Source organism: Phyllostomus discolor, chromosome X (assembly GCF_004126475.2).
Source record: "Phyllostomus discolor isolate MPI-MPIP mPhyDis1 chromosome X, mPhyDis1.pri.v3, whole genome shotgun sequence".
Lineage (NCBI taxonomy): Eukaryota > Metazoa > Chordata > Mammalia > Chiroptera > Phyllostomidae > Phyllostomus > Phyllostomus discolor.
Window position 1 is genome coordinate 36,120,657 of NC_050198.1, and position 135,859 is coordinate 36,256,515.

General features: G+C 41.4%; 3 protein-coding genes and 1 long non-coding RNA gene across 19 annotated transcripts; 2 read left to right on the forward strand and 2 right to left on the reverse strand.

The window, feature by feature from the left end:
• Positions 1-33,936: 33,936 nt before the first annotated feature.
• LOC118498372 lies at positions 33,937-36,733 on the reverse strand. Of its 3 annotated transcripts, none has more exons than XR_004900871.1 (3): positions 36,662-36,733; positions 36,158-36,464; positions 33,937-35,286 (listed from the first exon to the last, which is right to left on the reverse strand). It is a non-coding gene; the product is annotated as an uncharacterized LOC118498372 (long non-coding RNA). The 3 variants fall into 3 exon arrangements; XR_004900870.1 differs by having other exon boundaries at positions 36,158-36,405; positions 36,635-36,726; XR_004900872.1 differs by having other exon boundaries at positions 35,962-36,405; positions 36,635-36,726.
• On the forward strand, positions 35,079-40,516 carry USP51 (ubiquitin specific peptidase 51). 2 transcript variants are annotated; one of them, XM_028522552.1, is made up of 2 exons: positions 35,079-35,379; positions 36,184-40,516. In XM_028522552.1, exon 2 carries the CDS (start codon positions 36,337-36,339, stop codon positions 38,347-38,349), a length of 2,013 nt encoding a protein of 670 aa, XP_028378353.1. In that variant the 5' UTR covers positions 35,079-35,379; positions 36,184-36,336; the 3' UTR covers positions 38,350-40,516. The 2 variants fall into 2 exon arrangements, with proteins under 2 accessions (XP_028378353.1, XP_035872181.1); XM_036016288.1 differs by lacking the exon at positions 35,079-35,379 and having other exon boundaries at positions 36,304-36,924; positions 37,682-37,753.
• A 21,026-nt stretch (positions 40,517-61,542) lies between these two features.
• MAGEH1 (MAGE family member H1) lies at positions 61,543-63,030 on the reverse strand. The gene has a single exon (XM_028522976.2). It carries the CDS (start codon positions 62,742-62,744, stop codon positions 62,085-62,087), a length of 660 nt encoding a protein of 219 aa, XP_028378777.1. The 5' UTR covers positions 62,745-63,030; the 3' UTR covers positions 61,543-62,084.
• Positions 63,031-63,216: 186 nt separating this feature from the next.
• RRAGB (Ras related GTP binding B) lies at positions 63,217-120,145 on the forward strand. 13 transcript variants are annotated; one of them, XM_028522253.2, is made up of 12 exons: positions 63,217-63,480; positions 94,326-94,359; positions 97,123-97,222; positions 101,203-101,325; positions 101,512-101,595; positions 103,453-103,519; positions 110,831-111,053; positions 113,429-113,524; positions 115,705-115,827; positions 117,267-117,358; positions 118,379-118,494; positions 119,624-120,106. In XM_028522253.2, exons 1-12 carry the CDS (start codon positions 63,449-63,451, stop codon positions 119,719-119,721), a joined length of 1,188 nt encoding a protein of 395 aa, XP_028378054.1. In that variant the 5' UTR covers positions 63,217-63,448; the 3' UTR covers positions 119,722-120,106. The 13 variants fall into 13 exon arrangements, with proteins under 13 accessions (XP_028378054.1, XP_028378056.1, XP_028378059.1 ...); XM_036016683.1 differs by lacking the exon at positions 63,217-63,480 and adding an exon at positions 92,872-92,895; XM_036016687.1 differs by lacking the exon at positions 63,217-63,480 and adding an exon at positions 92,874-92,958.
• The last annotated feature ends 15,714 nt before the right edge of the window (positions 120,146-135,859 follow it).

Genomic DNA, 135,859 nt, shown 5'->3' on the forward strand with positions numbered 1-135,859 from the left:
ACAATATACAGATTATGTATTATAGAATTATACACTTGAAACCTATATAATTTTATTAGCCAATGTCACTCAAATAAATTCAATACTTTTTTTAAAGAAAGACGCACACACTTGCCCTAAATACTCCTTTCTCAAGGGAGCAAAAATTGATTCACTGCCCTTTTGGTCAGATCAAGGCAAGCTTTAGGGACAGAAAGGCCTGTGAGCAGGCAGATGGAATTTAGATACTCGGAGCTGAGAGGAAAGGCAATTCAGGCAGAGGAAACAGTGAGCAAAAACCTGGAGTGGATAAAGTTCAGAATATGCTCTGAATTACATTCAGATTACCGAAAGAAAGAAGTAATGTAAATCAGGTATTTGGATAGACTGGAATCTCAGAATCTTAGAGCCAACCTACATTCCTACACCTTCTCCCCATTTCCTACTTTGTCCCAGATTCTAAGCCTGTCAATCATCACCCTTAAAATGCCTTTCTGCCTCTCCATTGCCATGGCAACCACTTTAAGGCTCATTTTCATTCCCTCTTTCCTCTTATTCTAATTGCCTCCTAAGTGACCTGCCAGACAAGAGTCTGCTCCTCTGTGAGGCTGTACAAATGCAAGTCCCATCCAGTCAGTGCCCCGTTTAATAATTCCATGAATATATAACATTTTAAAGGCTCCGCACCTTTTACACATTGTTTGCTTTTGCAGTTCTTTCTCCTCTCATCACCATATTATCTGTCTTAAATGGGCCCCCGAGTTAATTAGTATACACATAAATTCCTTCTGAAAAGTGGTCAAGTGAATGAATGTGCTCTGTAAACCAAGACAGGAAAGGAGAGATGATTATTTCTATGAATACACTCTCCACCTTCTCTCTCCCAACCCCTTTAATACCCAGCCTACCTTATGTGGAATAGGGTAGAGATACAGTCTTTCCCAAGACACGCCAATTCTTAATTATAGAATGCAAGGACCTGCACCCATTCATTTTCCCTTGGTCCACAGTCTCCTAGCCTTCTCTTTTCCACTCACCCTTCCCCACTTGACTGCCTGTTTCCTATTTCCTCTGTCCTAGAAAGTTGGCAAAAATGGACAGCCCTATTTCCTCTGCAGGAGTCCAAGGGAACTTACTGAAAGTAGGGCCAGGTGAAGCATTGGAGGGGAGGTCTTTTGCTAAAGCCTTCTTGGATGGAAATCAAGAAGGCTGGAGGCAGTCATGGTTAGTCAGGAAGCAGCTTCATTGGAGCTAGCCATATAAGAGTTAAATGTGGTACCTTGTTGCCCTGTGACAGGAACAGTATTGTCCACAGCAGTAGAAGTGATGGCAGAACTGGGTGCAGCTATGGTGGCAGAGGTAGGGAAGGTAAAGGGACAGAGGCTATGGTTGAGAAAGTAGTGACGGTAGTCATAGAGGAAGCAATAAAATCAGTGAGAGTAGTTTCAGCCTAAGAGACAAGTTTCTAATGCTGCTCTATAGTACACTAGTCTTTCCTGCTTCCTAGGCTGCTGTAATTTGTGTGCACCCTTCCCTGACTTGCCTGAGAAAACCCCTTCCTTCACTCACTGCCTGGATGGACACAAGCTTCAAGAACAGAATAGTGAGCTTCATTGGTAGAGATCTGAGATGCCAGCAGCCATATAAGTCTCATGGCTTCACAACAGCCAAGGGCTTCCAGGACCTCCACAGCCTTCCTTGGCCCAAGTACCTTGGTGATGTTAAACAACTTGGAGACCCTGTGTCCCTATTTGATTTGCCCCAGTCCTACTAAGAGCATGAACTGTGGTCCTGACACCTAGTGGAGGCTGAGATTTTCACACGAATTAAGCACCTCCTGATGGGGTCCAGCTCTCTGAAGGGGTCCAAAGCTTGGCAGAAGCCAATGTCTGGGGGACTCCAGCTTCCTGACTGGACCAAGCCACCTAGAAGGGTACAAGTGCCTTGCTGAGCTTGAGAATTTGGGAAGGTGTGAGTACTTGTTGGGGCCCTAATCCCTCAGAGATATGGAGTTCCTGGAGTGTCCCAAACACTTAGCAGACCCCTAACAACTGATGGAGCACAAGCAATCGGTGAGGCCCTAGAACTCCCAGAGTTAATGGTAATCCATGGGGCCAGAGCTCATCTGAGACTGCTAGCATCATGTGGGTTCCAGCCCAATCTTGGGTCCTAAGCAACTCCTGGGGACAATTCTTTCAAGGGGGCCATAGCAACTTACAAGACTGCATTGGGCTCTCACAGATGGCATAATTGTCAAACCTAGAACACCTCTTGAAGACAGAGCCCTCATATTTCTCAAATTCCTAATATTTCACAAGGCTTGGGCACCTCAGAGATTTCAAGCATCTCCTAGAGTCTGAGCGATTTGGAGGACCCAAGCACTTTATAAGGCCTCAGTGACTGGGAGGTCCCAAAGTACTTCCAGTGGTCAAAATGCATCCAAAGGTTCCAGCACCTCAAGGGACCCAAGCATATGCAAGCATCTATCAAGTGATTCCAGCACCTCAGAGGCTACCAGCATCTCTGAGACCAGGAGCATCTTTTTTAAATTTTATTTTATTTTTAGAGAGAAGGAAAGGGAGGGAGAAAGAGAGGAAGAGAAACATCAATGTGAGAAACACTGAGTGGTTGCTTTCTGCAAGCACCCCATCTGGGGACAGGGCACAGAGCCTGCAACCCAGGCATGTGCTCTGACCGGGAATAGAACTTGTGACATTTGGGCATGTGGCAAGCATCTTGAAAGCTGAGGTCCTCAAAGGGTCATAGCACTTTGAGGCCATAAGAATTTCTAAGGATTTAAGAACCTCTGAGGGCCCCCAAACCCTCAAAATTCCTGTGTATCTCTGAGGTCCCAAAGACCTTAAAGGCTCCCAGCTTCTTTGAGGTCCCCAATGTCTTAAAGGCCCTTTGAATCTTTGAAGGCCCCCAACATGTCTGAGGTTTCAAGTCACTTGAAGGACCTTCACACATTGAATGTTCCAAACAGCTCAGAGTCAGTACCTCAAAGGTTCTAAGTATCTCAGAGATCCAAAGTATCAAAAGGTCCCTGCCACCTTAAAAGCCCCTGCATATCAAAAGCATCAAGTGCATCTGAGGTCTTCACCAGCATAAAGATGCTCAGCACCTTAAAGGCCCTGACCATGTTGAAGGCCTGAAATACCATGAAGTACGTCTGAGGCTCCTGGTATCTCAGAGGAACCCAGTAGTTCAGAGATTTCTACCACCTCAGAAGCCTCAGGCATTTCTCCAAAACAAAAAAATCTCAAACACTTGGAGTACCTGGTGGGTTGGGGAAATCTCAAGGTCCCCAAACAACATCAAATGTCAGAAGAGCTTCAGAAAAGGTTTCCTGACAGTGATGCTAGACATTATTTTCATAGTGAACATGTGTGCTAAAGAGAATTTCATCTGAGAGGTTCTGCACAAGTTAGCAGTGCAACTGAGGCAGAAGTATGGATATTTAGGAATCTGAAGAAGATAATCACCCAAGAGTTTGTATGGCAAGGGTACCTGTGGTATAAACCAGTAAACCATGGCAGTCCAGGGAAGTATACATTCTCCTGGGAACCTAGAGCCAACTGGGAATACAGCGCATGAAAATTTTAAATTTCTGGCCAAAGTCTATAATACAGAACCCTGAGACTAGCCACAATAGTGTAGAACTGCAAAACAGATGGAGGCCAGAGCTAGAGCCAAGCCAAAGCACTAATTTATGCCCCAGGCTGAGTCCTTGCCAGAATTCAAGTCCCTGCCAGTGGCTAAGCAAGTTGTAATTTCACTTCTACTTTCAGTGCTAGTACCAGTAACACATCCTGCAGGTAGTGAAGACAGTTCATATTCCTCATTTGGTGAAGAAAGGCAACCAGATATTCACAAGGCAATGGGTACTACTGATATAAAAGGGGAAAGGAAAGGGGGAGAAAATAATGTAGCTGTAATTTATGACAAGGGTTGTGTTCAAAATTTAAGGATTAGATATTATTTGCATGATGAAGATATTTACCTTTTTAAAAAGATTTTATTTATTTATTTTAGAGAGATGGGGAAGGGAAGGAGCAAGAGAGGGCATGAAACATTAATATGTGGTTGCCTCTAGCACACCCTATACTGGGGATATAGCCTGCAGCCCAGGTGTGTGCCCTGACTGGGAATCAAACCTGCAATGCTTTGGTTTGCAGGGCGGCACTCAATCCACTGAGCTACACCAGCCAGGGCCAGATATTTACCTTTTGATTACTGGAGTTTCACAGTCTGTATTCTTCAAAAAAATTTTGCTTAAAGTTCAGAGTTCCCTCATAAGTTTTATTAGTGTTAATTAATAATTTTTGGAAATTGGGATTGCTTTTAAGGTTGAAATTCTCCATAAGCATTTTATCAGCTTTGAATAAAACCAATATTTTCATTGTACTCCATAACATAAAGTAAATCATACATAGTATTTAAACATACTGGCCTTTGAAGTTTTGAATTGAAGAATGATAAAACAATCTGGCCCTAGTGACAAATATGAGAGAAATTAAGCTTATTTATGTATAATTTTTATACACTCATAATCATTCTTATATAAAGTTTCACATTCCCCATGATTTACATAAGTTACTGCAAAATATAGGGGGGGGAATAAAAGCATAATGATGAGGACACCTTGTTCATTTATTGACCACCAGGTATGTGTGAAGCACCAGTGTACATTCTGAAAATGTTCCTTAGCACACAGCCCTCAGTACTAAAGAATGTCCTAGGTTACATGGGAGAGACAAATATGTAAACTGGCAGTGTGGTAAGTGCTGTAGTAGGGATGAGCGTGGGGTGCCACGAAAATATAGAAAAGCTAATGTGACCTGCTGTGGGGTTGGGACAAGAAAGAGGACATCATAGGGTGCTATGAAAATCCAAGAGATGCTTAAGTAAGCTTGGGAGGATTTGAAAGGGGCATCAGAGCATCCTATGGAAACATTGGGTATCGGGTATTTGTGAATACTTACCCCAGCTTGGGGGAGGGGGCATGGGCAAAGGGAAAGGAAAATCAGGGTGCAGTAGAAATAGAAAATACACTTAAATCAGCTTGACAGGCGGGCAGAGGAGAGAGGGGTGGTGGCAGGTAAAAGGACATTGTGAGGCACTACAGAAATTCAAAAGATGTGACTGTGAGAAAATCCTTGGTGATGTGACAGGGGGTCTGAAAATAATCATGGAGTAGGGGCAAAGAGTAAATAGGGAGACACTAAAGGCAGCACGGACTTTAGGGGAAAAACATCCTTCACTGAACTATTAAGGTTACGTCAAGGGAAGTGGAGAAAAAGAAATCAGATGGGGAAGAGGTGAGCAGGGTCTAGAACATCAAAGGGTGGGAGTCATGGCTGGTTTAACGAGAACACAAATGGTTAATAAAAATGAAAATCCTGGAATAATAAAAATGGCTCCTCACAGCAAAGCACAGATGGAGTCTTGGATGAGGCAGAGACAAGATTTGACAAGGTGGGGCATCTCTGAAAGGTAACCTGGCATTTCTGTCAGGAATGTCAGGTTTGTCAGGGTGTACAAATTGTTTTAAAAGTGTGGTGTGTGTGTGTGTGTGTGTGTCTGTGTGTCCAGGGGGTGGGGAAGAATTAGCACTTTGTCTCCTTCAGCCAGTGTAGTAAATACAGAGGGCTCTCTGGCAGGGTGGTGGCCCATGGTATATACTAAGTCATGTGGTATCAGGTTGCTTCCCACTTGACTGTATCGAGGAGTTCAATGCATTCATTCTCACCTCACTGTACCTAGGTGTTCCATGCCCTTCCCATCCATTCTATCACCAGGGCCTTTGGAAGCCTCTCCCTCACCCTGCAGCAAATGTGGGGATGTGGCAGTCACCCCTCACACTCGAATCGGCTCCAGGCAAGGAACACACATAGGGATCTCTGGCGACCCCCAGAGTGACCACATTCACCTCTGGAATCAACACTTGCCGAACTAAGTGCACTAATAGGGAACACTAAGGAAGGGTACCTTACCTAGCTTCGTGGGGCACAGAGGGAGCAGGTGTCACACGCAAAAGAGTGGCCAGGGTACTCTGCTTTCAGCCGTGTGCAAGGTAAGGTCCCTGGGGGACAGGGTTGGCTAACACATGACTTTCTGGCAAAGGCTCAGAGACCCATAGACATAAGCCTGCAAGTAAAGGAGGCTACACATAGAAGTAGGAACTACGACCTCTCAGCAGCTTCAAATTCATTCAGCCACCAAGAAAACAGAGAAAGCCTTCTATGATTCAGGCAGAGTGACAGCAACTGGGCTGCAAAAAATCAAAAGGAGCATGTCTGGCCCTTCGGGGGCCATATTTGTCAATACCACCTCCAGAGGTAGTCAGGTGTGAGTCTGAGGCTCAGATTACTAAATGACTTTCCCGTCTAGAGCCACAAGGGTGGCAACTGACCTATTCTAGACAAGACCCCGAGTGCATTCCCTGCAAATCCAGAGTGCTTTCCTACAGGCCACGCTGCGATCCCTCTCTGCCTGCCAATGCACTCACAAGGTCTCTGTCTTGAAAAGACACTGGTGAGGGCAGTGGGCAGGTCTCAGTAAGCCCGACTGCAGCCTCAAGGCCTTTTGGTGACAAGGCTGACTTTAAATTCTCCCCCTTTTATGGGAAGAGGCTCAGAGAAGTCAGACCCCTCCAGGGCAGTCAGTTAGTAAGTGGGAGAGCCTACAGAGCAGGGATGCACTGAGCCTCTCCCCTGTACCAAGGTCGTGCCACACACTATCTCTGCTAGGTCAGAATATTACACCCCTTTCCCCCATTTACAGGAAGCACCAGCTAGCTCAGGGGAAGAAATAACGTCCTTCTAGAACCTGTCAGAATCCATGTTTTCTTCAGCTCTGGTGGGGAATATCCGTCCAATGGTCTAAAATGGTCCTTTGCTAGTGCGAGCCAAGACGTTTAATCCAGCCAGAGAACCAGTACAAAGGGAGAAAGGGTGGGAGAACATGCCAAGCTGCACTGTCCAATGATGGCTGCTGGAACTGGGAGGGCTTCAGGCAGGAGGCTCCACAGGGCAGCACAAAGGATTGGGTGGCCTGGCCTAACCCAGCCAGAAAGCAATCAATGCCTCAGGCTCATTCTCCCCCACCCCTTGGCCTGGAGGTTTAGTGTCTCCCACCCCTCCCCAGCCCTCAACACACTGAACTGGTAGTGCAAACAGTTAACTTTCATTTGATTAGCTCAAGACTAAACAAGGGCTGGCTTTCTAGTGGCTGTAAAATGGATGACAGGGCTGAGGGAGAGACAGATAAAGGGGCTTCGGGAAGGTGGTGAGAAAAAGAACATTCATCGTTTCTCTTCCATAAATCCTTTGAGCTTTGTGCAGTAACTAGAGAGGACACTGGCTGGGAGCCTCTTGCTGTGTAAATCAGCAACCTAAGCTGCCCCCACCACCCAGCAGTTTCCACAAAGTGAGTTGAAAAGCTGCAGTTTTCCTTGGCCAGCATTCCTCCTGAGTGAATTGAGTTTCTGGGTCCTAGAGCCCCCCCAATTGTTCAGGAAGCTCAGGTATGCAGAGCCCCAAAGTCCCCAGTGCATAGCCAGACTGGCAGCTGCCGTGTGCTGCTTGCCTAAATTGTGCCAGACACTTTGGTGGCTGTTTTCATGCATTGTCCCGAACTCCTGCAGCAGTCGGGCAAAGTAGGCACCACCAGGCCAAGTTTACAGAGGACGAAACTCAGGGTCAGAGAACAGAAGCAGATTGCTAGGGTCACCTGGTTGGTCACTGAAGCCTTGGACATGAACTCGAGCCAACCAAGCCTGAAGCCAGCACTGTTTTACTACAACAGCAGGCTGCATCACCAAGGACCCCTGAGGCTGCACCCAGCCTTGGGGAAGACTTCTGTCTTCAAACTCCATCGCCACCCAGGGTCCAAGTGAGAAAGAGCATGCAGGATGGGGTGAGGAGGCTTGGGAAAATAAAGTTAATGATCCATTTGGGGATTAGATGTGGATGTCCCTTCATGCTGATCTGTCGCAGGCCTCATCACCAGGTATCCTTGAGGGGTTTTTCTGTGTGGAATGAGAATTTCCTTCCAAGACAAGTGTGTCTTTCCTGTCACAGCACATTGCCCAGAAACTTGGCCACCCTGAACACTCCGTCAGTCCTCGAATTCTAGGTCCTGGCTATCGCACAGTGGGTTGACCAAACAGCAAACTTTCTGGGCCTGCGACGTTGTTCGCTGGTCACATTTTCGATCCAGAAGGAACAAGGGCCAGCAGAGATCTTACCTTGAGCAGGGTAGAGTGCCTGCGGCAAGACACAGGCAGTGAGCAGTGGGTATCAAAAAGATAGGCTGAGGGGTGTCTTCCTGGGAACCATCGTTGTGGCCTTGGCCTTAGCAGTCAGGGGCAGAGCAGACCAAAGCCATGGTGAAAGGCAGATTTGGATTCTGCCTGGGCCTCCTCAGGCACTCCTGTGAGGTGGGTAGCAGTGAGGATCCCTCTGTCTCCTTCTTTTGGCAGAAGCACAGAAATCCAGCTCTCTGAAGGAAATGACTTTGCCATCACTATGGTGGTGTTGGAGAATAGCGATTGGTATGAAGGTGTGCTGAGCTCTGTATACAGGTTGCTCCAGGGCTTGCAATCCGTGAAACACTTAAACATCAAAGAACATTAAAGAAGAATAACAGTGGAGCCACCCAGGGCTCGGAGGAAAGGTTGTGGAGGACAAGTAGACCCTAGGCTTGCACTGCTCATCACAGGGTAGTTTAACGTGGAAGGTAGAGCCCACAACTAGCTGGTGAAAATCAGGCCCGGCTCTCGGCAGGTCAAATTCTGCCTTGGCTTGTGACTAATGAAAGACATCCTTGCAAATGTTATCACAAAGTAAGCAGTACATGAGAAGTGCCTGAAATCCCCCCTGTAACGCTGACCAAGGAGGCCCTTCGTTCATTCTTGGCCTGCAAAGTATCAAAAATAACTGGGTCCACGTTAGTTTGGATGTTGAGATTATCTAACAATCCACCCATTCACTCATTCAACACAGGTTTTCAAAGGTCTATTTGTGCCAGTCACGGTTGCAGTTGCCTGGGAAACATATATGAACAAATCGCAAGCTCCGTTGCATGGGAACAGCAAATAAAAGGTAAACCTTTTCAATACCAAGTGACAGAGTGCCCTAGAAGGTGGTAAGTACTCTGGTTGGTTGCAGTGGGAGTAGCAAGCCCACAGAACACAGAGAAAGGTGCACTGGAAATCCCGGGAAAGAAGGGGAGTATTAAATTCAAAGGTAAAGGGTGGTCGGGGTTGTCCTCATTGGAGAGGGGGCATTTCAGCTAAGAAAGGAAGAAGGTGAGGGGTTCACATTACTGGTGTATAAAAGAAATACTGTTCAGGCAGAAGGACCAGTGAGTGCCAAGGCTCCAAGGCCCAGATGTGTCAGGTTTGAGGAATGATGGAGAGGCCGGTGTGACTGACATGTTATGAGCAAACAGGACAGGAGCTGCAGATGAGGCCAAAGAGATGAACAGAGTCCCACATTATGCAGGGCCTAGTAGGCCCTTTTAAGAAACTTGGCTTCTGATGGCAATGAAGTGTAGGGGGCAGGAGGAGGGAGGCAGTGAGGCATTGAGCAGAGGAGTAGCACAATTTGACTTACCTTTTGACAGGACCACTGGGAATACTTACTACATTGAGAATAGAGTGAAAGTGGGCAATGGTGGGGGCAGGGAGACCAGTAGGAAGCTAGAGCTGTAAGTCCACCTAGACACGATGGTGATTTGCATCATCCTGGTCACAGTAGATATGGTGAGAACTGCTCAGTTTCTGGATATAGTTTGAGGTCGACTCAACAGAATTGCTGATGGTTTGGGTGTGGAGTGTCAGAGGAGTCAGGGATGACTGCAATTTTTTTTTTCTCGAGCAACTACTAGAACGGTATGACAGCCAACTGATATGGAAGAAGGCTGTGGTTACAGCAGATCTTATAGCTGGGAGAGGGGGTCAGGAACTCAGGTTCAATGTGTTGAAGTAAGGAAATGTCTCTTTGACACTCGTGCATTGAAAAGCAGCTGTATACAATTCAGTTGTGTAGCAGTTGGGAATTTGGCTGAAAGGTTGTGCCTAAGAAGCCATGAGACTGCAGGTTGTCAGCTAGGGGGTGAGTGTATACAGGGAAGAGCAGAAGAGAAGAAGATCGTGGACAGTTGCCTGCAGCATAAAGGCATCTGGGAGAAGATGGGGCAGCAGCTGAGGAGAGTGAGAGGTGTCACCAGTGCTATAGACTGAGAGTGAAGTGCCCCGGGAGCCATGCGAGGCAAACTGTATCAAGGTGGAGCCAGTGGTCAGCTATGCACAAGGGGCTGATATGAGGTGAGATAAGGGGGAGGGGGAGAAGCGACCGCTGGACTTAGTGAGGCACAGGTCCCAGGTGACCTTGATGAGAGCAGCTTCATGGGAAGGTTGGGTGACAAAGCCTGCTTTGGACAGTTTAGAGGGAGACTGGGAGGAGAGGAGCCAGTGAGTATAGATGTGTCTTTAGAGGAGTTTTGCTGCAAAGGGAAGGAAAGAAATCAGGCAGTGTCTGGTGGAGGAAGAGGCAGTCAGGGAAAGATTTATTTCAGATGGAAGAAATAGCATTGTGCTGGAGGGAGGTGCTCACTGGAGAGGCGTGAAATCAACAGCACAGGGCAAGCAGAGAGAATTGTTGGAGCAGTCACTTTGAGTTAGCAGAAGGGCACTTGGACCTCACATGGAGAGAAGGGCTACAGCATGCTCAAGGAGCTGCAAAGCAGCACGTCCAGGACCTTCCTGGACCGTGGGGACATCATCCAGGCTTTCTGGCCCCCCTGAATACCTCTATCTGAGGTCAGGCATTTGCAGATTTAGTGCGCCTCCATGTCTGTTGAGCATCTATTATGTGCCAGGCACACCTCAGAGCACCTTAGTAACATTTAATACTCCCCACAAGTCAATGTAGGTTATATGGTGATCCCCATTTTGCAAGCTCAAGATGTGCTGCAGGAGGAGGTCGGATGGACTGGCAAGGGCACTTAGCCGAAAGGTCCGAGCAGTAGAGTTTCGAGCCCAAACAGGCTGATTCTCAAGGCAGGCTTATAACCACAGGCTTGGACCTGCTGGCAACTCAACGTGCGCAGTTACGCTCGCTGCCCCTCAACACTGGTAACAAGGCTCCCCACTGAACCACAGCTGCTTCGAATGACCGTGTGATAGCCAGTCTGTGTGTCTGAGCACCTGCCTCAGGTGTGTGTATGGCCATGCCACTTCAGTGATGGAGCTCTGTCTTGAGTCTGAGACTGAGTGTGGCAAAGCCCCTGTGGTCTTGACTTGCTTAAACCAAACTCCTCCTCTGGAGGCTGGCTCAGCTCCAAGGGGAACTGACATCCCAGAACCACAAAACTGTCCTCTTCTTGACTTTCACAACATGCTTATCATAGGAAGGCTCATTGCCTGTCCAAGCCAAGACAGGACTTCCCTGGGAACATTAATAACTCTGGTCAAATTAAAAGCCACTGTGCCATTTGGGACACTATCCACTAGGCTGCTGGGGAGACACATACACACACACACACACACACACACAATCTCTTTGTTCACCTTTGGGGGGGGCTTCTCCCATTGGCTTCATCCTGTTGTTTATCCACTCCCTACCAAACCTGTCTGGCATAAGATCCCATCTGATACCACCTCAAGCAGGAGCTTCACTATGAGGGAGAGGCCCATCTGCAGGGTAAGCCCGAGGCTAGATAGATAAGGCTTCCACTGGACTAGGTCTCAGGTTACAGGGTGGAATTGGGGCTGTTGGAGACCCAGATTTGGACAGCAGCTTAGTTTATAGATGAGCTCTTGCAAGGCGCTCACCCACCTTCTACCCATTCCAGTAGCCCTGACCCAGCAATGGCGATCAAGGCCTTAAGGTGCCCACTCCTCCGCAAATGGACATTTAGTATCATGTTACTGTGTTTTCCACTCAAACGGTGCTTTAGCAAACGTGCCTGAAACTGTGTCCCTCTTTCCAGAGAAGAGCTTCTCCAAGATGCTCCCCAGCCCTGCGGCAGCGGCTGCAATTTAGGCTATGACTGAGCCGGTCCTGAGGCATCACTGTCCCATGTGATGTTGTGAGGTGGAGAGCAGCCACCAGGATTGTGTAATAGGCACTTTTGAAATCCTGACAAAATAAACAAGTTCTGGCCCTGGCTGGCGTGGCTCAGTGGACTGAGCACCAGCCTAAGAACCAAAGGGTCACCGGTTCCATTCCCAGTCAGGGCACATGCCTGGGTTGTGGGCCAGGTCCCCAGTAGGGGCTGTGCGAGAGGCAACCACACACTGATGTTTCTCTCCCTCTCTTTTTCCCTCCCTCCCCCTCTCTCTAAAGATGAATAAATAAATGAGATCTTTAAAAAATAAATAAACAAATTCTGGGCACCAATCGAGCAGCAGCTGAGGTAAACTATGCAAGTTGAGTGGAAACATGCCGGTCCCGGACCCAAGGAGTCCACACAACAGCTTAGGGGCCTGCCTAGCTGACGTTATCTAACTTAGGTCAGCTTCCGTAGACACCACTAAAAACATGAATAGTGTTTCCAGCTTTATGGACGCTTTGCGGAAATCAGTCAGCTGATCTTGATGAAGCCCTTCGACTGCTGCTTCTCAGACCATCTGTGGGGAAGGACGAGTATTTGTTCTTTACCAAGTCAGTCACTCACAGATCAACACACTTCTATAACGTAAGGAAAATGAAACGATAGAAAGAAGAAAAACGACAAGGTACAGGTCCTTATGTGTTTGAACATCATAGAGACTCTCACCACATGCTATGGCATTCTGAACATGAGCTCTCAGATTCTGTGCTTACTGCAGATCAGAGCAGTAACATACTTTTGCGAAGCAGCAAGTGTCCAGCACACACAGACTGTGGTTTCATCCGTTCTGCTCTGGCACACTGCCTGACCTATCAGAGACATTCAATTGGTGGTTACTATGGCAAGGGAATTATTGCACAATATGGTCCTTAACGTGAAGATGATTAAATAACAAGAAATTGCCAGTAAAAAGAAGGAATATCAAATAATTCGATTGTGGACAAAGTGTCGAGAGTTTTGTGCACAGGAAGTAGTAGTACAGGAGCTCAGCAAAGAAGATACCACTGGGTCAAGGCTTCTGCTGGGCCTTGGCAGTCAAGGAAGGATGAGACTGACTTAGTCGCTTTTTGTTTTCCACGAGAGTAGGGAAGCTTCATGCTCGTTGCACACATTTCTGCAAGCCCAGAAAGTATAAAGAGTTTGGGAACTATTTAGCCTTAATCCCAACATGCAGAGGTTACCTGTGCTAACGTTTGTGTGTATACTTTCAATGTGTAGGCAAGAAGATAGTAATGATAAATACAGTACAAGCTGTAGTAACAGCTATACATGTATGTATACATATTGAATGCTATCAACACATATTTATATCAGTTTTCTGTGTATTGATACAAATATGTACCATGATTCAGAGCCCCAGCCTATTATCACCGTTGACCTCATCAACCCTCTTGGCAAAGATTCCCACAGTTGTTGAGTCTGGGAGTCCCAAAAGGGTGACGCAAATTCCTATCAAGATGTGTCTGTTCATTACAGTCTCCAACGAGCAATTTGAAGTCCCTGAGAGAGCTTCAATGTAGCCTCCAAGGTAGGGTGATGACGACTCTGCTGATGTGTCCCCAAGCATTTGACACAGCTGCCAGGGCCCAGATGCCAGTGCTGAGCTGCATTTTGTGTGGAGGTGAGTGGCACGGCCCCGCCCAAGACCCTGTACAGAAACGTGGACTCCGAAGCAGCTCTGCCAAAGCCACACTGCCCCTCTCAGAATACCAGTCGCCCCTGCCCATCTGACCCAGGATATCTGCAAACAAGTCTCCTGTCTCTAACAAAGTGCACTACCAGAACGTTAAAAGCTCTAAACTGCTGATCTGGGCAGTCTGCAGAGCATGTGCCCGTGTGTGTGTGTATGTGTGTGTACACACACGAGCGTGCTCGTGCGCGCGTGCACACACACACACACACACACACACACACACACACGGTCCTACTCTCACACATCCACGTATTCCTGCCTCCCTGAGAAGGAACTGCCTAATTGTGGAGAGACCAGTTATCGCAGCTGCCCCTTTCTACGTGTACCCAGGGAAGTTCAGAGGAGCTGGCTGCTCCCAAACTCTGGTCTCCCCACCCTTGTTGTAGAGGAATCCCCTCACGCCTCAGCTCATACAGGACAGAACTATCATTTGCCTCAGGGGACTGTCCTAAGCGGCAAAAGGAAAGACCAAGCAATAAGCAAAATAAGACCCTACAAACATCGAGGTAGAATTGCTCTTTGTCCCAAGGCAGATCACCACAGTCAGTCCACATATCGCCTTAGGCTGGTGAACTTCTCAGCCACACAGAGTGGGGACTTGGCTTGGAGCTAGTCTGTGCAAGTTTGATCCTCAGGCAAAGGTTAAGTGAAGGGTGGCACCAGAGCCTAGCCTGTGTGTTGTGGGGGTGGGGGGGCGATCTCCTTTTCCTTAGAACCTGTTTCCTTTTCTGCTCTTTGGAAGGGCCGCCCCTGCCCCACTGCTTCTCTGTACCTTGCCTGCAGCACAGCTTCCTGTCCACTGCCTTGTCTGATCTTTCTTCTGGGCTACCCCTCTTACCCTAGTCCCTGAGGCCAACTCACAGAAGCCAGGATATCATGGGCTGCTCTAGCACCGTCATGCTTTCTCAGGACATGGTTGCTCTGTGCTCCCAGTCCTGGAAGACTGTCTGACTGTCCTTATTTTTATGTGCTCCTCTGACCCTGATGACTCACTCTCTGATGTCCTTTCCTGTCTCAACAGCCCCACCTCTCATTCTCAGTGGATTGAGGAAGGAGTTCTGACAGGCATGCCCTGGGCTCCCAAAGTGATAAAATGAGCTTCCCTTCCCCCAAGCAGGTGACATCTCCACCTTGCCTCTGAGGTCATACAGATAGGCATCAATCTCTCTGTACAGATGCGCACATAAAGCGCATGCCCACAGACGGCCAGATGTTCCGACTCTCCTGGATGGCCCATTATCTCAATCTCAACTACTGAATGTGTGCCGACAGGCTGACATTCTCAGGCAGACAGACACAGACCCAGGTGCACATGCACAATCATGGGCCCACTCACTATATGTACACCCCATAAATACCTGACATACACTTCCATGCCGACAAACATGCCTAAACATGCATAGGCACCTTAAAGTTACAGTGTGACACACAAGCACACAAATATATACACACATGTGCACACAAGGACAGAGAAACTCTCAGGGGGTAATGATGCCCAGAAATATCCCTAAATGCACACATACCTAGCAACCAACACACATTACAAAAACAAGTAGCAAACTTAGGGGCTGTCTCTTCTTGTCACTTCCTAAAGCAGAGAAGTCAAGGTTGGACTGGCTGCTGAGAGTTCCTTGTCCATATCTACCCCCTAGTCTCACCCCAGCCCTGGCAGACTATGGAACGTACTCATTTCTTAACAAGGATATGGGGAGGAAATGATACCCTTCCCTGTATCACAGATTCATGAGTGTGGACCTTCCTGCCAGTGACATCTCTGCACAGCACGAGAAAGCCTTGGGTTGGACGCACATTGTGGTGCTTGGGAATGGAGATCTTGGACCATTTATCCTCAGACTGGTGGAGCTAACCAGCAGGCCATCAGGAATGGTACTAACTTCTTGACTGTGGGTGGGGGCCCCTGGAGCTGAGGAAACATCAATAATTGCACTGACACAACTGCCTTTCATTCTCTGACACAGAATTCCTATTTGGTGGACACACACGCACACATGCGCACACGCACACGCACACACACCCTGCTCCCAACACTCTGGTCTATGATCATCCAGTTTCCCAGTCCTCATGGATTGGGGCTGCTAGTACTACTCACATCCTTTGGGAAAGATTGGGACTTGGCATCAGAGCGTTTGACTACCTCACTTTCACTGGGCTGTGTGACAGTGGACAAACCTTTCACGTTTTTGAGTCTCATAGGTGTAACAATGATTGTGCCTACTCAACAAGATGGCTAGGCAGGTTACATGAGGGGCCATGGATGCAACTGCCTTGTAAAGTGCAAGGGGGAGATAAGCAGATATTATGAGTCTTGTCATTGCTAAATATAAAAATAGGTAGGGCCCTGGCTGGTGTGGCTCAGTGGATTGAGCACTGGCCTGTGAACCAAAGGGTCATGGTTCGATTCCCAGTCAGGGCACATGCCTGGGTTGTGGGCCAGGTCCCCAGTAGGGGCTGTGTGAGAGGCAACCACACATTGATGTTTCTCTTCCTCTCTTTCTCCCTCCCTTCCCCTCTCTCTAAAAATAAATAAATAGAATCTTCAAAAAAATAGATAGGAAAGAGTACTATGACGCTGGTTCACATTCCCACCAAGGTGGGGAAAGGAGCCTGTCTGTGCTGTCTGATTCCTCTGGAAAGCACAGCAGAGTCTGTGGCCAGAGGATGAGTCCAGGGGTCAATCCCCTCACCATCCTGTGGAGCTTACTAGAATGCAAGCTCCACGGGATCAGGCTTTCGTTTTTGTTTGTTTGTTTGTTTGTTTGTTTGTTTGCTTTATTCACTGATATAACCCAGGTGCCTAGAGTGGTGCCTCGGGCATATTCAACAGTCCAAAAATACTAGGTGTGTGAGTCAATGATTCCTGCTGTGCATCTAGTGAAAAAGATGTCAATGACAGTGATAATAAATACTTTCAAGGTGTTGAGGTATTCCCACAAAGAAAGCAGACGACAGCAGAATATTACCTCACTCGTGCTTAAATGAGGGATATGGAATGATTCCAAAATATAAAGACCACCGAAGCTGAGGGGACACTGCAATGAATCATTAATCTAAGGGTCGATTGCGCAACAGCATGGCCAGAGATGTTGCTAGGATGCTCTGAAGGTGGTATGGGATTCTTCCCCTGATCCTGGGACAGATTCTTGAATGGGGAAGGAATGGGATTCATAGCTACAGCCTACAGTAATTGAGCACCTATGATGTTCTGGGAGTGTATTTATATTATAAAATGTCACCCTCACCACACCCCTATTGATAAGGTTTATAGTCCCCCATTTTCCACATGGCATGCCCGGAATTCAGAGAGGTTGGATAGCTTATAAAGGCCCATGAGAGATTTCTATTTAAGTGGCAGACTAAAGATTTAACATCGGGTCTCTCCAGGTCCAAAATATGTACTTTCCTCTTAAATCTTAAACAGCACCACCCTCCATTGTCCGAGAGCTGGTTAAAAGTGCTAATGTGGGATATGCCAGTTTTTAGGTGAAGTTTGAAACCACGAGAGGGATTTAGACACAATAAATTGATATGGATGGAGGCGCATTTTCACAGACTATCTATTAACAAAACCTCAAACTTGAACACAGTATGCTCCGTTGTGCAAAGACTACTTCTTGGTTTTCAAAAAGAATCCTACTTTGCCAGTACATGCTTCAGTGGATACTAAAGGTGGACAGGGGAGGGCTGCTTACATTCATGATTAAAGATTCGTCAGGCTCTTCCAGCTTGGCCTCTTCATCTCAGGCAGTTAAGGAGTCAATTCAAAGTTCTACTTATGCCTCCTTCTCCTCTATGAAATGATGCCTGGGCATTGGAGGGAAGGGTGTGGCTTACGTGATAGTGATATAATGGCAGTACAAAGACACCCTCAGTCTCAGTGCTATTCTTTGGATTCTGTTCACGTGGCTCTGCAGTTGGAATACTTGTTTGTTACTGGACTGTCCTCTCGCTAGACTTGTGGGTGGGTTCCCTTGAGGTTTGGTTGCAACTCAGAGTTGACTCCAATGTGGGTGCCCAGTGTAACATTCATTACAAGCGCCTCTGGTCATTTTTCCTTACACATTGTGCTGTGTTGAGTAGTGTGCCCCCAAGAGTCATGTCGATCTGGCACCTCAGAGTATGACTTTATTTTGGAAATAAAGCCTATGCTGATGTAATTAGTTAAAATGAGGCCATGCTGGACTAGGGTGGACCCTAAACTCAATACAACTGTTGTCTTCATATAAAATAAAGGACACACAGAGACACGAGCCGACATGAAGGAGCACAGCATACAAAGACGAAGGCAGAGATTAGAGCGATGCATGTACAAGCCAAGGAACACCACGGATGGCGGCAACCACCAGAAGCTAGGAAGAGCAAGGAAGGACCCTCCTCTACAGGCTTCAGAGGGAGTGTGGGCCTACCAATAACTTGCTTCAGACATCTAGCCTCCAGAACTATGAGAGAATATGTTTCTGTCGTTCTAAACCACCCACTTTGTGGTACTTTTGTTACAGCAGCTCTGAGAATCTAACATGCAACCAGTAATCAAAGGTTTTGAGCACATACCTCCGGTGTTTGTATATTTAACTTACCATTTATATGATGGTGACACTATATTGGTAGGAGTACACAATGCTCTTCATAAAACATACACTAAAATTAGAAATTGGAAAGGACATGATAAAAAATAAATATGCTTAGAATTTCTAACATTTTCTTCCTACACCTCAATAGCTCTTACTCACCTCGTCCTCAATAGCTCTTACTCACCTCGTCCTTGTGCACACCCCACTTTGTAGACCAACGTGCTCCAAGATCTGTTCATCCAAGTTGGAGTGACTCTGGTGTGCTCAAGAACAAACACTAAGCTGTCTTCAGACACTTACATGAGGCTGCTGACATATTCTCGATCTTGTCTAAAGCAAATGGCCACTGTGGGAAGGTTCAAGAGTTCGGGGTCTGATCTCTCCAAATCCACTCTGAGTAAAGTGTCTCCACAGACTGCAAGAAAACTTTTGCTTTCCAACGGTCATACTGGTCCCATTGCTGTTGGCACGTGCCAACTCTTTGTCCAGCTTTCCCATCCATCTAAATAGGACCACTTACAGGAATTGTCAGAACATAATATCAGGACACACATGTGTTAACTAGTTATCTCTTCTCTCTCCCTTCCCCTTCCCACACTTCTTCTGAGAAAAACACTTTATTTTACTTTTCTTTCTAAGAGTCAATGACCTAATTCTCCTATATGCCAAGTCATCCTTCTTCCCAAGGCTGCATTGTGCACTTTTCCTCACCCCAGGACCCTTAGGACTGTTGGAAGGCAAAATACTTATTGAAAAACTAATGACAAATACTTACATATGTTATTTCAAACTAGTGCCCCGTTATACAACATTGCTTCTGGAAATTACACCATCCAGAAAGAAGCAGATGGTGAGACCGTCTCTTAGATTGAAAGTGTCAAGACGGGACTGCTCCATTCTTGAATATAATTCAAGAAGAGATGGCAGGAAGCCCCAGAAGTGAAGATGGTAACAGATACACTAGTCTCCAACTTCTACTATTATCTCCTGGAGAACCCAGTAGGATCCTCATGGAGTGGGTCCAAGGAATCTTTATTTCCTGGGAATAGGCTGGGACATGCTTAAGAATCTTCCCTCTTGGGTAAAGAAGAGCAACCTTTCCAAGGGGTCCTGCCAAGATTTACCACAGTTCTTCTGGCACACTCCTTACTGGTAAGGAAGGAAAGGGACTGGGACAGTTCCCAAGAGTGGCGTGCATGCTTGCAGGTCAAAAATTGATGAGGAGAGACGAGCCCTAATTCCTATGAATGGCATGTGGACTATGTGCCCATTCACAATGACAATAGAAACCAGGGCACATCTGATTGAAGATCTTTGTTTCCATTTACTTTCTTATTTTTCATTAATGGGTAAAAGTTATACCCATTAAGCACATTGAAGCAAACTTTTAAAATAGAATAAAGAAGGAAAGTATGAGCCAAAAGCTGCCCAGACCCAACCCTCTGGCCAGGAAAACCACGACAGCATTGTGCCCCAGCCGAGTTTCTAAAGTAGGACCCCTTTGTTTCTCCAGTCCTGGCAAGAAGTGAGCAGATGATATTTTCTTCCGCTCAACAAAGAAATGGCCCGGAGAAGACCAGCTGGGAAAGGCACTGTATTAAGAGGCTCTAGGCAACATATCGACCACCTGCAATATGTGGAACCCCTAGGATCATAATTTGATCAAACAAATTGTATAAGTACATTTAGGAGACAAATTAGAAAAACGGAAATGTTATTGGGTAGTAGATGCTGTTAAGTTAGTCTTAGTCATTGCCTTGGGTGTGATATTGTGCCATGGTTATGATAAAATGGGTCCTTATCTATTAAGGTGTGTTTCTGGACGATGAACTGATGCTTACACTTTGCTTCACAGTACTCCAGAAAAAAAAAAAATGTGTGTATGGGATATACTTGAAACACAAATTGAAAAAACTTAGTGGTTGTTGAAATTGATGACTCTTAAACTTAGTGGGTACAGGGAGTGTATTATACATACTATTCCTTCTGCTCTCGTATGTTTGAAATTTTCCATAATAATAAAACAATGAAATACTTGAATTACTAAGGGGAACATAGTGACAAGAGATGAGGAACAGAAAAAAAAATAAAATAGCCACATTCATGGGAACACAATAGCAAGTGAAATATGAAAATGGCCGTGAGCTCTCAGTTACGTATTCATAGATGGCATGTCAATTGCAGATTCAGGCAGATGTAAGCCATCCTTAACATCCTTAGACAAATGGTGCTGGAAGTGATCCTGCAGTTTGAAACAAAGTTTATTTATCCAGAGAAAGAACTCTGAGAGATGGGGTTATCTTCCCACTTTCTTAAACATGTGTATTGCTTAAAAAATATTTTATTGATTATGCTATTACAGTTGTCCCATTTTTTCTCCCCTTTATTTCCCTCTGCCCTATACGCTCCCCACATACCATCATTCCCCCACCTTCGTTCATGTACATGGGTCATACATATAAGTTCTTTGGCTTCTCCATTTCTCATACTATTCTTAACCGCCCCCCCCCCACCGTCTATTTTGAACCTACCATTTATGCTTCTTATTCCCTGTACCTCATCCCCCATTCTGCACCCGCCTGCTCCCCGCTGATAACCCTCCATGTGATCTCTATTTCTGTGAATCTGTTCCTGTTCTAGCTGTTTGCTTAGTTTGTGTTTGTTGGTTTCTTTATTTTTATTTTTTTAGATTTGGTTGTTGATAGCTGTGTTTGTTGTCATTTTACTGTTCATGGTTGTGATCTTCTTTTTCTTAGATAAGTCCCTTTAACATTTCATATCATGAGGGCTTGGGGATGATGAACTCCTTTAACTTGACCTAATCTGAGAAGCGCTTTATCTCCCCTTTCATTCTAAATGATAGCTTTGCTGCATAGAGTCATCTTGGATGTAGGTCCTTGCCTTTCATGACTCCAAATACTTCTTTCCAGCCCCTTCTTGCCTGCAAGGTCTCTTCTGAGAAATCAGCCGATAGCCTTATGGGAAGTCCTTTTCAGGTAACTGTCTCCTTTCCTCTTGCAGCTTTTAAGATTCTCTCCTTATGCTTCATCATGGGTCATGTAATTATGATGTGCCTTGGTGTGTGCTTCCTTGGGTCCGACTTCCTTGGGACTCTCTGAGCTTCCTGGACTTCCTGGAAGTCTCTTTCCTCCACCCGGTTGGGGAAGTTCTCCTTCATTATATTTTCAAATAAGTTTTCAATTTCTTGCTCTTGCGCTTCTCCTTCTGGCACCCCTATGATTCAGATGTTGGAACGTTTAAAGGTGTCCCGGAGGTTCCTAAGCCTCTCCTCGTTTCGTTGTTGTTGTTTGTTTTTTTGTTTTTTGTTTTTTGTTTTTGAATTCTTGTTTCTTCATTGTGCTCTGGTTGAATGCTTATTTCCTCCTTCTATCCCAAACCGTCGATTTGAGTCCTGGTTTCCTTCCCATCACTGTTGGTTCCCTGTACATTTTCCTTTATTTCACTTTTCATAGCCTCCACTTTTTCCTCTGTTTCTTGACCATACTCAACCATTTCTGTGAGCATCCTGATTACCAGTGTTTTGAACTCTGAGTCTGATCGGTTAGCTATCTCTTCATCACCTAGTTGTATTTTTTCTGGAGCTTTGATCTGTTCTTTCATTTGGGCCATACTGTTTCTGTCTCCATGTGCCTGTTACTTAGTAAGGGGCGGAGTCTTAGGTATTTACCAGGGCAGGACTACCCATGTCTCTGCATTGTGGTGATGTATGTGGAAGAGTGGTCTGAGAGGGAAGAATGCCACTTTCCCAGCTCCCAGCCTGCTTTCAGATACTTCTTCCACTACCCACAAGGAAATTGGGCTCCTTTTGTGCTGATTCTTGGGTATGTGGTTTTGTGTACATTCTAGCACCCTGTGGATCTCTCCAGTGAACTGTCCTGTGAGGCTGAGTTTCTTTTGCTACCTCAATTCCCACAGTTTTTTTCAGTCAGAGGTTTTGAGGCTTTATTTCTCCACACTGGAGCCCTGGGTTGTGCAGTCTGTCTCACTCCCCAGTTGTCCTTCCCAGTTTACCTGCATTCAAATGTGGCACCACCCACTCTGCCTGCTGCTGCCTTGCTGCGAGTCCTTTCCACCCCAGCTGCCCGTCTCTGCCCCTTCTACCGGTCTGAATGAATATTTCTTCTTTAACTCCTTGGTTGTTCATCTTGCATACAGTTTGATTTTCTGGTAGTTCTGGTTATTTTTTTGTTTTTAAAATTGTCCTTCTTTTGGTTGTGCAAGGAGGCAAAGTGTATCTACATGTGCCTCCATCTTGGCAGGAAGTCCAAAATTTATTTAAAAGCTGTTTCCTGTGTGTTGAATGAGTGTCAGTCTGGGAACTCACACTCAATATTACAAATGCCTAAGTTGAACATTCAAGTCACACCACTCAAAGTGCTGCAATGATGCCTGATTCATTACTGTGAATGGCAAATCTTGCCCATCAACATCAATAGTCAGGACAAAACAGCTCAACAATTAGGAAAGGTTGTAATCCATGTGGTATCCATTTTACACCAAAAGCACTGTTGCTTTCAGCCCTTGTCTTGGAAACTAGTCTAAAAGTTCTGTACTTTCCCCCCACCCAACCCTGTGCAGCAATCATGAACCTTAGGACTTTTCATGTCCCAGAAACAGGTTCCCCAGGACACGGCCTTTGCTGCCAAAATCAGGATACACATGGGTCAATCAATTGGTTGATTGTCCTTCAACTATTTCAAAAAGCTTTGTAAAATTTTAATTGGAATGTGAAATTTGGAAGGAACACCACCTAAAATAACTTATCACATATTATTGTCTTTGCTTGGGAGAATGAAGTTAATGAGAAAATACTCAGCTGAATGTGTATTGGATTTGAAAAGATGTTACCAGAGTAATGGTAGAAAGTCTGGAGTGTTAGCCCACCTGTCACGTAATTTCACAAATGTTTTAGTTTGGCAGTAAGTCATTATGTTCAATCATGTGTGGCAAGTGCATAAAAAGAAGAAAAGTAAATATTCAAAAGTCTTTTCCCAGTAAAACTTCTGTTTACCAACTTAAAATACTTAAAATAACCATCAGAGAGAATTAACATTCTGAAAAACTAGATGTTGAAATAATAAAAACAGGACGATTGAATACTTGGACCTCAGAAGCCTCTCTGTAGGGACAAAGCTGCAAAAGAGTTTAGAAGTCATATCAAGCAATGTCTACATACTTTAATAGATATTGGCTGTTAAGCTGTAATTTATTCAGGAGGCAACAATGAATATATTTGAATTTTTCACTTAAATGCTGATGAATTAATTGATGTAAAAGACCATACCATTTGCAAAGTATTTTTTACAATGCAATAATATTTATTATACCTAATTTCACATTCATAGTAAAAATCATACCTCTATTTTATCATTTCCAGCACATATGTCACAACCATTTCCAACTCTTTAGGGAATTTTAGAAAATTTCAGCTCAAATATTATTATTAAGGATGACAGGCACAACCAACACTAAAGAAGCTTCATTCTACATTAAAAAAATGTACGAATATTGATTCCACAAATACTTTGGTGGGAAACATAAATATTATAATTCTTGTCAGTGGCACAGGAAGGGGTCACATATCAAGATGGCATAGATCTGTCTAGGTGATGTCTGATAGCACCTGTGGAAGAGCCCCAGTGCTGATTAAACACACACATTGAGTGTTTAGCTGTCCCAAGTTAACTGGATTGCTGATGGGCACACTGCATGCTCTGCATGAAATTCTATGAAGACCTGATGTGTGGAAGCCAGACATGTCACTATCAGCTTTTACTTCATCAGCATTGATGATTCTGGAAACTATCCTCTACAACTATCTTAATGGAAAGTTTGGACCTGATGGACCAATGGACCAGGTCCTCTAATGGACCTGATGTGTGGAAGCCAGACATGTCACTATCAGCTTTTACTTCATCAGCATTGATGATTCTGGAAACTATCCTCTACAACTATCTTATACTCTATGGTGGACCAGATGTTAATTCTCCATTCTTTGGACAGTATTGTGGCACAGACACTAAATAGCAAAATATTTTGAATATCATCTTCACATGTACGTGGTCTCATGTTTCTTTCCTATGCAGGCTCCCATTTAGAGGTAGAAGGGATTCTGGCAATCAGAATAGATTCAGTTTGTTCCTCATCTCCTCATTAGAATTTCTCCTATTGCATTTCTCCATTTTTAAACATTTTGAGTGCCCAGGACCACTGGTTGGCCCACTCTGTATGAGCTGGATGGTAAAACAAGCAAGAGGCTCCAGTGTTACATGACAACCCTAGACCATCTTCTTTTCCTCTCCTCCTGCCAACCCTACCTCAGAGATTGCCAGTGATTAAAAGACTTGAGGATCTTGCCATTTGCCACCAGAATCCATCAGACATGTGAAAATCAAAAGCTCTGGATTTTCAGGGAAAGGTCTGATTACATCTAATTTTATAATTTTGAAACTGCAATTTGTTTAATGTGTGGACAGATGTGATACAATATTTTATGTCTTTCTGAGGACTCATGCCTACATTCCCAAATCAAAATAAAGTAAAAAAGGAGGACATAAAATCCTATTTATTGGATGATTTTTAGCCATCTAACACATATTCACAGAACATAACAGCAAAACAAATATATTGCAATACAAACAATGGAAAATTATGGTGATGAAATAATATCCAACAATCTTTCCTCTTTCTTTGTTTCTACAACTTGTTATCATGTGCCTATGTTATATTTTCTTTTATTTTTTCACAGTGAGAAGATATTTTATTACCCATGTATTTATGAATGGGTTTTGGGTTTTTTAACCCAGGAATTAAAACCTTGTAAATTTGTATTATCAAAAAAAAAAAATGAAGACAGGTTAGCTACTCATTGCTAATAAATTTAATCATTCATTTATAGAACAAATGATCACCAAGAAGCCACAGAGCACTCTATAAATATGACTTCACTGAGCCACAAACCACCTGGACAAGGAAGGAACACAGCACCCCTGAGGGCTTAATGAACCCTCCTGGGATAGGGGAAGGAGAAAGCAGCCTGGATTCCAGCTTTCTTATCCCAATCCCACACCCAGTTTCAGCTTCTGGACCATAGCGGCCAAGTCTTTGAAACATGATACCCCTTTGGAAGCACTTCAAGTCAGCCTGCCTGGAGGCCCCATCCCCAGATATTCTCCAGGGCAGGGACCCAGGAACCTGCCTGTGTGATTTGGAGAAAATCATATCTCTCTCACTTCAGAGATTGAGGAGGACTGGCCTCCCTCCTGTCTCTTTTCCTGTCCTGCACTCCAGGCAGTTAAGCTACTGTTGAAGGAGGAACTCAACAGACTGGTCCAGCTATGCAACTCAAGCATAGAATTAGTCAAACAAAGTTGGCTTCTCCTCAGTCTCACAATTTAATATCCCCCCTCCAACCCATCCGCCTTCCGTCATTGTGTCCTGGTGCCCTGCATGGAGCAGGACTTCGGTGTCTGGCAGCATGGGTGTGAATTGCAGCCCCATGTATCCCACTTTCCTTAGCTGTGAATTGGGATTTTATAGCTGAGGACACCTGGTGGTGCTCTGAGGACTTCCACAAATGAAGTGTGGAAAGCACCTGGCTCCAGTAGGCTTCCCGTGCCATGAGTGGGATTTATCTGTTACTGGTGGTGCCAGAAGTCGTGATGTTGGTCGCAGACCCAGCACCAGAGGCTGAATCTCAGAGCACAGCGTGACTTTCAAGAGCCCTTGGCAATAAAAAGGATATAGTGCTCTGTTGATCCCTACACACACACATCCATACATAAGCACTCTTGCCACACACACACATACACACGTAGACCTACACACATGCCCACACACGCCCACATGAGCAAGGGGCATTGTTCCCTCGTGCAGCGCCACAACACAGCCATGTGGGTTGCCCTGTCCTGGTGAATACCTAAGACTCCGCCCCTTACTAAGTAACAGGCACATGGAGACAGAAACAGTATGGCCCAAATGAAAGAACAGATCAAAGCTCCAGAAAAAATACAACTAGGTGATGAAGAGATAGCTAACCGATCAGACTCAGAGTTCAAAACACTGGTAATCAGGATGCTCACAGAAATGGTTGAGTATGGTCAAGAAACAGAGGAAAAAGTGGAGGCTATGAAAAGTGAAATAAAGGAAAATGTACAGGGAACCAACAGTGATGGGAAGGAAACCAGGACTCAAATCGACGGTTTGGGATAGAAGGAGGAAATAAGCATTCAACCAGAGCACAATGAAGAAACAAGAATTCAAAAACAAAAAACAAAAAACAAAAAAACAAACAACAACAACGAAACGAGGAGAGGCTTAGGAACCTCCGGGACACCTTTAAACGTTCCAACATCTGAATCATAGGGGTGCCAGAAGGAGAAGCGCAAGAGCAAGAAATTGAAAACTTATTTGAAAATATAATGAAGGAGAACTTCCCCAACCGGGTGGAGGAAAGAGACTTCCAGGAAGTCCAGGAAGCTCAGAGAGTCCCAAGGAAGTCGGACCCAAGGAAGCACACACCAAGGCACATCATAATTACATGACCCATGATGAAGCATAAGGAGAGAATCTTAAAAGCTGCAAGAGGAAAGGAGACAGTTACCTGAAAAGGACTTCCCATAAGGCTATCGGCTGATTTCTCAGAAGAGACCTTGCAGGCAAGAAGGGGCTGGAAAGAAGTATTTGGAGTCATGAAAGGCAAGGACCTACATCCAAGATGACTCTATGCAGCAAAGCTATCATTTAGAATGAAAGGGGAGATAAAGCGCTTCTCAGATTAGGTCAAGTTAAAGGAGTTCATCATCCCCAAGCCCTCATGATATGAAATGTTAAAGGGACTTATCTAAGAAAAAGAAGATCACAACCATGAACAGTAAAATGACAACAAACACAGCTATCAACAACCAAATCTAAAAAAATAAAAATAAAGAAACCAACAAACACAAACTAAGCAAACAGCTAGAACAGGAACAGATTCACAGAAATAGAGATCACATGGAGGGTTATCAGCGGGGAGCAGGCGGGTGCAGAATGGGGGATGAGGTACAGGGAATAAGAAGCATAAATGGTAGGTTCAAAATAGACGGTGGGGGGGGGGCGGTTAAGAATAGTATGAGAAATGGAGAAGCCAAAGAACTTATATGTATGACCCATGTACATGAACGAAGGTGGGGGAATGATGGTGTGTGGGGAGCGTATAGGGCAGAGGGAAATAAAGGGGAGAAAAAAATGGGACAAGTATAATAGCATAATCAATAAAATATATTAAATTTTTTAAAAATAAGAAAAAAGAATAAATATCTAAGTACTTGATCCATTGATAGATATGCAGGCATATGGAATATGCAGGCATGTGGAATAACATTTTACAAGTATATTCTTTGCAGCTTTGGTTGCAGTTAACAAAACTGGAAAACGACCGAATTATCTATCATAATGGAATTGGCTAAAATTATGAAGGTAGAGATATTATGCATCCATTCAACTATAAAGCAACTCTTTAATTTCCTTTAAAAACAAAATGCCCTGGCTGGTGTGGCTCAGTGGATTGAACAGTGGCCTGCAAACTGAAGTGTCACAGATTCGATTCCCAGTCCGGGCACATGCCTGGGTTGTGGGCCAGGTCTCCAGTAGTGGGTGCTCTAGAGGCAAGCACACATTGATGTTTCTCTCCCTCTCTTCCCCTCTCCAAAAGGAAATAAAGTGAAAAAAAAACTATAATTGCCATACTACTTTTCTTAAAGGAATGATTTATTCAATGAATATTGTGTATATTTAAGGTGTAGAACATGATGGGTTGATTTGCATGTTGATTTGTACCACAAACTAACATGTCTCCTCAGTTACCATTTGTGTGTATATAATAAGAGCACCTGTTCTCTGCTCTGTCAGCAAATTTCCAGTATTTCATGAAGTTCTATTAAGTATGGCTATCAGTTACAATATATCTCCAGACTTATACACCCTACACAAGTGCAATTTTGTAATTATTTATGTTCTGATGTGGAATACTTCTTATGACACATTGTTTAAAAAACACTTTGAAGCACAATGTTTATTATTGCTGCCACTTGTGTTAAAAACAACTAGACAGTACTCATTTAGATTTGTATTTCCATAAAATAATTCTGGAAGTATACACATGAAAACTAATAAAAGTGGCAGTCTCTGGCATGGAGAAGATGAAGAATGGGGTCAGGAGAGGGAAGAAAACATTTCACTACATACAGTTATGTCCATTTTGAATTTTCTGCCTGTGCATGTTATCTACTTAAAATATAATTTTTCAAACCTGGTACATTAAATAATCCACTGCTTCCTAAAATTAAACAATTCAGTGGATTTTCACATCAGGAGTACCACTCTTAGTTTTTACAGAATATTACTCTATTGAAAAGGTGATACAGACTACATTTTTTTCACAATGCTATGAGGTGGGCCCAGCACCAGTTCATTTGTGATATTATATCTCTTTTTTCTCACAGAATTGCAGAAGATTCATTGCTTTTATATCTACCATAAAACTTTAGATAATTGTCCAAAATTGGTGACCTCTTAATTTTGCATGCTTTTGCTTTTTTAATTTAAAAATATTTAAATTTTAGATTCAAAATATTGTACTCATTGACAACTTCAACAAGAATTAACAATACCTGAAAAGAAAGAAATCAATGTGAAAGAAAATTAGTAGTAGAAGTTATGTAATTTAAGGATAATGAAGTAGTGACTTGCTTTAAAGCACTGAGTACTTCATAAAGAATGGAGAACAAACCTGCACTTGCTACCATGAAACAGGTCAAACCTGTAGTCAATAAGCACAGTGGATGTTTTCCAGATGTCACAGTAATAGGATATCCATTTAGTAGAGGTCAGCATGACGTGTAATGATTTCTGTGACAATTTACATCATTACTTTACCACTACTCACAGATACTATTATATATACTTACTGACATGAGAATATTTCAATTGTTTTAAAAAGTATGGTTAATGGTGTGTACTGTCTGTATAGAAACTTCACATTCATGCCCTTCTGCTGAGTCCCCAGGGAAACACCTCTCTCAGAGTCTCTGCATAGTCAGACCTGAGGGGACTCTCCAGTTATGGCTCTAGCATTCTTAGTACTCCCCAACTGGGACATGCAGTCTATTGGCTTCTTCTGTGAATGAGGTTTCCTGACTCCCTCACACAAACACTCAGTAATTTACTCAGAATTGTGTGGAAATAGTGTAAACTGAGCACATGCCCCAATTACATGCTAACCTACAAAGAGCTAAAGCAAATAAATGCTAAGGAGGCAGGATATATAGCACTCCGTCAAAAGTTCTGGAGGCTCCAGGACCAGCATTCTTCATTCTCATCTGTGGGATCTTGGGTCAGTGTGAAATGATTCCTCTGTTTTCCCAACTGTAAGGTGTGAATAACGATGTCTACCTTGCACCACAAGTAATAGAATACATTTTAATTGGTGTAGAAAGAAGAACACATAATATACAGTTAATAGATGCTTCGTAATATAGCATTTGCCCACTACACAAAGTGCTCAGGGCATTATGAGGCAAAAGCAATCAGAAAATGGAATTCAGAGAGGTCTGTGCAAATGGATAGGAAAAAGACCTATCTTTATTTTCACTTACTTCTCACTTAAATTGAGCCTGCAATTATGAACCTAGGCAAGAGACCACAGAAATATTAGTATTACATGTGACAGTGTCACCAATAAAGATTTTCATTTTGCATTACATTGTTCCACATTTCTCAAAGTATTGTATTGTTTATGCCCATCACTACTTGAAATTGTGGTAGTTATGTCAATCACTAGACACTGTTGTTTATTGGGTTAATAAGTATGTTATCAAATCACATATTTTTAAGCATTGAAAACCATATTTCAGTATAATAAATGTTATAATCATGTGCATTTAATTTTATACATTTATTTTAAAAAATTATTACCTTAAGGGAACCACAGGCTACATCCAGGTGCCAAAGGGACCCAAGGTGACAAAAATTTGAGAAGGTATGTGTTTGATGTTTTGAACTGGGAATCCATGGGGAAGGGAAGGAATTGGGCTAACCTGCTGGGTGTTTTCACATGTTATCACACAGACAGGAACAATACAGAGGCTTTTGTGGTTGAGACACTAGAGCCATGAAGGATAAAGAGTGAAGTTGAGGTTGGGTATATTTGGGGGTGGGGAAAGTTAAAGTAAGTTGGGTATCTTTTGTATTTTAAAAAAACCAAGAGGCTAAAGGAGTCACCATGGGCCAGTGAGCTGGCTAGGAGTTGGACACAGGGAAGAAAAAGGGAAGAAGGGATCCAGAAGGGGAGGGGCCAGAGGCTGGTAGGCAATGTGGGTCCCAAAAGACCTGAACCTAGGTCCACAGTACTCTCCCTGCAGACCTAGTCAGGAGCAGGCAATGACTGCAAATCTGCCTGTTGTAATATTGGCCCCAGAGAAGTGAGGTGATTGAGAAGTGGCCCAGGTTGGGAGAAGGGTGCTAAATAATGTTGCAGGGGACCTGTTTTAAAGGTCCTGAGGCATCGGGAGTACAGAAGCAGGATTTTTCCAGACACTTCTCTTTCCTATTCCACTCCACCCCCAAACCTGCTGCAGTTAGAAAACCATAAGTTCAGGTGACCTTGACCCATGGTTCTTAATACATTAACCCACAGCAGTGGCTCTCAAAGTCCAGTCCCCATACCAGAAGCACAAGCATTGAGCACCAGCATTAGCAGGTAAACAATCACAAACTTTAAGTATTGGTTGGGCCTCACTCTAGTTACACAGCCAGCAAATGACTGAGTCAGCATTTCCATCTAGGTCTGCTAATCCAAAATGAGCAGCTCTTTTTTTTAGCTGTGGCTCAGCAAATGCCCTTCTCTGAATTTTTTTTTTAAAAAGGTATTTTTTCTTTATAAATTAGTCTACAATTCCAAAAGCTTTTCCTCTGGTACTTTTTTGTAAATTTAAATATTTTATTGTTTATGCTGTTACATTTGTCCCAATTTTCTCTCATTATCTCCCTCCACCCAGCCTTCCCCCCACCTCCCATAGTCAATCCCCACACCATTGTCAATGGGTCATTCATATATGTTCTCTGATTAATCTCTTCACCTTCTTTCAACTAGTTCTCACCTTTCCCCTCCCTTCTTACAGCTGTCAGTCTGTTCCATGTTTCTATGACTCTAGTTCTATTCTGTTCATTAGCCTATTTTGTTCATTAGATTCTAGATATAAGTGAGATCATATGTCATTTGCTTTTCACCAACTGGCTTATTTCACTTAGCACAATAGTCTCCAGTTCCATCCATGCTGTCACAAAAGGTAAGAATTCCTTCTTTTTCACTGCTGTGTAGTATTCCATTGTGTAAATGTACCACAGTTTTTGGATCCATTCATGTACTGATGGGCAGTTAGGTTGTTTCCAAATCTTGGCTATTGTAAATGGCACTGCTATGAACACAGGGGTGCATAGGTTCTTTTGAATTGGTGTTCCAGGATTCTTAGGGTATATTCCCAGCAGTGAAACCACTGGGTCAAAAGGTATTTCCATTTTTAATTTTTTGTGGAAATTCCATACTGTTTTCCACAGTGGCTGACCAGTCTGCATTCCCATAAACAGTGTACTCAAGCACTTCTATATGATCAAAATTTGGACATGTTTTCTAGTGACACTTTCACAGGACATCTTTCTTTGTAGGTAGTCTCTTCATGCAAGCATCCTTTTGTTGAAAAATGGGTCAGGGTTAGCAGAGGGTGAGAGGCTGGGGTAGGGTCCAAACTGAGGGAATCAAAAGGAACCTCCTAAAGGAGGCTGGATCCAGCAGGGTCCTGCCTGTGTAGTGCTGCTGTACTCTGAGGGACCACCTCCAGATCTAGGGGATCAGAGAAGGCCTCCTGAAGGAGGTAACAGTTGAGTTGGGTATAAAGCAAGGGGAAACCAGGAGGGAGGCCAGATCTGTGGAGACTGGTCCAGACTGAAGCCATCTCTGGGGATACAGTTGGAGCAGAACCTGTTGGGTGACTTCTAAGTCATCATGGGATCCTGAGGACCTGTTTCCTCTCCCTGTTGTAGCCCTGAGAGCTCTGCTGTGAAGAGGTGAACTGAAATCACAAGGTTTTACCTGGGGGGAGTAGGCTACAATGTGGGGGTGATGACTGGCTCTTTTTCAGGTAGGCGTGGCACTCCCTACCTGAGTGGGACTCCCAGGGCCACTGAGTTTTCCTTACCCCACTCCAGATTTCTGCCAAAGGAGGGCCACTCAAAACAAAGGGTAATTCGGATAGAGGGAAGGAAGTTAGGGAGGTAGAAGGGACTGCCCCTCTAGCTACCAGAAGTCTTCACCTTCCCCTGTGTCACCCACCCACTCAGTAGCAGAAGGGTATGCCATTTCCTCCTCCGACCCTGCCTCCCCTCAAAGTCTTCCTGAGCTCCCACTAGTGACTCCATTTCTCCTTCTCTTACTCACTGCCATTTTCTTTGTGAGCTACTCTACTCTCTGGAGTGATTTTTCTAAATTCCACATCTAAATCACTAATATTTACACAGGTCCAAGTTTCATGGTGCTGGAAATCCCTGCTGTCCTTGTTACAATTATTTTACCAAAAGTCCTTTGAAAACTCCAGAGGAAGAAAAATCAATGTGTTAAAAGGCACTGCAGTTTGATCATATTGTTCCATCTCTTGAGGCTCTTTCTCAAGGCTCCTATACTGAAAGCTTACCTGCACCAAGAGAAACTAAAAATTCTACCCTGAAAACAGTAAGCCTTCCTTCTGTCATGAGGTTGTGGCAGTTGGAACCATGAAAGTGGCAGTGGCCTTTCCAGTCAACTACATGACCCTTAGCTCACTTAGAGACCAACTATCTGTGAACAGGAAACCTCATTAGGATTCCAAGTTGCCATGAGTTTATGGTAAGAATGCCTAACAGGTCAAACCAGCTCTTTTCTGGCTTGAGGAAACTGAGTTCTAAAGATGATGTGTAGCTTGCTTAGTTACAAACACAGCTACTAATGATTTTTTTTAAATATGAGAGTTGCTCTCATCTCCCAGGCAAATGTTCCTGAAAACACATTCCTCTGGAGACTATTATTAGAACCTCTCACCCTATAGCCATTCTGGGCTATGGGTCAGTTATGGTGTTTCTTTCCTCCAAGATCACGTTGATTTGTGCTTACTCTGAAAATTCACATAGATTGACTCTCTTTGACCTCCTAAAATCACTGACATCCATTTTAGGAAGGCTTCTACAAGATGCCACTCTCAGGCCTGAGAAAACTGAATCCGATTCCTGAGGTTTAGAAACATGGTGCATAACTATCCTAGAAAGATTAAATGTAGCATTAAACATTCTTAATGATAAGCAGAAATATTCTTGGGATTGGACAGGGAGGGCAAGAAGTCCTGAAGTAGCAGTTTTATTACTGGGAAGAGACCTGAGTCAGGGCTTCCCCCATCCCTAAGCCTGTTCCTCAGTTCTTGTCTCTCACAAGAGACAAACTCAAGTGAGAGACAAATACATATAGTGGAAACGAGAAAGCAAGTTTATTTATTAAATACATAGAAACACAAAGTTGCATGTAGGCATCTGGCTAGTCTGAATGCCCCACATATAGAGGAAATAAAGTTGTTATTAAGTTTGTTTCATACACTTGAGCCAAGGCTAAAAGTGGGCACTCAGCTAATGAGTGCACCAACTGTTGGGGTTCAGGGGTCATGCATCTTAGTCAGCTTCTAGATCCCCCTTCCTTCTTCCCCTTCTAAACCTTGGGAATAATTTACAGCCACAAAGCCTTTCTTTCTCAGCTAGTAAAGGCTCTTTGTCTTGGTGAAATTGCTACAGAGGCTCTCTTTCCCAGCACACAGTCTCAAGGACTCCCCTCCTCCTGCACTATCTATCCCTGCTTGCGACATTTAGAACACCTGGCAATCTTCAACCAGGCTCAGGACTGCTGATTCAATGGGTGAGACATGTCTCCCTCCTCCTCCCCGACTTAGTTTACTCCCTATCATATCTAAGTTTCATGGGGGTTGTGTCCTTGGATTTGTTAAAAGGAAAAATCTGAGCTATGAACTCCTGGAGGTTACCAACTGTTTTACCCTGCATTTATCACAGCACAATCTAGCACAGTAGTGCAGTTAAAGGATCCGAGTACATTTGTTGATTGCATGCTCAGGTACATGAACTGCTTAGCAGGGATAATGCAGTTAACTGAGCAATAACTTTGAGAGAGTTTCAAAAGAAGTGTTCCTTTCTGCTATACTTTTAAGTATCAGGCATTATACTATAGGCTGATTATAAGGCGGGGACTGAGATGTAAAAGATAAAGTTTGTCATAAAGATCCTTTAGTTTATAGTGATTTAGTGTTCATAACAAATTAGGATTATTATTTCCATTTTTGTTTAACAAATGATACAACTAAGGCTCAGAGAGGCTAGGTGTTTTATCTGAGCTCACACTGCTAGCAAGTGCCCGGGTCTCTCCTTAAGTCCTTGCTTATTCTTCCTTTCTCCTTACACTCCAGAATAACATTCCTCTCTCCACTTAACTCCTAGATATTCGACTCTGATGGGTCCCTGAGGGATTCCTGCCAGGCAGTTGCCATCTCTGCACCCCTCCCCCCTCCCCACCCCACCCCCCGGAAAGAATCTTTTTTTCTGCAGAGCGCCGGCCTGTAGCCAGGTGAGGCCAGAACCTCCATTTCAGAAGCTTCCTCTAGAATCCGTCGCTGTGGTTACTTCCAGTAGAATGTTTCAGGAAGAGGTTTGTCTGCGCGGGACAGCAGCGCCATTCATCACTACAGGAGGGCAGAATCCGGGGCTGGGGGCCGCACGTTGAGAGGGGAGGGGCCGGGGGCGGCCCCCTTGTGACCAGCCCTGAGGAGAGGTCAGGAGAGAAGGCTGGCTGGCTGAGGATTGCCTGGACAGCAGCAGCTGCTGACGCTGTGAATCACGCGCCTGGGGCCCAAGGTAACCCAGACCTTTAAATGAACGGTGGGGCTGGGGGCTCTGCGGGGGCGGGAAGGGGCAGGGATTTTATGAGGATTAGACACTGAAGATGGGGGCGGCGAACGTGTTAAAGGCGTGTGAAGGATTCCGAATTGTCAGAGGAGTCACAGGGAATGAGGGTGCTGAAGCAAGAAGCGAGGTGTGAGAGGGAACACAAGCGCGAAGGAGCGTGAGAGGGCGCAAGAGTGTGGCTGACCAAAAGACCGCTTGGAGGTGGGGGTAGAAGGTGGAACACAGCCCCAGAAGCATAGGTAAGGTGGGAGCAGGGTGCCATTTTCTTTGCCGAGTCCATTTTCCATAGGTGGCCCCCTTTCAGCCATTTTTTAAGGTAAAAAAATATTGACCGAAGTGTGTTTTAGGATATAAGGAATTAACGTCAGAGGAAGCTGTACCACAGTGAGGCTGCTAAAGGCTCAGGAAAGGCAGTCAGAGGGTGGCGCCTTTTTTAAAGATTCCATCTCTTTGCACCCTAAAGCTCAGGCCGTACCCCCGCCTCCACCTTTTTCACCCTCCTTCTGTCCCCCCCATCCCGCCACCCCGCACCATCCCCCTTCACCCTGGGCACCATCCGATCGCCTTTAAAGCAGGTAACCGCCTCCATCCGTCTTCACACTAACTTGGGAACCTCTGAATAGAGGGGGTGGAGTCTGCCGCGTCCGCGGCTGAACTTAAGGGCCCGTGGGAGGGTCCCGGGGCGCTAATGACCCTCCGAGGCTATGAAGCTAGCCAGATCATTCACCACAATCCGTCTCATTCCATCTACAGTCGCAGCTCAACTCCAGACGCCTTTCTCTGCCTGACGGTGAGCTGATGGCCCAAATTCGAGAAGCTTCCTTGCCCTCCGCCTTTTTCGTCTGCTGGAGCTCGTGAGGTGGGGGAGGAGCCTTGCCCGAGGAGGCGTCTGAAAAGGCGGGGGAGATGGAGGACGAGGAGGCGGTGGAGGGGGCGGCGAAGGCTTGTGCAGGCCAGGAAACTGAGGAGATGAAGCTGGAGCCATTACAAGAGCGTAAGCCTGCGCCTGAGGAGAACTTGATGTGGAGCAACAACTGCGGCGAGGAGAAGGTGCTCCCTTCAATGCCCCCTCGCTGGCAGAGCAGCTCCTTGTCCCTTTGCCCACGCCGCAAGCCCCGCCCTCGGCCCCAGCTCCGGCCTCGCTCCCGAGGCCCTCCGGGGCCTTCAGCCCCACCCCCGACCCCTCCCCATCCTCCCCCACTACCTCCGCGGCTCCGGCCCTGGCGCAGACCTCTGCGTAGATCCCGGCAGGCACCCAGGACCCCAATGCGGCAAAGCTGTTTTGGTGACTTAGGCAGCTCTGGGGATCGAGGTGGCTTTGGGGACTGGCTGCTGGAGGTGGAGTTTGATCAGGGTCCAGCAGGCTGCTGTCATGTGGAGAGTTTTAAAGTAGTGAAAAACTGGCAGAAGAACCTTCGACTCATCTACCAGCGTTTCGTCTGGAGTGGGACCCCAGAGACTAGGAAGCGTAAGGCAAAGTCGTGCATCTGTCATGTATGTAGTACCCATATGAACAGACTCCATTCTTGTCTCTCCTGTGTCTTTTTTGGCTGCTTTACTGAAAAGCATATTCATAAACATGCAGAAACAAAACAGCACAATTTAGCTGTAGACCTCTATCATGGGGTTATATATTGTTTTATATGTAAGGATTATGTTTATGACAAAGACATAGAACAGATTGCCAAAGAAACAAAAGAGAAAATTTTGAACTTATTAATTTCCACCTCAACAGATGTTTCTCAACAACAGTGTATGGAATCAGGTGTTGAAGAGAAGCAATCAACCTGTGAGTTAAAGGAACAGGAGCCAAAATTGGTGAAGCCCAAGAAAAAGAGGAGAAAAAAGTCAGTCTATACCGTAGGCCTGAGAGGGCTAATCAATCTTGGGAACACCTGCTTTATGAATTGTATTGTCCAGGCACTTACCCATATTCCTCTACTGAAAGATTTCTTTCTCTCTGACAAGCACAAATGTATAATGACAAGCCCCAGCTTGTGTCTTGTTTGTGAAATGTCTTCGCTTTTTCATGCAATGTACTCTGGGAGCCGAACTCCTCACATTCCCTATAAGTTACTGCACTTGATATGGATCCATGCAGAACACTTAGCAGGGTACAGGCAGCAGGATGCCCATGAGTTCCTTATTGCAATATTAGATGTGCTGCATAGACATAGCAAAGATGATAGTGTTGGGCAGGAAACCAGTAACCCCAACTGCTGTAACTGCATTATAGATCAAATTTTTACAGGTGGCTTGCAGTCAGATGTCACATGTCAAGCTTGCCATAGCGTCTCCACCACAATAGATCCATGCTGGGACATCAGTTTGGACTTGCCTGGCTCTTGTGCCACATTCAGTTCCCAGAGTCCAGAGAGAGCTGACAGCACAGTGAGTAGGAATGACCACATACCAGGAATCCCCTCACTCACAGACTGCCTACAGTGGTTTACAAGGCCAGAACACCTAGGAAGTGGTGCCAAAATCAAATGTAGTAGTTGCCAAAGCTACCAGGAATCTACCAAACAGCTCACAATGAAGAAATTACCCATTGTGGCCTGTTTTCATCTAAAGCGGTTTGAACATTTAGGCAAACAAAGACGAAAGATTAATACTTTTATCTCTTTCCCCTTGGAGCTGGACATGACTCCATTTTTGGCCTCCACTAAAGAGAACAGAATGAAAGACAGCCAACCACCAACAGATTGTGCGCCCAACGAGAATAAGTATTCCTTATTTGCAGTGATTAATCACCATGGAACTTTGGAAAGTGGACACTACACCAGCTTTATCCGGCAGCAAAAGGACCAGTGGTTCAGCTGTGATGATGCAGTCATCACCAAGGCTACCATTGAGGACTTACTCTACAGTGAAGGGTATTTACTGTTCTATCACAAACAGGGTCTAGAGAAAGACTAGTCTTATCAAACCACTTACCAGAACAAAGAAAGAAAGAAATAGGCAAGGATCCTGCTGTGAAACAAACCTGCCTACCTATACAACAGTGAGCACCTCTTGAAATATCACTAAAACCTCCTGAAATGGACAATGACAACAGCACCTATATTACAGTTAGTACCTTGATATAAAGAACATATTTTACCATGGCCTGTGGGAAAAATGAATACTAGCTAGTGACCATTCAGCCTTAAATGGGAGGAGGGAGGAACGGTCGAAAATGGTCACATATAGCATAATTAAAATGTTTTAGGTGGGGAGATTGTGAATAGAGATGTTCTGGCGCTACTATATGTCATTTGTTCTACAAAAATATTGTGGTATTGTGGGAAGTTGGGGTATTCATCAGCAAAAAGCTTCACAATTGGTGTTCCAGCTGTTGCTGACCAAGTAGTTTGGGAAAAAAAGATAGTATTTTGAAAGAAAATTTTAAAAGCTTTAAAAGGAAAACTTTTAACACATTTTTTATTTTAAAACAATGTTTTTAAATGTTGAAAAATTTTAAGTTAGATATTTTTAAATGTTTTACAATTGAAGTTTTTAAATTTAAAACTTCAAAATTATTAGAATAAGACTTAAAACGTTTTAGAAATTCTTAGTTCTAAAAAGGTAAAATGAATAAAACAAGGAAAAAGATTAAAAATGAAAGTTTACTAAAAATAGAGAAAAATTCAGCTTTAAAATTCAAAAGTTATAAAAGAAAACTCTTAAAAGTTTAAATGAAACAATGTTAATATAAGTAAATATTAAAATTAGAGCACAAAATATGTGTTGAAAATCAAAGGATAGCAAAATTCATGAAAGTTTATTAAGAAATAAATTTTCAACAAAATATAGAATGGAATAAAAATTTAAGTTTAGAGAAAAGTTTGAAAAGGGATGTTTAAAACAATTCAAGACAAAAATACAAAATTTATTTAAAAATTTAAAATGTAAAAAAAATCTAAAAAGGATTATTAGAGAATAGAGGATTTAAAAATATATAAAGAACTTTAGACAATTTGAATTTGAGAGATTTAAATTAAAACCTTAATATTTAAAAAGGATAAAAATTTAAAACCATTAAAAATAACATTTAAATAAAATCAAATGAAAAAGTTAAATATATTTAAATAGAAAAATGCTAAAATTAAAAAGCTTAAAAGTTTTTTTTAACTTAAGCATATGAAAATACATACGGGTATGAAAGAAGTAAATGGAGGAGACAGGAATAATAAGACAAAGGTGTTTGTAAATATATATTTTTGAGTTTTATGTTACACATAAACAGAATTTTGTAAGAAAATGGACATTATAGTAACCATCTTTTTACAATTAAGTTGTGAGTTCACTGCAAGGCCTCAACCCTAGCCCGCCTTCCTCTTCTAGGTTCCACACCCCATCTGATTTCCTGAAGGAAGTAGAGCTATTTCTTAGGCAGAATCAACAGCATCTGAGAAAGATGAATATAGCAGGGACTCTCTCCCCTTTAGAACTGCATTCATACAAATTATTCCCTTCTGAAGAGGGGCTTTTGACAATTTAATGGCTTAGGGATATTAGATCACAACTGTGAAGTTCTAGCCTTGATGTTTGAGCCTGGTGGCCTGATTGAGGAAGTGGCAGGGTTCCGTATCTTAGGACCTCCCACCCTGCTTTCCCTCTTCCCTCTTCATGGAGAAACAAGACCTTTAAGTTTCCACAGTAGAGCTATGGGTTTGTGCTTGACTATTCTACTTATTCCTTACTTTCTCTTTTCCCTCTTATTCCATCATTCATGCCTGGTTCCCTGAACCCCTCATTTACCTGACCTTACTTACATCTCTTGAGTCCCAGCCTGTAGGACTCCTTCACTGTTTACTTGGTGGCTTCTATTCCTCCTTCAAGATTCAACTCACAAGTGACTTCTCTGGAGTCTTCCCTGAATTCTGTAAGCAGGTATTAATTGGAAAATTGTTTCTCCCTTACCTGTGTATCCCTCTCACAGTGCCTCCAAAGTACTTTGTCTGTGAGTACCTCAGTGATAGTACTTATTCTACTGTGATTCTACTGCAGCTTTGTGATTGTCTGCCCCTTTGCACCAAGCATTCTGAGAACAGGGGCCAAGCCTTATTCATTTCTGTGTTAATAAATTGTTGTTGAATATGGAGATGAGTTCAGTTATTTGTGCTATTCACTCTCTCAGTAATGTGTTCTCACCCATTCAGCCATCAAGCCCTCATTAAGTGCCCAGTGTCTAATACAGTGTGATCAGTGTTGTATTTTCCTCAAAGACAGTGTGTTAAATACTTCTCAGCTTCAGGGAATAGCTTAAGAGAGGAGGTGCTCAGTGAGGAAATAGACATGTTGTATGTTGGGAGTCTCAGGTACAGCACAAGGAAAAGAGCACAGGCCTAAGAATTGGTAGTCATGAGAGATTGGAAGGGGAGAAGGAGAAGCAGCTGAAACACAAAGCCAGGCTCTTTGGTGCATGTGTGGCAACACTGCCCCTCACCACAGTGTCTTTTATAACTGTACTACACCTCCCTCCATGGTGTACCATGTTAGTTTACCCTCCCAGGAGAGCATGCCTAACCATTTCACAGTATTTTATACCACACAGCACAGCATGACTCTGCATCAGAGGAGTGATGTGCGGTGGCTGTGTTTTGAGGAGACCTGTAATTTGCTTAGAACTGTAGTCCTTTGTAGTTCCAGTAGGACTATCAATCACTTTGCCTTGCTCCTCACACCCCTCCCAAGAGTTGAGCATATCACTCATACTAGGCCAGATTAGAGTTCTCAATTCCCCAACTCCTCCACCCACATATCTCCCACAAGAGTGATTCTTCTGAGGATGGCCATAGGACCCAACGGGGTCCTGTGCAATCAGAGTCCACTGCTAAATTGGATATGTATAGACACTGGGAGAAAGAAGTGTCTTGCTCTCTACCTCTGCTCCCCACTCCACACCCCATACTGGAGTCTCTAGGCTAGGATGGCATGAATCTGGGACTCTGAGGGGTTAATATCCATACCACAAGAAGAAAAGTAGAGTTGGATGGGGAGAAAGTCTGGAGAGCATCATTTGAACCTTGTGGATCTACCTGTTCCTGAAACCCCAAAGTTCTTATTTACATGAGCCAATAAAGCCCCTTGTTTTGCTTAAGTTAGAGGTGGGATCCTGTCACTTGCAGCCAAGGGTTTTGAACATATTAGCTAAGCTATGCGGTTATTTGGGTGCATCCTGTTTTTAAGGCCATAATAGTAGAGAAGGTAAGGAAGAATGATCTCAGACTCCATCACATAAGATTAACAAAACAGAGCAGGTCTGCACATGTCTAAGAAGTAGGTGTTAGCTCAGCCATTGACCTGTGCTACGTTTCAAACCTTACAGCAATGATGTAGTATTCCCAATTAACGAGAGGAAAGTGCAATAATGTTTCATGAGTACCAAGGCACTGTGGTAACTGCTTTACCTCTACTACCTCACTGAGTCCATATAACAATCCTGAGAGACAATCATGACTAAACATACTTCTCAGATTAGGAAAAGGAAACAGAATGAAAAAGTAATTTGCTTCAGTTCACTGTAGTATTTTAAGTAGTAGAGCAAGTATTCAAATCCCAGTCCCCAAAGCCCATGAAGCTTTCATTACAATCCAGCAGAGATAATACAATTTCTTTTTGCTTTTCCTGACGTTGCTATGGAAGAGAGCATATACCACAAAGGTTCAGAAAGCAGACAGCTTTTAACAAATCTGGATGCAGATAACCTGGAATGAGAGACCTATGAACTGGTAACAGAAAATTGCCCATGCTACAGGTGAATGTGCCTCTATGCAAATGGCTGATTTGGATAGTCAGATTATGCTAAAAGACTTTACTAAGGATACCTAGGATGGGTGAGGCCAAAATCCTTCTCCATTACTAGACAGTATCACTCAATGCCTTATATTTGGCAGAGCACCAAGACCTGGCTGTAAGATATCACCTTCTTCCTGTCTGTGAAACCATCATTTCTCTTGTTACACTGGGTTTCCTTTCTTGTTTCAGTACTATGGTTGGTACTTTGGGTGTCACTTTCACCACTCACCTTCCATCTGGTCTTCCAAGAGCACCCACAATAGCAGCCCCTCAACCACAGATCCATCCCAATTGGATTCCTAGGTGATTCAATGTTGATTTACAATGTCCAACTTCTGTTGTTTCTGCACTACTTTCAGTTCCTTAATCTTCATTCCCTGGCAAACACACCAGTAGCTACTAGGGGCCAGGGTTGGAACTATGTGTCTGTAAATCTCTCAGGTCTACCACAGTGTATGGTAGGTACTTAATGTGCTACTGAATGAATGCATGAATGAATAAGTAAATACCATCCTACCACCAGCTTTAGTAGTTGACTTAATTTCCTTTTCCCTGAAGTCAAAATATGCATAAGAATGCCTGGCTTACCCCCACCACACAATTTAACACACTTCTGTCTCAATCCATCCTCTACATTTTTACTGTGGTTTCAGAGAAAAAAGAATCCTACAACTTATCATGTGCCTATATTATATTTTCTTTTATTTTTTCACAGTGAGAAGATATTTTATTACCCATGTATTTATGAATGGGTTTTGGGTTTTTTAACCCAGGAATTAAAACCTTGTAAATTTGTATTATCAAAAAAAAAAATGAAGACAGGTTAGCTACTCATTGCTAATAAATTTAATCATTCATTTATAGAACAAATGATCACCAAGAAGCCACAGAGCACTCTATAAATATGACTTCACTGAGCCACAAACCACCTGGACAAGGAAGGAACACAGCACCCCTGAGGGCTTAATGAACCCTCCTGGGATAGGGGAAGGAGAAAGCAGCCTGGATTCCAGCTTTCTTATCCCAATCCCACACCCAGTTTCAGCTTCTGGACCATAGCGGCCAAGTCTTTGAAACATGATACCCCTTTGGAAGTACTTCAAGTCAGCCTGCCTGGAGGCCCCATCCCCAGATATTCTCCAGGGCAGGGACCCAGGAACCTGCCTGTGTGATTTGGAGAAAATCATATCTCTCTCACTTCAGAGATTGAGGAGGACTGGCCTCCCTCCTGTCTCTTTTCCTGTCCTGCACTCCAGGCAGTTAAGCTACTGTTGAAGGAGGAACTCAACAGACTGGTCCAGCTATGCAACTCAAGCATAGAATTAGTCAAACAAAGTTGGCTTCTCCTCAGTCTCACAATTTAATATCCCCCCTCCAACCCATCCGCCTTCCGTCATTGTGTCCTGGTGCCCTGCATGGAGCAGGACTTCGGTGTCTGGCAGCATGGGTGTGAATTGCAGCCCCATGTATCCCACTTTCCTTAGCTGTGAATTGGGATTTTATAGCTGAGGACACCTGGTGGTGCTCTGAGGACTTCCACAAATGAAGTGTGGAAAGCACCTGGCTCCAGTAGGCTTCCCGTGCCATGAGTGGGATTTATCTGTTACTGGTGGTGCCAGAAGTCGTGATGTTGGTCGCAGACCCAGCACCAGAGGCTGAATCTCAGAGCACAGCGTGACTTTCAAGAGCCCTTGGCAATAAAAAGGATATAGTGCTCTGTTGATCCCTACACACACACATCCATACATAAGCACTCTTGCCACACACACACATACACACGTAGACCTACACACATGCCCACACACGCCCACATGAGCAAGGGGCATTGTTCCCTCGTGCAGCGCCACAACACAGCCATGTGGGTTGCCCTGTCCTGGTGAATACCTAAGACTCCGCCCCTTACTAAGTAACAGGCACATGGAGACAGAAACAGTATGGCCCAAATGAAAGAACAGATCAAAGCTCCAGAAAAAATACAACTAGGTGATGAAGAGATAGCTAACCGATCAGACTCAGAGTTCAAAACACTGGTAATCAGGATGCTCACAGAAATGGTTGAGTATGGTCAAGAAACAGAGGAAAAAGTGGAGGCTATGAAAAGTGAAATAAAGGAAAATGTACAGGGAACCAACAGTGATGGGAAGGAAACCAGGACTCAAATCGACGGTTTGGGATAGAAGGAGGAAATAAGCATTCAACCAGAGCACAATGAAGAAACAAGAATTCAAAAACAAAAAACAAAAAACAAAAAAACAAACAACAACAACGAAACGAGGAGAGGCTTAGGAACCTCCGGGACACCTTTAAACGTTCCAACATCTGAATCATAGGGGTGCCAGAAGGAGAAGCGCAAGAGCAAGAAATTGAAAACTTATTTGAAAATATAATGAAGGAGAACTTCCCCAACCGGGTGGAGGAAAGAGACTTCCAGGAAGTCCAGGAAGCTCAGAGAGTCCCAAGGAAGTCGGACCCAAGGAAGCACACACCAAGGCACATCATAATTACATGACCCATGATGAAGCATAAGGAGAGAATCTTAAAAGCTGCAAGAGGAAAGGAGACAGTTACCTGAAAAGGACTTCCCATAAGGCTATCGGCTGATTTCTCAGAAGAGACCTTGCAGGCAAGAAGGGGCTGGAAAGAAGTATTTGGAGTCATGAAAGGCAAGGACCTACATCCAAGATGACTCTATGCAGCAAAGCTATCATTTAGAATGAAAGGGGAGATAAAGCGCTTCTCAGATTAGGTCAAGTTAAAGGAGTTCATCATCCCCAAGCCCTCATGATATGAAATGTTAAAGGGACTTATCTAAGAAAAAGAAGATCACAACCATGAACAGTAAAATGACAACAAACACAGCTATCAACAACCAAATCTAAAAAAATAAAAATAAAGAAACCAACAAACACAAACTAAGCAAACAGCTAGAACAGGAACAGATTCACAGAAATAGAGATCACATGGAGGGTTATCAGCGGGGAGCAGGCGGGTGCAGAATGGGGGATGAGGTACAGGGAATAAGAAGCATAAATGGTAGGTTCAAAATAGACGGTGGGGGGGGGGGCGGTTAAGAATAGTATGAGAAATGGAGAAGCCAAAGAACTTATATGTATGACCCATGTACATGAACGAAGGTGGGGGAATGATGGTATGTGGGGAGCGTATAGGGCAGAGGGAAATAAAGGGGAGAAAAAATGGGACAACTGTAATAGCATAATCAATAAAATATTTTTTTAAGCAATACACATGTTTAAGAAAGTGGGAAGATAACCCCATCTCTCAGAGTTCTTTCTCTGGATAAATAAACTTTGTTTCAAACTGCAGGATCACTTCCAGCACCATTTGTCTAAGGATGTTAAGGATGGCTTACATCTGCCTGAATCTGCAATTGACATGCCATCTATGAATACGTAACTGAGAGCTCACGGCCATTTTCATATTTCACTTGCTATTGTGTTCCCATGAATGTGGCTATTTTATTTTTTTTTCTGTTCCTCATCTCTTGTCACTATGTTCCCCTTAGTAATTCAAGTATTTCATTGTTTTATTATTATGGAAAATTTCAAACATACGAGAGCAGAAGGAATAGTATGTATAATACACTCCCTGTACCCACTAAGTTTAAGAGTCATCAATTTCAACAACCACTAAGTTTTTTCAATTTGTGTTTCAAGTATATCCCATACACACATTTTTTTTTTTTCTGGAGTACTGTGAAGCAAAGTGTAAGCATCAGTTCATCGTCCAGAAACACACCTTAATAGATAAGGACCCATTTTATCATAACCATGGCACAATATCACACCCAAGGCAATGACTAAGACTAACTTAACAGCATCTACTACCCAATAACATTTCCGTTTTTCTAATTTGTCTCCTAAATGTACTTATACAATTTGTTTGATCAAATTATGATCCTAGGGGTTCCACATATTGCAGGTGGTCGATATGTTGCCTAGAGCCTCTTAATACAGTGCCTTTCCCAGCTGGTCTTCTCCGGGCCATTTCTTTGTTGAGCGGAAGAAAATATCATCTGCTCACTTCTTGCCAGGACTGGAGAAACAAAGGGGTCCTACTTTAGAAACTCGGCTGGGGCACAATGCTGTCGTGGTTTTCCTGGCCAGAGGGTTGGGTCTGGGCAGCTTTTGGCTCATACTTTCCTTCTTTATTCTATTTTAAAAGTTTGCTTCAATGTGCTTAATGGGTATAACTTTTACCCATTAATGAAAAATAAGAAAGTAAATGGAAACAAAGATCTTCAATCAGATGTGCCCTGGTTTCTATTGTCATTGTGAATGGGCACATAGTCCACATGCCATTCATAGGAATTAGGGCTCGTCTCTCCTCATCAATTTTTGACCTGCAAGCATGCACGCCACTCTTGGGAACTGTCCCAGTCCCTTTCCTTCCTTACCAGTAAGGAGTGTGCCAGAAGAACTGTGGTAAATCTTGGCAGGACCCCTTGGAAAGGTTGCTCTTCTTTACCCAAGAGGGAAGATTCTTAAGCATGTCCCAGCCTATTCCCAGGAAATAAAGATTCCTTGGACCCACTCCATGAGGATCCTACTGGGTTCTCCAGGAGATAATAGTAGAAGTTGGAGACTAGTGTATCTGTTACCATCTTCACTTCTGGGGCTTCCTGCCATCTCTTCTTGAATTATATTCAAGAATGGAGCAGTCCCGTCTTGACACTTTCAATCTAAGAGACGGTCTCACCATCTGCTTCTTTCTGGATGGTGTAATTTCCAGAAGCAATGTTGTATAACGGGGCACTAGTTTGAAATAACATATGTAAGTATTTGTCATTAGTTTTTCAATAAGTATTTTGCCTTCCAACAGTCCTAAGGGTCCTGGGGTGAGGAAAAGTGCACAATGCAGCCTTGGGAAGAAGGATGACTTGGCATATAGGAGAATTAGGTCATTGACTCTTAGAAAGAAAAGTAAAATAAAGTGTTTTTCTCAGAAGAAGTGTGGGAAGGGGAAGGGAGAGAGAAGAGATAACTAGTTAACACATGTGTGTCCTGATATTATGTTCTGACAATTCCTGTAAGTGGTCCTATTTAGATGGATGGGAAAGCTGGACAAAGAGTTGGCACGTGCCAACAGCAATGGGACCAGTATGACCGTTGGAAAGCAAAAGTTTTCTTGCAGTCTGTGGAGACACTTTACTCAGAGTGGATTTGGAGAGATCAGACCCCGAACTCTTGAACCTTCCCACAGTGGCCATTTGCTTTAGACAAGATCGAGAATATGTCAGCAGCCTCATGTAAGTGTCTGAAGACAGCTTAGTGTTTGTTCTTGAGCACACCAGAGTCACTCCAACTTGGATGAACAGATCTTGGAGCACGTTGGTCTACAAAGTGGGGTGTGCACAAGGACGAGGTGAGTAAGAGCTATTGAGGACGAGGTGAGTAAGAGCTATTGAGGTGTAGGAAGAAAATGTTAGAAATTCTAAGCATATTTATTTTTTATCATGTCCTTTCCAATTTCTAATTTTAGTGTATGTTTTATGAAGAGCATTGTGTACTCCTACCAATATAGTGTCACCATCATATAAATGGTAAGTTAAATATACAAACACCGGAGGTATGTGCTCAAAACCTTTGATTACTGGTTGCATGTTAGATTCTCAGAGCTGCTGTAACAAAAGTACCACAAAGTGGGTGGTTTAGAACGACAGAAACATATTCTCTCATAGTTCTGGAGGCTAGATGTCTGAAGCAAGTTATTGGTAGGCCCACACTCCCTCTGAAGCCTGTAGAGGAGGGTCCTTCCTTGCTCTTCCTAGCTTCTGGTGGTTGCCGCCATCCGTGGTGTTCCTTGGCTTGTACATGCATCGCTCTAATCTCTGCCTTCGTCTTTGTATGCTGTGCTCCTTCATGTCGGCTCGTGTCTCTGTGTGTCCTTTATTTTATATGAAGACAACAGTTGTATTGAGTTTAGGGTCCACCCTAGTCCAGCATGGCCTCATTTTAACTAATTACATCAGCATAGGCTTTATTTCCAAAATAAAGTCATACTCTGAGGTGCCAGATCGACATGACTCTTGGGGGCACACTACTCAACACAGCACAATGTGTAAGGAAAAATGACCAGAGGCGCTTGTAATGAATGTTACACTGGGCACCCACATTGGAGTCAACTCTGAGTTGCAACCAAACCTCAAGGGAACCCACCCACAAGTCTAGCGAGAGGACAGTCCAGTAACAAACAAGTATTCCAACTGCAGAGCCACGTGAACAGAATCCAAAGAATAGCACTGAGACTGAGGGTGTCTTTGTACTGCCATTATATCACTATCACATAAGCCACACCCTTCCCTCCAATGCCCAGGCATCATTTCATAGAGGAGAAGGAGGCATAAGTAGAACTTTGAATTGACTCCTTAACTGCCTGAGATGAAGAGGCCAAGCTGGAAGAGCCTGACGAATCTTTAATCATGAATGTAAGCAGCCCTCCCCTGTCCACCTTTAGTATCCACTGAAGCATGTACTGGCAAAGTAGGATTCTTTTTGAAAACCAAGAAGTAGTCTTTGCACAACGGAGCATACTGTGTTCAAGTTTGAGGTTTTGTTAATAGATAGTCTGTGAAAATGCGCCTCCATCCATATCAATTTATTGTGTCTAAATCCCTCTCGTGGTTTCAAACTTCACCTAAAAACTGGCATATCCCACATTAGCACTTTTAACCAGCTCTCGGACAATGGAGGGCGGTGCTGTTTAAGATTTAAGAGGAAAGTACATATTTTGGACCTGGAGAGACCCGATGTTAAATCTTTAGTCTGCCACTTAAATAGAAATCTCTCATGGGCCTTTATAAGCTATCCAACCTCTCTGAATTCCGGGCATGCCATGTGGAAAATGGGGGACTATAAACCTTATCAATAGGGGTGTGGTGAGGGTGACATTTTATAATATAAATACACTCCCAGAACATCATAGGTGCTCAATTACTGTAGGCTGTAGCTATGAATCCCATTCCTTCCCCATTCAAGAATCTGTCCCAGGATCAGGGGAAGAATCCCATACCACCTTCAGAGCATCCTAGCAACATCTCTGGCCATGCTGTTGCGCAATCGACCCTTAGATTAATGATTCATTGCAGTGTCCCCTCAGCTTCGGTGGTCTTTATATTTTGGAATCATTCCATATCCCTCATTTAAGCACGAGTGAGGTAATATTCTGCTGTCGTCTGCTTTCTTTGTGGGAATACCTCAACACCTTGAAAGTATTTATTATCACTGTCATTGACATCTTTTTTCACTAGATGCACAGCAGGAATCATTGACTCACACACCTAGTATTTTTGGACTGTTGAATATGCCCGAGGCACCACTCTAGGCACCTGGGTTATATCAGTGAATAAAGCAAACAAACAAACAAACAAACAAACAAACAAAAACGAAAGCCTGATCCCGTGGAGCTTGCATTCTAGTAAGCTCCACAGGATGGTGAGGGGATTGACCCCTGGACTCATCCTCTGGCCACAGACTCTGCTGTGCTTTCCAGAGGAATCAGACAGCACAGACAGGCTCCTTTCCCCACCTTGGTGGGAATGTGAACCAGCGTCATAGTACTCTTTCCTATCTATTTTTTTGAAGATTCTATTTATTTATTTTTAGAGAGAGGGGAAGGGAGGGAGAAAGAGAGGAAGAGAAACATCAATGTGTGGTTGCCTCTCACACAGCCCCTACTGGGGACCTGGCCCACAACCCAGGCATGTGCCCTGACTGGGAATCGAACCGTGACCCTTTGGTTCACAGGCCAGTGCTCAATCCACTGAGCCACACCAGCCAGGGCCCTACCTATTTTTATATTTAGCAATGACAAGACTCATAATATCTGCTTATCTCCCCCTTGCACTTTACAAGGCAGTTGCATCCATGGCCCCTCATGTAACCTGCCTAGCCATCTTGTTGAGTAGGCACAATCATTGTTACACCTATGAGACTCAAAAACGTGAAAGGTTTGTCCACTGTCACACAGCCCAGTGAAAGTGAGGTAGTCAAACGCTCTGATGCCAAGTCCCAATCTTTCCCAAAGGATGTGAGTAGTACTAGCAGCCCCAATCCATGAGGACTGGGAAACTGGATAATCATAGACCAGAGTGTTGGGAGCAGGGTGTGTGTGCGTGTGCGTGTGCGCATGTGTGCGTGTGTGTCCACCAAATAGGAATTCTGTGTCAGAGAATGAAAGGCAGTTGTGTCAGTGCAATTATTGATGTTTCCTCAGCTCCAGGGGCCCCCACCCACAGTCAAGAAGTTAGTACCATTCCTGATGGCCTGCTGGTTAGCTCCACCAGTCTGAGGATAAATGGTCCAAGATCTCCATTCCCAAGCACCACAATGTGCGTCCAACCCAAGGCTTTCTCGTGCTGTGCAGAGATGTCACTGGCAGGAAGGTCCACACTCATGAATCTGTGATACAGGGAAGGGTATCATTTCCTCCCCATATCCTTGTTAAGAAATGAGTACGTTCCATAGTCTGCCAGGGCTGGGGTGAGACTAGGGGGTAGATATGGACAAGGAACTCTCAGCAGCCAGTCCAACCTTGACTTCTCTGCTTTAGGAAGTGACAAGAAGAGACAGCCCCTAAGTTTGCTACTTGTTTTTGTAATGTGTGTTGGTTGCTAGGTATGTGTGCATTTAGGGATATTTCTGGGCATCATTACCCCCTGAGAGTTTCTCTGTCCTTGTGTGCACATGTGTGTATATATTTGTGTGCTTGTGTGTCACACTGTAACTTTAAGGTGCCTATGCATGTTTAGGCATGTTTGTCGGCATGGAAGTGTATGTCAGGTATTTATGGGGTGTACATATAGTGAGTGGGCCCATGATTGTGCATGTGCACCTGGGTCTGTGTCTGTCTGCCTGAGAATGTCAGCCTGTCGGCACACATTCAGTAGTTGAGATTGAGATAATGGGCCATCCAGGAGAGTCGGAACATCTGGCCGTCTGTGGGCATGCGCTTTATGTGCGCATCTGTACAGAGAGATTGATGCCTATCTGTATGACCTCAGAGGCAAGGTGGAGATGTCACCTGCTTGGGGGAAGGGAAGCTCATTTTATCACTTTGGGAGCCCAGGGCATGCCTGTCAGAACTCCTTCCTCAATCCACTGAGAATGAGAGGTGGGGCTGTTGAGACAGGAAAGGACATCAGAGAGTGAGTCATCAGGGTCAGAGGAGCACATAAAAATAAGGACAGTCAGACAGTCTTCCAGGACTGGGAGCACAGAGCAACCATGTCCTGAGAAAGCATGACGGTGCTAGAGCAGCCCATGATATCCTGGCTTCTGTGAGTTGGCCTCAGGGACTAGGGTAAGAGGGGTAGCCCAGAAGAAAGATCAGACAAGGCAGTGGACAGGAAGCTGTGCTGCAGGCAAGGTACAGAGAAGCAGTGGGGCAGGGGCGGCCCTTCCAAAGAGCAGAAAAGGAAACAGGTTCTAAGGAAAAGGAGATCGCCCCCCACCCCCACAACACACAGGCTAGGCTCTGGTGCCACCCTTCACTTAACCTTTGCCTGAGGATCAAACTTGCACAGACTAGCTCCAAGCCAAGTCCCCACTCTGTGTGGCTGAGAAGTTCACCAGCCTAAGGCGATATGTGGACTGACTGTGGTGATCTGCCTTGGGACAAAGAGCAATTCTACCTCGATGTTTGTAGGGTCTTATTTTGCTTATTGCTTGGTCTTTCCTTTTGCCGCTTAGGACAGTCCCCTGAGGCAAATGATAGTTCTGTCCTGTATGAGCTGAGGCGTGAGGGGATTCCTCTACAACAAGGGTGGGGAGACCAGAGTTTGGGAGCAGCCAGCTCCTCTGAACTTCCCTGGGTACACGTAGAAAGGGGCAGCTGCGATAACTGGTCTCTCCACAATTAGGCAGTTCCTTCTCAGGGAGGCAGGAATACGTGGATGTGTGAGAGTAGGACCGTGTGTGTGTGTGTGTGTGTGTGTGTGTGTGTGTGCACGCGCGCACGAGCACGCTCGTGTGTGTACACACACATACACACACACACGGGCACATGCTCTGCAGACTGCCCAGATCAGCAGTTTAGAGCTTTTAACGTTCTGGTAGTGCACTTTGTTAGAGACAGGAGACTTGTTTGCAGATATCCTGGGTCAGATGGGCAGGGGCGACTGGTATTCTGAGAGGGGCAGTGTGGCTTTGGCAGAGCTGCTTCGGAGTCCACGTTTCTGTACAGGGTCTTGGGCGGGGCCGTGCCACTCACCTCCACACAAAATGCAGCTCAGCACTGGCATCTGGGCCCTGGCAGCTGTGTCAAATGCTTGGGGACACATCAGCAGAGTCGTCATCACCCTACCTTGGAGGCTACATTGAAGCTCTCTCAGGGACTTCAAATTGCTCGTTGGAGACTGTAATGAACAGACACATCTTGATAGGAATTTGCGTCACCCTTTTGGGACTCCCAGACTCAACAACTGTGGGAATCTTTGCCAAGAGGGTTGATGAGGTCAACGGTGATAATAGGCTGGGGCTCTGAATCATGGTACATATTTGTATCAATACACAGAAAACTGATATAAATATGTGTTGATAGCATTCAATATGTATACATACATGTATAGCTGTTACTACAGCTTGTACTGTATTTATCATTACTATCTTCTTGCCTACACATTGAAAGTATACACACAAACGTTAGCACAGGTAACCTCTGCATGTTGGGATTAAGGCTAAATAGTTCCCAAACTCTTTATACTTTCTGGGCTTGCAGAAATGTGTGCAACGAGCATGAAGCTTCCCTACTCTCGTGGAAAACAAAAAGCGACTAAGTCAGTCTCATCCTTCCTTGACTGCCAAGGCCCAGCAGAAGCCTTGACCCAGTGGTATCTTCTTTGCTGAGCTCCTGTACTACTACTTCCTGTGCACAAAACTCTCGACACTTTGTCCACAATCGAATTATTTGATATTCCTTCTTTTTACTGGCAATTTCTTGTTATTTAATCATCTTCACGTTAAGGACCATATTGTGCAATAATTCCCTTGCCATAGTAACCACCAATTGAATGTCTCTGATAGGTCAGGCAGTGTGCCAGAGCAGAACGGATGAAACCACAGTCTGTGTGTGCTGGACACTTGCTGCTTCGCAAAAGTATGTTACTGCTCTGATCTGCAGTAAGCACAGAATCTGAGAGCTCATGTTCAGAATGCCATAGCATGTGGTGAGAGTCTCTATGATGTTCAAACACATAAGGACCTGTACCTTGTCGTTTTTCTTCTTTCTATCGTTTCATTTTCCTTACGTTATAGAAGTGTGTTGATCTGTGAGTGACTGACTTGGTAAAGAACAAATACTCGTCCTTCCCCACAGATGGTCTGAGAAGCAGCAGTCGAAGGGCTTCATCAAGATCAGCTGACTGATTTCCGCAAAGCGTCCATAAAGCTGGAAACACTATTCATGTTTTTAGTGGTGTCTACGGAAGCTGACCTAAGTTAGATAACGTCAGCTAGGCAGGCCCCTAAGCTGTTGTGTGGACTCCTTGGGTCCGGGACCGGCATGTTTCCACTCAACTTGCATAGTTTACCTCAGCTGCTGCTCGATTGGTGCCCAGAATTTGTTTATTTATTTTTTAAAGATCTCATTTATTTATTCATCTTTAGAGAGAGGGGGAGGGAGGGAAAAAGAGAGGGAGAGAAACATCAGTGTGTGGTTGCCTCTCGCACAGCCCCTACTGGGGACCTGGCCCACAACCCAGGCATGTGCCCTGACTGGGAATGGAACCGGTGACCCTTTGGTTCTTAGGCTGGTGCTCAGTCCACTGAGCCACGCCAGCCAGGGCCAGAACTTGTTTATTTTGTCAGGATTTCAAAAGTGCCTATTACACAATCCTGGTGGCTGCTCTCCACCTCACAACATCACATGGGACAGTGATGCCTCAGGACCGGCTCAGTCATAGCCTAAATTGCAGCCGCTGCCGCAGGGCTGGGGAGCATCTTGGAGAAGCTCTTCTCTGGAAAGAGGGACACAGTTTCAGGCACGTTTGCTAAAGCACCGTTTGAGTGGAAAACACAGTAACATGATACTAAATGTCCATTTGCGGAGGAGTGGGCACCTTAAGGCCTTGATCGCCATTGCTGGGTCAGGGCTACTGGAATGGGTAGAAGGTGGGTGAGCGCCTTGCAAGAGCTCATCTATAAACTAAGCTGCTGTCCAAATCTGGGTCTCCAACAGCCCCAATTCCACCCTGTAACCTGAGACCTAGTCCAGTGGAAGCCTTATCTATCTAGCCTCGGGCTTACCCTGCAGATGGGCCTCTCCCTCATAGTGAAGCTCCTGCTTGAGGTGGTATCAGATGGGATCTTATGCCAGACAGGTTTGGTAGGGAGTGGATAAACAACAGGATGAAGCCAATGGGAGAAGCCCCCCCCAAAGGTGAACAAAGAGATTGTGTGTGTGTGTGTGTGTGTGTGTATGTGTCTCCCCAGCAGCCTAGTGGATAGTGTCCCAAATGGCACAGTGGCTTTTAATTTGACCAGAGTTATTAATGTTCCCAGGGAAGTCCTGTCTTGGCTTGGACAGGCAATGAGCCTTCCTATGATAAGCATGTTGTGAAAGTCAAGAAGAGGACAGTTTTGTGGTTCTGGGATGTCAGTTCCCCTTGGAGCTGAGCCAGCCTCCAGAGGAGGAGTTTGGTTTAAGCAAGTCAAGACCACAGGGGCTTTGCCACACTCAGTCTCAGACTCAAGACAGAGCTCCATCACTGAAGTGGCATGGCCATACACACACCTGAGGCAGGTGCTCAGACACACAGACTGGCTATCGCACGGTCATTCGAAGCAGCTGTGGTTCAGTGGGGAGCCTTGTTACCAGTGTTGAGGGGTAGCGAGCGTAACTGCGCACGTTGAGTTGCCAGCAGGTCCAAGCCTGTGGTTATAAGCCTGCCTTGAGAATCAGCCTGTTTGGGCTCGAAACTCTACTGCTCGGACCTTTCGGCTAAGTGCCCTTGCCAGTCCATCCGACCTCCTCCTGCAGCACATCTTGAGCTTGCAAAATGGGGATCACCATATAACCTACATTGACTTGTGGGGAGTATTAAATGTTACTAAGGTGCTCTGAGGTGTGCCTGGCACATAATAGATGCTCAACAGACATGGAGGCGCACTAAATCTGCAAATGCCTGACCTCAGATAGAGGTATTCAGGGGGGCCAGAAAGCCTGGATGATGTCCCCACGGTCCAGGAAGGTCCTGGACGTGCTGCTTTGCAGCTCCTTGAGCATGCTGTAGCCCTTCTCTCCATGTGAGGTCCAAGTGCCCTTCTGCTAACTCAAAGTGACTGCTCCAACAATTCTCTCTGCTTGCCCTGTGCTGTTGATTTCACGCCTCTCCAGTGAGCACCTCCCTCCAGCACAATGCTATTTCTTCCATCTGAAATAAATCTTTCCCTGACTGCCTCTTCCTCCACCAGACACTGCCTGATTTCTTTCCTTCCCTTTGCAGCAAAACTCCTCTAAAGACACATCTATACTCACTGGCTCCTCTCCTCCCAGTCTCCCTCTAAACTGTCCAAAGCAGGCTTTGTCACCCAACCTTCCCATGAAGCTGCTCTCATCAAGGTCACCTGGGACCTGTGCCTCACTAAGTCCAGCGGTCGCTTCTCCCCCTCCCCCTTATCTCACCTCATATCAGCCCCTTGTGCATAGCTGACCACTGGCTCCACCTTGATACAGTTTGCCTCGCATGGCTCCCGGGGCACTTCACTCTCAGTCTATAGCACTGGTGACACCTCTCACTCTCCTCAGCTGCTGCCCCATCTTCTCCCAGATGCCTTTATGCTGCAGGCAACTGTCCACGATCTTCTTCTCTTCTGCTCTTCCCTGTATACACTCACCCCCTAGCTGACAACCTGCAGTCTCATGGCTTCTTAGGCACAACCTTTCAGCCAAATTCCCAACTGCTACACAACTGAATTGTATACAGCTGCTTTTCAATGCACGAGTGTCAAAGAGACATTTCCTTACTTCAACACATTGAACCTGAGTTCCTGACCCCCTCTCCCAGCTATAAGATCTGCTGTAACCACAGCCTTCTTCCATATCAGTTGGCTGTCATACCGTTCTAGTAGTTGCTCGAGAAAAAAAAAAATTGCAGTCATCCCTGACTCCTCTGACACTCCACACCCAAACCATCAGCAATTCTGTTGAGTCGACCTCAAACTATATCCAGAAACTGAGCAGTTCTCACCATATCTACTGTGACCAGGATGATGCAAATCACCATCGTGTCTAGGTGGACTTACAGCTCTAGCTTCCTACTGGTCTCCCTGCCCCCACCATTGCCCACTTTCACTCTATTCTCAATGTAGTAAGTATTCCCAGTGGTCCTGTCAAAAGGTAAGTCAAATTGTGCTACTCCTCTGCTCAATGCCTCACTGCCTCCTTCCTCCTGCCCCCTACACTTCATTGCCATCAGAAGCCAAGTTTCTTAAAAGGGCCTACTAGGCCCTGCATAATGTGGGACTCTGTTCATCTCTTTGGCCTCATCTGCAGCTCCTGTCCTGTTTGCTCATAACATGTCAGTCACACCGGCCTCTCCATCATTCCTCAAACCTGACACATCTGGGCCTTGGAGCCTTGGCACTCACTGGTCCTTCTGCCTGAACAGTATTTCTTTTATACACCAGTAATGTGAACCCCTCACCTTCTTCCTTTCTTAGCTGAAATGCCCCCTCTCCAATGAGGACAACCCCGACCACCCTTTACCTTTGAATTTAATACTCCCCTTCTTTCCCGGGATTTCCAGTGCACCTTTCTCTGTGTTCTGTGGGCTTGCTACTCCCACTGCAACCAACCAGAGTACTTACCACCTTCTAGGGCACTCTGTCACTTGGTATTGAAAAGGTTTACCTTTTATTTGCTGTTCCCATGCAACGGAGCTTGCGATTTGTTCATATATGTTTCCCAGGCAACTGCAACCGTGACTGGCACAAATAGACCTTTGAAAACCTGTGTTGAATGAGTGAATGGGTGGATTGTTAGATAATCTCAACATCCAAACTAACGTGGACCCAGTTATTTTTGATACTTTGCAGGCCAAGAATGAACGAAGGGCCTCCTTGGTCAGCGTTACAGGGGGGATTTCAGGCACTTCTCATGTACTGCTTACTTTGTGATAACATTTGCAAGGATGTCTTTCATTAGTCACAAGCCAAGGCAGAATTTGACCTGCCGAGAGCCGGGCCTGATTTTCACCAGCTAGTTGTGGGCTCTACCTTCCACGTTAAACTACCCTGTGATGAGCAGTGCAAGCCTAGGGTCTACTTGTCCTCCACAACCTTTCCTCCGAGCCCTGGGTGGCTCCACTGTTATTCTTCTTTAATGTTCTTTGATGTTTAAGTGTTTCACGGATTGCAAGCCCTGGAGCAACCTGTATACAGAGCTCAGCACACCTTCATACCAATCGCTATTCTCCAACACCACCATAGTGATGGCAAAGTCATTTCCTTCAGAGAGCTGGATTTCTGTGCTTCTGCCAAAAGAAGGAGACAGAGGGATCCTCACTGCTACCCACCTCACAGGAGTGCCTGAGGAGGCCCAGGCAGAATCCAAATCTGCCTTTCACCATGGCTTTGGTCTGCTCTGCCCCTGACTGCTAAGGCCAAGGCCACAACGATGGTTCCCAGGAAGACACCCCTCAGCCTATCTTTTTGATACCCACTGCTCACTGCCTGTGTCTTGCCGCAGGCACTCTACCCTGCTCAAGGTAAGATCTCTGCTGGCCCTTGTTCCTTCTGGATCGAAAATGTGACCAGCGAACAACGTCGCAGGCCCAGAAAGTTTGCTGTTTGGTCAACCCACTGTGCGATAGCCAGGACCTAGAATTCGAGGACTGACGGAGTGTTCAGGGTGGCCAAGTTTCTGGGCAATGTGCTGTGACAGGAAAGACACACTTGTCTTGGAAGGAAATTCTCATTCCACACAGAAAAACCCCTCAAGGATACCTGGTGATGAGGCCTGCGACAGATCAGCATGAAGGGACATCCACATCTAATCCCCAAATGGATCATTAACTTTATTTTCCCAAGCCTCCTCACCCCATCCTGCATGCTCTTTCTCACTTGGACCCTGGGTGGCGATGGAGTTTGAAGACAGAAGTCTTCCCCAAGGCTGGGTGCAGCCTCAGGGGTCCTTGGTGATGCAGCCTGCTGTTGTAGTAAAACAGTGCTGGCTTCAGGCTTGGTTGGCTCGAGTTCATGTCCAAGGCTTCAGTGACCAACCAGGTGACCCTAGCAATCTGCTTCTGTTCTCTGACCCTGAGTTTCGTCCTCTGTAAACTTGGCCTGGTGGTGCCTACTTTGCCCGACTGCTGCAGGAGTTCGGGACAATGCATGAAAACAGCCACCAAAGTGTCTGGCACAATTTAGGCAAGCAGCACACGGCAGCTGCCAGTCTGGCTATGCACTGGGGACTTTGGGGCTCTGCATACCTGAGCTTCCTGAACAATTGGGGGGGCTCTAGGACCCAGAAACTCAATTCACTCAGGAGGAATGCTGGCCAAGGAAAACTGCAGCTTTTCAACTCACTTTGTGGAAACTGCTGGGTGGTGGGGGCAGCTTAGGTTGCTGATTTACACAGCAAGAGGCTCCCAGCCAGTGTCCTCTCTAGTTACTGCACAAAGCTCAAAGGATTTATGGAAGAGAAACGATGAATGTTCTTTTTCTCACCACCTTCCCGAAGCCCCTTTATCTGTCTCTCCCTCAGCCCTGTCATCCATTTTACAGCCACTAGAAAGCCAGCCCTTGTTTAGTCTTGAGCTAATCAAATGAAAGTTAACTGTTTGCACTACCAGTTCAGTGTGTTGAGGGCTGGGGAGGGGTGGGAGACACTAAACCTCCAGGCCAAGGGGTGGGGGAGAATGAGCCTGAGGCATTGATTGCTTTCTGGCTGGGTTAGGCCAGGCCACCCAATCCTTTGTGCTGCCCTGTGGAGCCTCCTGCCTGAAGCCCTCCCAGTTCCAGCAGCCATCATTGGACAGTGCAGCTTGGCATGTTCTCCCACCCTTTCTCCCTTTGTACTGGTTCTCTGGCTGGATTAAACGTCTTGGCTCGCACTAGCAAAGGACCATTTTAGACCATTGGACGGATATTCCCCACCAGAGCTGAAGAAAACATGGATTCTGACAGGTTCTAGAAGGACGTTATTTCTTCCCCTGAGCTAGCTGGTGCTTCCTGTAAATGGGGGAAAGGGGTGTAATATTCTGACCTAGCAGAGATAGTGTGTGGCACGACCTTGGTACAGGGGAGAGGCTCAGTGCATCCCTGCTCTGTAGGCTCTCCCACTTACTAACTGACTGCCCTGGAGGGGTCTGACTTCTCTGAGCCTCTTCCCATAAAAGGGGGAGAATTTAAAGTCAGCCTTGTCACCAAAAGGCCTTGAGGCTGCAGTCGGGCTTACTGAGACCTGCCCACTGCCCTCACCAGTGTCTTTTCAAGACAGAGACCTTGTGAGTGCATTGGCAGGCAGAGAGGGATCGCAGCGTGGCCTGTAGGAAAGCACTCTGGATTTGCAGGGAATGCACTCGGGGTCTTGTCTAGAATAGGTCAGTTGCCACCCTTGTGGCTCTAGACGGGAAAGTCATTTAGTAATCTGAGCCTCAGACTCACACCTGACTACCTCTGGAGGTGGTATTGACAAATATGGCCCCCGAAGGGCCAGACATGCTCCTTTTGATTTTTTGCAGCCCAGTTGCTGTCACTCTGCCTGAATCATAGAAGGCTTTCTCTGTTTTCTTGGTGGCTGAATGAATTTGAAGCTGCTGAGAGGTCGTAGTTCCTACTTCTATGTGTAGCCTCCTTTACTTGCAGGCTTATGTCTATGGGTCTCTGAGCCTTTGCCAGAAAGTCATGTGTTAGCCAACCCTGTCCCCCAGGGACCTTACCTTGCACACGGCTGAAAGCAGAGTACCCTGGCCACTCTTTTGCGTGTGACACCTGCTCCCTCTGTGCCCCACGAAGCTAGGTAAGGTACCCTTCCTTAGTGTTCCCTATTAGTGCACTTAGTTCGGCAAGTGTTGATTCCAGAGGTGAATGTGGTCACTCTGGGGGTCGCCAGAGATCCCTATGTGTGTTCCTTGCCTGGAGCCGATTCGAGTGTGAGGGGTGACTGCCACATCCCCACATTTGCTGCAGGGTGAGGGAGAGGCTTCCAAAGGCCCTGGTGATAGAATGGATGGGAAGGGCATGGAACACCTAGGTACAGTGAGGTGAGAATGAATGCATTGAACTCCTCGATACAGTCAAGTGGGAAGCAACCTGATACCACATGACTTAGTATATACCATGGGCCACCACCCTGCCAGAGAGCCCTCTGTATTTACTACACTGGCTGAAGGAGACAAAGTGCTAATTCTTCCCCACCCCCTGGACACACAGACACACACACACACACACACCACACTTTTAAAACAATTTGTACACCCTGACAAACCTGACATTCCTGACAGAAATGCCAGGTTACCTTTCAGAGATGCCCCACCTTGTCAAATCTTGTCTCTGCCTCATCCAAGACTCCATCTGTGCTTTGCTGTGAGGAGCCATTTTTATTATTCCAGGATTTTCATTTTTATTAACCATTTGTGTTCTCGTTAAACCAGCCATGACTCCCACCCTTTGATGTTCTAGACCCTGCTCACCTCTTCCCCATCTGATTTCTTTTTCTCCACTTCCCTTGACGTAACCTTAATAGTTCAGTGAAGGATGTTTTTCCCCTAAAGTCCGTGCTGCCTTTAGTGTCTCCCTATTTACTCTTTGCCCCTACTCCATGATTATTTTCAGACCCCCTGTCACATCACCAAGGATTTTCTCACAGTCACATCTTTTGAATTTCTGTAGTGCCTCACAATGTCCTTTTACCTGCCACCACCCCTCTCTCCTCTGCCCGCCTGTCAAGCTGATTTAAGTGTATTTTCTATTTCTACTGCACCCTGATTTTCCTTTCCCTTTGCCCATGCCCCCTCCCCCAAGCTGGGGTAAGTATTCACAAATACCCGATACCCAATGTTTCCATAGGATGCTCTGATGCCCCTTTCAAATCCTCCCAAGCTTACTTAAGCATCTCTTGGATTTTCATAGCACCCTATGATGTCCTCTTTCTTGTCCCAACCCCACGGCAGGTCACATTAGCTTTTCTATATTTTCGTGGCACCCCACGCTCATCCCTACTACAGCACTTACCACACTGCCAGTTTACATATTTGTCTCTCCCATGTAACCTAGGACATTCTTTAGTACTGAGGGCTGTGTGCTAAGGAACATTTTCAGAATGTACACTGGTGCTTCACACATACCTGGTGGTCAATAAATGAACAAGGTGTCCTCATCATTATGCTTTTATTTCCCCCCCTATATTTTGCAGTAACTAAGCAAAGTCATGGTAGTTTTAGGTCTTCTTTACACAACAGCACACACAAAGGTTTTCAGAAAAGTCAGATGTAAATGCTTCCCCCCACCCTCCTTTCACATTTTACTGGTTATTACAGTTTCAAAGAACAGCCTAGTCAGTGATATAAAATAGGCACCACAGCACAGAATATAATGGAAAGACTTCATTTTATAACAATAGCAAAAGTGTTATACTAAATTTCAGTGACAGGAAAAAGGAGAAAAATATCTTTCTTCAAATATCTTAAACATATTGTGACCTTAATCAACACTATATTAAAATTAATAAAACTTTACAATATCTAAAGCAAACGCTCTATTTTGCAGTTAAACTAGTATCACTGATCACAAATACTAAACACAGTGTACCCCCTTCACCATAATATTGAACTGAGAACCCAGGTGATGTACTCCTTGGGGTACCCATGAAGCTCTTTACAGCACCTGTCCCCTAAGGGTCTGCACCAGTTTTCCCTAAGGGGCAGAGTAACCTCCAGCACCTGAATTGAGGATAGCCTCAACTTCTGCATCATCATCTGAATCCCAATCGTAATTACAAGGCCAGTCCTTGGAGCATCGGTTACGCACCCTTGCCACAAAATGCATGACTTTCAGCTTGCTGGATTCCACGTGTGCTCGAGGTCCCCAGAAGAATTCATACTCTACGGGACTGCTACGGGGCACCGGCTTATAAATCAGGTACCCTCTGCGCACAAACTCTTCTGTGACAACCTTCTTTGGATCGCCAAAGATGCTGTGTTGCCGGCCAGGCTGCATCCCCAACTTCCCCAGCACTTTCCAGACCAGAGCCTCCTTGGCGCTGTTGCCCATGATGAAAATGAGGGCTAATATGGACATCAGGAGACTTTTTTTGGTACCTTGAAAATTGCTCCGGGCTACCGAGGTCTTTTGCGCTTCAGCCATACTGGAGGGTTCCTCAGGGGTGGTGGAGGCCTCCTCTGGAGTGCTTGGGTTTTCCTCTGGGCCGCTAAGGTCGTCCTCGGGGGTGCTCGGGACCACAGAGGCAGCCATCGGGGTCTCTGAAGCTTCTGAGGCCTGTATCTTACGATTGTTGCGGTTCTCTTCTGCGGCCCTTGCGTTACGGCGGCGCCTACTCTTTCGTCCCCGTGGCATGTCTCTTCCTAGGGGCGCTGAGCCTATAGCAATCTTAGGGAAAAATGCTTATAACCTCTGCAGAAAACAACTATCTCTACCTTAGGAAGAGTCTACTGCCGAAGCCACCAAAGTCAATACAGTCTTTGCAGCAAAAAGCCAGACGTTCTCAGAGACAGCGCTCACTCCCACGCAAGCTGACTTGCATGAGCAACCGCCACCTGCATTCGCCTCAATTGCAACCGCGCGAGCATGCTCAGCAGAAGAATTGGCTCCGCCTCGCCTGCCACGCACTCCCGTAACTCTCAAAAGGAAGTGGGTGGTTCCTTTACCCAGATTTCCGCTGTCACAGAGGAAAAGGGGCTGGCCACTGCAGGGGTGGGACTTGAGTCGAAAAGACGGCTAGGGATTGGCAAGGTCAGCGGTATGCAGAGAAGAAATGCATAGGGTTCCTGTATTTTTCAGTCTAGTACAAGATTTGCTCTTGGGTCTTGGGAAAGAATGTGTCTCTCTCCATTTCCCCGGAAGGCAGGCTGGGTGTGTTTGTGTGGTGGTAGGGAGGGGGCGTGGAAAGAATTAGCTAGTCCCAGCTCTCCTTTCCTGTCTTGGTTTACACAGCACATTCGCCATATTTCCAGAAGAAATTCCTGTGTATACTACTCAATTCTTGGGCCCATCCAGGACCCAGATTTGATGCCAATAGCTGAAGTGCCGGACAAGAGGAGATGGAACGGCAAAAGCGAAGAGTATGCAAGAGGTGCAGAGCCTTTAAAATGCTATATATTCACGGGCTTATTAAAGAGGGAACTGACTGGATTGGGACTTGCATTTGTACAGCCTTACAGAGGAGCAGACTATGGTCTGGCAGGTCACTTCGGAGGCAATGAGAATAAGAGGAAAGTGGGAATGAAAATGAGCCTTAAAGTGGTTGCCATGGCGATGGAGAGGCAGAAAGGCATTTTAAGGGTGATGATTGACAGGCTTTAGAGTCTGGGTGAAAGAAAATGGGAGAGGGTGGAGAAGTGTAGGTTGGCTCTGAGGTTCCTAGGCTCCGGTCTATCCAAATACCTGATTTATTTTACTTCTTTCTTTCGGTAATCTGAATGTAATTCGGAGCATATTCTGAACTTTATCCACTCCAGGTTTTTGCTCACTGTTTCCTCTGCCTGAATTGCCTTTCCTCTCAGCTCCGAGTATCTAAATTCCATCTGCCTGCTCACAGGCCTTTCTGTCCCTAAAGCTTGCCTTGATCTGACCAAAAGGGCAGTGAATCAATTTTTGCTCCCTTGAGAAAGGAGTATTTAGGGCAAGTGTGTGCGCCTTTCTTTAAAAAAAGTATTGAATTTATTTGAGTGACATTGGCTAATAAAATTATATAGGTTTCAAGTGTATAATTCTATAATACATAATCTGTATATTGTATTGTGTGTTCACCACCCAGAGGTAAGTCACCATTCATCCCCCCCCCTTTATCCTCTTGTACCTCCTCCCACCCTCCTTTCCCTCTGGTAATCACCGTACTGTTGTCTGTGTCTGTGAGGTGTTTGTTTTTTGTTTTTTGTTTTGCTTAATCCCTTCACTTTTTTCACCCAGCTCTTCAAACCCCTCCTCTCTAGCAGCGGTCAGTCTGTTTCTATTTTGTTTATTTGTTTGTGAGCCTCCCTTTCCTCATTTTTAAAGTGAGGTTAATTAAAGAACCAGTCTCATAGGATTGTGAGAAATGAGATAATGAGTGAAAAGCGCTTATCACACAGGAAGAACAGTCTTTGCCACTCAAGGAGTTTCAGCAGTGTGTGAGAGTGGCGTTTAACAAATGCACATTGAAGCAATACACGATAGAACAGATTTTGCGTGTTTTTAGCCAAACTTTTAAAAGCAAGTGAATACTCTTTACCAGTTTTGCTGGAAAAAATTAAACGCTTGCTTGTCAGGACCTAAGAGTAATCCTACTGAGGGAAAGATTCTTATCTAGCCCCTTGATGTCTCCCAGCCCTGGGTAGAGTTCCTGGAATAAGTTCTGTGCTTGGTGAACTAATTCTTGGGTGGGGCAATGTGACCTGTTCATAAAGCAGAATGGCCAGCTGAACTGCACCCAATGAGGCCAAGTCCTCTGTACCTGTGTAGAAGGGGGATGCCTCGTACAGAGGCATGAGCACTGAACTCAGAGCTGGGAATGTGAGTTTTGAGCCAGCCCGTGTCACTTACAAGTTCCTTGACCTTGATGATTTTCCTAGCCTCTGTGTCCTCTGGAAAAGAACAAAACCAAAAACAAAAACAAAACGAAAAGTCAAATTGCTCCAGTCTTGTCTGTCAGGTTTGTTGTGAGGCTCTCTGGGAATCTAACAGCACATACCAGTGACTCTGGGTTAGAACAGATTCCTTTGAGTTCAGCTTTTTTGTTTTGGTTAGGTATTTGTTTTATGTTTGCTCTTTGTAAATCTATGTGCCTAGAGGACTGCAAAATTACCTGTTATTTCAAATAGCTTCTCCATTCTGATGGGATTTTATGGGAATATAATGCAGGAAACTAATTTTCTTCCCAACAGTCACATTCTAACTGCAATATTCTTTATATCCAGAGGCTACCAACGCCTCCTGTTGGGGAAGCCTAGTCATAATCTAGTCTGAGGCAGCTCATGCTTGTTGCTGCATTGCCTCTGCTCACCAACCAGGTGACTGAGGATAGGAGCCATTTCTGTGTCTATAAATATTGTATAGGATTTTTTGAGTAGGTTTATTTTTATATTCATGTTTTAAATTAATTTGTTTCCAATTCCAGATGACATACAATATTATATTGGTTTCAGATGTACAACATAGTTATGAGACATTTATCCACCTTACAAAGTATTCACCAAATAACCCTGACACCATACATAGTTACAACAATATTATTGACTGTAGTCACTTTGTTGTACTTTACATCCCTGTGACTATTTTTATAACTGACAATTTGTAGTTCTTAATTCTTTTCACTTTTTTTCACCTCATGTTTAACTGAGTTATTAAATGTAGCTCTAGCTGATTTTAATTTTGTTGTGATTTCTTTTAGTACTTGAATTTACTTTTCTCTTGATCATCAGGAGTTTTGCCATTTCCATTTTTACAGAACAAATAATTTGTATTTTTGTACCTGTCTTAAACATGTGCTTGGATATCTAGGATCACCATCTATGAATAGAGTTTCTGGGTATATCTTCACAGATATGCTTTGTTACATTTATAAAAATTGGATCATTCTGCACACAATTTTCATTTTATTCTTTTTTCTAATTAACAACACTATTTCCACAAACCATAGTTCTAATGCTTTCTTCATAAAGCCTGAGTGGCGTTCCTTGCATTGGCTTTACAATAATCTTTTGGGTATCCTTCTTTGGGCTGGGTACAGTATATGTCCATATCATTTCCTCTTCTACAAACAATGCTGCAATAAAAGTTCAATTGTTAGTGTACATGGATTTTAAAAAATGAGCAATATATTCAACTGAGTATGAGACGTTACTTTATGTTCCCGGTGAATGATTTAAAATTCTTCCCTCTTCAGTTGAAACCAAGGTAATTTATGACTTTTTCCTGAATCTTAAACAAGAAGCAAAGTCTTGCCTGATTAAATAATTTTATGATATATAAGGTTGGTTGAACCAAAGTCACTGAATGGGACATTACTGAATGGTTTCCAACAAGCGACTGGTCTGATTAGAGGTTTGGCTGCAGTATGGAGAATGAACTGTGAGGGATGAGAGAGTGTGGGGTGGGAAATTTGATTAGAGGCTGTGGCCCTCATCTAGGTTAATATTAGTGGTGGCCTGAAATACAGTGATGGCAGTGAAGATCATGAGGTGGGAATGGATACCAGAGCTGATCAACAAGCCTTTGGGATTGCTTGCATTCAGGCAGTGAGGGGAAGAAACAGGTTAAGTGGGCCTCTCAGGATTCTGGTTTTGGCAGGTGATAAGATTAAGAATGCAGGCGGAAGCCCTGGCTGGCGTAGCTCAGTGGATTGAGTGCGGGCTGCGAACTAACGCGTTGCAGGTTTGATTCCCAGTCAGGGTACATGCCTGGGTTATAGGCCACGGTCCCCAGCAACCGCACATTGATGTTTCTCTCTTTCTATTTCTCCCTCCCTTCCCTCTCTAAAAATAAATAAATAAAATCTAAAAAAAAAAAGAATGCAGGAGGAGATTCAAGTTGGCTGTCTTGCTCTAATCTTAGGTGCCTTGGCCTTTCTGGAATGGCTCTTTGTTTGATTCACTCTCTCCAGAATCACAGGATTTGAAATGCCTGCAGAAGCCTTCCTAGTCTCAGCCTCTTCCAACACACTGGCCACAGAATAAATAAAGGTGTGGCCAGCCCTCAGAATTGTGGGAAGACTGGATATTATCCATGGAACTTGTGTCTTGTAAGAGATTCAAGGGTAATCTCATACTGGGTTTCCCACAGACTATTTCTCAGAAGCCTAAGTCCTCTCAAAACCCCAAAGTGGGAATATTAGCCAACTCTGCATTATCACAGGAGTAATGATGCTTCCTAAAATTCACCCTGAGGTACTCTGAGGTCTTCAAGGTACTGACTCACTGAAGTAACATCAGGGATAATATGAACAAAAGATGCCAAAAATACTCATGAAATCAGCCCAATGTGCTCTTGTGGACCCTAGTTGCATACCACTGGTAAGCTCTAGGGGCCCTCCTTGGTTATTCCTGGACATGCCCAAACTCTTTTCCATGGAGAATCCTAGTTCTTCATGCTTTCTGTTTAAGGGTTGGAATGACTGAGAGGGAGGTGAAATATCTGCCTCCTGAAAATATAGTATGCAATTACATAAGATTTCCTACAGCTGTTAACTGAAACAACACTTACTCTTTTTTTATTGTTGTTCAATTATAGTTGCCCCAATTTTCCTCACCTCTTGCTCTCCCCTGCCCTGTTCCCCACCCCTGCATTCCCACAGTCAATCCATACCCCATTGTCCCTGTCGTTGGGTCTTTTATATATGTTCTTTGTCTATTTCCTTCCCCTTCTTTACCCTGTTATCCCTCTTCTCCCTCCACTCTGGTCACTTTCAGTCTGTTCATCTTTCCATTCCTGTGGTTCTATTTTGTTCATTAGTTTATGTTGTTCATTAGATTCCTCTTATAGGTGAGATCACATGGTATGTCTTTCACTGCCTGGCTTATTTCACTTAGCGCAATACTCTTCAGTTCCATCCATGCTGTCACAAAGAGTAGGAGCTCCTTCTTTCTTTCTGCTGAGTAATATTCCATTGTGTAAATGTAATATAGTTTTTTGATCCATTCATTTACTTATGGGCACTTAAGTTGTTTCTAGGGCTTGGCTATTGTAAATTGTGCTGCTATGAACATTGGGGTGCATAGGTTCTTTTGAATTGGTGTTTCATGATTCTTAGGGTATAATCCCAGCAGTGGGATCTCTGGATCAAAAGGCAGTTCCATTTTTAGTTTTCTGAGGAAATTCCATACTGTTTTCCACAGTGGTTGCACCAGTCTGCATTCCCACCAACAGTGCACTACAGTTCCCTTTTCTCCACATCCTCTTCAACACTTGTTTGTTGATTTGTTTATGATGACCATTCTGACTGGTGTGAAGTGGTATCTCATTGTGGTTTTAATTTGCATCTCTCTGATTCATAGTGATGCTGAGCATCTTTTCATATGTTTCTGGGCCCTCTGTATGTCCTCCTTGGAGAAATGTCTGTTCAAGTCCTTTGCCCATTTTTAATTGGGTTGTTTGTCTTCCTGGAGTGGACTCATGTGACTTCTTTATATATTTTGGAAATCAAACCCTTGTCTGAGGTATCATTGGCAAATATGTTTTCCCATAAAGTTGGTTCTCCTTTCATTTTAAGGCTGTTTTTTTTAGCTGTGCAGAAGCTTTTTAATTTGATGAGGTCCCATTTGTTTATTCTTTCCTTTATGTCCCTTGCTCCAGGGGACATATCTGTAAAAATATTGCTGCATGGAATATCTGAGATTTTTCTGTCTATGTTTTCCTCTAGGACTTTTAAGGTGTCATGACTTGCTCTGAGTAGTATGGACACTTTGATGATGTTAATTTTTCCAAACCATGAGCATGGTACATGCTTCTATTGATTTGTATCTTCCTTAGTTTCTTTCTTCAGTGTTGTGTAGTATTTTATAGTTTTCTGAGTATAGGTGTTTTACCTCCTTGGTTAAATTCATTTCTAGGTGCTTATTTTACTTTTGTTGCTATAGTAAATGAGATTTCCCCCCTAGTTTCTCTTTCTGATATTTCACTGTTGGTATCCAAAAATACCATTGTTTTCTGAATATTGACTTTGTATCTTGCTGTTTTGCCAAATTCACTTATTAAATTGAGTAGATTTTTGGTGGGGACTATAGGGTTTTCTATATACACTATCATTTCATCTGCAAACAATGACAGTTTTACTTCCTCCTTTCCAATTTGGATGCATTTTATTTCTTCTTCTTATCTGATCGCTGTTGCTAGGGCTTCCAATACTATGTTGAATAGAAGTGGAGAAAGCAGGCACTCTTTTCTTGTTCCTTATCTTAGGGGGAAAGCTCTTAGTTCTTGTCTTTTGAATATGATCTTGGCACTAGGTTTGTCATTCATGGCCCTCATTATGTTGAGGAATGCTCCCTTTACTTGGCTTGCATTTGCTGAGCATTTCTATCATAAATGGGTGCTGTACTTTATCAAGTGGTTTTTCTGTGTCTATTGATATGATCATGTAATTTTTGTCTTTTTGTTTATGTGATGCATTATGTTTATTGATTCATGAATATTGTACCATTCTTACATCCCTGGGATGAATCCCACATGATCATGGTGTATGATCTTTTCGATGTATTGCTGGATGTGATTTGCAAATATTTTGTTGAGGATTTTAGCATCTATGTTCACCAGTGATAGTGGCCTGTAGTTTTCTTTCTTTGTCGTGTCTTTGCCTGGTTTTGGGCTTAGGATGATGCTGTCCTCATAAAAAGAGTTCAGGAGTCTTCCCCCTTCTTGAAGTTTTTGGAGTAGTCTGAGAATAATAGGAAATAGCTCTTCCTTAAATGGTTTTTTTTTTTTTTAATTCTTCTATGAAACCATCCAGTCCAGGGCATTGTGTGATGGGAGTTTTTTGATTACTGCTTCAATCTCACCAGCTGTTATTGTTCTATTTAAGCTTTCTTCTTCTTCTTCGGTTGTGGAAGATTATATTTTTCTAGAAATTTGCCCATTTCACTCAGGCTTTAAAATTCCTTGGCATATAGTTGTTCATGGTAATTTCTTACAATCCCTTGTATTTCTGTGGTATCAGTTGTAATTTCTCATTTTTCATTTCTGATTTTGTTTATTTTGATCTTCTTTTTTTCTTAATGAGTCTGGTTAAAGTCTTGCCAATTTTGTTGATCTTTTCAAAGAACTAGCTCCTGGATTTATTGATCCTTTGAATTGTTCTTTTAGTTGCTATGTCATTTCATTCTGCTCTGATCCTGGTTATTTCCTTTCTTCTGCTTGCTCTGAAATTTGTTTGTTGTTGTTCCTCTAGTTCTATAGCTGTAAGGTTAGGTTGTTTATTTGAAATGTTTCTATCTCTTTTAGGTAGGTCAGTATCGCTATGAACTTCCCTCTCAGGACTGCCTTCACTGTGTCCCATAGGTTTTGGAGTATTGTGTGTTCATTTTCATTTGTTTCCAGAAGCTTTTTGAACTCTTCCTTGATGTCCTTATTAACCCATTTATTGTTTAATAGCATGCTATTCAATGTCCATGAATTTGAATGTTCTTGAGATTTTTCCTTGAGGTTGGTTTCTAACTTCAACTCCTTGTGTTCTGAGAAAATGCTTTATATAGTTCCAATTTTCTTGAATTTTTTGCAGCTTGTTTTGTCTCCTGTCATGTGGTCTATCTTTGAGAATGTTCATGTGCACTTGAAAAGAATGCATATTTTGCTTCTTTGGGGTGAAAGGTTCTACATATATCACTTAAGTCCATTTGATCTAAGGTGTCATTCAGTGCCATGATATCCTTATGAATATTTTGTTTGGGAGATCTATCCATTGCTCACAGTGGGGTGTTAAAATCCCCTAGTATAAGTGTGTTGCTATCTCTTCCTTGAAGTCCTCTAAGACTTTCCTTATATATTTGGGTTCTTCTATATTGGGTGTATATATGTTTAGAATGTTTACATCTTCGTGTTGGATTCTTTTATTGAGTATTATGAAGTGTCCTTCTGTGTCTCTTTTTATGGCCTTTGTTTTGAAGTCTATTTTGTGTGATGTAAGTATTGTTACCCTGGCTTTTTTTTTTCCCCGTCCATTTGCGTGGAATATTTTTTCCATCCCTTCACTTTCAGTCTGTTATAGATATTTTGTTTTGAGGTGGGTCTCTTATGGGCAGCATATGTGCGGGTCATGTTTTGTCAGCCATTCAGCTACCCTATGTCTTTTGATTGGAAGGTTTAATCCATTTACATTCAAGGTTATTATTGATAGGTACTTAGTCATTGCCATTTTCCCCCTTTGTACCTGTGTTCCTCTCTCTCTCACTCTTTTCCTTCATCTTTTTAAAAGATGTATTTATTTATTTATTTATTTATTTTTAGAAAGAGAGGAAGGGAGAGAGGAAAAGAAACATCAATGTGTGGTTGCCCCTTGTGTGCGCGCCCCCAACTGGGGACCTGTCCCTCAACTCAGGCATGTGCCCTGACTGGGAATAGACCTGACAACCCTTTGATTTGCAGGCTGGCACTCAATCCACTGAAGCACATCAGCCTGGGCTTACTTCATCTTCTTACAGCAGTCCCTTTAGCATGTCTTGCAGTGCTGGTTTGGTGGAGTTATACTCTTTGAGCCTTCTTTTGTCTGGGAAACTCCTTATTTGGCCTTCCATTTTAATTGAGAGCCTTGCTGGGTAGAGTAGTCTTGGTTGAAGGCCTTTACTTTTCATTACTTGGAATATTTCTTCCCATTCCCTTCTTGCTTGTAGTGTTTCTGTTAAGTAGTCAGCTGCTAGCCTTATCATAGCTCCCTTGTATGTTACTTCCTGTTTCTCCCTTGCTGTCTTTAAGATTCTCTGTCTTTAAAATTTGGCATTTTAATTATGATGTGTCTTGGAGTAGGACTCTTTGGGTTCATCTTATCGGGACCCTCTCTTCTTCATGAACTTGCATGGCTTTTCCCCTCTCCAGGTTTGGGAAGTTTTCTGTCATTATTTTTTTCAAACAGGTTTTCTGTCCCTTGCTCCTTTTCTCCTATTTCTGGTATTCCTATGATTTGAATGTTGTTGTGTTTCATGTTGTCTTGTAGTTCCTTTAAGCTGTCTTCATATTTTTTTAGTCTTTTTCGTGCACCTGCTCTACCTGGGTATTTCTTTATACCTTGTCTTCCAGCTCACTAATTAGGCCCTCTGCTTCACCCAGCCTGCTTATAATTCCTTCCAGTGTATTTTTTATTTCAGATATTGTATTCTTCATTTCTTCCTGGTTCTTGTTTATAGTTCCTATTTCCTTTTTCATTCTATTGTAGTTCTAAGTTCCTTGTAGCTGTCAGTGAGTTCCTTGAGCATCCTTATAACCATTCATTTGAATTCTATATCTCATAGTTTGCTTCCCTCCATTTCATTTAGCTCTTTTACTGGGGAATTTTACATTCCTTTCCATTGCAGGTTCTTTCTTTGTCTCCCCATTTTAGGTGACTCTTTTTGTTTGTTTCTGTGAGTCCCAATGCTCTGTTTTGCCACCTATCTTCATAGGGTGAACTGCTGAGGTTGGGGTTTTGTGGGACTCAGTAGTGTGGTCTCTGTGATCTCTTTGTCTGTATGCTCTAGGATTGCCCTTTCTATCATTTGTGTGGGTTCTCTTGTTGTATTTGGGGTTTATCTGTTGGTGTCTCCTTTGTTGGTGGGTTCTACTTCCAGCAAGTGTACTGGTATTCTCAACTCCCAGCTTGTCTTGTATGTTGTTGCACAGATGTTGGTTAACAAAGCAGTATTACCAGACAACCAAACCTATGCCTGCAAAAAAAACCCCTACCACATCAGCATTCTCAACCACAATTGAACTAAGATTAATAAAGGTGAAGAGAGATTGTGGATATTATAAGATATGACAAAGGTAATATGAGATGACTGAAAGAGGAGAGAATGTTGTTTTGTGGTAAGACAGAGGAGAATTGATAAGAGTTGGGATAGAACCAAGGCGAAGAAAGGGAAAGAGCAAAACTTACAATGTAAGTAAAACACAAAAGGGTGATAGGAACAATGTGGTAAGAAGGAAGAGTATACTATGAAGTTTGAAGTGAAATTTAAAATGTATTAGAACAACGGGAGCCAAATTGCAGAAAAACCACAGCAGGATTGATAGCAATGACAGCTGAATGAAGTTTAATAAGTTGGAATGGAAATAAGAATATTGTAGAAAAGCAAAAAGTGAATATGAGATGTCTACAGTAAAGAAAAATGATTTTGAGAGGATGGGGGAAGCAAGCTAATAAGAGTAAGATGTAAAGCTGAGGTTGAGAGAGTGGAAAAAAGAGAGAAAAAAGGGGAAAGAGAAAGCAATGAAATAAAATTCCTTATTTACCTGATCAGGGGTGGAGAAAGGGAAATGGAGTATGACAACAGGGGAGTATTCTATGGAATTTAAAGTACAAACAAATAGTGTGCAAATAGGAGAACCTTTGGAGAAGTACCACAATAACTGTGATATTTCACTCAACTAGCTACTGTTCATGAAAGGTGAAAAAGGAATGACTCTTATTAGAAAGGGAAAAGAATGTGAGCTGACTTAAGAAAAAAGAGCACTTATGCAACTTTAGAGTGAGGAGAAATAGTGAGATTAAGGGATAGAAACTTGGTGTAGTGTGAGAGAAAATAAAGTTAACCACACAGTAATAAAGCTCAGGAAGATGGCAAAATAGATTAAATGCAGGGAGAGGTGCTGTGTGGGATTTGGATAACGATAGTATAAGAAATATATAATGTGAATTAAAAGTAAAAGACCAAGAGTAGTGTGTTATTCAGAATACGAGTGAAGTGAAAGGAGAAAAATTAAAATACAGTATGAAAGGAAGAATTAAAAAAAACAAAACAAGTAAAACAATAAAAACAAACAAATAGCCCTGGCTGATGTGGTTCAGTGGATTGAGTGCCGGCCTGCAAACCAAAGGGTAGCTGGTTCGATTCCCAGTCAGGGCACATGCCTGGGTTGTGGGCCAGGTCCCCAGAAGGGGGTGAGCAAGAAACAACCACACATTGTTGTTTCTTTCCCTTTCTTTCTCCTTCCCTTTTTCTCTCTTTAAAAATAAAAAAAAATTAAAAATCTTTAAAAGTAAACAAACAGAAAAAACCTAAATGAATAGAAAAGTGAGAAATAAAAAGACATGCAATTTCTGAAGGTGAGCAAAGTGAAATTTGTCTCAAATGTTGATGCTCACCTTCTGACTTTTTCTGGATCTGTCTCAGATTTTCTCATAGCTCCAGGTCTTATTGTCTTACTCTTGGTGGGGTCGGGGGCGGGGAGAAGAGCCTCCTACTGATTTTAAACATGCCAGTCTGGTTTTGCAGGTCTTCTTGGATCCTGTAGGCAGAGGGGGGCTGAGCTCCATTTTTTTCTTTTTCTGTGGTTCCAGGAGGATAAGGGCTCAGTCTGGCCTACAGTAATCACAGGTGTCCAGTTTCCAGCCCACGCCCTGAGAGCACTGGGCGACCTGCACTGTCCACTCTGTATTTGCTCCAGGCCGGCTTGGATAATCCACCTCATTTTGCAACCCTTTGATCAATTCCTGAGGTGTACTGAGTGGGAACAAATCAGGCCGCTCCCTTCCTTCTTTGTTGGCTTGGCAGCTCAGGCAGCGGGAGGTCCCTGCAGGGTGGCTCAGTTCCCCTATTGAATGAAGTCTGGGGGCTGCTGCATCTCTGTGCCCCTTCTGACCCCTTTGATCAGTCCGTGAGGTGTCCTAAGTGGGAGCAAATCAGTCCCCTCCTCCCTCTTCACTGGCCTGGCCGTTGCTCTAGAGTGAGGTCCCTGTGAGCACAAGGCCCCTGCCCAGCGGCTGAGATCATCTTTTGAGGAAAGTTCCCTTGGGTGCCACCTGCCACTCCTAACAAGCGTCCAGCTTTCCACATATTCCAACTCTGACCATTTCAGAGTCTATGTGGGTCATGGCCAGTCACAGCCCCTCTCTTCCCATTTCCAGGTGTCACCTGGCACCCCAATTTGAGATCTAAGATTGCCCTTTATTCAATTTATTTAGGCATTCTTGTTGTACTTGGGCTTTGAATATTGGCAGCTCATTCGTGGTTGGAGTCTCCCCTCCAACTGGCTGACTGGGAGTCACAACCCCACCACATCTTGTATGCTGTTGTACAGATGCTGGTTAACAAAGCAATACTACCCAGAAAACCAAACCACACCAGCAAAAATATCCCCCTGCCACATCTGCAATATCAACAGCAATTGACCTAATATTAATAAAGGTGGAGAGAGATTAAGAACATTATAAAATAGGAAAAGGGAATATGAAATGACTAAAGGAGAAAAAAATGATTTTGAGTGGGAAGAGGCAGGAGAAATAATAACAGTAGGAAATAGAAAAAGGTGAAGAAATGGAGAATATAAAATTTAAAATGTAAGTAAAACAGGGAAGGGAGATGGCAAAATGGAGTAAGAAAAGGGAAGAATATAATATGAGGTTTGAAATAAATTTAAAATGGCAGCAAATCAAAGGAAACAAAATTGCAGAAAAAACACAACAGGTTCAATCACAATGATGGCTAAGCAAAGATTAGTAAAGGCAGAAAGAAAATAAGAATATTATATGAAAGAGAATATGAGATGCATACAGTAAAGAAAAATGATTTTGAGAGGATAGAGGGAAGAGAAATAATAAGAGTAAGGAATAAAATCCAGGGTAAGAAAGGGAAAAATAAAATTCCAAACTCAAATAAGCAAGGGCAGGAGGAAGGCAAAATAGAGTAAGATGGGGAGAGTGACCTATGAGATCTGAAATTAAAAAGTAAGTGAACATAAAAGAATACAGGTGAAGAAGAACAGCAATAATCATAATATCCACAACAAACAAGCCACAATTTATAAAGGTGCAAAGAAAATATTATAAGAAGGGGAAAAAGAATGTGAGCTGATTAAAGGAAAGAAGAATGCTTTTGAGAGGATAGAGGAAGGAGAAATAGTAAGAGTAAGGAATAGGAACAAGGCATTGTGTAGCAGAAAATAAAATTTACAATGAAAATAAGAAAGGTCAGGAAGAAGGCAAAATGGAATAAGACATGAGAAGGGTACAATGTGAGATTTGAAATAGTAAACTAAAAAATAATATGAAGTCTGAATAAAAAGGATAAAAAAATAAAAGACAAAGAATAGTGAATTAATTGTAATACAATTGAAGCAATAGAAGAAATATTAAAAGGCTATGCAAAAGAAAGAAAAAAACCCCCACAAATTCTGAAGAGGAATGAGGTGGAATTCATCTCAGTAGTTTGGTGTTTGCCTTCTGTCTTTTCTTTCTGGATCCTCCTCCTGGCTTTTTACCAGCTCAAGGTCACGGTGTGGGTTGTCCAACTTCTGGCAGCACCACCTGTATCACCTTCACCTGCTTCTAGAGGGGGCTTCTGTTGTGATTGGGAGGGTGGGACCCCTGGGTTTCTGTTCAGTCTTCTAGCAGAATTGTGGGTGTGTTCCTCCTGCCCCTGCCCCACCTGTCTTAGTCTGTCCCAGTTTATTTCCAGTAATGTATAGTTTCTGATGAATTAGCTGTCTGTTTCGAGAGGGGCCAATCTTGTAAGAGGGTCAGCTCTTTCCTGCTTGATGCCCATGGCAGTTGTGTGTGCAAGCTGAGGCAGGGCAGGGTCCTGATTCCTCCTTCTTGCACTCATTTCTGATCTCCCTGCTTTGCTACTCTCAGCGGAATAGGGCCTTAGGAACCAGAGTATCTTTTAAAATATATTTTATTGATTATGCTGTTACAGTTGTCCCATTTCCCCCCTTCACTTTTCCCCACCGTGCACACCCCCTCTCACCTACATTCCCCCCCTTTAGTTCATGTCCATGTGTCATACTTGTAAGTTCTTTAGCTTTTACATTTCTCATACTATTCTTAACCTCCCCCTGTCTATTTCTACCTATCATCTATGCTACTTATTCTCTGTACCTTTTCTCCGTCTCTCCTCTTCCCACTCCCCTGTTGCTAACCCTCCATGTGATCTCCATTTCTGTGGTTCTGTTCCTGTTCTAGTTGTTTGCTTAGCTTGTTTTAGTTTTTGTTTTAGGTGTGGTTGTTAATAATTGTGAGTTTGCTGTCATTTTGCTGTACATGTTTTTTATCTTATTTTTCTTAGATAAATCCCTTTAACACTTTATATAATAAGGGCTTGGTGATGATGAACTCCTTTAACTTGACCTTATCTGAGAAGCACTCTACCTGCCCTTCCATTCTAAATGAAAGTTTTGCTGGATAGAGTAATCTTGGATGTAGGTCCTTGCCTTTCATGACCTGGAATACTTCTTTCCAGCCCCTTCTTTCCTGTAACATCTCTTTTGAGAAATCAGCTGATAGTCTTATGGGAACCCCTTTGTAGGTAACTGCCTCTTTATCTCTTGCTGCTTCTAGGATTCTCTCTATCATTTTAATCTTGGGTAATGTAGTTATGATGTGCCTTGGTGTGTTCCTCCTTGGGTCCAACTTCTTTGGGACTCTCTGAGCTTCCTGGTGTTCCTGGAAGTCTATTTCCTTTGCCAGACTGGGGAAGTTCTCCTTTATGATTTGTTCAAATAAATTTCCACTTGTTGCTCCTCCCCTTCTCCTTCTGGTACTCCTATAATTCAGATGCTGGAAAGTTTAAAGATGTCATGGAGGTTCCTAAGCCTCTCCTCATTTTTTTGAATTCTTGTTTCTTCATTCTTTTCTGGTTGTATGTTTTTTTCTTCCTTCTGGTCTGCACTGTTGATTTGAGTCCCATTTTCCTTCCCATCACTATTGATTCCCTGTACATTTTCCTTTATTTCATTTAGCATAGCCTTCATTTTTTCATCTAATTTGAGACCAAATTCAACCAATTCTGTGAGCATCCTGATTACCAGTGTTTTGAACTGTGCATCCGATAGGTTGGCTACCTTTTTGTTGCTTAGTTGTATTTTTTCTGGAGCTTTGATCTGTTCTTTCATTTGGGCCATTTTTTTTGGTCTTGATGCACCTGTTAGGTAGTGAGGGGTGGAGCCTTAGGTGTTCACCTGGGTGGGGCAGCCCAGTCACTGGGTTGTGACCTGTATGTGGGGGAAAGGGGTCTAAGAGGGAACAAGGGTGCTTGCTCGGCTCTCTGATGGATTTCAGTCACTTCTCCCACTTCCCACAAGCAAATTGGGCCCTTCTGGTGCTGATTCCCACGTGTGTGGGTTTGTGTACATTCTAGGACCCTATGGGTCTCTCCAGCGAACTTTCCTGTGAGGCTGGGAGCTTCTTCCGCTGCCGCCTCAACCCCCACAGGTGTTTTCAGTCAGTGGTTTGAGGCTTTATTTCCCCGCACTGGGACCCTGGGTTGTGCAGTCTGTCCCACTCCCCCTTTGTTTCACCTGGTTTGTCTGCATGAGAATGTGGGACCACCTGCACCACAATCTGCTGCCTTGCTGGGTCTGCCAGCTGCCGCCCTGCCAAGAGACCTTTCTGCCCTGGCTGCCCAACTTCACCCCTTCTACCGGTCTGGATGAATGTGTCTTCTTTAACTCCTTGGTTGTCAGACTTCCATACAGTTCGATTTTCTGTCAGTTCTGGTTGTTTTTTGTTTTTAAATTGTTGTTGTCCTTCTTTTGGTTGTGCGAGGAGGCGCAGTGTGTCTACCTACACCTCCATCTTGGCTGGAAGTCAGGAACCAGTGTATTTTGTCTCCCTAACAGAGCTTCAAAATGGGCCCCTGTGTGCATTTTTCTTTTTGTCTTTCTCTTGTGGCTAGCACCCTGCAACGGGTTCTTGAGCCTGTCCTACTTGTTTTGCATATCTTCCCCATTGGTGGTTCTTGTGATCCTGCAGAAGGTGGGGCCTGGGTGGGTCCTTCCCTTCCTGGAGGCTAGGAGGTTTGATCTCCACTGGGGACTAGTGCTCTATCTGACTGTAAATAATTGCAAGTGCTCAACCTCCACCCATCCAGTTCCCAGCCCACTGCCATGGCAACAGACTGAGTCTTGAACTCTCCACTTTGTTCAGCCTCCGCCCTATCAGCTACTCTAGGATGGGGCTGAGCAATTCCCTTTCTGTGCACTTTTCTGATCTCTCTGTCCATCTCCATTCAGTGGGAGCAAACTTCACCCTCAATCCTTTCCCCTTGCTGGCAGGGCAGCTGTGCAAAGGGTCCCTGCCCTGCACGCTTCAGTTCCCCTTTTAAAAAGTCCTTTTGGGCACTCCCAATGCAGCTCTGAGTCACTGTCCAGCTTTCTGGACACACTACCTTTCCAAAAATACAAAAGTCTCTCACAGTCACAGCTGGCCATGGCCTGCCTCCTCCACCCAACCTAGGTGCGCAGATAGAATCCCTCTCTCTCTCTAGCACTCTCCTGGTTAGCATTTGCCATTGCAGGTATGGGTGTGCTGCTCGCTGTGCGTATGTGCTGCCTGGATCTCCCTGACTTTGTGTACCCAAGTCAGTCCTGGCCAGGGTTTGGGGGTTCTCTGCCCTGAGAAGAGAGGGATCCACAAAGCTGTGGTCTCTGACCAGGCTTTCTGTGGCTGCAAGTGCAATGCATGGGGTATTTCCCCTTCAACCTATAAAATCTCCTTACCGCCCATTGTGAAGAGTCTTCTGTACTCCTTGGCTTCCAGACTTCATATTAGCTAAGACTCCATTGAATGTCCAGTTTATTTTTTGGAAGATCAGCCAAGTATCCAAGTTGAGGACAAGAGCAAGTGGACTCAGTTTCTACCCACTTGGCTGCCATCTTCTCTTCTTCTTTACTCTGGAATGTCTTAATTTTTCCTTAATTTTTTTCCCTTTTACAGACTTTGTTTTTTATAGAAGTCTTAGGTTCACAACAAAATTGAGCAGAGGGTGTAGAGAGTTTCCATGTATTTCCTACACCCACCCCCATATTCGCAGCCTCCATGACTATCAACACCTCACACCAGTGTGGTACATTTGTTATAACTGATAAACCAACATTACCTATCTTTATCCCCCAAACTCCATAGTTTACACTGTTGGTGTTGTATATTCTATGCATTTAGAAAAATGTATAATGACATATTTCCAACATTATAGTATCATACAGATAGTTTCACTGACCTAAAAATCCTTCGTGCTCTATTTATCCCTTCTTTCCCCTAGCCCCAGGCAACCACCGATCTTTTAAATGTCTCAATAGTTTAGACATTTTCAGAGTGTCATATACTTGGTACCACACAATATACTTGGCATCACACAATATGTAGCCTTTTGCCCTGGCTGGCGTAGCTCAGTGGATTGAGCGTGGGCTGTGAACCAAAGCATTGCAGGTTCTATTCCCAGTCAGGGCACATGCCTGGGTTGCAGGCCATGACCCTCAGCAGCCGCACACTGATGTTTCTCTCTCTTTCTCCCTCCCTTCCCTCTCTAAAAATACATAAATAATCTTTAAAAAATATATGTAGCCTTTTCATTTTGACTTTTTTCATTTAGTAATATGCATTTAAGATTCTTCTGTGTTTTTCCATGCCTCGATAGCTTATTTCTTCTTAGTGCTGAATAATATTTTGTTCTTTGAATGTACCACAGTTTATTTATCCATTCGCCTACTAAAGACATCTTGGTTGTTTCCAAGTTCTGCCAATTATGAAAAAGCTGCTATAAGAGTCTGTGTGTAGGATTTTGTGGGGACATAAGTTTTCAATCCCTTTGGGTAAATACCAAGAAGCACATGCTGAACCACACGGTAAACTAAAGAGTATGTTTAGTTTTGTCATAAACCACCGAAGTGTCTTCCAATGTGGCTATAACATTTTGCATTCTCACTAGCAATGAGTGAGAGTTCCAGTCATTCCATAGCCTTGCCAGCATTTAGTATTGTATGTATCCTGGATATTGACCTTTTTAAACAGGTGTATAGTGGTATGTCATTGTTGTTTTAACTTGTGTTTCTTTGATGATATTGTAGAGCATCTTTTCATATGCTTATTAACCATCTTTATATTGTCTTTGGTAAAGTGTCTGTAAAGGTTTTTGGCCCATCTTTAGTAAAGTTTTTTCTTATTATTGAGGTTTAAGAGTCTTTTGAATATTTTGGATAACAGTTCTTTATCAGATGTGTCTTTTGCAAATATTTTCTCCCAGTCTGTGGCTTGTATTAATTCTCTTGACATTGTCTTCTACAGAGCAGAAGTTTTTTTCAAAAAAACAATTATGTCAAGCTTATCAATTATTTCCTTCATGGATTATATCTTTGTTGTTGCATCTAAAAAGGCATCACCATACCACAGATCATCTAGGTTTTCTCTGATGTTATTTTCTAGGAGTTTTACAGTTTTGCATTTTAAATTTAGGTTCCTGATCCATTTTGAGTTGATATTTGTGAAGGGTATAAGGTTTGTGTTTAGATATATTTTTTCCTTGTGAGTGTCTAGTTGTTCCAGCACAATTTGTTGAAAATATTATCTTTCTCCACAGCTCAACCTTTGCTCCTTCATCAAAGATCAGTTGACTATATTTGTATGGGTGTATTTTTAGGCTCTTGGTTCTGTTTCATTGGTTTGTTTGCCTATTCTTTTGCCAGTATCACACTCTCTTGATGACTGTGGGTTTATAATCGGTCTTGACATTGGGTAGTGTCAGTGTTCCAACTTTGTTCTCCTTCAAAATTGTGTTCACTTATTCTGGATCTTTTTTCTCTCCATACTAACTTTAAAATCAATTTGTCGATATTCAAAAAATAACTTGTTGGGATTTTGACTGGGATTGCATTGAATCTATAGATCAAGTTGGAAGGGACAGAAATCTTGACAATACTGAGTTTTTCTATCCATGATCATGTAAAAACTACACATTTATTTAGGTTTTTAATGTCTTTAATTAGAGTTTGAAGTTTTACTCATATAGCTATTGTGCATATATTTTTAAGATTTTTACTTAAGTATATACTTCTTTTGTGGTAATGTAAATGGCACTGTGTTTTTAATTTAAAAAAAAGTACTTCTTTACCACTAGTACATTGGGAATTTATTGACTTTTGAATATTAACCTTGTATCCTGCAAGTTTGCTATAATTGCTTATACTTGTTATAAAAACAAGTTCCAGTTGTTTTTATATTGATTCTTTCAGATTTTCTATCTAGATGATAAGTCAACTGCAAACAAAGAGTTTTATTTATTCCTTCCAAATCTGTATATACTTTATTTTCTTTTTGTGTCTTATTGTATTAGCTAAGATTTCCATTATGATGGTAAAAAGGAGTATTGGGAGTGGAAATTTTTGCCTTTTCCTGATCTTTGTGAGCATGCTTCAAGTTGCTCACTATTAAGTATGATTTTATCTGTAGGTTTTATGTAAGTGTTCTTTATCTGGTTGAAGAACTTTCACCTTTATTCCTAGTTTGAGAGTTTTATATCATTAATGGGTGTTGGATTTTGTTAAATGCTTTTCTGCACCTGTTGATATGATAATGTGATTGTTCTTGTTTAGCCAATTGTGATGGATTACCTTCATCTTCAAATGTTGACCTAGGCTTGCATGCTGGGATAAACTGCACTTGGTCATGGAGTATAATTCTTATACTCTTGGATTTGATTTACTAATTTTTTCTTAAGTGTTTTAGCTCTATGCTAATGAAGGCTATTGTAATGTGTTTGTCTGATTTTGGTATTAGGGTAACACTGGCTTCATAGAATGTTCTAGGAAGTATTTTCTCTTCCTTTATTTTCTGAAGGAAATGATAGAGCATTGATACAATTTCTTCCTTAAGTATGTGATAGAATTCACCAATGAACCCTTCTGGATCTGGTGCTTTGTGTTTTGGAAGTTTATTAATCAATGACTCAATTTGTTTAATTCAAGCCTTTTCAGATTTTCTATTTCTTCTTGTGTGAGTTTTGGCAGATTGTGCCAAGAAATGGTCCATTTTAACTAGGTTATCAAATTTGTGAACATAGAACTGTTCATAGTATTCCTATAGTATCCTTTTAATGGTCAGGGGATCTGTAGTAATGTGCCTTCCTTCAGTTCTTTTTTTAAATTGTTGTTCAGTTACAGTTGTCCCCATTCCACCCCCCAACCTTTGCTCTCCCCTGCCCTGTCCAACCCCTGCTCTCAAAGGCAATCCTCATCCCATTGTCTTTCACCATGGGTCCTTTGTACAAGTTCCTTGACTTGACCCTTCCCCTTCTTTAGCCCATTATCCCCTCCCCTCTCCCCTCTGATCACTGTCAGTTCTTTATTTCCATGTCTCTGGTTCTGTTTTGCTCATTAGTTTGTTTTATTGATTAGGCTCCTGTTATAGGTGAGATCATATGGTATTTGTCTTTCACTGCCTGGCTTGCTTCACTTAGCACAATGCTCTAGTTCTGTCCATGCTGTCACAAAGGGTAGGAGCTCCTTCTTTCTTTCTCCTACATAGTATTCCATTGTGTAAATGTACCACAGTTTTTTGATCCACTCATTCATTGATGGGCACTTAGGCTGTTCCCAGCACTTGACTATTGTGAATAACACTGCTGTGAACATTGGGGTGCATAAGTTCTTTTGACTTGGCATTTCAGGATTCTTCAAGCATATTCTCAGCAGTGGAATTGCTGGATCAAAAGGCAGTTCCATTTTTAGTTTTTTAAGGAAATTCCATACTGTTTTCCATAGTGGCTACACCAGTCTGCATTCCCACTAACAATGCACTAGGATTCCCCTTAATCCACAACCTCACCAGCACTTGTTATTTGTTGATTTGTTTGTGATGGCCATTCTGACTGGTGTGAAGTGGCATCTCATTGTATTTTAATTTGCATCTCTCTGATGGCTAGTGATGTTGAACATTTTTTCATGTGTCTCTGGGCCCTCTGTACATCCTCCTAGGAGAGTATCTATTCAGGTCCTTTGTCCATTTTTAATTGGATTGTTTGTCTTACTGGTAGGGAGTCATGTGTGTTCTTTATATATTTTGGAGATCAAACCCTTGTCTCAGGTATCATTGGCAAATATGTTTTCTCATAGAGTTGGTTCCCTTTTTATTTTGCTGATGTTGTCTTTAGCTGTGCAGAGCTTTTTAATTTGATGTACTCCCATTTGTCTATTCTTTTCTTTATATTCCTTGCCCTAGAGGACATATTGATGAAAATATTGCTGTGTGGGATATTTGAGATTTTCCTGCCTATGTTCTCCCCTAGGACTTTTATTGTGTCGCAATTTATATTTGAGTCTTTTATCCATCCTGAGTTTATTTTGGTGTATGGTGTACGCTGGTGGTCTAGTTTCATTTTTTTGCATGTAGTTGTCCAGATCTCCCAACATCATTTATTGAAGAGCCTATTTTTACTCCATTTTATGTTCCTGCTCCTTTTGTCAAATATTAATATAATATTATGGTCATAATATTTGACCATAGAGACTTGGGTTTCTTTCTGGGCTCTCTATTCTGTTCCATTGATCTATGTGTCTATACTTATGCCAGTATCAGACTGTTTTGATTACAGTGGCTTTGTAATATAGTTTTCTGATATTAGTAAATTGATCCATCTCTTTGTTCTTAGTTAGTTTAGCTAGAGACATATGATTTTATTGATCTTTTCAAAGAACCAGCTTTTGGTTTTATTGATTTTTGTCTGTTAATTTCCCTTTCTTTATTTCATTGATTTTTGCTCTAATTTTTATTATTTTTTCACCTAACTTACTTTTTTCCTAGTTTCCTAATATGGAAGCTACTTGAATTTAGATTTTTCTTTTTTCTAATATATGGATTCACTGCTATAAAGCAATATCTTTTCTACATCCCTCACATTTTTATATATTTCTTTTTCATTTAGTTATATTTTAAATTTTCTCTTAAGATTTCTTATTTGATCTATATGCTATTTAGAAGTGTACTGTTTAACCTTCAAATATTTTGAGATATTCCAACTATTTTTCTGCTATTGATTTCTAGTTTAATTCTGTTGTGGTCTGAGAGCCTACATTGTATGCTTTTGATTCTTTTAAATTTGTTAATGTGTGGTTTATGGCCCCCCAAAAGCCTTATCTTGGTGTATGGTTCATGTGAACTTGAGAAGCATGTGTATTCTCCTGTTGTATGAAATTTTATCCATTTGATTGATGCTGCTGTTAAGTTCATCTGTATCCTTACTGATTTTTTTCCTGCTGGATCTATTTATCATAGAGAGGAATTAAAGTGTTCAATTATAACAGTGAATTCATCTGGTTCTCTTTCCAGTTCTATCAATTTTTTTTCTCACAGATTTTGAGGCTCTGTTGTTAGATACATACACATTAAGGATTGTTATATATTCTTGGAGTATTGACCCCTTTATCATTATGTAAATGATAAAGGGGTCAATACTCCTTATCTCTGATAATTCTCCTTGCTTGGAATTTGTTCTGAAACTAATATAGGTACTCTAGCTTTCTTTTGTTTAATGGTAGCATTGTATATTTTTCTCTAACCCTTTACTTTTAATCTATACATGTCTTTAAAGTGTGTATATTGTTAACAATGATGAGGTTCAGAATGCACTAACCCAAAATGTGACACTTTGGCATATTGAATATTTTAACCTGAAAGAATTTGAGAAAACAACAAAAGCAGGAAGGTCAGTCCAACCTTCCTTCCACCCTTCCCCCATAAACAGGTCGTAGACCCTCCTATGAATGGTGCTCTTTCTCTACAAGGAAAAAAAAAGGGGCACCCTTATCTTTGAAGACAAAGGGATGCCAAGAATTCCTAGATAAGTTTTCCCCACTTTACTGCACTTACTTTATACTCCTTAACTTGTTGTTATATTTCTACACCAATCTCCATTCTTCATCAAACCTTGCATAAAATTACACAGGTCTTAAAAAAAATACACAGGTCTGACTGTTTCTTTGAGTCTTCATTTCCTTATGAAGACTCCTGTGTCACAATGAACTAATATTAAATAAATTTGTATGCTTTTTCTCCTGTTAATCTCTTTGTCAGTTTAATTTTGAGACCCAGCCATGGTCCCTAACAGGGTTGAGGAAAACTTTTCTTCTCCTAAAAACCATGTGGTCAGATCTTGTTTTTTGATCCATTCTGAAATTCTGTGTCTTCTAATTAATGTATTTATATCATTGACACTTAAAATGATTATTGATATAGTTAGATTAAGGTCTATCATACTTTTTACTGTTTTCTATTTATTTCCCTTGTTTTTCAATTTTCAACTTTGACTATTCCTGCCATTTGTGATTTAAATTTATTCCATTGTCTCACCTTTCTTTGCATATAATTTTACTTATTTTAAAAAATTTTATTATGTGTATTTTACTATATTTTTTTATTTTTAGAATTTCTTTGTTTATTTTTAGAGAGAGGGAAGGGAGGAAGAAAATAGAGGGAGAGAAATATCAATTTGAGAGAGAAACATTGACTGGTTGCCTCCCGCATGGCCCCAGCTGAGGACTTGGCCGGCAACCCAGGCTTGTGCCCTGATTGGGAATCGAACCGGCAACCTTTCAGTTTGCAGACTGATGCTCAATTCACTGAGCCACACCAACCAGGGCATTTTACTTATTTTTAAGTATATTTTATTGGTTTCCCTAAAGTTTGCAATATACATTTACCAGTATTCCAAGTCCACTTTCAGATAACACTGTGCCACTTTACAGGTAGTGCAAGTACTTATAATAGCAAAATAATCCCAAATTATCTCTCTCATCTTTTGTATCATTGCTGTTATTTATTTCTTATACATAATCTATAATCATCAAATACATTGCTGCTTTATTGTGTTGAGCAAACTGTTATCCATTAAATCAGTAAGAATTAGAAAAATACATTTTTACATATTCCTTCTCTAATTTTCTTTTTCTTCTTTACCTAGATCTGAATTAATGATCTATATCATTTTCCTTCTCTGTGAAGATCTTTTAACATTTCTTGCAAGGCAGATCTATTGGCCACAAATTACCTCCATTTTTGTTTGTTTCAAAAGTATTTTTCTTTCATTTTAAATTTTTTTATTTTTATTCTTTTTCAATTAGAGTTGACATTCAATATTATATTAATTTCAGGTTTACAGCACAATGGTTAGACATTTATATGGCTTTGGAAGTGATCATACTGATACGTCTAGTACCCACCTGGCACCACACATAGTTATTAAAATATGATTGACTATATTCTCTATGCTGTACTTTACATCCCTGTTACTATTGTAGAATACAGAGTTCTAGATTGGTGGGGTGTGTTTTTCTTCTTTCAAAACCTTGAATATTTCACTTCATTCTCTTCTTGTTGCATGGCTTCTGAGGAGATGTGAGATGTAATTGTTATCTTTTTTTTTTTTCTCTGTAGATAAGGTGGGTTTTTTTTTTTTTTTGGCTTCTTCCCAGATTTTTTTCTTTATCATTATCTGTAGTTAGAAAATGATATTCTTAGGTGTAGTTTTTTTTTCTTTCCCTTGCATTTATCCTGCTTGGTGTTCTCTGAGCTTCCTAAATCTCTGATTGGGTGTCTGACATCAAGTTTGTGGAAATTCTCAGCCATCATTGCTTCAAGTGTTGCTTCTGTTTCTTTGTCTATGATGGTACCAATTCTTTTGGTATTCCCATTATGCATATGTTATCCCCTTTGCAGTTATCCCACAGTCCTTGGATAGTTTTTTCTGATTTTTTTTGTCTTTTTCTCTTTCCTTTTCAGTTTTGGAAGTTCTTTCTACATGTCCTCAAGGCCAGAGATTCTTTCCTCAGTTGTGTCCAGTCTACTAATGAGTCAAACCTATGCATTCTTTACTTCTGATATAGTGTTTTTTAATCTCAAACATTTCTTTTTTATTTTTTTAGAATTCCCATCTCTCTGCTTACCTCCCTTATCTGTTATTGCATGTTATATACTTTTTTCATTAGAGCCCTTAGCATATTAGTCAGTTATTTTAAATTCACTGTTGGGTACTTTCAACATTTCTGCCATATGTAACTGGTAGTATTCCTTGTTCAGTCTCTTCAAACTGTGTGTTTTTGTCTTTTTATGTGCCTTGTATTTTTTGTTGAAAGGTGGACATGATGTATTGGGTGAAAGGAACTTTGGTAAATAAGCCTTTAGGAGTGTGGTGCTAATGTGTGTGGAAGGGGGGTATTAATCTATAGCCCTATAATTAGGTCTCAGTCTTTGTCCCTAGACTGTGAACTTCACCAGTGCTTCTCAGGGTATTTTTTCCCTTTTAAGTGGGACAGGATATTTAGAGTGGCTGGAGTTGCGTATTTCCCTTTCCTCAGGTAGGGTGGGCACTGATAAAATCCTGGAAGCTTAGGCTGTAGTAAAATAGTTTCTTTTGAGAGCAGGCCTTGTTAAGATGAAAAGAAAATCTACTTAAAAATGGTTACTTTCTCCCTCCCACTGCCAGTGGCAAGAGAATATTTTCTTCTGATATTCACTGTGAAGATCTAGTATAGTTCCTGGAGGTAAAATTAACAAAAGAGTGGAGGACCTCTACAATTGAGCTGCCCTGGAGTTTTTAACTTTCAGACTTGTCTAGAAAATTATGAATTGCAATTCAGATTTTTCTACCCCAGTAGTGGTTCCTATACAGGTTTCTGTGTGTAGGCTTCTGTTCTGGAGAGTTACCATCATTCTCTATATCTGCCTGTTTCTCTAACTTTAGGGGCATCAATTTTCCCTGTGACTTACTTCTCTGATGAATTCTAAGAAAAATTATGGATGTTTCAATTCGGTCAGCCTTTTATTTGTTTTTAGTATGGAGTGGCAATCTCTAAGCTCCTTACGTGCTGGGAAGAAAACAAAATGTCCCTCTATTAGAATTTATTTATCAAATACTTAAGTCTACCTAACTGAAAGATCATTTCCTGGTATTTCAAGCGAAGGGTTGGGAATGAGGAGAAAAGAGCTGTCAGCAGGATATAGGAATAAACCCGTGGGAGCCTGAGAAGTAGCAGTGATAGCTATGGGATCAGAGGAGAAAGGGAGGGTAAAGAAGGAGGGACATAACTTCCATGTCCTTCATGGAAGTTATGACATGGTTTGGAAATTGGAGACTCATGGGCGTGTTCAAGGATAAAAATGACAAAAATAATTAAAGTAGTAAAAGGAAACATTTCTTACTGGATCTTAGGGGTCTGTAGTACTTTTACTTGCTCAGATGGATGGTTGATAAGATATGGGGTGGGATCTGATTTATTGGTATGTTTATGTGTATATGAGTTTAGTGGGGGTAGGTGTTAGAAGCACCAATAGGCAGTGGGACCTGAAACAGAGGAATGTTTGTATTTCTATCATGTAACATAGTTTCTGGCTGCTCAATAAATATTTGTTGAATGAATGAATAACTCTGCAGAGCTTTCTGAAAAGGACCTATAATAAAAAATTAAAAATTAATTTCACAAAAATAAAAAGCAAAGTTCATTTCTTATCTAAGATCCTTTAATGAAAATGTAAAAATAAGCAACCACAGATGTCTGGGTGGAAACCAGAATCTTAACTTCTAGAACACATAGGAATGCATTGTGCCAAAAATCTTATTCATCATTCTTTGGCATTAACTCTTAATTTGGTTTATTTCTTCAGTCATTTTTTAAATCCCTTTTCTCCTACAACCATCCTTCTTTCCCTATTCCTCCTCTTTCCTCCCTGTCTTACTCCCCTCTACCTTCTCTCTTCCTAAGTCCCCACTTCTCCCCCTTTTTATCTTCATCCCTTCTCTTCCCTTTCTTCCTCTGTTCTTCATGGACCTTAATAGAAGTGGTGAAAGTGGGTAGAAAAAAGTGATGATTTGGACAAGGGGATAAAGGGAGACTAGCAACAGGGAGACTGTGAATTTTTATAACAGAGCAGTTTAAGGGGACAATATGGCTGGTGAAGTCTGGTTGGGGTGGGGTGAAGTTTATGTGGGAAAGCTGCCTTTACACAACAAACACATTTTACTTACAATGAGTGCCATTTTGGGGTAAGATTGAGACAGGATAGTAAGAAGCTAGGAAAATTCCTGGGCAAGTGGAATGGGGAAATTGAGACAAGAAAACTAAATAAAGCTAGACAGTTTGAGCAACTTATAGCCAGTTGGTGAATTGCAAGACCTTGCCTCCCTTAACCAAGGACTTTTGAGAGTAGATAGTTTATACCTTTCCTCCCTAACCAGAGAATCAGTAGCTTAAATCACTGTAGGTGGGGAAAATAGTGAACAGAGACCCAGTCAATGCAATTTGTGTCAGCTAAACCCAAGGAGAGATGAAGTCAGAGGAACAAATAAAAACCCCATTAGAGCCAGACAGATGGAAAATAAAACAATAAAACTGACCAGAGAATAATCTCAAATTCCCCTATGCACTCATCTTGATGCACTAGCATATTGAAAATGCACCTGGAAAGCTGACTAATATTCTACTGAAACCCTCCCCTAAGAGTCTCACCAGTAGAAGAGAGATAAAACCCTCAAAATGAAAGTTATCAGTGTGCACCTGTTCTAGAGTATGCCCATGCCCCTTTCTGTGAACAAACTTTTTACTTCCTAGACTCTAAGGGTCCCCACAAGGCTTGCAGCCAGGGGAGTAGTGGGCTTATCCTCTCATCCTGTTTCTAAGTCCCCCTTTTTCTCTGACTTCCCAGTAAGCTAACAGCTGCCCTGCCTTGGCTCACTCCTTTTCTATAATGTTTTCTAGGGAGCCAAGGTAGAGCACCGCCTAGACTCTCTCCTGTTACTCTCCTGTTGCTTCTTCTGCCCTACGCCTTTCCTTTGTTTCATTGTCCCCAACTTTAATAAGTGTACTCTCAAAATCACCTGGACTCGTGTTGTGAAAGCTTTCCTACACGAAGTAAAGAACCTACACAGTACAGGCTGTCTTGAGGCAGACCTGCTCTGGGATGGCCACTGTTCTATAACACCAGCCCCCCATTAACCCCAATATTTAATTAAAATGGTTGTCTGAGAAAGTTCAATGCTTTAAGGAGGATTTACTCTTTGTTCTAGTCTGATGGTAGGCCCCTGAACTACTTTTCAGAGAGCGTTCAGTAAAAAGGGCTTACAATATGCATCTCTTATAACTCAGAAGTGTCCTTCTCAAGGACATGAGAATCATTCCTTTAAAATTCAATCATCAGGAAGGTTAGGGCCTCTATCTCCCAGTCTCTGTGGGAGGATAGACTCCTAACTTTCATAACTGCCAGCTAGCAGACACAGCTGGCTTAATCACATTTTTATGGACTGACCCTTTGTAATTGTTCACTTCTCTGACTCTACTGAGGTCTAGCTCTCCCCCTCCCTCCTTGTCCCTTTAAAATACCCAATTGCCTCAGCACAAATTGGAATGGAGCTCAGCTTTTCCCTCTACTGTCAATAGTTATTGAATAAAATCTGTTTTCACTGCTTTAACTCAGGCTGTGTTTATCTTTGACCCTAATCATGACTTAATCTGTCTTGTAATGCAAGGCAATGAATCTAAAGTGACTTCCAGGCTTGATACCTAGGGTTTTTCAACACTCAGGAAAAATCAGGAGCTGGTTTAGAGGCAGCTGGTGGGGAGGAAGATGAGTAATGAGTGATAGGGGTAAGGAATCCCATGATCAGAACAGAATACGTTTTTCTTGTGGTATGGCAGTTGTGGTAACAAGGGATCACATAGGATGGCAAATGGGGAAGTCTGGGAGCAGAAAGCACCATGTCCCTGTTCAGTTTCCCTTCTCTTCCCTCCCTTTCTTTCTCCTCTCCTTCTTTCCCGCTTTTTTTGTTTAAAATATATTTTTTAAAGATTTTATTTATTTATTTTTAAAGAGGGAAGGGAGGGAGATAGAGAGAGAGAGAGAGAAACATCAATGTGTGGTTGCTGGGGGTTATGCCTGCAACCCAGGCATGTACCCTGGCTGGGAATCGAACCTGGGACACTTTGGTTCCCAGCCCGAGCTCAATCCACTGAGCTACACCAGCCAGGGCTGTTTAAAATATTTTTAAAAAATTTTTAGACAAAGGGGCAGGGAGGGAGAAAGAGAGAAGAAAACATCCATGTGTTGTTGCCTCTCATGTGCCCCCTACTAGGGACTTGGCAAGCAACCCAGGCATGTACCCTGATCTGGGAATTGAACCTGCAGCCCTTTGGTTCACAGGCCAGTGCTCAGTCCACTGAGCCACACCAGCCAGGGCGCTTTATTTTCTTTCTTAGCAAGTAATATATACACGTGGTGTAAATATATATATGTATAATTTCACCATATATTTATATGCATGTATTTTATATATATATATACATTTATGTATACTAAAAATACAGAAGGGTTTAAGATGAAAAGCAACAGTCTCCTAACTTCCTATCCTCAGCCCCTCCCCAGAAGCAATCCCTTTGAACTCTTATAGCCATTTTTTCTGGTGGTCTCCATATCTAAATATAGTAAGTGTGTATTTATCAGTAGACCTTTATCAATTTTAGACTTTACTGACTTCTTACTGTAGTATATTAAATTTTATTTCCCTTCCAGTTTTAAACAAGTGGGGAGATGAGTGTATATGTAAAAACCCCTATGTACCACTGGTCCCAACAATAACTTTTATTGCACAATTGGTAGACAAAGCTTGTAATCGCTTTAGGTGATATTAACTCATTTAATAACAAGGTTGGCTACAGGGACTAATAATAAAAAAAGAAGATAGAAACTTAAAAACCAGAAAGATAAAGACAATCCTGGACGTTCCCCACCAAACACGTTTAATAGTAAAATAGCAGTTAAAAAAAAAGAGCTAATTGTGAGGCACTGGAATTACAACCGTCTCCCTTAACTGTCCGCGGTAGGTGGGTAGGTGGGTGGGCCCGGTGGGCCCAGCAGGCTCACCAGGAAAACGCCAGCCAGTTAGCTGGACCCCTAGAAGCCCTGGCGTAAAGCGAGCCAGGGCCACGTGATGTCGACGGGTGGCACTCTTTCTCGGTGCAGTTTCCATGGTATCCTTCCCAGCTCCCGCCCCTTTGGTAGCGGCAGTCACAAGACATGCTCCTGGTTTACGGCAGGTGACCACGTGATCCCGGCCCGCAGTTGGGTGGCTGCGGCGAGGTATCCAGATTCCTGAAGGGCGGGCGGTGAGGTCGTAAACAACGCTGCCGGCGGTCTTTCCCGGTAGGGCGGGCTCGGGAACAACGAGCTGGCTGAGGCTTCATCGCTTAGTGCGTACATGAGTCTGCTCTTTCTGCCAGGTCTGCTTTGGTCGTCCCCACATCTTTGCGGGTGAAGTCACCTTTGGGTTTTGAGACCTTGGGGTGTGAGGCCCCAACTCGAGACCTCCCCCTTCCCTCTCTCCCTCCATCTCTTCCTTTGCATCACCGGATCACTTAGCCTTTGAGCCGGCCAGCGTGGCCTTGCCTTGCGGCCAAGTTTAAGGTGGTAAAGGTAACGGTGGGGCAAGCAGCCCCCAGTGGACAAAGGCAAAGGCGCGAATAGAACAGGCCGAAGGGCCGCGTGCGATAAAAATAAGGCGGCTAAGGAGGTGAACAAGGAGAAAAAAAGGCAAAGAGTACTGCGGTTTTAGAAGGGACTGGAAACGACTTGTTGCACGATGGAAGAATCTGACTCTGAGAAAAAGATGGAGAAAGAGAATGTGGGGCCAAGAATGGATCCTCCCATAGGGGAACCGGAAGGATCGCTTGGGTGGGTGAAGGGTATTATGCCAAATCTGGGGGGAGGTGTTTCTAACTGAAGAGAGTATTGTGAGTTAGAACACACCACCCACGATAACTAACTTCTATTTACCAGTTACGGTAATTGGTACCATACTTTTCGTGACAGGGTCAACTACAGATAATTGGTTGGTAACTGGGCCAAAAGAACTCTTGAGATAGGGACAGGCCTAATATGAGCCCTGGGAGGTGTGTTCTAAGTAAGTTCTGCATTATTTTGAATTACCAGTAGAGGAGGTTTGGCATCATCATGTTGAGGATAAGACTAAAAAGAGGGTTGGTATTTCCTGGGCTTGAGAATGCTTTCTGTGCCAATTTGTACCTGAAATTGAGTCCTGTATTTTACATGCTTTGTGCCTGTAATGAGTGAGAGAAACATGACTTGAGACAGCTGGAGGGCCAAAGATGCTCCCAGATTTTTAAAATAGGAGGCTGGCTTAAAAAAGAGGGCATTTATATATGACAATGTTGTTTGATTTATTAAAGCACTTGTATATGTTGCTTTGATATAATTATTTTAAGATTATGAAAAACTGAATCTTGAAATTTAATGGCTCATTTATATACCTAAACAAATCTTAACTAGGTGCTATCCCCTGAGCATGTAATTAGGGGGTAGGGAGCATAAACCCAGTCTTATAATTTAGGAAAATGAGGGCCCCTACTCAAAATAAGGTCCCACACACAACTGTACTCAGCTATCGTGCCAAACATGTTCTTGTACATCTCTACACTTATTTGTATATATTTAATTCCAATTTCTAAGGCAATTGGATCATGGAAACTCTGTCTCTTCATTTATATCGGCAGGTGGGTGCTGCCAAATACAGCCATGAAGAAAAAGGTAAGATGGGTTAGGTACATCAAAAACATGAAGGTAAGGGTAAGAAGTTACTATTCAGGAATTATTTGTGGTGTACGTATACTATCTTTCCTGGACTGTTACAGGAACCTTCTAAATGTTCTCCCCTACTCTTGTCCCTTTCTTTGCTACTTGATTTAGTTTTTCTAATACATAAATCTAATTGGGTCATTCACGTACTTAATAATTTTTTGTAACTTCCCAAAGCCCATAGAATAAAATCCAAATGAGTTTGTGGCATTGAATGCCCTTTACAAATTGATTTCTGACTAAATCATCTGCTGCACCTATGTATCTTATCAGCCATATAGAATTTTTCTTCAGATTTGCAAATTAAGTTGAATTTTGTACAAGCCATTCACACATAGTACACAGGCCTCTGCCTGCATATCGATGTTGAAGCCAGCTCAAATGTTACCACTATAAGGTCTTATATGAGTTCTCCAGATGAATTTGAACCTTCCTTCCCTTGTACTCTATGGTACCCTCCTTAGGGTTTAGGCAAAATCGATAAGAGCCTAGCTCTAGAGCGAATTTCTGAAATTTTGGGGTTTTTATGTTCAATTATAAAATGGTGAAAATATTACCTATTTCATAGGGTTGTTAGGAAGTTTAAATGAGCAAATACATATAAAGCATTTAGATCAGTACCTAACACAGTTAACCTTGGTAAGTCCTTCATAAGCAATTGAGGTTAGATTTCTTAAGTTAAAAAAGAGAAGACATGTATCAGATTTACCCTACACTTTACTTGATAATTCAATTATATAAAAAACTCCAGTTTGCTAAGAGAATGTTCTTGATGAGCCTGTTTAAAGTTGCTATCAACAAGGATGTCTAAAAATACCAGAAATTTATGCTTGAATAAGGGTAACACCAAAACTTTTTTGTAACAACTTTAGACCGTCTCATCAGCAATATTTCCTTAGTGTAATAAAGTTATATAACTAACTAAATTAAATTGAGCTTGAATGCAGTACACTTTCGTTAATGCTCCCTATATTTGTAATTAGAAATTTTTATAAATTATCTTAGTATTGAAGTTAGAACATGTATGTATCCCCCTTTCATTTGAAAAGCAATGTAATTGGAACTTTTTGTTTCAAAAAATTTGAAGAGACTCTTAAAATTCACCTTATCCAATTCCCTCCTAGTGCAAGAATCTGTAGCATCTTCCACAGGTGTTTTTCTGTCTTTGTTATATGCTGACATTGACAGGAAGGCTATTCACCTTCATAAGGCCAGCCTTTCCATTGGACAATTCTCATTGTTAATAACTTCCTTGTTTGACACCTTTGTTCTGATAGCTTGTTCATTCATTTGATGAACACATTTTGAGTATCTGTTATGTGTTAGACACTGGAGATACAAAGGGGATCCTCCCTGTCATTCAGGACCTCAGACCAAAAAAAATGGATAACTGCAATGTGTTATGGTATTTGCAGTGCTGTAAGAGCATCCCCCTGGCCGGGTAGCTCGGTTGGTTAGAGAGCATCGTCCCTATATGCCAAGGTAGCAGATTCCATCCCCAGTCAGGGCATATACAAGAATCAACCAATGAATGCATAAATAAGTGGAACAACAAATATATGTCTGTCTGCCTTTCTGTCTGTCTCTCTTCTCTCCCCTCTCCCTTATCTCTTTCTAAAGTCAATTAATAAATAAAAATTTAAAAAATTGTGTCATAGAAGGAGAGAGAGGAGATGTACCTAACCTGGTTTAGGGCATTGGGGTCAGAAGCTGTTAGAGGAGATGATCACTGAACCAGGTTTTGAAAGGTGAGTGAACTTGGTTAAAGAAAGAAAAGAATAGAAAAGAATGGAAAGTTACTGGTAGAGAGTATAACATGAAACAAAGACATTGAGCAGGGGTCCCTGAAGATGTGGGAGCAGCCAAAGGAACAACACGCAGTTCAGTTCAGTATAGCTGGACTGTAAAAGTTCTAGGCCAGGAGGGTCAGAAGATAAGGGCAGAGGAGTAAATAAGCCAGATCACGGAGGTTCTATATAGTTTAAGGGCTTGATCCTATTGTTGGCCATGTGACACTTTTAAAAAGAAAGAGAGTAATGAACAAAATCATGGAGGTAAGTAGAAAGAATGAGATTGGTGGCAGAGATGGAAGTGTTGGCATTGAGCAGAAGGAAGAACTTCGTTACACTAAAATCTCCTGTCCTATAGTTTAGTGTACAGGTAGCAAACACAAGGTCCAGCCCTACCTCCACCTTGTTTTATCCGACCTGGCACCTTATTTCTACCCGGCAGCAGTGCCGAGCTCTTGCTTAGCTGTTACGGAGTCATTACATGTATACAGTCCTAAAATTACATTCGGCCCTCTGAAGACAACTGTGAGGCTGATGTGGCCCCCAGTAAAAATGAGTTTGACACCCCTGGTTTAGTGCATAAAACATTAGATTATGAGCGATCAGGGTTCAATTTCCTCTGAAGTTGGTATGTCTCTAATATAGTTTTGCACATATGATAGCATATGTTAATAGCATAATAAATTCACTACAATTCTATTGCCAAGAGGATATGTGACTCATGACAGCTAAGTACCTGGCCCCTGGAATTCTAGGTACCTCTGTCTGTACTGTTGGTTGAGGAATTAAGTATCAGTAGCTGGACCAGGTTGTTGGTACTGTCACTTCAGTAAAACATCAAGTACAGGAGAGAGATAGATCCCTTTAGACTTGATTTGCTCTAGATTGCTAACTTCTTTCATTGTTTTCCCCACTTTGTCCTTAGGTGCTGTTGATGGGTAAAAGTGGGTCTGGTAAGACCAGCATGAGATCTATTATTTTTGCAAATTATATTGCCAGAGACACACGTCGACTTGGTGCAACAAGTAAGATGTTTTATCGTATTGTAAAGCCAGGTGACCTTAACTATTAATGATTTGCATAACACTCTTGGTTGCAGTTACTTGGGGATGCAGCGGTTGAGAGGTATCTTTTGCAGCATGTTTTCCCCTTTTTTTCATTTCTTCTCAGAGGTGCGTGGCCTAATTCTGGTTACTGCTGCTTGCTTCATTGGGGTGGCTCTTTCTTTCCTAGGTTGCTTACCAAGCGGGATGCCTTTGCCAAACTTATTTTTTATTCTGCTCTTTCTGAAACAAGCATAGGGACTCTTTTGTTTGTTTTTGGGGGGAGGTGTGCGTTTGTAACTGTCATTATATGAAGGGAAATTAATAGATAGGTATTAACAAGCATAACAATAAAATCACCGAAGATTTTTTTAAAGCAATAGTTAGTGCTAGTCTTCATTAAAAGGTAAATTGCTGGGGATGGGGGGTTGTGAGAGGGAGGTTAACCTAATCTGTACTCTGCTGCTTCTCTTCCTGGATATACATCAATGTTCTCACTGGAGTTCCATTTTTGACTTGAGAAATGATTCATTGCCCTTTATGGTTTGAATATTAAATCTGGCTTCTTAGTATAGGCTAGCTGGGCCACCAGTGGATCCACGCTCCTGAGAGACCCCTTTTGTTTCTAGGCTGTAATGCCGTTTGATTTTGCAGCATCCAAGCATTTCTGGATTCTGCCTTGATCCTTGGCCTCTAGGTGATGAAACCATTGCCCCATCTGGCTTTTAGAGATTCCAGATCTGAGTTTCGAGCATCTTGAATGCTTTTAGAGACAAGTCACCTACTACTTCATAAGGATCTCACTCTGGTTTCAAGAACACCAAATCTTTTTAAAACACCTTATGTTCCACATGCTGAGATTCAAAGGAGGAGGAAACCTTATTTCTTAAAGTGCTGAGAGTGTAGTATACACTCTGGATTGGAGCAGCTCTAATGGTTAGAAAGCTATTTCTTAGTTACAATCCTGAGTCTGTTTCCCTTTACTTCTGCTAGCTGTCCCCTTTCCATTCTCTTGAACCTCTACAAATATTTGAGCACAATTAATGTCTCAGTCTATCCTAGCCATCTTTTCTCTTCCAACTCTTACCTTCTTTAAGCTAAACATCTCCAGTTCCTTCATCTGTTCCTCATTTGACATTATTTGGAAGAAGTTTTAAGGACTTAGTTGAACATGTCTACATTATTCTTGAAGTGCTGAGACCTGAATATTGATGTGGCCTAATCAGGGCTGAGTAGGACTATTACATCTCTTGTTCTGGGCAGCATAGTCTAGCTCTCTTTTTGTGGAGTGACTTTCATTAGACTGGGTCATACTAAAAACACCCAATTTCTTTTCACATATTATTATTAAAACACATATTCTCCTGATTATTGTGCAGTTACTATTTTGAACCTAAGAATAAATGTTTACCTCTAGTAAATCATTCAGTTTTGTTTGTTTTAGCCCATGATATGTTTCTGAACCCAGTGTTTGTTAACTGAAGTCCAGAACAAGTCACTGTCTCACTGGGCCTCAGTTACCTCATCCGTAGGAAAGAGGTTGGATCCTATTTTTACTTTAGCTGCTTATTCTCTTATCTAATATGTTAGCCATTCCTCCTAGCCTTTGCACAGTTTGTACATTGGATAAGCATCTCCTCTGGTTTTCATCTAAGTAGTTCATCAAAAATTTTGGTCAGGATAGGGTCCTTTGGCCTGTCATACCTCAAGAGACTTCCTTCTTGGAAGTACTTGTTCTGTTTTAGTACTTATCCCTGTCTTGATTTGCTAAAATTTATTTTTTTTCTGTTCTTCCAAGTTAAATATCTAGACCAAATAATCATATGGTTTTAGTAGATTAGAGGAAGCTAATGTTTATTGCATGCTATTTTATTTACTTTAGTCCTTATATTATTATAATTTCATTTTAAAAGATGAAGAAAGTATGACCTAGAAGTTAATCTCACTCAACTTGTAAGCATTTGGGCTAGTGTGTCAGTCTATGCTTCTGCTCTATTCATTATTCTACAACCACAATTCCATGAAGACTACTTTCTCTTTGTGTTTTAAATTCTGCACATTTTATTGAAGTGCCTTTTTTTCTAGTTCAATTAATATTTTTGTATTCATCTAGTTAGCAGAATTTATGGAACACCCTAAGTCTAGTGAATAGTCTTGCAACCCAGTGTGTTGCAAATTACATGACTCTACGTACATTAAAGCAAGCCATTTATCCAACAAGTGCTTTTCTGGAACTTCCTGTGTGCTGGGCACTGTGAATGGGACAGAGCTCTTCCCCTAAGGCTATATCTCAAGTGGGACCTTTATTGATAATAGTTTGTTAGTAATTACTGCATTTCCTTAAAGGTAGTAAAACTATACTTTAAATATTATGTTGGCCTTAATGCGTTCATGTTTCATTAGCTAGTTCATCATTGCTGAAGAAAGGTCTGGTTCTACTGTTTAACTTATAGATGAATTAAAAATACACATAGTGCATCGATTTTTACTTGCTATTCCGTTTCATGCATTTTTTTTTATTTTCTTTAAAAGTAGTATAAGAGTATTTCAAAAATACTACATCACCTTTAATGTTTACTGTTTTTCTAGATTATTATTGATGAAAAAATCCAGTTGTATTTTGTTAAACTTTTAGAGCCTACTTTGTTTTGAAATTTGAAGTAAGGATGCAGAGTGGTGGTATAATGAATTTATTAGTTAAAGTGTGTTGGAAGAGTAAACTTGTTAATAAAAATATGACTATGAATTATTTTAGTCTAAAACACTGTTGACGGCTCTTGAGATTTCTTACCTTCTCAAAATTCTCTGTTCTCTTGGCTTTTATTTAATGCTATCATTACCCTGGTTTTCTTCCTTTATCTTTAAACATCCCTCCCCCTGTTAAAGAATATTTTCTTCTTTCTGCCCCATAAGTGTATGTGATTTCCCAAAGCTCTGTTCTTAATTCTTTTTCGTTGCTCTAATAACAGCAGGACAAGAAGACTAAGAGAGCCAAGGGCCGTCTGTGTAGGAGACATGAGACCAAGAGGGAAACAGAAAGTGGGGGTTAGATCATGAAATGCCTTATAAGTCATGTCAGGTCGTTTGAACTGAGAGTAAAGGGCAGCAGCCCCTAGAGTATTTCAAACAGAAAAGCAACACAGTCACATTTTATTATTTTATATTTTCAACTTTAATGACAAGAGTAATGCTTGTGAAAAATTCAGACATCAAAGAAGTTTAGAAAGTCTATTCCTTTCCCTATTCTCAGGCCTACTTCCTAGGGACAACCACCATTAGTAGTTTGAAGCTACCCTCTGGCCTTTTTTCTCTAGGCATATACAATCGTATATATACAGAGAAATTTTTTTCTTTTAAAAGAAAACTGGAATAAAAATCTGCACCTGGGAGAGATCATTATATTTGTAATATGGAGGATAGATTGGGGGTAGGCTAAGGCAGAAACAGGTTAACAAGTTAGAAAACTATTTTAGTAGATGAGGTAAGAAATCATGGAGTATTAACTTGAGTTAGGGTGGTGGTCACAGATATGGTGAGAAGCCAGTGGATTTGGGATATATTCAAGAGGTAGAATCAACAGGACTTGCTGTTAGGTTTGGGGGGAATGGTGGGGTAAAAGAGTAGATTCAAGAATGAAGCTAAGGTTTTGGCCTAGACAGCTGATTAAATTCATTAAGATGGAGAATACTGAAAAAGGAATAGATTTTGTGGGAAGAATGGGAAGATAACAAGTTATATTTGGGTACACGGAGGTTGGGATACTTGTGGTTTAATCAAGTGAAGATGTCCAATATATGATTTGGAAAGGGAGAAGAGAAATCTGTATTAGAGATACATATTTATGAGTTATCAGTTATCAAATGGTAAATAAAATAATACAAATAGACTAGCTTGCCTGGGAGAACACATAGAGAAAGAGTAGGTCGCCAAAGATGGAATCCTGAAGAACTCTAACATTTAAGGGACAGAAAGAAGAATAGGAGCCTGTGAAGGAGGATCTGCCAGAGAGGTTGTAGGTGTGACATCAGAAGCCGAGAGAAGAGAATTTTTTGAGAAGTGTAGTCAACAGTGTCGTACTGTAGAAGGTAAGATAAGGACTAAAAAGTCCACTGGATTTGGCAATGGGGCCATTGGTCACTTTATCTGTGATAATGGGAATAGAAACCAGATGTCTATCCCATGTGCTCCATATCTAAACAGTCACTGAATCCTGTCACTTTTGTTATTGTTTTTCCCTTTCTCAGTAGCACTTCTTTCCATTTTTTTTTTAGTACTAGACCGTTTACATAGTCTTCAAATTAATAGCAGTTTGAGCACCTACTCTCTCGTAGACTCTGTTGGAAATACAAAGACATGTAAGATATGATTCCTTTTCCAAGGAGGGGGAAGTAAAGGGGAGAAGGGAAGTAGTTTGAGCACCTACTATGTGCCAGGCACTTGTGTATGATAACCCTTTTAATCTTCACAATAATCCTGTAAGGTCAGTAGTATGCCTTCTAGCTTTCTTAATAGAAGAAGAAACTAATACTTAGAAGTTAAGTGACTTGCCCAAGGTCACACAGAGAAGTAGAGCTGGCATTTGAACTAAGAACTGTTTGACTCCAATGCCCATTTTAAAAATAATGCTTTGCTGCTTATGACCCAGTTTATGAACATGTAAAATTGCACAAAAGTTAGATAGCAATCACTTTAAGAAACAACTTCAAAATAGTCCTAGAAGAAACACCACTGTGTTATTGATTGACTATCACATAAATTTTACAGGTGATAGTTGCTAGACTTAATTTCTAGGATAAGAATTTTTATTATTCCTTCTTGTGACTTTTAGTGCCTGGCAGAGAGTAGATGCTTAATAATTGTTTGAATGAATTTAGAGGGAGTGATGACGGTAAGTGGGGGTGGCCAGGTAGGGCTTTTAGAGAAGGTGGATTTTAGTTGGGTCTTAAAAGATGAATCTAAGAAAGGTGGGGAGGACTTTCTAGTCAGATGGACAGAGTAAGCAAAGTATAGGGTGAGTGGGAGGGAAGTGTAAGGCAGAGGTCGCAAACGGGCACTGAGGCCTGTAGATGTGTTTTGTTTGGCCTGTGGAGTGTTTCAGAAAAATTGGAATTCGATATAAATATCTAAAAGCCCACATAAAAGTCTGAATTTCCCACTACTATTGAAAAACTCAAAGATCTGTTAATCCTGAACTCATGTTCCTGCATGGCAAATAAGCTAGAGCTGAGTAACTGCCACCTGCTCCGTCGTCCCCTTGGTGAATGTTTACTCTCCATAAATGATTAGCTTTGCTGTCCTACACTTACTGGCCTGGCCCATATCAGCAAGTTTGCGACCCCTGATGGAAGGTCTGTTGGGGGTTGGGGAGGTAGCGGGGTTTGGGAGAACTATGAATAAACCAAATTGGACTGGAGCAAAAGACATTATTAATGTGCATTATTGGGGAATATAAAAGTAGATTGGAAGCCAAATTCTGAAGGACCTTGAATGTGCCCCTGTAGATGTAGAGGATCCATTGAGAGTTTTTTGATCGGGGAGTGACATGTTCAAAGTGGTGTTAAGAAGATGAACCTATCAGTAGCCTATAGGATGAAATAAAGTGGGTACGGGCTTCCTGGTGGAAGATAATTATGGAGCTGTTGTCGGTGTGTAAGCTTGAGAAGAGAAAGACCTTCTTTAATGTTAGTGGCAGATTGTAAAACAAGGAGTAGAATTGAGAGAGATCACACAGGAAGAGCAATGAATTGAATGTGAAATTGGTTGGGTCAGTAGCAAAATAAGGAATATAATAGGGGGAGTAAATATGGTTGTATCATGTTTTTTTGTATTTTTTGTTTTAAAATATTTGTGTGTGTGTGTGGAGGGCATTGTTAGGGGCAGGTAGGTCAGGGAAGAGCTATTAAATGGTATACATTTCTGTCTTATGTGTTGAAGTTTTAACATTAGTAAGTATAATTGGAGGTTGTTTCTGCTCTAAGCACTAAACTACTAAAAAGTAAAATGACTTACACAAAAGCCAGTTCTATAGCTGAGGGTAGTTTGGGTGCCTACCTTGCCACTAAACCATGCTACTAAGCTGAAAATCACCTTCTTGTGGCTTTGAGCATTTCACTCCACTTTGGTCCTTCTCAATTCCCGGGGTTAGTGCTTTGCTTATTTGGAACTTCACTGCACATGCTACAATTACTAGATTTGTTATATTTATCTTCCAGTTGATGTAGAACATTCCCATGTTCGATTTCTGGGAAACCTGGTGTTGAACCTGTGGGACTGTGGTGGGTAAGTACCATCTGGTCACTTGTTTGTGAGGCCACTGGCAGTGATCATGACATCCAGTATACTCAGCATGGAGTATACACTAGAGTAACTATAAATCATAATAATACATTGGATAAGATTATTTTTTAGAATTGGCATTATTAAATACAGATCTCTGATTATGTCTCAGCCCTGTTTGCTGTGTTATCTTGGATTGATTATTTAAACTCTGAGCCACAGTTTCTTCATCTGGACGGTAGAGGTAATGATGATGTTGACTTACAGGGTTGTTCTGATGATTCAGTAAGGTAATGTATATATAAAAAAGCATAGCCAAGTGCTTCTCAAAATAGATATTGTTAGCTCACTGTTTCCCAGCTTGCAGCATAGAACCACCCATGGACTAGTTGTTCAATGAGTATTTGTTAAGAAAAAATAGCTAAATATTCCAAAAGATAATGACTCCATTATTGGGAGATGCATCACTTAACATAGTAGCAGATTGCTCCATACAAATCCTTCCTCATTATTACAGCTTCCAATTTTGTAATCTGTGTCAAAATTAGTCCAACTCCCTTACTATTAGGCAATAAGATGTTAATGTCATTTTTACACATAAGGCAGTTGAGGTACAGCGAGATTATGTATCTCCTAAGGTCACACAGCCATTTAAAAATAGCAAGGTACCGCCTGAGGAAAAATACCTTGCTGTTATTAAATGGCTGTGTGACCTTAGGAGATACATGATCTCAGGACTAGAAGCTAGGGTCATGATTTTTTCAACAAAAAATTCTGGGTTTTGCTATGCATCTGGTCACTGAGAACTTCTTGGGAAGTGGCACAGAGCCTAAGGGAGAAAGGGCAACATTCTGCTAAAAAGTTACCTTGGAGTCAGTTTTATATAATTTAGAGTATTTGACTAGTTATGATTTCTGATGATCTGAACAGTCAGTGTTTTATTTAAGCCTTAATTAAGGACTGTAGCTGAAGCTCCTATAGAGGTATAACTGCAGTTTTCTTTTTTAAATTTTGTTTTATTTTTTCAAATTCTTTAGTCATTTTCTTATTGTATTTATTTCCATTACCATTTATCCCCCTTATATCACCCTTGCTCCCTGCAGTCACCACACTATTGTGCATGTCCATGAGTCCTTTTTCCTTGATCCCTCCTCTCCCTAACCTACCCTGTGAGAGCTGTCTGCCTGCTCTCTCTTTATGAGTCTGTCTCTATTTTGCTTGTTAGTTCAGATTGTTCATTAGATTCTACATATGAATGAAATCATATGGTATTTGTCTTTCTCTCACTGGCTTATTTCACTTAGCATAATGTTCTCCAGGTCCATCCATACTTTGCAAAAGGTAAAACTTCTTTTTTATGACTGATTAGTATTCCATTGTGTAAATGTCCCATAGTTGTTTTATCCACTCATCTACTGATAGATGCTCGGGTTGTTTCCATATCTTGGCAATTGTAAATAATGCTGTGATGAACATAGTAGCACTTAAGTTCTTTTGATTAGTGTTTTGGGTTCTCTGGATAAATTCCCAGAAGTGGGATCACTGGGTCAAAAGGCAGACCCATTTTTAATTTTTTGAGGTAACTCCATACTGTTTTTCACTGTGACTGTGCCAGGTATATCCACCAACAGTGCAAAAGGGTCCCCCTTTCCCAACGCCCTCACTAGCAGTAGTTGTTTGTTGATTTATTAATGATAGCCATTCTTACAGGAGTGAGGTGATGTGTCATTGTGGTTTTAATTTGCATTTCTCTCATGATTAGTGATGAGTAGTGATGAGTATCTTTTCATATGTCTCTTGGCCATTTGTATGTCCTCTTTGGAGAAGTGTCTATTCAGCCCATTTTTAATTGGGTTGTATGTGTTTTTGGTGTTGGTTAACTGCTTATCAGATGTATCAGTTTATATGTTCTCCCATTCAGTGGGTTATCTTTATATTTTGTTGATGATTTCCTTTGCCACGCAAAAACTTCTGAGTTTGATGTAGTCCCATGTGTTTATTTTTTCTTTTGTTTACCTTGCCTGAGAAGATACATCAGAAAAAATACTGCTACAAGCAATGGCTGATATTTTACTGCCTATGTCATCTTCTAGGAATTTTATCATTTCAAATCTAATGTTTAAGTCTCTAATCCACTTTGAATTTATTCTTTTTTAAAAGTACATTTTACCAATTATGCTATTACAGCTGTCCCATTTTTTCTCCCCTTTATTCCCCTCTACCCTGCACCCCCCCTCCCACTAGCATTCCACCACCTTAGTTCATGTTCATTGGTTGTACATATAACTTCTTTGGCTTCTCCATTTCCTATATGTTCTCAACCTCCCCTGTCTATTTTGTACCTGCTATTTATGCTGCTTATTCCCTGTACCTTCTCCCCCATTCTTCCCCGTCCCCACTGATAACTCTCCATGTGATATCTATTTTTGTGATTTTGTTCCCATTCTAGTTGTTTGCCTAGTATTTTTGTTTTTTTTTTTCTGTTCAGTTGTTGATATTTGTGAGTTTGTTGTCATTTTACTGTTCATATTTGTGATCTTTTTCTTAGATAAGTCCTTTTAACATTTCTTATAATAAGGGCTTGGTGATGATGAACTCCTTTAACTTCACCTTATCCGGGAAGCACTTTATCTGTACTTCCATTCTAAATGATAGCTTTGCTGGATAGAGTCATCTTGGATGTAGGTCCTTGCCTTTCATGACCTGGAATACTTCTTTCCAGTCCCTTCTTGCCTGTAAGGTTTCTTCTGCAAAATCAGCTGATAGTCTTATAGGAACTCGTTTGTAGGTAACTGTCTCCTTTTTCCTTGCTGCTTTTAAGATTCTCTCCTCTTTAATCTCGGGTGACATAAGTATGATGTGCCTTGGTGTGTGCCTCCTTGAGTCCAACTTCTTTGGGGCTCTGAGCTTCTTGGACCTCCTGTAAGTCTATTTCCTTTGCCAGATTGGAGAAATTCTCCTTCACTATTTTTTCAGATAAGTTTTCAATTTCTTGCTCTTCCTCTTCTCCTTCTGGCACCCCTGTGATTTGGATGTTGGAACATTTAAAGTTGTCCTGGAGGTTCCTAAGCCTCTCCTTATATTTTTGAATTCTTGTTTCTTCATTCTGTTTTGGCTGAATGTTTATTTCTTCCTTCTACTCCAAACCTTTGATTTGAGTCTAGGTTTCTTTCCCTTCACTGTTGGTTCTCTGTATATTTACCTTTATTTCACTTTTCATAGCCTTCACTTTTTCCTCTATTTTGTGACCAGATTCAACCAATTCTGTGAGCATCCTGATTACCAGTATTTTGAAGTTTATCTGATAGGTCAACTATCTCTTCATCACTTAGTTGTATTTTTTCTGGAGCTTTGATTTGTTCTTTCATTTGGGCCATATTTTTTTTGTCTCAGTACGCCTGTTACATAGTAAGGGGTAGAAACTTAGGTATTTGCCAGGGCAGGGCAACACAGGTTGCTGTGTTTTGATGCTGTATGTGGGGGAGAGGAGAGTCCAAGAGGGAACAATGCTGCTTGCTCAACTCTCACCTTTCAGTCACTTCCTCCGCTACCTACCAGCAAATTGGGCCTTTGTGGTGCTGATTCCTGGGTAGGTGGGTTTGTGTACATTCTAGGACCCTGTGGGTCTCTCCAACAAACTCTCCTATGAGGCTGGGAGTTTCTTTCACTGCCTCAGCCCCCACAGGTTTTTTCATTCAGAGGTTTTGAGGCTTTATTTCCCTGCACTGGATCCCTGGGTTGCATGGTCGGTCTTGCTCCCCAGTTGTTCCTCCCCATTTATCTGCATGCAAATGTGGGACCACCTGGTCTGCTAGCTGCCACCTTGCCACTAGTCTTGAATAAACTGTCTTTAACCTGTTATATGTGCTTGCTTCCTCTGTCAAATATTAGTTGACTAGAAAGGTGTGGGTTTCTGGACTCTCCTGTTCCATTGAGCTATGTGTCTGTTTTTATGCCAGTACCATACTGTTTTGGTTAGTATAATCTTAAGTATAGTTTGATATTAGGTAGTGGGTCCTCCAACTTGTTTTTTCTCAGGATTACTGTTGATATTCAGGGCCTTTTGTGGTTCCATATAAATTTTTGAAATATTTGGCCTAGTTCCAGTGAAATATGTCATTGGAATCTTGATAGGAAGTACAAGGAATCTATAGATTGCCTTGGGTAGTATGGACATTTTAATGATGTTTATTCTTCCTGTCAGTGAACACAGTATGTGCTTCCAGTTATTTGTGTCTTCTTTAATTTCTTTCTTCAGTGTCATAATTTTCCAAGTACAGGTTTTTACATACTTGGTTAGATTTATTCCTAGGTGTATTATTCTTTTTGAAGCAATTGTGATTAAGGTTGTTTCCTTAACTCCCCTTTCTTAAATTTTAATTATTGGCATATAAAAATGCAACTGATTTCTGGATAATAATTTCATATCCTGCTACTCTGCTGAATTCATTTATTAGTTTTAGTAGTTTCTTGGTGGATCTTTGGGGCTCTATATGTATCATGTCATCTACAAATAAAGATAGTTTTATTTCTTCCTTTCCAATTTGTATGCCTTGTATTTCTTCTTGTCTTATTACTATGGCTAGGACTTCCAGTGCTATGTTGAATAAGAGAAGTGAAAGTGGACACTTGTGTTGTTCCTGATCTTAAGTGGAATGCTTAATGAAGCTGTCAGTGGGTTTGTCATATATGGCCTTTATTATGTTTAGGTGTGTTCCCACTCCTCCCACTTTGTTGAGAATTTTTATTATAGATGGGTGTTGTATTTTATCAAATGTTTTTTTCTGCATCTATTGACATGATCATGTGGTTTTTATTCTTCATTTTGATTATGTGGTTTAGCACATTTATTGATTTGCAAATGGTATACCAACCCTGCATTCTCAGAATAAATCCCCCTTGGTAATGATGCTGTATTTGATTTGTTAATATGTTGTTGAAGATTTTAGCCTCTATGTTCATCAGGGATATTCACCCATAATTATCTTTTTTTATAATGTATTTATCTGGTTTTGGAATTAGAATAATGCTGGTCTTGGAAAATAAGCATCGCTAATCACCATTCCCTCATCTTGAATTTTTTGAGATAGTTTGAGAAGGAGAGGTGTTGGTTCTTCTCATAATGTTTGATAAAATTCATGTGAAGTCATCTGGTCCAGGAATTTTGTTTGTTGTTGTTTTTTTAAGATTTTATCTATTTATTTTTAGAGAGAGGGGAAGGGAGAGAGAAAAGAGGGAGAGAAACATTAGTGTGTGGTTGCTTCTCACGCACCCCCTACTGGGGACCAGGCCCACAACTCAGGCGTGTGCCCTGATGGGGAATCGAACCATGACCCTTTGTTTCGCAGCCTCACGCTCAATTCACTGAGCCACACCAGCCAGGGCTAAAAAGTTGTTTTGTTTTGTTTTGTTTTTTTAACTTTTGCTACTCTGCTTCAGTGTTTTTTTTTCTTTTACTGTGTCTTCCAAATCACTGACTTGATCCTCTGCTTCATCTAACATACTGTTCATTCCTATCAGTATATTACTTACTTCAGATATTGTGTTCTTTATTTCTGATTAGTCTTTTTTTATGGTTTCTAAGTCTTTTTTCATGCTGTTGAGTATCCTTATAATCATTACTCTAAACTCTGTATCTGATAAACTGCTTGCCTCATTTTCATTTAGTTCTTCTTCTGGTGAATTCTCTTGTTCTTTCATTTGGGGCCTATTTCTTTGTCTTTCCATTCTGGCTGCCTCTGTGTTTGTTTCTATGTATTTTGTAGATCTGAAAAGACTCTGGTGTAGCTTATGTCAGATACTGCCTGTGACTGGCTCTGTCACCCTGTTTGGAACTGTTAGTGATTCACAGCTTGTTGCTCCCTCTCATGGGCCTGGATGTATGCCTAAAGAATCAAGGCTGGCTTTTACTGACACTGGGTCTGGGATAGGGTCAGCTCAAGTCTCAGAGCTCCCCAAAGGTCTGCCTCTGCCTGCAGGGTTTCTGTCAGGCTTGATGTCTGAAATAGCCTCCAGCTGTACTCAGCAGTAGAGCTTAACATCCACAGGGTGAGGCAAGAGGGGTTCCTGTGGGTGGGGCTATTGCTTCCCCTCAGACTGGTGCTTCTTCCAATGGAGTGCTCTGCCCTAATAGATGGATTCTGCAGTGTGGGGAATGACTCAGCACAGGGATCCTGGCAGCTGTTCCTTCAGTTCTCTCCCCAGACCCACCAAACCCAGAATCTCCTCATGTGTCTCTAGTCCACTCTGCCCTACTTTTGCCAGTACCCAGGGTAAGTGGCTGTGCATTGGCACTTTAAGAGGCTCTCGGAGTCTCCAGCCATCTCTCCTTGGAGGATAGAAACCCTGCTGCTCTTCACAGCTGGGTGTTAACTGGGTAACTTTCTGGTTCTGGTGCTGTAGGCTGGGGAGCCCCGCTTGGGGTTTAGACCTCACACCTCTCAGGGGGAGCCCCCCTGGCCACTGAAATGTCCCTGTGGAACTTCTACTGCCACCCATGGGAGCCCAGCCAGTCCTCTCATGCCTTCTCATTTCCTGCCAGTCTCATTGCATTATTTCTTCCATAAGTCCTTGGTTATGAGGATTCTCTCCAGCTAGTGTTCAGTTGGTTATTCAGGATGATTTGTCTATAATTTAATTATAATTCCAGTTTGGTCCTGGGAGGAGGTTAGCGTAGCTTCCACCTATTCTGCCACTTCTTGTATCTTTTGACTAGTTATTTCAGTAAATAGTAACTGGACACCTATTCTATGGTAGACTCTTTGATAAAAGCTAGGAAACCATGGCAAAAAGTAATAGACACATTCCTTGCCTTCATGAAACTTTCTGTTTAGGGAAATGAATGCCATTAATTAAAAAAACTCATGTAAACATGTAATGTCACACTTGTAAATACTAAAAAGAATAGTGTTTTGGTATAAGGGCCTGTGATGACTGGATTTATTTATATGGGAGGTCTGGAATGGTTTCTGTGAGTATGGTTTGCACTGAAATCTAAAGGGATAAGTCGGAGTTAATGAAATGTAGAAGTAGCAGCATATGAGACACAAGGAATGGCATGTGTAAAGACCCTTGGTGGGTACACCAGGAGCTATGAGAACTGAGGGCCAGTCAAAGTATGTTTGGAACACAAGGAGAGAGGCTTAAGGTGGTGCATAGTGAGGCTCAAGAAGTAAGAAGTTGTGGCCATTCCAATCTGCTGTTATTTGTCCTTTAATTTGAAGCCTTGAAATTATCTTTCACATGGGATAGATCATTAGTACAAGTGACTAAACCGAGGACTTGCTTACTACCCAGACTTTTGTTCCTTGTTAGACAGGACAACTTCATGGAAAATTATTTCACTAGCCAGCGAGACAACATTTTCCGAAATGTGGAGGTTCTGATTTATGTCTTTGATGTGGAGAGCCGTGAACTGGAAAAGGACATGCACTATTATCAATCATGCCTGGAGGCCATTCTGCAGAATTCTCCAGATGCCAAAATCTTTTGCTTGGTGCACAAAATGGATCTGGTACAGGAGGATCAGCGGGACCTGGTAAGATACAGAAAGGGTGCTGCAGCAAACGGTGGACATGCTTTGTAAACTTTCATGGAGGTATAGGTAAATTTGTCTTTTCTTTTTTCAGGGAAAAAATCTCCACATAAGCTTTCAAACTAAAGTTCTGTCATTTGTTGTTGTTTTTTTTTAGCACTCATAAACAAATTGTTCATGGTAAGGGAAAGAGTATTTATTTGAAAGATAATTTTAAGATTAGGTAAGGAACCTGACCTTGTAATATCACTAAGTATGTTAACTGCCCCTGTGTTACTGTCCTTCAGGGCAGGCAGTTACTGTCAAGGGCAGATGAAGAAATATCACAGCTTCTTTATGTTAGCTTCAGAAACTGTATGCATCAGTTCAAGTGCTAATCATACTGAGTTAGGCACAATGCCAAGTTCCTTATCACTGCAGTGATACAGTGTACTGATCTTTTCTAGCGTGGGAGTTAGTACACATAAATTTAAACCAGAAGCAGAAGACACAGTAGAAAGGGCAAACTCTCAGCTAGCTATGAGCCCTCAAGATTGGCCAGTCACAAAATAGCCTAGCTTTAGTTTGCCCAATATAAACTAAGAGGATTGGATTTTAAAGTCTAAGCTGAAAGAGAAGGTCCTCTGTTTTTAAGGAATAAGCATGAGAAAAACAGTTTTAGAATATACTGGTGATATAGAAGAATATAGTTCCTCTGTGGGTTGGAGCCTAGGAGTCTAAGGATACCCTTTATTTAATTAAAGGATTTTTTTTTTTTGGTAATAGTTGTGGTCAGGAATACTTTTTTCCCATAACTAGTTATAGTACTGCCCCCAGTGTTCCAGTGTTTGGGTATGTTTTCTTGTTTCTAGGTTAGCTTGCAGGCTTTCAGAAACCACTGGACAGAGTTCTGTATTTGATTCTGAACACTACTTTGAGTATCTAATCTCTTTATTCCTTTCTCTCTCTCTCATTTCATTTTAATTTTATTTTAGTCCAGCTGAAAATCTGTATGTAGCTTGGGGCTTGAGATTGTGAGTGCTTTGATATGGTTCTTGCTGTTCTTTGTTTTCTGTTGTTTGTTTTGTTTCCTTTACAAAAATCACTTCATTTCCTATCACAATTTGTAGTAGAAAAACCTAGAGCATCCAACAAATGATCTCATTATGGATTTTTTCATTCTAATTTTAGTGATCAACTTATCTAAACACTTATATGAATCTCTCCAAAGATACATTAATTTTCTTTGTGGGCTTTTAAACTAAATTAGGAAAAGTATATTCTGTTTCATCAAAGATTCAGACTTGGAAGTTTTGAAGTAAATATGACTAGGTTGCTTCCCTAAACATCAATTTCAACTAAGATAGACGTTTCTCTCTGTGTATTAGTCAAGGTTCTTTAAAGAAAGAGAGCCAATAATAAGTGTGTTTGTGTAGATGGATAGATAGCAGGTGGTGGGGAGAGATTGATTAATGGATATTAAGGAATTGACTCATACAATTGGGACTGGCAAGTCTGCAATCTTTGTGGCAGACCTGTAGGCTAAAGAGGCAGGAAAGATAAGATACTGCAGCTTGGATCCAGAGGCAATCTTGAGGCAGAATTCCTTCATCCTGGGAGCAGCAATTTTTCCCTTTTAAAGCCTTCACTCACATCAAGGAGGGGAATCTACTTTAAGTCTACTGATTCAGATACTAATCTTGTCTAAAAAATAACTTCACAACAACATCAAAACTGGTGTTTTACCAAATGTCTGGGTGCCATGGCCTAGCCAAGTTAATACACAAAATTAACCATCACCATGTGTTTATGCACTTACTACACACTCAGCCATTCATGGAAAATTGTGTGTGTATTTATATAAATAGATATTTCCCATATGTCTGTGGGCACATGCACAGATACACATGATGAATATATTTTTGTGTGGGGGAGGTGTTAGTTATATCTATATAGCCAAGCAAATACAGTCCAAACAGAATGCATATATGTATGCATGAGAGAAAGATATCTACAAAGGTTAAAATATTTTGATTTTTAAAGTTTGACATGGAATAGCGATCTTAAAATGACCCAGATTGGGTGATTTAGAATGTGATGTGTTTTTTTTTTTTTTTAAGACTACTCTACATAGTAAAGTTTAGTTTTTAACATAGTGCTCTTAGTGAGTACTCCACACAACCAGCACAGGCCTGAATAATTCCAGTAGCTGTTGCACTTTTAGAACTGACCTGAAAACATTTCTGCCATCCTAGTTTCTGAAGTAATGTACACATTGAAAAATTCTGAAGAAAGAGGCAATGCTTTCTATTTAAAATATGCTGAAATAATTATATCAAAGATTTTGCAAAGAAAGAGATCTGTATGTTCTTATCAGTATGTTGGACTTTGAAATTCAGATTTTTAAAGAGCGAGAAGAAGATCTGAGGCGCCTGTCTCGCCCGCTGGAATGTTCTTGTTTCCGCACATCGATCTGGGATGAAACTCTCTATAAGGTCTGTATGTTTCTCTGAGTTCCTGCTTTTTAGAGCATGGAAAAAAGCCATAAGGGTATTACCAAAAGGAAAAGATTTAAAATTCTGTCATAGCCATCTAAATATGTTGACTTTTTGAAAAGTCTATAATAAATCATTTGAAAAAATATCAAAATTAACCTTAAGAGATTTTGGTTGTGATCTTAGATTGGATTGATGTACCTACCGACCACGCTGAATTAGCCAGTTTGGTCATGAATAATTTGACACTGATCTTCATGACAGCTGAGGTGTCACTGACTGTCATTCATTTTGACCCCAGTCTGGTCTCAATGCTGATCGGAACTGTGTCTAATATTCAGGTACTTCTACAGGATACATGCTAGTCTGCTAAAGTTTGGATTGCAGTAGAAGAGCACTATTTAAGGGAGAGATTGGAGAAGGGAGTCTTAAATTGGGACATGTTATGCCTAGAATTTGGTAGCTTCCACTTTCATGCCAAGTGGAGACTAGCATGCTTTCAACCAGAAAGATTGTTCCCATTGCTGGAATGGATACCATGCTACTTACAGCAGTTGTAAAGGTTACAATAATAGCTGTGCTACGGACAAAGCTGCAATTACCTTATTGGCACATAGGTTCCTTATCCTGCTTCCTCCCTTTCTCCTCCTGATCTAGTGATTTGAAACGCTGGCTCCTTTAGGTCCTCCTGTGCTCAGACCTTTTCTTCAGACTGCTTCTGGTATCTATTGACAAGTCTAACTCCGGATGGGAAAACATCCTTCTATGTCACTGGTAGCCACAGCCTCAGTATCAACTGCATCTTACAAGTATCTACAACCAGAAGCACAGAAACCTGATTTACCATGGAGAAAAAGAAAGAAAGAAATCGGACTTTAACAAATAGCCATTGCTTTTATTTTTTAACTAATTCATTTTTTTCCCCAATATTATGTTGACCCAGCCTCACTCAAATAGCAGATAATTTTTGAGATACCTGTCTAGGAAATACTGTTCTAGATTAATTTGGGCCGAATTTCTCTCAAAGCCTTATTCCCAAAGAACAGGTAACCGTGAATAACGATGGACATGACGCACTGATAAGAACCAACTGCGGTGTGAAGGATGGCAATACATAACACGACCAAAGACATTTGGCTAATTACAACACTGCTGTGAGTGACAATGTCTCTGCTGTGGTTAGCTTTGGTGTCTTCTCCAAGGTAAATTCAGCAGTGACATTAACACCGACCTTGGAACTTGGAGCCTGAAACCCTATGCCTAAGTAATAAAACTAATTGGAACAGAGACATGACACTGCTGTCTCTTACGTAAATGTTGCATAGAGCTAACTTGAATTTTTATACTAAGTTTTATTCTGCAAGCACTCATCACATACCTGCTTGATGCTGTAGGACACACAAATGACTAAGACCAGGTTCCTGACCTCTCATATGGGAGAGAAGAACACTATATACCTTAGCAGACTAATTAGAGTGAGATGGAAGGAAATGTTATAATGGAAATTCAAATAAAAGAGGCTTACAAGAATAGAGGGAAGCTGTGGTTAATTTCACATCTTTTCATTAGTCATACTCCTCTAGATGAATTCAGTTTTAGGCAAACACACAGTGTACCATTTGAAATTCAGTAGTTCATACAGCTGAAAAGAAAACTTTTGGAATGACGATGCCACTAATTTCTCTCGTATGTTATCCCATTAAGAGAGGGGGCCATTTGTCTATGTGACTGATATTTTCACAAAACTGATTCTTAGAAGGATGTTAAATATAGCATTATCAGGTTCTGATTTTCAGTGCAGTCTACATTGTTGGATTTAAATATTTGTTGCATGACCGGATTAGAAGCTGGTTTAGCCCAGTAGTAGCTCAGAGTTTTCGACTTCTCCTAAAATAACATGGTGGAATGAAGTTATTTTTTTAATTGTCAATATAAAAAAGTTTCTCCAGCATTTTACAAAAGTGTTTGAAATTTTTTAAGAGTTCCAGCTGAAGGATAAATATCAAATATTAGCTTCATTTTCTCATTTTATTTCTTTTATATCATATTTGTTACCAGTATTTGGGACTCAGTTATCACCATATTTTTCTGTCCATATGTTGTAGTGTGCTTGCTTATTTACAAAGATGTGGGACTGGCTACCTGTTAGTAATAATTACACCATGCTTCTGTTCTGTTAGGCCTGGTCCAGCATTGTTTATCAGCTGATTCCCAATGTTCAGCAACTGGAAATGAACCTAAGGAATTTTGCTGAAATTATTGAGGCTGATGAAGTGCTTCTGTTTGAAAGAGCTACTTTTCTGGTGAGAACTTTCTGCTCTGCAGATCAACTTCACGCTTACCTTCTTTCATTGGGCAACAGAGAACAACATGTTGCCACTTTCAAGAAGAACCTTCTCTCCTCTTGCCATTAAGTTAGCGTGGGTAGCATTATTTATAAGGTAGTATTGTCAGTAAGTGACCTGAAACAAGGCCTTTGATTTGTAGCTCTTGAGTAGTTAGTGAAAGTTAGATTTTTGTAGGTATGCCTTACAACACAGTTTAGATTATTTCTGCAAATCATTGTTCATTTACATTGAACTATCCCTGTTTCCTGTTGAATTTTATTATGAAATGAGGGTTATTTCCCTGTTGTGGAAAGTTGTATCCACCTCTTTCTCTAAAAGACTGAGTTGAAAACTTTTAACAGGGAAGAAATGTTATAGTTAACTCAGTGACATAGCTAACAGTTCAGCTGGAGAGGTGGAGCAGAAAAGAGGCATGTTGGTATTTTAATTCTTGTTATAAATTCATCTTAACTATATTAGAGCCTACTGTATGTATAGCTCTGAGAGAAGATACAAAAACCAATGTTATATGTGTAAGTAAAATTTCTAAATAACAACAGCAACAAATTAATTTGAGATGTCACAAAGCACTGCATAAGTAGTTGCTGATCAGCTTACTAAATGTAACTCTTAAGAGCAGCTTACAGTAAATAATTTGTTTCTGAGCTCTACCAATCCTTGATGATTTTAGACACACTTCTTAATCTAAGTTTGGTTCCCCTTCTCGAAAATGGAGATAATAATATTTGTATCATTGGTTTTTGCAAGTGACTCAGTTTTGTTTCCTAGTAGAAAATTTTGTATCTGTATATTCAGCCTATAGGAAATGCTTGTCTGGTTTTATTAAAATCCAGAAATATGAGGGCAAGTATTTTCAGCTGGCATGGGCGTCCATCCTGAGTAGATTAATTTATAAATAGTCAATTCTCAGAAGTTAGAATCTTTTGGTTGAGATTTTAAAATATAATACCAAAAGCCACTTGGTTACAGGCTTCATTAAAATTAAATACATTAAGTAGACCTCAAGAACAGCTAAGAATTTTTATTTACTTTTCCTTTGTGATTTTTAATTTTTTAAAAATCAGCCCATCCTGTGAAATATTAAAATAAAAGGAACATTTAATGATTAAATTAGGTGATAAAGAACAACAGCAACAAGCCAAAATAGATTGTACTTAAATGATCTAATAAAATTATAACCAAATCACTGGCTGTTGAAATGATGGATAACGTTGAAATTATGTATAATGTTGGCAGCATATGGGACAGAGGAAATGAGAGAGTAAGCCAGGTGCCATGTCTGCCCTAAAATCAGGTGACCAAGAGACTGATTAACAGATGCTTCCCTGGAGGAGTAGCAGAGGGTGATTTGACTACATTGCATGTGTTTAAAGGGCTTTGTTCTTTTTTTATAGGTGATTTCTCACTATCAATGTAAAGAGCAGCGTGATGCCCACAGATTTGAAAAAATCAGCAACATTATTAAGCAGTTTAAGCTGAGCTGCAGGTAGGAGATCTAGTGTGATCTGTTTATCTCTGGGGAAAAATTACTGTTATTTTTGAGAGGTTCAAATAACTATAGTGGATCATACTCCTATATCCAGAATAGTTCCTTCAATTGAAAAGAAAACTAATTCTAAGGGAGCCTGCAATTGAATGAGTGAATGAAACTTATTGTCCTTTAATGTAAATAAGTGATATCGAAGAAGCATATGAAAAATATCTAAATAGAGTACCCTTTTGAAATGCTTGGTCCTGTTTGGGAAGAAATCAAAAATGTCCAAGAGAGTTTGAAAAAGAAGAAAGAAGGATAATTTTCCCTACCAAATACCAAAATTTTATGTAAAGCTACAGTAATTAAAATAGAGGTACTGATTCAGGAATGGTACAACATAGTCTAGAAATTTCTAGTCATATTGTCTCAGCTTTGATTAAATACAGTTTTGAGTCCTGGCATGTGAACATCTCATAATTTAGTAAAGATTTAAGAATCAAAATTCTTATTCTGATAAAACTTTGATGCCCAGACAATAGAATAATATGTTTATTCCTTTTATACCTTAGCACAAAAGGCACTTAGAGATATTTTGGCATGTTTAATGCTAACGTTTTTAAGAAGAAATATTGAATGATGTGCAAATATAATTACCTTATTTGTTTTCAAAGAAAGGGAATCATTTCTTGAATTTCAGTGTGACTACAATTCAAAAGCTAATCTTGGTGATAGGAAAATTTCAACCTAAAAAGCTTCTTAAAATTAGAAAAATCTTATAACATGATTTTAAACATGGATCTAAGTCTACACCCACTTTCATTTCACAGTCAATGTCAAGTCCTAACTCTCTAAGTTGCTTTCCAAAACATGTTAAATTCAGCATTAGAGCTTCCTTGGAAAACGAAGTTAGTGATTAACTGTCTTAATGAAGTGGTTAATCAAGGTATAATGCTATGAAAATGTTTAACCTAAAAGATGAGAATGTCTTGCTATTATTTTATGTTCTTTACTCTTTTCTCTTTTCTTCCACAGCAAGCTGGCTGCCTCTTTCCAGAGCATGGAAGTCAGGAACTCTAACTTCGCTGCTTTCATTGATATCTTTACATCCAACACTTACGTGATGGTTGTGATGTCTGATCCATCTATTCGTAAGTTTAAACTTAGCAGATATAGGTTCAGAGCCACATGTTTATTAAATTGTCCTAGAGGTGGTACTTTATTAGATACTGAGAATCTATTTTGTAGTGAGGATGGTTGCACAACAGTATGAATGCACTTAAGGCCACTGACCTGTACATTTAAAAATGGTTAAAATGAAGCCCTGGCTGGCATAGCTCAGTGGATTGAGCGCGGGCTGGGAACCAAAGTGTCCCAGGTTCGATTCCCAGCCAGGGTACATTCCTGGGTTGCAGGCCATAACCCCCAGCAACCTCACATTGATGTTTCTCCCTCTCTCTCTCTCTCTCCCTCTCTCCCTCCCTCCCTCCCTAAAAATAAATAAATAAAAATATTTTAAAAAAATGGTTAAAATGGTAAATTTCTTGTTATATATATTTTACCAGAAAAAACTATCTTAGTACTAGTAGCACCTATTTTTCTATTCCATAAATGTATATTTTGAAGCTTAAAAATAATTTAGGCTCTACAGTTTTATGTTTTGTTCTTGGCAACTTCAGAAATCAAGTAAATGAATCTGGAGATTTTAAAGAAAAGAACCCAAATGTATGTATAATTTGTGCTATATATAGTATAGATTTCAAAAGATTAGTCAGTCTAAGCTCTGAACTATTAAATATTGAACTGTTTTATATGTCATTGTACATTTCTAAGGACCATATTCCCATATTTGGGTTATGGCCATAGAGGGAGGTATTTGGTGCTTCCATGCCATAATAGCTATATCCATCTCAACCACTGAGATCGAGGTTCTAGCAGTATTTTCAGGGTGTTCCCAGAAGTTTAAATTATCTCTGATCTGCTGGCTTTTATTACCTTAGGTTATTATTAAAATATAACATAAGATAATAGGTTTTATACTATGAGCCTCCAAATAAAAGATTTAGAAAATTTTTGATGTTTGAACTTTGTGTTTAAAATATAAACACATCTATATTTTCAGAAAAGTTAAACCCTGATTAACTTGGGGCCTCCTGTTCCTTTGTGTTGTCTGTGACATACTATGTTGAGGGATTTGGGTCTCTTATTTGCCTATTTGTTTTTATTAGACATTCCTTTGACTACTTTTTTGTGGGGTATCTCCCCTACCCCTTTCCTCAGCTTCTGCAGCTACTCTGATCAACATCCGCAATGCCAGGAAACACTTTGAAAAACTGGAAAGAGTGGATGGACCAAAGCAGTGTCTTCTCATGCGCTGAACATTGCCAAAAGTTGTTTCAGAAGAAAATTGAAATACTGTTTCTTAATCTTAATGTCGTATTCGTGTATGTAGGCTCTGAAATGTTGTGATGCTTACCACTTCTGTATTCCTTCCCTTCAATCTCCAGTCTTATAGTTTAACCTTGAATGTTATTTACTCAAATAGCTAGTGAGAAATTAGAGGAGCTGTCCATAAAGTTGGTGTGATGTAAAAGTAGGTGATATGTGTAAGTGTTCTGATAATAAGGTTCTAATAGTGTGTTCTGATAACCTAGTTCCAATAATCATGTGTGCCAAAGTCTCTTCCAATATTGTCTTGTATTCCTTATCAGATAGTAACCTAGATATTTGGAATATTACTCTTTTCTCAGCATGCATTAAAAATATTCCTTAACTCCAATTGTAAATAAACTTTTGCAGTTAGGGATTTTAGTGTCTGTGTTTCTTTTCCTTGTTTATTTAAGTTTTCCCTAAGATAAAGCCAGTTAATTTCAATTATCCCAGGGGAAGGGGACCTACTGGTTGGAAAATAGTATTAAATAAAGTTGGATGCAAAGGATGGAGCCTGGTTATAGCTTTAAATCCAGGCAGAAGAGTTTAGAAATAATGGGTTAGGAAATGGAAACCATTGTAGGCTTTTGAGGAGGGGAATTACATGAAAGGAATTTTGAAAGAAAATTAAACTAGGCTGTATGGGCTCACTGATGGCAGTTGGGGAAGCTGTGATAGTAGTCCAGGCCTGAGATGTATTGAAAGCCTGATTCAGGATGTAACTGGAGAAGGGATGAGTAAAAGTTGAGGGGAAATAATAGGATTTGTGAGATGTAACTCTTCTTTGGGGTCTGGGAATGATTAATTTTGTATGTTCTATAACACCTAATGGGATATGCCTTTATTGTGCTAGTCAAGTGGTATTGAACTCCTTTTCAAGCTGGGAGTTATATTTGACATCATCCCCTAAGGAAAACATGAAGCATTGTAACTGGGAGAAATGTAGCTTGATAACACTACTTAGAAGTACTGAAAACCCTAAGTTTTTCAGTTTCCATAGATAGGATAACAACACAAAAGTAGGGAATCTACAACATAGCAGACTCATCTTACTTCTTTTATCTTTAAAATTTTTTTTTCATTATCATTCAGTCCCCTTATTTTCTTGTTTCTATGTCATGAAAAAGCTTTTTCCAGGCCACCAGAATTTCACTTTTTCCCAATTTACTATCCCCCTGTTCTTTTAGGTAGCCTACATTATGTAGATTAAAAATCTCAAGTCTTGAACTGCACGGGACTAATTTTATCAAGAGTTGTATTAATCATCTGTAGAATGAAGAGTTTTTAAAACAAATGTTCTAGATTTTTTTTACCCTCTTAAATGTAGGAAAATGAAAAGAGCAAATGAACTGAGGATCTGTTCTGTGGCTAATAGCAGTCATAATTTGGCACATTCTCATTATCCTTAATATTTGGGGTGGGATTTAAAGGAGCTTCCCGAAAGTGCTTTTTTTAAGAAGTTGGATTGGTAGATACATTAAATTAGATGAGCACGAAAACAAAAATCCCATAAAGTTACATTATTACTCTATTTGCTCTTGGTTCAATTCTTGCTCAAATTCTAGTTATAACTTAGATGTAGAGGATGTAAAAAAGGATGAAAGGTTAGCAAAACAAAGTTATTCAACATAATCCTTACAGTAATGACCAACCAGCCTTTGTCCCTGAAGACAAAAAAAGTTTTAAGATGGAGCCACTTAAAAAATGAAGGAAACAAGTGCACAGTGAAGGCATGCACACTGAAATGGAGAGAAAAAATTAAAGATGTGAAACTTACGGTCTAGCGCAAGGGTGTCAAACTCATTTTTACTTAGGGCCACATCAGTTTCGCAGTTGCCTTCAAAGGGCTGAATGTAATTTTAGGACTGTATAAACGTAACTACTTAACAGTTAAGTGAGAGCTTGGGGCTACTGCCAGGTACAAACAAGGTTCTGGGTTGGATAAAACAAGGTGGAGGACCAGATTCAGCCTGTGGGCCTTGTGTTTGCCACCTGTGGTCTAGTGATACAATGAGATGATGCTTTTTAGCAGGCAATGTTAGCTATGTCAGTAGAATAGGGCAATGGTTCTAATTTGAACATGCATCAGAATGACTAAGAGGGGACTGTTAAAACATACTGCTTGCTGTCTTACCTCCACCATAAGAGTAGGTCTGGGGTGGGGCACATGAGTCTGCATTTTTAATAAGTTCCCAGGTGATGCTGATGCTGATCCTACTAGTTCAGGGACTATACTTTGAGAACCACTTCTTTAGGAAAGAGGAAATGTAAATATGGAAGCAGGAGTGGGAAAACGTTTACCAGGTTTACAGTGAATTGAAAGCATTATACCAGGTAAGATATACAAAGTCTGCCTGGAAGAAAGTCCAGCCATTGCTAAATTAATGAATGGTTTGTGTGGCATTGATGTAACCTGACAGCCAAGGAGAGTGGACTGGAATGTGCATGCATGAACAATGATAACGTCACTTTACTAGTCAGTGGGGGTGGTAAACACCATTGAGTGAGCATGTGTACTGTGGCCATTGCATTCAAAATGACTGAGCGAGTACAGCAAAGAATCGGCATCAAATTTTGCATTAAGCTTGAACATTCCTCCATGGAAATGATTTGGATGATTCAGAAGGTCACAGCTATGGCCAACTGGTGATTGGCAACTTCATCGTGACAATGAGTCCACTCATGCAGCATGTCACTTGAAGAGTTTTTTGGCAAAACATCAAATCACCCAGGTGACTCAGCCCCGCTATAGCCCAGACATGGTGCCCTGTGACCTCTGGCTTTTCACAAAACTAAAATCACCTTTGAAAGGGAAGAGATTTGAGACGATCAATGAGATTCAGGAAAATACAACAGGGCAGCTGATAGTGAATGGGAGAACTGTGAGGTCCCAAGGTGCGTATTTTGAAGAGGACTGATGCATCATTCTCCTATGTTCAGTGTTTCTTGCATCTTCTTCAATAATGTCTCTCCTTTTCATATTGCACAGCTTGATACTTTCTGGACAGACCTTGTATATAGTTTATTTAGCCCACTGATTCCCAAAGTAATATAAAATTTTGTGAACAACTGTTTTAGACCAAAGTAATGACTTCAAAGCTTCTATTTTATAATTAAGATGTTGCAAATGGGAGCTACTTACTGCTAGCATAAAGAGTATGGGTACCAGTTTGTATAGGGACCTAGTTTTCCCCAGTTTTAACCATCTTTATTTGCTAACCCAACAAAGTATCATGAAAACTTCAGTGGGGTTGCAAAATGAAAACAGTGCTACCTTTAGTTGAGTATTTACTAAGTTTCAGGTTATAATGCTTTAATAAGGATTGTCTCACTTAACCTTCACAAGAACCTCATGAGTAGATCATGAACAACACAAGGATGTCCACTTTTACCAATTTTTTGGAAGTCCTACCCACAATAATCAGACAACAAAAACAAAATACATTCACATTTGAAAGAAGTAAAACTGTCATTACTTGCAGATAACATGATACTATATATAGAGAACCATAAAAAGTCCAACAAAAAAGTATTAGAAGTGATTCATAAATTCAATGAAGTAGCAGGATAAAAAATCAATATTCAGAAATTGGCTTCACTTTCATACACAAATAAACTACCATAAAGGGAAATTAAGAAAATCCCATTTACAATTGCATTAAAAAATTACCTAGTAATAAATTTTTTAAAGTTTTTTTAAAAATTTTTATTTATTTATTTTTAGAGAGATGGGAAAGGGAGAGAGGGAAAGAAACATCAATGTGTGTGAGATACATCAACCAGCTGCCTCTCACACACCCCCAACCAGGGACCTGACCTGAAACCCAGGCATGTGTCCTGACTTGGAATCAAACCAGTGACCCTCTGGTTCACAGGCCAGCACTCAATACATTGAGCCACACCAACCAGGACATACCTAGGAATAAATTTAAACAAGGAGGTGAAAGATCTGTACTCTGAAAGCTATAAGACATTGAAGAAAAAATTGAACATATAAATAAATGGAAGCATATACTGTGCTCCTAGATAGGAAGAATATTGCTAAAATGTCCATACTGACCATAGCAATCCATAGATTCAATGCAATCCCTATAAAAATATCAATGACATTTTTCATAGAACTAGAGGAAATAACCCTAAAATTTATGTGAGCCCACAAAAGACCCTGAATAGTCAAAGCAATCTTGAGGAAGAGCAGAGTTGGAGGTATCACATGACCTGATATCAAACTATAGTACAAGGTTATAGTAATCAAAATAATATGATTCTGGCATAAAAACAGAAACATAGATTGATAGAACAGAATAGAGAGCTCAGAAATACATGTCCATATGTAGGGAACCATTTCATGTGTCATGGAAATGTAATGTAGCTCAGCCCTCATGTGGAAAACCAGTGGGTTGTGAGTTGGCACACAGCACCAAACTTGCGGATAGGTTTTCCCGTGAGGAATCAGGCCTGCATTGTACCGAGGCTGCTATGAGGCTTGCTTTTGCTAAAACTCCCTCACTCTGAATTGAGGCAGCAAGTGTTTACTGCAAATTCCTAAAATCTGAGCTAAACCTCCCAAGTATGGAGTGTGACCAGTTCAACCACTTTTCCCCTTGATCTGCCACATCCTTCTCTCTGAAATAATTAGCAACATTCTTTCCTTTGTTATCTGTAAAAGGTAAGTTCCCTGCAGTGAACCCATGCATAGTAAATGAGGACTACCCTCCATGTAATGTACCCAGAGAAGCAATAAAAGCTTGCCCAGGCAGGGACTGAGGGCTCTGGCCCTCTTGCCCTCTCTCTCTCAGAGAGTGCCCATGCCGTTCCTTTTTCTCCACAGGACTTCTGTGGTCTGTCTGTATTTGTTCTCTAGCAGCCACAACATACACAGATCCTGCAGGCCAGGATTCACCACATCCGTATACTCAATTAATCTTTGACAAAGGCAACAGTATACAATGGGGTAAAAACAGTATCTTCAATAAGTAGTGTTGGAAATTGGAGAGGCACATACAAAAGAATGAAACTAGCCTGCTATCTTATACTGTACACAAAAATTAACTCAACATGGATTAAAGATTGAATGTAAGACCTATAACCATAAAACTTTTAGAAGAAAACATAGTTGATTTGGGGGGGATCTTACTCCAAAACAAAAGCTACAAAAGCAAAAATAAACAAGTGGGACAACATCAAACTAAAAAGCTTCTTTCTGCACAGCAAAGGAAACCAACAAAATGAAAAGGCAACCTATGGAATGTGAGACAATATTTACAAATAAAATATCTGATTAGGCAACTGATCAGGGGTTAATATATGAAAATCTGTAAATAACTCATAGAACTCAATAGCAAAAAGCAAACAATGTGATTTCAAAATTGGCAGAGGATCTGAATGGACATTTTCCCAAAGAAGACATACAGATGGGTAACTTGTACATGAAAAATTACTCAACATCACTAATCAGGGAAGTGAAAATCAAAACCACAATGAGATATCACCTCACATCTGTTAGAGTGGCTGTTATTAAAAGACAAATTGTAAGTGTTGGTGAGGATATGGTGAAAAGGGAGCCCGTGTGCACTGTTGGTGATAATGTAAATTGGTGCAATATGAAGGTTCATTAAAAAATTAGAAGTAGAACTACCATATATATGATCCAGTAATTCTACTTCTGGGTAGTTATCTGAAGAAAATGAAACACTAATTCAAAAAGATGCATGCACTCTATTTTCATTGCAATGTTATTAAAAATAGCCAAAATATGGAAACAACCTAAGTGTTCATCAATGGATGAGTAAATTAAGAAAATGGGAGTTTATTTAAATATTTAACTCCGCCATAAGAAAGAATGAAATCCTGCCATTTGAGACAAAGTGGATGGACCTTGAGAGCAGTATTGTAGTCAAGTCAGGCACAGTCAGAATAATGCCATATGATTTCGCTTATATATGGAGTCTAAGAAAAAAAATAAAACAAAACAATGAGTTCATAGATGCAGAGAACAGATTGGTGGTTACCAGGATTGAGGAGTGAGGGTGGATAAAATGGGTGAAGGGCGTCAAAAGGTACAATCTTTCATTTATAAAATAAATAAATCTTGGTAATTTAATGTGCAGCATGGTGACTGTAGTTAAATAGTACTGTATTGCATATTTGAAAATTCCTAAGAGAATTTTAAATGTTAAAAGTTTGTACCACAAGGAAAAATTCTTGAATACGTGAGTTGATGTATGTTAACTAGATTTATTGTGTTGATCAATATATAAACATATTAAATCTTAATGTAAGCCTGAAACTAATATAATATTATATGTCAAGTATACCTCACTTAAAATTTTTAGAAAGCACTTCAAATAGTTGCCCAACCAGGCATAGGCAACACTTCGCTATTGCCTCTCATCTTGGGTTGTGGGGGACTCTTCTTTAACCTTACTCAGAAGCCTCATGTAGTTTGTCATTATTTTTAAAATTCTTTTTAAAAAGATTTATTTATTTATTTATTTATTTATTTATTTTTAGAGAGGGGGAAGGGTGGGAGAAAGAGAGGGGGAGAAACATCAATGTGTGATTGCCTCTCACATGGCCCCAACCAAGGACCTGGCCTGCAATCCAGGCAGGTGTCCTGACTGGGAATCGAACCAGCAACTCTTTGGTTCGCAGGCCAGCACTAAATCCACTGAGCCACACCAGCCAGGGGAGTTTGTCATTATTTTTTATTTTTATGAGACCATTATTTCTGTTTATGCACTTGGAGAAAAAATGCAATTTATATTGCTAATGTCTCATTGTTTTGAAATATCTGTTGGGTTTCATTTATTCATTCAATAAATGTTTTACCAGTTAAAAAAATAAGTTAAAAATATGTGTGTTGTTTTTCCATCTGTATCACTGAGATTTGTCTGTCTTTAACCTATACTGATGATATGTAGAGCTTTTCTGAAAATTTAGATGAAAACAACCATTATTTTTTTAAGGAAAATACTGAGTCAATAATCTGGTTGATTCCCACATTAAAGCAAAATTATGCAGATTTTTGCATCAAAAACAGAGTAGAAGGAATCTGTTGACTAATAAACCTTCTTTTGACAAGAATTTTCCTGTCATTGAGGGAATTCTCAGAGATAGCTTAAACATAAGTCTGATTTGGAGATGTTGTTACTCAGGAGAGGATAGGAGGTCTCAGCTTCCCCCTTTGGAGAGTGGGAAATAGAGAGATAATCAAATCCAAGAACTGTGGGGGAAAACTCAGGCATAGCCAAGGCAGATGTTGCTATAAAAGAGGGGCCTGATCTAAGCAGGAGTTTAATATATGATGTTAGGATTTATGTGAAACAGCTGTATTCACAGGGGAAAAATGGATCTTTAACAGAGAAGGCAATTTCATACAAGGCAAGAAAAATGCCTGAACAAATATTTACTCAAGGGGGCTGGACTTCCCAGAACTTTACCAACAGTCTGAGTAAACATTTCCACTACCATCATCACCATCTACAGCCACCATACTTACTGCTGTCGTTGCCTTGTCTACCATTACCTTCACCACCAGCATTATATACATGCCACTACTATCACTGCTGTCATTATCTCTATTAATCCTTGGGTTTCTCCTTAACCCAATTCTATTTTAAAACCAGGATATTAGGTTGGCCTCTGAGAAAGAAGTGCTAGTCACAGGATGGAAGATTGTAGGACTGAGATAAGTACATTCAGTCTCTAAACTTATTAGACAGAGTTCAGAGCCTAAGTATCTAGCTCTTCTTCTTAGCCCCATATTTGAGGGAAGGGGGATCAGGTAGGTTGCTGCAGTCCAATTCTTTCCCAGGCTCTCAGGTACTATTTACTCCCTAAGCACTGCATCCAAAGCAGCCATAAACTATTTTTAGCCCCAAATTATCCCCCTCTTGTTAATGAGGAGGGAATTTCTAAAAAATCTTATTGGGTGGATCCTTACTGGTTACAGGATAGCTGATTAGGGCAGAGCCTACAGCAGATTTGTAATCATCATGGATAGATGGGGCAGGGTTGGGGCATGGCTGGGACAGGCAAGGACTAACACAATGTGAGAAAAATAACCTTTGAACACACAGATTTCAAAATACTATGAATTCCACAATTAGTCCCAAGCAGGTGTCATGGTTTTCTTGGCATGAGGGAAGCCACTATGTTGAACTCACTGGAGTACATAAAATAAGCTGTTTGACTCCTCAAAAGTGAAGCCATTCTGAGGCCAAACATCAATCAGGATACACTGGAAACAATTCAAGGATAATCAAGGAAATTCAAAGCAGGAGATGGCATGGGTCATATTTTGGGGGGTAACAAAGAGAGTTTGATTAAACAGCATGTTAAGAATTAAGATTGTACTAAGAGTTCAGTCCAAGGATGATACAAGGACAAGAATCAACCCCACTGAGGGCTGACAGCAACATAGCCAAACGGCAGCCAGGTAGCTGTATGGCAATCATGGCAGAATTCATGGTGGAACTTATCTTCAGGCATTAGTGTCCCCATAAGATAATGGAAGAGCAGTGTGGAACTTAGGATAAGAGATGGAAAGCAGGGCATAATGTAGCTCATCTGCATTGAAGCATAGGACAACCATGTCTGGTCTATTGCTAAGTTTATTGGCTTCAGGAGAATGGCACAGTCTGTAAATATTGTGTGTCCAGAAGGTATCCTGCCATGTAATATGAATAGAGACATTAATTGAAAAGCATGCAAGACACAAGAAACATTGAACATAGGACAATGATGCCTCAGGCCCCTTCAAAGTAGGCATCTTGGGACCTCACACAGTTCTCTCAATTGCCATCAGCTGCCCCGTCATATTTTTCTGAATCTCACTGATGGTCCGAAATCTCTTCCCTTTTAAAGGTGATTTTAATTTTGGAAAAAACAGAAGTGGCAGGATGCCAAATCTGGCTGTAGGGGGGCTGAGTCACATGAGTCATTTGATGTTTTGTCAAAAAACTCTGCCCAAGATGTGATGCATGAGTGGGCACATTGTCATGATGAAGTTTCCAATCACCAGTTGCCCATAACTGTGTCCTTCTGAATCATCCAAATAGTTTCTGTGGAGGAGTGTTCAAGCTTAACACAAAATTTGATGCAGATTTATTACTCACTCAGTCATTTTGAATGTGATGGCCCCACAGTACACATGCTCACTCAACAGTGTCTACTGCCCCTACTGGCTAGTACAGTGAAGTCATCATCGTTCACATGTGCACATTCCAGTCCCCTCTCCTTGGAGGCCAGGTTACGTCAATGTAGCACTAACTGTTCTCATTATAGTAATAATGGATGGACTTTTTCTGGACAGACCTCATACATCCAGCACAGCTGGGATAGGGGTAGGAGGAAGGTTAGGGGCAATAGTAAAAATCTGCTCAAGTGAAGAAGAGATCCATCATACAAGCATAAAGATGTTGCTGCGCACAGAGTACATAGAAGAGGCATTGGAGTTTGTAAATGTGCTGGAGTCTGGCAGCTTTATGCATTTGTTCACTAGAACTGAAGCATGTGTTCTGGCATAGTTTATCCATGATACACCATAGGGCCATGCCATATCCTGTGCTCTGATTTTGAGCAGACCAAGTAAGCCTCCAGAATTTTCACTGCCAAAATAACCCCTTCACTAAGCAGCTATTTTATGCTATTAATTTATTTAACATTTCTTGAACACCTGCATCTGTCACTAACGTTCTTAGGTTATGAGGATACAGATATAAACTGGTTATGGTGTCTGGATTTAAGATGCTCAGGGGAATATATGAGCATGCAAATTCAAATTTCTATCTATGTTTAAGGGGAAGGCCTAGTGCAAATAATTATGATATATCGTGAAAAGCATTATTATACGAGTCTGTGGTAGAATGAGGTAGAAGGGGCACCTATGAGTAGGAATTTCCCAAATGTGGAAGAGATGAAGGGAACTAGGAGAAGAGAAAACAACATGAGCAAAAGCATGATGCCTAAAAGTGTCTGGTATGTTCGAAGAATAACAAGATTTTGGGTGTAACTACAGTTCACAGAAGCTGGGGAACAAATAAGGGAAATTTGAGTTGCAAGTAGATTAATGACAAATAATATATGTAATTTTAAGGGTTTTGGATTTTGTTCTAAAAGTGGGGGACAACTTAAGAATTTTAGGGAAAAAATCTCTGAATTTTAGGACAATACTGGGAAGCACTGGAACACAATGGTTATGAACATGAGCACTGGAGTCAGACTGGTCTTGAGTTGCAATGATGCCATCTACTAGTGATGTTATTTTTAGCAAATAACCTCTCTGAGTCTGTTTCTAAATCTGAACAATGGCATAACAATATTTAACTCCTAAGATTTTTGTGAGGACTAAATAAATTAATGAGATAATGCATGTAATGCTATTAGTTCAGTGCCTAGTTCATAGTAGGAACTTGGTAAATGGTGGTTATTAATATGACCATAGATTCATTGTGGAATACTGGCTGGAGATAGGGTTCTAAATACAGTTAATTCCAGATGAGAAACAATTCAGACTTGAAATTAAAGCGGTAATGTCAAAAGTCATTGAATGTGGGGGATAAGGGAGAAGAAGAGTTGACCTTAACTTCCAGGTTTGTTTATAGGTGAGGTGGCTGGGAGGTTGAGGTTGGTGCTGCCATTTCCTAAGATGGTAAATCCAAGAATGGCAGGTTTGGGGGTAAAGACAGGAATAACACGATGACCTTGGTTTGTAGTTACAAGTTGGTTTTCCAGAGCACAATGAATTGTCAAAATCAAGGTTCTCAGGGTTCAAAACTGAGGGGCAGCCCTTGAACTGCTGAGTTTCCATTGTTCTGCCCTATTTATCATTAGATCCCCAATGTATATAGACTGCCTGTTTAAATGTTACATTCTAAATGGTGCAGTCTATTTAAGTAGTACTAAGAAATTCTTTTGAAATCAAAGCCATTATTCTAAAGCCAACTCAGCAATCAGGATGCTGGCCTAATGGATATAATTGGTGAGCATGTGTATGAGATTAAAATAACAGCATGAAGCTACATTGTGATATTTCGATACTGAGTTTCAATTATAAACTCCTTTGGGAGTGGCTATGGCATCATGGTTAAGATCTCTGAAATGAGAGTGAATGGGTTCAAACCCCAGCTCTACTAATTGGTAGCAAATAATTCTAAGAAATTATCTAATCATTGAGACTCAGTTTCTCCCATCTGTAAATTGGGAGATAATATTGTCCATCAATTCGTTGAGTTACACCTAAGAGAGCAGGGCTTGGCACACAGGGAGTGCTACACAGGAAGTGATAGCAATGAGTATCAGTCATTGCTATCAGTATCATATAGTCTGGTCTGGTGGAAAAAATATTTCACCAAGAATCAGGAGATTTATTTGGGTTTGAAATAATTGAGTACTTCCAAAGCTAGCTTGGTCATTTGTCCTCCCTGACACAGGCTAGCTTAGGTAGGCAGTTTTCAGCTAGATATCCCTCTATCACAGTAATTTTCCATCAGTGTGCCACAAGAATTTTTGAAATATCCAATATCTCACTATTTGTCAGGGGGCACTGACCTCTTTGCACCTAGATTGTCAAAGAAAAAAAATTATAACAGCCAACACAACAATAGCCATCTGGTGTGAATGAATCAAAATTATACCTATTTTTTTTTGTTAGATTGGAAAAAAGTTTTTGGAGTGCTGCAGAATTTTAGTAATTAGTTTATGTGTGCCACGAGATAAAAAAGTTTGAAAATCACTGCTCTATCAGAAGGCTCACCTAGCATGTTGCATAGTCATTTTCTACTTAATTGCCTGGAAGTTGGTAAAGACCATGACAGAAGGTCTTGTTTGTGTACTTTATTGTTTAATTTCTACCTAGAAAATAACACAGACTCTATAAATTATATATTGATTCAATGTATACACATAGAGTTAACTCTTCTGGGCCACAAGAGCTAAGCTATATGTGGTCTATCCACCACTGTTGTTATAAAGCAAATTTTCAAGCACTATCCTTAGTTAATAGATACAAGGAAGTACATGGGGGAAATCATATGATTCTGATGCTGTAAGAAAATAAGAACATTCAGTTCATTAGTTCTAGGTCAAACTACAATATAATTCCTGTTTTTCCCAAGAAGTAAGCACATTAAGTAAGCAGACATGTAAGCAATTTACCTAGGAAAGTGGTTCTCAAAGTCTCCAGACCAGCAGCATAACCTGGAAACCTGCCTAAAATACATATTCTTGGGTTCCACCCTACATCTACTGAATCAGAATATCTGGGAATGGTACCCAGAAACCTGTGTTTTAACAGAACTTCCTATTGATTTGAATACATGCTGAAGTTTGAGAACCACTAACCAATATTATCTATGTGTTCTTAACCTACATTTTGTTTGTCACAGTTGTGAAAATTGTGTATAGCTTAAACCTGGGTATAATTTTTCTTCAGGACTGTTTCATTATGACATATTCTAACCCAGCCCCTCATAGCATAAATGCTCATAGGACAAAGGGGCACTGGGTGAATGAATACAGGGAAAGAATCACATGATTCAGTCTCTTTAAATTTCTTCATCGTTTCCTCAGGTATCATGTTGTACAATAATAATGTTAGTAGCAAATAACATGGAGTACCCATGACATACAAATCACTGTTAAGGTATATTACATCTACAGTTATACCTTGGTACTCACTGGCTTCAGAAAACATTAAACCTGGTACTCATCACATTTTGATGAGAAAAAATGCTCCAGAAATTGGCACTTGTTCGCCACATGTCACTGGTCTCACTTGCTAGAACTTGTATGGATCACGACATCACCCTGCAAGAGAAAATGCTTCATCAGTCATCACTTGCTCACCAGTTGCTGGAATGAATTAACGACAAGTACCAAGGTACCACTGTGTTATCATCATCCTTCCTCAAACCTGTGAAATAGGTGTTTTCATTTGTTTCATAGAAGAGGAAACTGAAGCTCACAGTTTATGTCTTGCTGATCACATCCTCTTCTCTGCCTCAGAAACAACCACTATCCTGAATTTGAAGTTTATCATTTTCTTGTATGTCTTTACATTTTATTGTGTTATTTGTGTATTTCTAAAGTACATATAGTATTGTTTATCAAGTTCTTGGATTACACGTAAATGATACCTTGTTTTTTTCTCAATATTATATATGTGAGACTTATCCAAGTAGATGTGTGCAGCTTTAGTTTATTCTTTTTTATGGCTATTTTTATTCCACTTTGTGAGTATGTAACAACTTATTAATGTTGGTGGCTCTCTTTACATTTTGCTTTCTGCTATCAAAAAATGCTTAATATGTTGAAAACCCCTGTCCATTACCACAATACAGTGTACAGATGATGTGTTGTAGAATTGTGCGCCTGAAACCGGTAGAATTTTATTAACCAATGTCACCCCCAATAAATTCAATAAAAAGAAAGATACTATATTTTTCACAAGGAGGAAGTAAAAATTTAAAAAATATATGTTCAAAACCAAACATTTTTTCCCCAACTCAGAAAATTGATAGACAGTTCTGCCAGTTACTCAGGCTAAAAACATTGCTGTCATCCTTGATGCTTCTCTTTTGCAGCTCCACCTAATCCATGAACAATTAATTGCTCTATTCTAAATAACACACTCCAGAATTAGATTACGTTTATCCACCTCCACTGCTACCAAGCCACCGTCATTTCTCACCTGAACTGTTGCAATTGCCTCTAAACTGATCACTTAGCTCCTACTGTATATTTTTCCAGTTTATTCTAAACACAGCTGTCAGAGTTATCCTGTTAAAATATTAGACTACATCACTCAACGTGGTCATAACCTTTTAAAATGTAAAGACATTATTTTTTATTAAATTTAGTGGGGTGAAAACTATAAAATTATATAGGTTTCAAGTGTACAATTCTAAGATACATAGTCTGTATATTGTATTGTGTTCCCACTACCCAAAGTCAAATCTTCTTCCATTACCTTTCACCCTTCCTTTACCCTTTACTAGCCCCCTCCACCCCTCATCCCTTTGGTAACCACCATACTGTTGTCTGTGTCTATGAGTTTTTGTTTGTTTTTCTTGTTTGTTCATTTGTTCTTTTAGTTTTATATCTCACATATGAGTGAAATTATATGGTTCTTGACTTTTTCTGTCTGATTTATTTGGCTTAGCATGATCCTCTCAAGATTCATTCATGCTATTGCAAATGGTAGTATTTCATTTCTTCTTATGACTGAGTAGTATTCCACTGTAGACTATAGCTTTCCCCTTTGGGTATTTTTGGGTCCCTTGTTGAATATGAATTGACTCTATATGGAGGGGTTTAATTCTGGGCTGTCTATTATGTTCCATTGGTTTATGTTTCTATTTTTATTCCATTACCATACTGTTTTAATTACTATAGCTTTGTAGTATAGTTTGAAATCAAGACGTGTAATACATCTGACTTTGTTTTTCCTTCTCATGATTGCTTTGCCTCTTTGGGGGTCTTTCGTGGTTCTATACAAATTAACTTTGTTTCTATTTATGTGAAAAAAGTGCCATTGGAATATTGAAAAGTACTGTGTTGAATCTGTACATGATTTTGGGTAGTATGACCATTTTAACAATATTAAACCTTCGAATCCATAAATACAACGTGTCTTTCCATTTGTTTGTATCTTATTTGACTTCTTTCAACACATCCTTGTAGTTTTGTTGCACATATCTTTCACTTCTTGGGTAAATTATCACTAGGTATTTTATTAGTTTTGATGCTATTGTATAATGAGTAATTTTACTTATTTCTCATATTTTTAAAAAAGGATTTTATTTATTTTTAGAGAGGGGGGAAGGGAAGGAAAAAGAGAGGGAGAGAAATATCAATGTGTGGTTGCCTCTCACGTGCCCCCTACTGGAGACCTGGACTGTAACCCAGGCATGTGCCCTGACTGGGAATCGAACTCGTGACCCTTTGGTTTGGCAGGCCAGCACTCAATTCACTGAGCCACACCAGCCAGGGCTCTTTCTTGTATTTTTATTTCTAGTGTATGGAAATAGAACCGATTTCTGTATGTTGATTTTATATCCTGCAACTTTATTGAATTTGTGGATTATTTCCAACAGTTTTTTTGGTTGAGTCTTTGGGATTGCTTACATACAAAATCATATCATCAAAAAATAGTCACATTTTTAATTCTCACTTTCTGATATGGATGCTTTTTATTTCACTGTGTTGCCTAATTGCTCTAGAAAAGATATCCAGTACTATATTAAATAATAGCAGTAATAGTGGGCACTCTCATCTTCTTCCTGATCTCAGAGAAAAAGCTTTCAAAATTTTGCCATAGAGTACAATGTTAGCTGTGGGTTGGTCATATATGACCTGTATTATTTTGAGGTATGTCTCTTTTATACACAATCCATTGAGAGTATTTATCATGAGATGATGTTGTATTTTTCAAATGATTTTTTAAAAATATATTGCAGTGATCAGATGAGTTTTATTTTTCTTTATAATGTGTTGTATTACAATGATTGATTTGTGTATGTAAAACCATCTTTGCATCCCAGGGATAAGCCTCACTTGGATGTGCTGTATAATCCTTAAAATGTGTTCTTAAATTCAGGTTGCAAACATTTTGTTGAGAATTTTTGCATCTATGTTCATCAGTGACATTGGTCTACAGTTTTCTTTTCTTGTAGTGTCCTTATCTGGCTTTGGTATCAGGGTAATGCTGGCCTCACTGAATAACTCTGAAATTGTTTCCTCCTTTTCAAATATTTGGAAGAATTTGAGGATTGACATTAATTCTTTTTTCATTATTTTTATTGTTTACACTATTACATATGTCCCCAACACAGCCCTGCTCTGACAACATCTTCCTGCTCTTGCCTCCTCCCTTTCCTCTGACCATCACTACCCCATTGTCTGACTCTATGGCTTATGCATATACATTCTTGGATAATTCCTTCACCTTCTGTCATCCAGTTCCTCTTCCCTACTCTCCTCTGACAGCAGTCAGTCTGTTCCACGTATCCATGCCTCTATTTCTATTTTGTTTGTCAGTTCATTTTGTTCATTACATTCCACATATAATTGAGATCATATGGT

What these genes read in the sequence shown, in the direction of transcription:
- USP51 (XM_028522552.1), top strand. Translation starts at nt 36,337, where the DNA reads ATGGAGGACGAGGAGGCGGTGGAGGGGGCGGCGAAGGCTTGTGCAGGC.
- MAGEH1 (XM_028522976.2), bottom strand. Translation starts at nt 62,744, where the DNA reads ATGCCACGGGGACGAAAGAGTAGGCGCCGCCGTAACGCAAGGGCCGCA.
- RRAGB (XM_028522252.2), top strand. Translation starts at nt 93,395, where the DNA reads ATGGAAGAATCTGACTCTGAGAAAAAGATGGAGAAAGAGAATGTGGGG. An exon ending in ATACAGCCATGAAGAAAAAG is followed by an intron (nt 94,360 to 97,122) that starts GTAAGATGGGTT and finishes CTTTGTCCTTAG; the next exon opens with GTGCTGTTGATGGGTAAAAG. An exon ending in TGTTGGAAATACAAAGACAT is followed by an intron (nt 101,596 to 103,452) that starts GTAAGATATGAT and finishes TTTATCTTCCAG; the next exon opens with TTGATGTAGAACATTCCCAT.